Source organism: Balaenoptera musculus, chromosome 8 (assembly GCF_009873245.2).
Source record: "Balaenoptera musculus isolate JJ_BM4_2016_0621 chromosome 8, mBalMus1.pri.v3, whole genome shotgun sequence".
In the NCBI taxonomy this organism is placed as follows: Eukaryota; Metazoa; Chordata; class Mammalia; order Artiodactyla; family Balaenopteridae; genus Balaenoptera; species Balaenoptera musculus.
The window spans coordinates 84010164-84146433 of record NC_045792.1 but is presented as its reverse complement, the minus strand read 5'-3'; the positions used below and the strand labels follow the sequence as shown (position 1 = coordinate 84146433).

General features: G+C 37.6%; 1 protein-coding gene and 1 non-coding gene across 5 annotated transcripts; one reads left to right on the top strand and one right to left on the bottom strand.

Moving 5' to 3' along the window:
• Positions 1–14624: 14624 nt before the first annotated feature.
• On the bottom strand, positions 14625–109726 carry HIPK3 (homeodomain interacting protein kinase 3). Of its 4 annotated transcripts, XM_036859681.1 has the most exons (18): positions 109141–109726; positions 97006–97067; positions 78819–79914; positions 42052–42175; positions 31835–31954; positions 30835–30921; positions 30158–30342; positions 28928–29087; positions 28378–28501; positions 23552–23673; positions 22788–22912; positions 22535–22696; positions 22315–22377; positions 21722–22018; positions 21271–21411; positions 19538–19773; positions 19127–19254; positions 14625–18271 (listed from the first exon to the last, which is right to left on the bottom strand). In XM_036859681.1, the coding sequence occupies exons 3-18, from the start codon at positions 79910–79912 to the stop codon at positions 17795–17797; spliced, it is 3645 nt and encodes a 1214-aa protein (XP_036715576.1). In that variant the 5' UTR covers positions 79913–79914; positions 97006–97067; positions 109141–109726; the 3' UTR covers positions 14625–17794. The 4 variants fall into 4 exon arrangements, with proteins under 4 accessions (XP_036715576.1, XP_036715575.1, XP_036715577.1 ...); XM_036859680.1 differs by lacking the exon at positions 97006–97067; XM_036859682.1 differs by lacking the exons at positions 97006–97067; positions 109141–109726 and adding an exon at positions 108277–108366.
• Positions 109727–126633: 16907 nt separating this feature from the next.
• TRNAV-CAC lies at positions 126634–126706 on the top strand. The gene has a single exon. It is a non-coding gene; the product is annotated as a tRNA-Val (tRNA).
• Positions 126707–136270: the final 9564 nt, after the last annotated feature.

The following is a 136270-nucleotide window of genomic DNA, read 5'->3' as shown; positions in this document are numbered from 1 at the left end:
AGTCATAGCCTCCCCCGCCCCACCCCACGAAACCCAGTCCTTTTCTGCACCTTGCAGTGGGGAGAGAATAGAAAGGGAGGCTAGGACTGAGGAAGCCAGAGGGGCTGACTGAATTCACATGGAAAAGGACAGAATGTTGCTGGCCTAAGAGATAGAAAAGATCCAGAAGGGGAGAGGCTATGAGGCAAGACAGGCAAAACCCAACCAAAGCTGGGTTCTCCGTGAGCATGTAGAGAAAGTGGAGAGAGATTTGGGGGACAGAGATTTGGGGCTGAGAGATAGCGAAGTATATCCTCTGCATTGTAAATGGGATTTTCCCTTCAACATTATTTGCCAGAGTTAGATAAGGTATAAATTACTTGTCAGTGTTTTTGGTGGTTAGACTGATGTTTCATTGATTTTTTGTCTCTGATGAGCTGGCCTCAAGAGCAGACACAATGCTTATCCTCAAGAAGCCCCCAGTCTCAAATCTAGTTAAGGGGCAGACACATACGGCATTAGCCTCAGAGAGATGCAGTGAGTATGCGCTAGAGGCATATATGCACATCGCCCATCATCGCGAGAATATGGGTGAGGGCTGGCTATTTCTGCCTGGAGGGAGAGGAGAGGTGAAAGGAGGTAACATTTAAACTTGGAGTTTGCTGGCACCACAAAAGGTGAGGTAGAAAGGCATGAGAGTTTGCAGCATTTTTTAAGGAAAAGTAAAGTATCTGGTGAGGGCAGCACAGAGGGGACCTGAGGAGATCCTGCTTCAAGGCCGGAGACCTAAGCTGGAGGCAGACGTAGAGAGGCTGAGTTTGTACCTTATCCTCATCCAGTAGGAACAGTTCCGGAGAGGTTTTCTGCAGGCCCAGGAAGCTTAATGAGATCCCAGTCCTTGACTGACGGGTGAGGGTACAGACTCTGTTACTTGACTGCTTAGATTTAAATTCTGCCTCTACCATTTACTAGCTGTATAACTTTGGGCAAATCCCATAATCTCTATAGATCTCATCTATAACATTGGAAATAGTAAGAGCACCTACCTCTTTGGGTTGTGTTAAGGATTGAATTGATACATTTCAAGCATTTAGAAGTACACTTGACACACAATAAGCACTCAATCAATCTTATCTGTTATATATAACATGACAATTGCAACCCTCTTAAACCATAAACCCTCTTGTTAATTTTAGTCTATTTAAACAGGGCTTTTGGACTTAACCTATGTGCGAATTTTTTGCTATGTAGCTTTATAAAGTCAGTGTCTTTTGTGCAAAGCATTTATGAGGCGGGATTGGGTTCGGGGGGTGGGGAGATCAATCCCTGAGCAGTGGTTTTAGGCCCTCAACTTGACATTTCCACCATTGTCGTGGAGGGGAACGCCTGGGCCTGTTTCATTCTTTTTGCAATAAGCAGATATTTCTCCTCTAGTTCTAATCTCTGTTACTGACACTCCCTGCTGGTACAAAGCCCAGGTCTACACTGTGAAGCCCTTCTTTCCTGTGCCCAAAACTGTGTTAGGTCCTGGAGGTCCTGCGGTGTGCAAGGCGCTGCCCCCATCCTGGAGTGAAGGAGACAAGTAAACACACAAGTCTGCCTCGCCTGGCAAGTGCTGTGGGCACACGCAGAGGGGACCTGAGAGAGGAGCTACCCGGTAGAATGGGCTAGAGGAGGCATGAGACTAGAGAGAAGGGGCCACCTGAAAGGAGGCTGTTGCAGAAGGGTGGATCATCTTGGTTTCCCTTTTCGCTCATCTCTCAACCTATGTCTCTAAGTTTCCAAAGCTCACTCTAAGGCCCAGCACAACAGGCCCAACAAGGTGATGCCAGCACCCACTAGGGCCAACCCTGCGTGCCCAGGTGGGTGATGCTGATCTCAGCCCTCGCCGTGGCCCCTACCGCAGCCTAGAGATTCAGTGTTTGTTGATTTGAACTGGTTTTCCATTAATGACATTTCAGCTCCCCGGCTTCTGGCTAATTGCTCTCCAAATCCTCCAGTGGGAGGAGAAAATTAGTTTTTCAACCGTCAAGGGCTAATTTGTCTTGTTAATATTTGTTGCTTTGGGGGCTCGTCCAATCGCAGAGCGGGGATATGCTCCAGGCGTTGGCACTCTGAGGCTAGCTCATTTCCACTGCACACTTTGCTTTCATGTTCCAGCTTAGCTAGGTTAAGCCCTTTCCTCAGGCCCTATGGGATGGCAACTAGCATTGGCCATTGAAAATCTCACTGATTCACAACCTGAGTTCCAGTCCTAACTCTATCACCTAATAACTGGTGACCTTGGGAAAATTTTTTAAACTCTCTGTGCCTCAGTATTCCTCTTTAACAAAATTGGACATGTCTACCCAAGATATCAAGGTATCTACCCAACATAAATAAAAACAAATGTGCACACAAATACAAATATTTGTAGCAGCATATTGTTCATAAAAGCCAAGAAGTGGAAACAACCGAAATCTCTATGAATTGGTGAACAGATAAAATGTGCTCCAGCAGCATGCTATTCATCAATAAAAAGGAATGAAGTTCTGAAACATGCTACAACGTGGATGAACCTTGAAAATATTATGATAAATCAAAGAAGTCAGTCACAAAAGGCCACACATTATATGATTCCACATATGTAATGTCCAGAAAAGGCAAACTCAAAGAGACAGAAAGTAGCACAGTGGTGACGGGGGGCCGAGGGAAGAAAAATGGGGAGTGACTGACTGCAAAGGGCACAAGCTTTCTTTTTAGGGTGACAGAAATGTTCTAAAATTAGGTCGTGGTGATGACGATTAGCTCTGTAAATATACCAAAATTCATTGAATTGTACACTTAAAACTAGTGAATTTTATGTTATGTAAGTCATAGCTCAATAAAGCTGTCCAAAAAAGACTAAGCTTGACACCAAGTGCTCAATAAATCTTTGATGTTATTTTTATATAAAGTCTTTCTCAATGCACATAAAGGAGAGAATATTTACATTTAAAATTTCATTTTAAAGCTCTATCATTTTTCAAAGGTCTATAAGAAGTGTAATACAAACAGTACATATCCTAACAAGGATATTAGCCCACTAGCAATAAATGCCAACTCCTCCAACCAACCAATGCCCCTTTTTGTTTGCCAAAAACACTTCTATTTTATTAGAAAATCTAATCAAGTGCATCTTCAGACCAGATGAAACCATCACCCCTTCAGAGGCAACTTGCGGGAATTCCCTGGCGGTCCAGTGGTTAGGACTCCCCGCTTCCACTGCAGGAGGCATGGGCTCAATCCCTGGTCAGGGAACTAAGATCCCCAAGGCCGCACAGCACGTCCAAATAATAATAAAGGCAACATGCACAGTAATAATGTCTTCCATTCTTGAGTACCTGTTAAGTGCCTGAGAGTGGAGACTTTCTATATGTTAACACGATCCTATCATTCTTCACAATGTCTGATTTAAACCATCATGTTTTCTTCACTCCTCCGTTCATTCAATAAACCTTTATTGATCTCTACTATTAATATGTGCCCAACATTGTGCTCACTGGGACTATGAAGATGAGCAAGACAAAATCCATCGCCCTCAGGGGTCTCAGGATATAGCAATGGATAAATTAAATCATAAAACAATGATTTATGCCATAGGTGAAAAATGACATAAGGAAGGAGATATGAAATCTCTTCCTGAGTCAAGGAAGGATGCCAGAGGAGGTGACACTTGAGCTGGGACATGTCAGGCAGACAAAATGGGGGCAAGAGAGAGGGCATCTGAGCCGTGCCAAAGTATGGTATTATAAATCAACAGGTACCTTCACACAAGACCAGGATGCTGATATGGCTGCTTAGTATGGGGAGGAAAGCAATGAGGGATTCTCTTGGTGAGGCAGACCAAGGACATATCACAGAGAATCTCCCCCTAAGAGATTTGGACATTACCCTAAAAGTGATAGTCACAATTTTAAAGCAGGCTAGCATGCAATGGCAACTCCAGGATTTCTGCATGAGGAGCTTGGGGGGGAAATGGTCAAGAACTTGCCTTGAAACTGAATTTGATAGGCAGAACTCTGCTCTCAGAACTTTGTTCCTTTTTATTGATGAATAGTATGCTGTTAGACTGGATATTTACTTGCACTGCCTCCCTTGCCCAAGCATTTTTTTGTCATCTCCACTGCTACTACCTTAATCAGAACTGAATTTTAGTAAGACCCCACAGCAAGTAATAAGGAGGTTGGTTGGAGCTGGGAGAGGATGGTGGGCTGGAGGCAAGGAAGTCAGATAAGAGCATTAGTTTAGACAAGTTCCTAGGCCTGAGCCAAGGATGAAGTGGATCTGATAGGGGTAACTAATGATAGGAGGAGGACGGGGGTGGGAATTGAGGAAAACATTTAGCCTTTGGACTGGGGTGATTGAGGATGTCATTAACCAAGATCTGGGAATATAGGAAAGGGAGGTTTTGGGGAAAAGAAAACAAGAGCTAGAAAGGGCATTCAGGTAGAGATGCCCATTAGGCCCAAGTTTCATACATTTTAATGTGTACATAAATTTGTAGATCTTGTTAAAAAGAAGATTCTGATTAAGTAGATCTGAGGTCACCCAAGAGTCTGCATTTCTAAAACACTCTGAGGTGATGCTAATCCTGATTGATAGATCACAGTTGGAGTAACAAGACATTAGGTCATTGAACACAGGGCTTAATCCTATCTCAACAAATGAGTTTTTAGAAATCAAATTCCTGACCTTTGGTAATTTTTGAGAAACTATTCCTGTCTTCTCACAAGTTGAAACAAAAAAAAAAACAGATTTGCTTCTGTTCTTTACTTCCATGTAAGAAGATTATACTTCCTCACACATTACTGTGTGACTTGTAGTCTTGCTGTCCTGATAATTTTTCCCTCCCTATTGATACGAGGCTTGGCCATATGACTTTCTTGGATTATGGCATGTGACAGTAGTGAGCGTGTGCCAGTTCCATTCATAAGCTTTAGGAACCATTGCAAGGTCCTATTCTGTGTCTTTTCCCTCTTCCATTAGGAGAACATGTCCAATATTTATTACTCCTTTAGTCCAGATACAAACATGAAGAAAATCCATGGACCATACATAGGCTGTAGCTAGGAGCAGAGCTACCACCAACCTGGGACCTATGTATAACAAGAGCAAGAGATAAGGCTGTATTGCTTTTAGCTACTGAGATGTTGGGGGTCATTTGTTACTGCAGTATAACCTAGTGAAAGTTGACTAATAATAGTCTCTCTGCTATTAATGAAAGAAACAAGGCTAGGAACGAAATAGAAGAGCTAAAATAAATATTTCGTTTTTTAAAGTTATTAACTTTTCTTATATATCCTCTTTATGGATACCAAGAAGACATAGAATGAGGTTGGAGGCTTATAGTAAACCTTGAGATCATTTGAATGCAAGTTATCAGGAGAGTTTAAAGAATAGCAGCCTTGGATATGTCATTCTGCCTATAAACTTGAACAAGTAACAAACAGCCCCTCTGCTGTTCACATAAATGAGGAAAGTGGAAGTACTAAATGCTTTATGGGGTTACGTAATGATGTGCTGGATCTGGCTTGTACCAAAGTCAGCTGAGAAATTTTCAGCTATTTTGTGAACCAGTTGTTAAACACACTCATTATTAAAAACTGAATTTCATAAACTTACAATTAAATGATATTAAAAACAAAAGTAATAAATATAAGCAGCTCTCACTTTATATGGTTCCGATACACACAAATTTCAGTTACCACAGTTTAGTTAAATAACACAAGTCCGTCAACAATGTGGTCCAAATTTTAGTTACCACAGTATATTTACTATGAGTGAAGGCATAAATTATAAACTTTGCTGTTGGCTCTTCAGTCCATAAATCACTAGGTTAATAATGAACGCACTTCATGATCAGTGACCAATCACATCGCCTCTTCCAAAGACTGTTGGTGATTGATCACCGCGCATCTGTTCATCAGTTCATGCAGACAGCAGAGTATGTAGTTTTGTTACCTTCTTGTCTTCCCGTGATAAACCCACGTGACATTTTACAAAAATGGATAATGGAAAGAGGGAATTGGCCAAAAAAGATGAAAGTGCAGCAGAGAAATGGAAAATGATAATGCTGGAAGTCAAATTTGAATCAAATGTAAATGGAGCCAAAGAAGACAAAGCTGATTGTGAGAAGCCTGACACGCCGCTGTTTGAGAGACTGTACATATACAGCCAGAGGAACTTAGTGAAGGCAAACTCATCAACATAAACTAGCAAAGTGTTGTGACAAAAAGGATGACGATGTCCCAGAGAGAAAGTGATGCCAGCAACAGAATTCACATTAGAGGAGTTACCAGAGATATCTCATGACTTTCAAAGCGCAAAGGATAAAATGTTGGAAGATGATCGAAAAGTACGACAATTCACCAAGATATAGAAAAGATGCATCATAAGTTATACAATGAGAAGAATGCAAGCACTGTTTAAACTCTTGATAAGTATTTTACAAAGAAATAAAACTTTAAAACTCTAATTCTCAATGTTTCTAATGTCTTAAATTATGTATTATATTAGCCGTACTATTTTTTCATTTTCCTATATACATTTATAACCAGCAGCAGAGAGTTTGTAATGCTTTAACAAAAAATATTCAAGGTGAGGGAACAATTGTAATTATTCCCATTGATTATTAAGATCACTTTGCATGGTTTCAGCTTGCATGGTCATTTTTATGGTCCCACACTACTGTGCAAAGGGAGAACTGCTTGTTTTCAAAACTTACCTCTCATTATTTCACTACATTTTGCTATTATCTGTGCTCTTGATGTTATTTATGTCTATTGTAACTATTTAATGGAAGTACTATCTAATGGTGCACATCTCTTCCCAACTTTATGTTCAGTGACATCATGTAGGTAGCTTGAAATGCTATGGCGGGAATATTTATAGCACGGAAATAGGCAAACACTACAAACTCAACTACAAATTAGAGTTTAGTTTATTGTTTTGTTGATTTTCTAGACTTAAGTGATGAAGAAAATGTTAATGCAGTTAAAAGTATATCGTGTGTAGCTGTATGTTATAAATAGCACCAAAAAATTGAGGGAAAGCATATTCTCCCAGTGTTTGAAAACTATCATCAGACTGAGCAAAGAGTTCACTCATGTCATTGACCAACAGTGTATACATATGATGATATATGACCAAGGTATATCTTTGTTGTTTCACTTTGGTCTTAAATGTAAAAGAAAATAACAGTGAACATTCAGGTCAGAACCGCCCTTGTTCATCAATAACATAAGCAATTCTTTGCTAAATCAGATAGTAATAAAGCATTTATTCATAGCCTGATTTTGTCAAGTTGTGGCTGAATTATAACCATATAAGAGTTTGGCAAAACTCAGTGAAAGCCTTCTGTGAGAATCAATTGACTATATGAGATTTATAATAAAAAGTGTTGTATATTTTATCATTTGTCAATTGTGTGCCACACATTATTTATATTAATAAAGGTTATAACACACTTATGTACATACATATGCATACAACCTCCAGGCAGCTATTAAATAGTTACCACGCTGGCTTTAGACAATGTAGTGAGGCGAAACATCCAAAAGCTTCAGAGTCAAACAGGGGCTTGTTTTCAGCATTGTTTCTTCCTGTGTTGTTTTATTAGTAAATTACTGAGCCTCTCTAAGCCTTTTCTTTCTTCTGCAGAATAAAAAAATAAAAAATAAAGAGGGATTTTGGCACAGGAAAAGGGTTATCATGAGGAAGATAATGTACATAAAAGGCTCTGGTAAAAACTAGGTACTGAGTCACTTTTTCCTGTTACCGTTTCCTTCCCCTTCCAGTTGCAAACCCTCTAAGGTTGATTTCCTTTTCTGGAGATGAAATAATCCACACATTTTTGGACTACATGGCAGGTATACATGGCAGCAGAGGAATGGAGGGATGCACGGATATCTCCCTTTGACTCCATGATAAACCAACTAGTCTATTAATTCAAGGATTCACTGAGGCTTGGAATCCTTTCTCACTTCTTCAAATTCTATTTACAAAAGTCAGAAACTTCTCACTTTGTATTATCAGTGTTCGTGGGACATAGCCTACCCTGCTCCATCTCTACTTTGTTATTTTCTTTAATGTCGTTAGCCCACCTAACTGGAAAGAAAAATTATTAGAGTACTCTTTCTCCCCCTGCTGGCCATACTACAATATAGCAATAATGAAATGAACGGAATGATCAAATGTCAAAAGTGAAAGGAAACTCTAAGAATAACTATTCCAGCAAACCGGCTACCCACAAACCAACTCTGGCCTGCAGATGACTTGTGTCTGGCCTACGCCATATTTAAAACAAACATAACTTTTTTTTAAGTTTCATTAGTTGTCAATATTTCACTGACATCCATATTTGTTTTCTCAGAAAACTAGAAGTTGGTAGACATTGGGTGTGCCATGCCACATGCGTGTCCTGCTCCCTTTGGACTTAACGCCCTGCTTGGCCACAGTCCCCACTCAGTCTGCTTCACTTACTTGTGTAGTCTGCCCAGCCCTTGCTGCCTTTGAGTTTGAAAGCCCAATCTCTCTCTCAATTTACCGGGGAAGCCCAAACTTGCTCAAAACCAGACCACCTAAATGAGTAGCCAAGCAGGTAATAAAACTGGGCCTCCTAAATTCCATTCAACAGATTTTTGTTGATTTCATTCATTTATTTAACAAATGTTCTAGTGCCTGCTATGGGCAGGTACATAGAGTCAAAGACATGGCACAAACAAGATAAAAACGGCCTTTGCATTCAGAGTTTTAGTTAGTGAGAAAAGCAATCAAGATAATTATAAGAAATATGATGAAAGTGATGAAAGAATATGGGGACTATGATGAAGCAGCAGCACAGCTCCTGTTCTCACTTCATCACCTCCTTCAAGTTCATCATCATCATCATGAATATAACACAACCATTTTCGTGATTTACTAAATAAGGTCCTCAAATCCTAGGGTCCACATTTACTCAAAATCCATTGGGCACAAGGGCTAAACAATGGGGAAACAGCAGTAAACATGGCATTTATTAGATGAATTTTCCCATGCATGGGAAAACTCATCTTCCTCCCAGGTCAACTGCAATCAGAGTGTAAGCCTGAGAGTCACAAGATGGTTAAGGAAGGTAGGCTGTAGTTGCTGGACAAAAAACATCTCTCTGCAAAAATGGAGTCAGGTATGAGCTTGAGTAATGGGGATACAGGATTAAAGCTAAACTAAGAGAAAAGATCAGTCTTTTCTCTTGGTCAGCAATACCTATGATACCATAATTGGACAGTACTACAAAAGACAAACGAACTACCTCTGTATCATAAACATTACTTACCTGGGTCCTTTGAAACCTTGGCTCTTTGGAGAAATGGCTAATTCCAGATCCAAGGCAGGAAAAATACAAGGTGAGCATGAGACACGTTATTAGGCCAGAAAATGAGGAAACATCCAGAGACTAATGCAATAATGTCAAAAGGATTCGACAGACTTGAAGATAATTAATAATTTTAACTTATTGAATAAAGCAAAATCCATGAATCCATAGTGGTGAGAGAGACAGGGAAAAACTGAAGGGAGCACAGGGAGAAAGGCAGAAAGCCTTTATTAGAAGAATGATGCCAGGTAAAGAATGTAGAAGGAACGATATAATGGAAAAATCACCATTTTGCAACCCCCAATGTAATAACTGATTCAGACAACAATCATCAATGGACGCTAAAGCCAATGAGCAAAATGCTACTGATACTGCCACAGTGCCAACCCCACAGACGACAATGGAGAGATTTGCTAGTAACCTCTTTATCTTAGTGTCACAGCCGATAATGGACAACCTGACATTAGGCGCCCCTTAATGTGAAGCAATAAGGCACAACTACTCCTACAATTCTTGCAAATGAGCAAACACTAAATCTGATCAAACCACTAGACCCAACTTGTACTTCACAGAAATTCATGCTACAATTAGCATGAAGAAACAAACACAGAATGTAGACTATTCTAGCCTGAACTCTTCAAAAAAATGTCATTAAAAAAAAAGACTTCTGAATTTGAAATAGTCAGAGACATGTCATAAACAAAGGCAATGGGTGAATCCTTTTTTTATATACATATATGCACTAATATGTATAAAATGGATAACTAATAAGAACCTGCTGTATAAAAAAATAAATTAAATTCAAAAATTAAAAAAAAGGAAAACACTTATTCGCAACATCTTTTTTTCTCACATCTTTATTGGAGTATAATTGCTTAACAATGTTGTGTTAGTTTCTGCTGTACAACAAAGTGAATCAGCTATACGTATACATATATCCCCATATCTCCTCCCTCTTGCATCTCCCTCCCTCCCACCCTCCCTTTCCCACCCCTCTAGGTCATCACAAAGCATAGAGCTGATCTCCCTGTGCTATGCGGCTGCTTCCCACTAGCCATCCATTTTGCATTTGGTAGTGTATATATGTTGGTGCTACTCTCTCACTTCGTCCCAGCTTACCCTTCCCCCTGTGCCCTCAGGTCCGTTCTCTACGTCTGCATCTTTATTCCTGTCTTGCCACTAGGTTCATCAGTACCATTTTTTTAGGTTCCATGTACATGTGTTAGCATATGGTATTTTTCTCTGACTTACTTCACTCTGTATGACAGACTCTAGGTCCATCCACCTCACTACAAATAACTCAACTTCATTTCTTTTTATGGCCGAGTAATATTCCATTGTATACAAGTGCCACATCTTCTTTAGCCATTCATCTGTCAGTGGACATTTAGGTTGCTTCCATGTCCTAGCTATTGTAAATAGTGCTGCAATGAACGTTGCAGTGCATGTCTCTTTTTGAATTATGGTTTTCTCAGGGTATATGCCCAGTAGTGGGACTGCTAGGTCATATGGTAGTTCTTTTTAGTTTTTTAAGGAACCTCCATACTGTTCTCCATAGTGGCTGTATCAATTTACATTCCCACCAACAGTGCAAGGGGGTTCCCTTTTCTCCACACCCTCTCCAGCATTTATTGTTTCTAGATTTTTTGATGATGGACATTCTGACTGGTGTGAGGTGATACCTCATTGTGGTTTTGATTTGCATTTCTCTAATGGCAATGGGTGAATCTTGATTGGCTCCTAGACAGGGGGAATGGGGAGATGGCTATAAAAGACACTCTTGAAACATCTGAGAAATTTTGAATATGGACTGGAAATTAGATGTTATAAAATTGTTAATTTTGCTAGGTGTTACACAGTTTTGTGATTAGCTGAAGAATGTTATTCTTACAAACAGATGCATGCTTGCTTAAGTACTTAGGGGCCAAGTGTCATGATTATCCACAAAAGTTCAACTTAAAAATTACATATAGAGAGATGAAGTTAATGTGGCAAATGTTAACTGGTGAATCTAGGTGTAGGTTGTGTGTGTGTTCGTTATACTATTTTTTTTTGTTTTTCTAATTAAAAATTGGTTTATAGTAAGTATAAACATTCGATGTGATAAGAAAAAGTGAATTCTTTGGATTCTCCATAGTCACCGAGGAAATAAGCAATGTAGAACAAAGCTGATCACCTCTCTAAATTCCACATTTGGGCATTCAAAATATTTCTGAAGTTTGTAAAACATGCAAAATGCTCATGTTATAAATTGAAGTAGAAAATATCAGGATCTAAAATTGCTTACATTATTTTAACCACGTCAACACATTTTTGAGTTTAAAAAAATCTGTTTTTCTGCATTTTCCAAGTACAATGTAATCAGGTGTTATTTTTATGATTGAAAAATACTAATTATTAACATCTTATTTTCCCACTTCAAATAACCATACTTCCACTTAGGGAAAAGTACAGATTCTCGGTAAGATAAAATAAGAACAAAAAGTTGACACAAAAATTAACATAAGGGCTTCCCTGGTGGCGCAGTGTTTGACAATCTGCCTGCCAATGCAGGGGACACGGGTTCGAGCCCTGGTCTGGGAAGATCCCACATGCCGCGGAGCAACTCGGCCCGTGAGCCACAACTACTGAGCCTGCGCGTCTGGAGCCTGTGCTCGGCAACGAGAGGCCGCGATGGTGAGAGGCCCGCGCACCGCGATGAAGAGTGGCCCCCGCACCGCGATGAAGAGTGGCCCCCGCTTGCCACAACTAGAGAAAGCCCTCGCACAGAAACGAAGACCCAACACAGCCATACATACATACATAAATAAAAAGAATGTAAGCAGACAAGAATAGCATTAAAAATAATAATTAAAAAAAAAAAATTAAAAAAAAAAAAAAAAATTAACATAAAATGGACCACAGAGCTAATAAAAGCCAACACCTAAAACTCCCGGCAGAAAACAAAGGAGAAAGTCTTTGCAACTTTGGGACTGGCAAAGCCTTCTTAGGACACAAAAAGCATAAACTGTAAGAAAATAAATAACTTGGACTTAATCCAAATTCCAAACTTTTGCTCTTCCAAACACCCTGTAAAGAAAATGAGAAGAAAAGCCACAAACTGGGAGAAAATATTTGTAATACAAACGTCTTGACAAAAGACTAGTATCCAGCATCTCTTCTGGACTACTTCAGCAACCTCCTCTGGTCTTCCAGCTGCTCCTCTGGCCCTGCCACCATTCTCCACGATAGCCAGTTCATGGTGTTTGCTTCCCATGAATGTAACACAATAAAATCTAGACTCCTTTGTTTGGCAAAAGGCCTGCATTCCCACCCCTCTGGTTCTGTCTTCTAGCTCCTGCTCCCCACTCACACACTTCCTCTCTGACCTCACAAGCCACTTTCCTGTTCTGTCCATATTAAATCTCATCCCTGACTTAGGGCCTTGGTACTTGCTGCTCCCTCTACCAGAAATACTCTTCCCCTGCGTGGCTGACTAGCATTCTTGTCACAACTCAAATGTCACCTTCTCATTGAGGCATATCCTGACACACTCCTTCTAGGTCACTTAAACAGGCTATTTTCTTCATTCTGCTTACCCTAACTGAACTTAATTTACTTTCAATCTTTCCCTCCCACAAAAAGATCTGTAGGAGCAAAAGAATCTTCTGGCTTTGTCCACTGACATATGCCTAGCATGGAATGCTTGGAACATGGTAGATGCTTCATATATATTACTGAATGACTCCTGACATACCTGCTGTGACAGGCACTCTGCTAGGTACTGGCTGAATGGTTTACGTGTGTTGGTCAAAGACTTTTTAATCTCTTTAGAAAAAAATATTTTAAATTCCTAGATCCATTTAAATAGCTAAATACTTCCTAGTACACTCAAGAAGCCAATTTACCTTCAAGTAAATTGCAAAATCTGGATTTCACCTATATGTGGGATCAGTACTTTGGGCTAGAATGGTCACATAATTTTTAACAACTCACACCCGTAAGAATGACTAAATGGAAAGAAACAAAAAATGCGCGTGAGGATGTAAAGTAACTAGAACTCTCATACACTGCATTGAGTGTAAATTAATTTAACCACTTTGGAATACTGTTTGCAGTATCTAATAATGTGAAACATCTGTATACCCTATGACCCAGGAATTCCATGCCTACATATATACCCAAAGGAAATGCATACGTGTTCACCAAAAGATATGAACAAAAATGTTTGTAGTAGCACGATTCCTAATAGCCAAAAAGTAAAAACAACTCAAATGTCTATCGACAAAACAGATAAATGATTACATATGCACACAGATGAATACTATACAGTAATGATCAACAACTACATACAACATGGATGTATCTTAGAAATAAAATGTTGAACGAAAAGAAGCCAGACACCCAAGTGCATATACATCGAGTAAAAGTTTACTGAGAGAGACTGAGAATACATATTCTCACTGGTATGTTCTGGCGGGGCGCTGAGAAACCTTCCTCCCGATGTTTCTCTAAAGTTAAATCCTGGAAGTATGAGGTGGTGTCTGAAGGCACAGCCTAAATTGGCCTACTGGAACCACATGCTTTTGAAGCCTTATGTTTTATATCTTAAAAATACTTGTGAATTCCCTATTCTTCATCTATGCATATTGAACAGAAATATTTACCTCAAAAAATATTCAAGAAAACAATATTCAAGGGAAGCAGGCCCTGGTTATCCTGTGGTTACAGTACTGTAGCACACTACCTTAGACTTCAGTTTAAAAAAGAACTGCTGGAAAGTAGACTGGTTTGGTTAGACAGCCTGGTTCACGTCTCATTAGTGCTGGGAGTTTGGGCAACTTACCTAGATAATTTGAGCCTATTTCTTCATTTACACAATGAAGATAGTATTATATCTCACAGGTGGTTTTGAGAATTAAATGCGACGATGTTAAGTTAGGTAACTCAATGCTCCTAACCTTTTCCTTCCCTACCCTGTAAGTAGTACTGGGGTGGAAAAAAAGTCAACAAGCTGTTTGCTGCAATATATATATTTTAATTCAAAGTGAATCGACAGTAATACACCATAAATTCTTATTTTGACACTCACCAAAATAGTCACCTGGAAAACCCGCTTTTTGTGACAAAGTACAGAAGGCTTGGTCACATTTAAATCACTGAGAACTAGAGAGAAATACTATCGCAAACCGTAATAGACATTACATCCATAAAAATTTTCCCAGTCCTTATTGTAATATTGCACAGTGCAATTGCTACATGGCAACCTAGTGTAGCATAGAAGTAAAAGCAAAAACAAACCAAAGAAAGAAAGCCACAAGTCTAAAACTGTTAAACAGTTAACAGTTCAAACTTAGTAATCAAATCTATATCATTGGGTTCTTTAAAACAAATCTTCCTACACCTTGCAGTGTATGATTTAACTTTTACTTAACACAAACCAACTTTAAAATTAGTAGTAGAGATTTTTAAAATGAAAAAGTTTTGCTACTACAGTAACATATTTAAACACCCTGAAGGAAAAGAAACGAAATATCACGATATTTGATTAAAAAATAATTTGTAAATTAAAGTAGTATGCAAATACGCAACTTGGAAGTCATGCAGTGTTTTATTTAAGAAAGCAGTAAAACCAAAGAAAACTGGTAAAAATGGTTTTAAAGAGAGTACAAATTCTTTTGTCAGTATGCTAGATTTTGACTTTAGCAGGATCTTTTTTTATCTTCTTAAACACATAAAAAGCACGTGATTAGAATCAGTTAAGAGCAGTGTACTTAACTTGGGTACGCCTTTATCAAACAGGACTATTATATTACGAAAACACTGAAGTTTATCATTCACCATCAATTTAACAAGACATCTCAGTCTTGGAACAGAAATACAGAAAATACGATGTTTCAGGGTAGTGAACATGGCCCTGAACAGAAAGAAAACTGTGCCAGTTTTGTACCTGGTACAAACATCAATCAATCCTTTGCACTTGGTGTTTCTGAACATCCGCTGCCAGCAATGATTCTTCTCCAACAAGTGAGCAGATACCAGTAAACTGCTGGACCAGATAAATAAAATTAGAAGGCTGTGGAGGGCAGCAAGTTTACTTAAATAGTGACTCCATAAATTTGCCATCTGTAAATAATCTTTTAAATTAATCTTAGGCTACTCCTTTTTATGTGTAATATATATATATATATTTCTATTTATATAAAATGCATAGAATTGATCACTAAAAACACTGAAACTTGTGGGGAAAATTAAGTCCTTCATTTTCAGTGTGACTAAAAATGTACTGCTGGTTTTTATCTTATGATCTAATACTGTAATTTTTAAAATTAATTTCAGGCACATTTATTTCATTGATGATTATTAAATAAAACACTGCTTGTATTAATGGAGTAAAGAAAAGTTTATCCATTATTAGCTTATTGTCAACGCTGTACTAGATCTGTACTAGTGGTATGCAATTCATTTATCAAAGAAATGCTGTAAATCCAAAACAGCTGGAGTTTTACACTCAAATGCTTTGTACTGTTTATTCCAGTAAATGCTGTAAGATTATATTCCAGATTTTTAAGGAAAAAAAGTTAAGTCAAGCCTGCAAGATACAGCTTTCTCAAGTGTCTACAATGCCAGTATGAAAATTAAAAATTAAGTTACATTGATACATCCCAGTTTTTTTTATATGCAGTGATGAGCACAAACATTAATTAGAGATAAAATACTGATGCAAATAACACACCCCAAAATAACATATGCAATTTTTTCCCATCATTTACAATACAGTAGTTACAATGACACTCCAAACAGAAAAGCAAAGTAAAAAATCAAAACCCCAACTTCTATTTCATGTAATTAGACTTATACAGAAATTAGAAGGCTAAATAACAACTAGTTAATCACCTAATTTCACAGCTATCTGAAGTGGCAATCGTTATATAGCAGCTTATCTATGATACATTCAAGATAAATGATACAATTTATTATTTGCCCATAAGCTAAAACACAGCCTGCTTAATACCTTCCTTTAAATTCCACCTCTACACTACAATATACTTGAGGTCTATGCAAAAAGTAGCTACCTTTTATATAGGAAATGGATGATTAAGTCTTTGGTGCTGTAAAAGCAACTTCATTTAAACATCACCACCACCACCACCCAAAAAAAAAAAAAAAAAAAGAAAAAAAAGGAGGGAAAAACCCAAGACGCACTTCCTAGGAAAACAAGCATGTAATTTCTGTCCCTGACGGAATGTATTAAATAAGCAAACACCACCAACAAGCAAAACAAGTACTACAATGTAAAAATACTTAAAAACAAAACAAACCCTCTCACATGCATAAATGAAAAATTGCACACAAAGAACTCACATCTTTTCAAGCTTCAATAGTAAATATTCTGCTACTACTTATTAAATACTGCATGGTTTGCCCAAGCTAGGATGAAACCACATCATGAATCAATGAGCATTTTGCATTTTCTTTCATTATCTACTCAAAGTCATGCCTACTGCATCTCTAAACATTTTATTAAATCCAATTATACAGCAAACACTCCCAAAATAAACTTAGATTGTATTGCAGTTTCACTTAACAGTATATAAAATGCTGTGTTGTGACAGGTATCAACTATCCATTAGATACTGAATCAATTTTTCTTAAGCACTACTACCTGCTTGCTTTTCTTGAAGCTAGATCATTCTGAAAAATCAGACAGCAGAATTCAGCTATAGCAAACATGCTGCCCTCTTAGTAAGGAAAAAACAGCTACAACCTGAAATCATACCACACAAAACCAAAAATGAACATTACTCCATCAAAGGAAACTAAAAAGTCTGAACTTTAAGTGCTGCAGTCCTCAACATTTATATATAGTAATAACATTAACAACCTCAAATATTTAAGGCACTATGTGTGGGAACGGTTTACAATGCAGCTGAGATTATTAGAACAACATTTAAGAGCAAAGTCTAGGCAACATTGTGCCCATGCAAAGACACATGCAAATGTAAAGAACAATAGCTCAATTTCTTAGGTAAGTGATCCAACATTTATACACTAAGACACAGATAATACAATTCACTTGTATGCTGTAATTCTGACATATGTGCATCTGTTGCTCTATATCTGTACACAGAATGGCTTCCCAAATATAGACGTGTCTTGCACTAGTTAGAAGGCAATTTTATAAAAAATAGTGGGAGCAAAACTGGACTTCTGCTCCCATAAGTCACCTGCCTAGAGTTACTACATAAGAAGATAACATGACCAAAGACAAGTTATACCAAATGTGCAAAACACATTAAAAGTGAGTTTTTTTTAAAGCTCAAAGTTGTTTAAATTGCACCCAAGTCTACATGATTCAAAAATAATTTTCTTGTGCCATGGCTAATATTTATTAAATACCATGTTTTATTTTTAATCAAATGTTTATATCATTGAGCTTCCTCAATATACTCTTTCGAATTTTCACATATATGGATACTGGCTGAGTTTGGTTGGACTCAGTGGAAATCCAGTATATGCAGGTGATGCTGCAATGTAAGAATGTGGTGGGAAGATTGGTTTGTACTGAGTCTGATGAATGGTTGGGGATGGTAACAGACGGGGATTTATGCCCACTGGGACTTGGTGAACTATGCCACTGGGATGGGAGATATTATAAGTTGGATGCTGTAACATAGGTCTTGAGGTACATGGAGAGGCTAAGAGGTGGGCCACTGGTGCAGCACTGCTGAGGGTAGCTGATGATGGGTATGGAAGTAGAGTAGGCTGTCCCCCGAGGTGCGTATTTCCAGCCAGATGGGCGTGCACAGCTGTGTGATTAGGACTTCCATGAGAAAGAGTGAATGGATTACTGGTAACACTAGTAGGGATATAAGCTTGCTGTCTTCGATGTCCAAAGTTTCCATTCCACTCTTGATGCCCAGATCCAAAGTGCTGAACCTATCCAAAAACAAAACAAAAAGATTAATTACATATTTTATAAGTCAAAAAGAAATGGAAATTACAAGATACTCTGTGACTGATAACCCACAGAGGATCTCTCAGATCTTAGCTTATACTAAGTATAAATAGAGTGGAGAAAAATATCGATCAATTTTATATATATATTAGTATTAGCATTTTAATATGCATTACTGCTTATTATTATAATATTAACACTGCCACTACCCCTGCTAGTAGTGTCACTATTCCTACCACTACTGATAGCTACCATTTGTGGAGCACCTATTATATGTAAGACTAACACTTTACATACGAGACGGTATTTAATTCTAATTATAGTTATATAGCTATCATTCCCATTAACTGTGGTCCAGACTTGTTGAAGAGACCTGGTCAAGGTACTATACATAGCATTTGGCAAAACCAGGATGTGAACGCAGGTCTGACTCCAACACCTATGGTCTTTTCTTTCCCCCAAGTGAAACACAACTGCCAAGCACAGTGCTGACCAGATGGCAAGTACTCAGTAAGACATCTCTCACCATCACCACAACTAACACACAAGAAATGTAACCATGAATGCATTGGTGTGCATTCTGATTTAAAGGGTCTAAGAAAACAAACACACTAAAAAACTTTAAGAGAACCTAAGAACCTAATCTTTCTGAAAAATTCAAGTTCCGTGGATAATCTGATAATTATCCTATTATTAAGCCAATTACTTTTTAAGTCACTTGGGATAATGAAAAGGGAAAAATTTATTAAGATTTTATACAGTGTGAGAATCTTTTTCCCCCCAGTTAGAAAACTGCTGAATTTGAATCCCAAAGACTCATAAATTCACAAACATACCTGACTGAAATTCAAATGCTGCTGCTGGAATGCTGATGTCAATTTTTGCTGACGATTACCTACTGTGGAAGGCTGGTTTAATCTTCCAGGAGCAGATCGTCCTTTTATTAATGGCTGGCATACAGAATCTGGCAACAACAAAATATCAGAGAGTAGCTGCTTTTTCCTTCTTATATAAAAATTAGAAAGGTCTTTAGATATTTTACACAATAGTGATTTGAGAACCTTAAAATTAAATAAAAAGAAAAGATCTCATGGTTTCCAAGGACTGGGTGATATTAGAAGATGTCTCCTTTGTACAATAGATTTGGCAGGGTCTGGTTGGAAATTCAGAGATGACTTTTGGCTCTAATGTTCCTAAATTAAGACCTTTTAAGGGACAATCAGGGAAACAGAGAGGATTCAGTTTACCTGTGTTTGCCATATGCTCATCGGCATTTAATCCATTTTCTAGTCCCATTGGTGGCACCACAACAGTACAAACAGCTGGTTTGGTTTCTGTGTCAGCAGAGGTTACCAATTCTGTGTTTTGATGAGTATCCGCCACAAAACTGCTCTCTGCAAACGGACTGTCATGTCCTGAAGAGTCTGATGTTGGAGAGCCATCCACAGTATCACAACTACTTTCCTGTTCTTCATCTGACATACTACAACAAGAAAGTATTTTTATGAACAATGTTTTTCAACATTAAATCTAAAGTTAAATAATTTCCAGACTCCCAGCAAATTGACAAGAATCTTATTCAACTATTTCATACCTAATTACAACTTCTTATCAAAAAAACATTTTTCATAGATTTCCTAGACTCTCACATTAATTCTCTTTTCAGACTGCTAACCCTAATTCTGTCTGTCTAGGAACACCCTCTTGGCACTTATTTTTCCCTCCTTTCCCTTCCTACTTGATCCTTAGTAGCAGTTCATAAAATCCCATTTATAAATTACAGAAGATTTCATCAAGACACTACAAAAGAAGTACTGTTCTGGATAACTGAAACAAAATGTACAAACATATAAGCATGCAACTTGCATATTTCAGATTAAATTCTAATGTTATATACGTGCCTTTAGTGATAATTTGGGTCCTTTTAACTAACCAGTTACCTGAAAGGTCTTTCCCACCTCTCTGAAGGTCTAGCCGTAGTCCTATTTCTCTTTTCGCCCTGACCCTTGGGCCCTGCCCACCACCCCCCAACTCCTTGGGATTTTTACAGCATTTATATTCTGTTTTACTACTCACTTCATACTTAACAATTTGAAGCATCTCTTTTTATACGTATATTTTAATTATATATTTTTATCTTTGTATCTTATTTATATATATACACATCTTACATGTATGTGTATTTACATATACGTATGTATAACATCAACTTCAAAACCACATTATAAACAAGTTATAAGAAGAAGATGTGTTAATACTTCTTTATGCTTCCACAGAGCTTAGTTATAACCAAACTATTCAAAACCATATTTCCTGACTAAGGAAAAAAGAGAAAACGAAAAAAATTAAAGCTGAAATTTTTCAAATTTTGTTTCCACTAAAAAAAAGAATTTCTAAAAGCTAAAATCAAATGTATTTCACTGAAATTTTTATGGCTCATCTCTCAATGCGTTAGTACATCATGCAGGTTAGGAGAAGCTCACTACTTTAGTGGCAACGCATGTCCCTGGCCAAAGGGAAGGGTAGGAAGGAAATACACATGAAACCATGCAAATCAATCACTATGAGAGAAAAAAAATCAGCAAATACTCTACTGACAGTGGGTCATTACTTTATTATGCAAAATATTCCTTTTTATTTTGCTGAAGTATATGTTCTTATTCCAAATTTAAATTACAATAGTAATCTGTGGAGCTGGAGTTGATAATGTGGCTTTTTCACCCTTTCAAAAACAAATGATTCTTTAAAAATCATTTATTAGAACCTCAATTTTTCATTTAGATCTGTTCTGTAATAGTAAAGAAAATTACTACTTAAAACCTGAATTTATAAAAAGATGATCTAGTTCAAAAATTATGATCAAGAGGGAAGTCACTGTGGTAAACTGGCAGGTACTTACTAATTTAAACAACAACAAAAGAAACATAGGCTTTTTAGTGGACTTAATATTTATAATGTACTGCTATTGAAATTCCTTTACCTGTTCGGTCTCTTGCAAGGGGATGGGCTGGACTGCCCTGAGGAGCTGGTGCTCAAAGTACTATCAGGACTACTTAATGAACAAATCCGATCAATATTCAAAGTGCTCTGGCAAGCTTCACAATCCAGATTACCTTTGCATCTAAGTAAAGAGGGAAGGGAAAATTGGGTCAAAAATGAGAACATACTCCCCAAGTAGCCAAAATTTACATTATTTAATTAAGGATATGAAACAGTTAAGAGTGACCTACATGGACAAAAATCTAAAGCTCATAATACAGGAAAAATGCTATAGTAATCATGGCTAAACACTATTCAGGAAGTTTACTCTGAAGGACATGAACAGACAAGTAATAAATCACAAAGCTTTTTCTTTTCCACTGCAGCAGAGGGTGCCATCATCATTATTTAAGGATGCAGGAAAACCATAGGAAACTGCTTTTGGCACTTACTCTCTGAGCGAATGTCTCTGCGACGTCTCTTCCTCATCAGTGTCACTGCTAATGGTGATCACACTCACCGCAGGACTCGGGGAGTCAGCGATGATGATGGTTTGCCGCTGTTTATCTGAAACTGATGAATCAGAGTCCTGCCTGATAGAAGTTTCACAACAATTTCTTGCCTCTCCTTCTGAGTTATGATTGTCCTGTGTTTCTATGCAACTTGCTTCCTCGACATCTTTCCCATTTACTATCTTTGGAGAAATAAATGCTGATTGTGGGATATTGGTATTCTGCAATGAATTACTCCTGCAATCAAAGGAATAATGTATCATTTCTATAATCAAAATATATACATGACATTTTTCTAAGACAGCTTGTTATAATTAACAATGCAAACCTTCACTTGTTAAGATTATAACACACTAACATACAGATCATGAGTCTGTGATATATAAAATACCTCTAGAAATATGAGTGTAGATTGCATTTACATATATTCAAATGGTTTTTTTTTTTTTTGGTAAATGTGATATCTGAGTATCTAAAATTGTCTAAAATTATAGGTAGATAATAAATCAAAAGGGCAATAAAGACAATCTTACCAACTGAAAGCATTTATTTCCTCTCTTCCTGGCTCCCATTCCATTAGTTTTACCAAAATACCTCTGAGAAATTGAGAAGGGAGCTGGCTTAGTGTTTGTAACAAAGCTATCAAAGAGGTCATTTTGAATACAACAAGAGTGACCCTTTGGTGTACATGCAAAATTTATTTTAATGATTAATTTTCAAAATGCAGAGGAAAGTTAAAATATCAATACCAACCTGTTCTGGCACAGTTTATTTTTCTTGGTGGTGGCAGGCTGAGGCCACACAACATGTGCGATGCCCACACTAATTGGCTGAGGGGCTGATAAGGTGATCTGATTGGTTAGAAGAGGTTGCGGCATCACTGAGCTGTAATGATTGCTGTGTGAAATCATTTTCCTAGGGAGAAAATTTAGAAAAATTGAATCCCTACTTTACCATATCTATTTTGCAAACTATTTACAAAGAAGTACCCTTGTTTTTAACTTACCCCCAGTCTCCGAGCCTTTGTGAACCAGCCATACCCTCAGAAGCTAATGTAGTAGTAGCAGGAGCCATGGGTGTTATCTGTTGCCAGGCAGGTACCAGCATCTGCTGTGTTCTACCAGACCATGTCTGTTGCAGCAAAAAAACAAAACCAAAAACAAAAGAAAAACTAGTATGATACAAGTTAACTCAAAGTAACAATCTTCTAGACGGGAATAAAGACACAGACCTACTAGAGAATCGACTTGACAATACGGGGAGGGGGAAGGGTAAGCTGGGACAAAGTGAGAGAGTGGCATGGATATATATATACTACCAAACGTAAAATAGATAGCTAGTGGGAAGCAGCCGCATAGCACAGGGAGATCAGCTCGGTGCTTTGTGACCACCTAGAGGGGTGGGATAGGGAGGGTGGGAGGGAGGGAGATGCAAGAGGGAAGAGATATGGGGACATATGTATATGTATAACTTATTCACTTTGTTATAAAGCAGAAACTAACACACCACTGTAAAGCAATTATACTCCAATAAAGATGTTAAAAAATTAAAAAATTTAAAAAAATTTAAAAATTCAATAATTAAAAAAAAAAGTAACAATCTTCTAATAATTATAAAAGTTAAAGTCAATAATCTACAAGGATCGAATCCCCATCTAGGTTATTTTCATTGTTTCCAACAGCACTAGCTGATATATTACAAATGGATTAGTGCCTCTACCTGAGTAAAAGGAGGACAGCACATATGTAAAAATAATGAATTATTACCAACCTGAGAAAGAACTCCTGGTCGGATCTGTAGTGGCTGCATGGCTGGGGCCTGTGTTACAAGGGGTACTGTATTATCTACCCTTATTGAATAACTAGTGGGTTTACCATGTGTTGCAGGAATACCTGTGAAATAGAAAAGAACAGTTCTCAAATAAAAGAAAAAACTTTCTCTGAGTTACCTTATAAAACTCTTAAATTTATGAATTGTTAAAATTCTTATTAAGATTATGAAAAAAAACCCTGCATAAAATTTTCATAATATTAGAAAGCAATCTACTTGGAAAGTGAGATACTGTCTATCTACCTTGTGGTACATCATTCCAAAAATTATTATAGAGCTACTCTTTCTACCATTTTAAAATGCACAAAGTTGAATGATTTGTTTTTGAAACTTCCCATTCCTTTTAAAGTTTGCTATTATAGCTTTACTTTCCTTTTAGAAAGTTCTGCCACTGGTAAGACACGGAAAGGTGAATCTGGCTCAACATCCTTATCCTCTAGCAGGTAAATGTTCATCTTTTCATACAAACTTTTAGCTATGCTTGGTATTCTCTTCTTTAAAACTATGATAGGATCTTATACATGTCACCAAAGGAGGAATGTATCACAACTTCAACTTCAATGGCCATGACGGTTTACATGATTCAATAAAATTCAGGATGACACACTCATTTCAACCTCTAAAGGAAAAGCAAACAACAAACTTTTCTGCCTAATATGTTGACACAACTAAGCATTTATCATTGTGGTTTAATCTACTAGTATTTCTAGTGGAGAGCTACTGGAACTCCAGGACAAACATGTTCCATTTTGCTTACCCCCTAGGAAAATTAGAAAGCAGGATTACTACCCACATTAATCCTGTTAATATTAATATGTCCGTGTCATACATTGCAAGAGCACCTTGCAAATATTAAGTCTTATGGTACTAAACTTTAAGAGAGTAAAGTAGTATTACACCAACTAAGAACTTTGACTAACAAGATTTTAGGGATATCTCCTAAGATTAGTAAGCTGGGTTACTAGAATAAATTCACTACTTCATAATTCCAGTCTATTGTAGCACTTACTTTCAATATGGGCTGGCAGATTATTTAAACATAATCAGTTTTTGGATAAAAGTGACCTTGTGTGATCAGCCATTTAAAAAAAAATTTAAAAAAACAATTGTTTTTTTTCCTACTGAAAAATAACCTTACACTTTTTATTGCACAAATATTTGTAAGTGATAATTCTAAGGAGAATTTTATTGTGTTTATTTTCTTCACAGAGGTGCTTATCCTACTGGCAGGAGGTTCTACCCTCTGAGCTCCACCTAAAGAGCTACATGTGAGGGACTTCCCTGGCGGTCCAGTGATTAAGACTCTGCGCTTCCAATGCAGGGGGTGAGTGTTCGATCCCTGGTCAGGGAACTAAGATCCCACGTGCTGCAGCGCATGGCCAAAAAAAGTTAAAAAAAAAGAAAAAGAAAAAAAAGAGCTACATGTGAATTAGATCTACAAAGATCTGTGAGTTATTTTCTTTAACTGACCTTCTAACCCTTTCCAAAAAGCATGTCTTGATCAGCAAATGCTCCAAGGAATGGAATATAAGCACACCCAGGCTGTGCAGATATATTGCAGCAATAGAGAATCTCATCAGAGAAAAAAGCATCCTCACTTTGATAAGGATGAAATCACAGAGCAAATTCTTAAATCCCAAACAAAACAGATTGCCCTTAAATTCTCCTCGTAATCAATGCCGTAAGACAAGAATTCTCCTATAATCTTTTTTTTAAATCAAATTCAAAAGTAGGTTCAGATCCCAATTTTCTATACGCTTATTAGGTTAGCTAAAATTTTTATCTTTGATTACATTTGCTTGATACCTGGAAAGCATGACACAAAACGTTTAAAGACTGTTCTAGTACAACAGAGGAGAATTTTGCTGGAATGCATTTGATTCTAAAATAGCAGTTTTCATCCAGAGGGGATGAATAAGTAGCTTTTCAGATTGCCAAATAATGTTAAATGCTTGTTTAGTAAATACAACAACCTACACTCAAATTTGTTAAGTAAAAGCTTGTCTAAGTCTTCTGTACTTAAACGTGGCACAATATTAGGGATGTGGGGGCTTCCCTGGTGGTGCAGTGGTTGAGAGTCCGCCTGCCGGTGCAGGGGACACGGGTTCGAGCCCTGGTCTGGGAGAATCCCACAGGCCGCGGAGCAACTGGGCCCGTGAGCCACAACTACTGAGCCTGCGTGTCTGGAGCCTGTGCTCCGCAACAAGGGAGGCCGCGATAGTGAGAGGCCCGCGCACCGCGATGAAGAGTGGCCCCCGCTCGCTGCAACTGGAGAGGGCCCTCGCACAGAAACGAAGACCCAACACAACCAAAAATAAGTAAATAAATAAATTTTAAAAAAATATATTAGGGATGTGGCATCCATATAGCTATACCTACACGTTATATCTATAGTATCTAAAATATATGAAACGCATGATGAACTTAAACAGTGTAGACCCAAGGTAAAAAATATAAAGTGAAGGACAACAGACATAAATTTTATTTTAAAATACAAAGTATAATGGTACCATAACTGCTACCCAATAATCATTTAAATATGTTTCTTTGAAATGGATTGGCACATTATGGGGTAAAGGGGTAAGAAGGTCAATAATGGGATTTTCTACAGAGATGCCAAAATGGATTAGAGGGAAAGCTTTCATTTCTAAGCAGACACTATACTAAGATAAGAAACAGTGAGACAACATATTACAGAGCCTGCCTGTTATGCTGCTGCAACTGCACCTGTTAGTTCTTTAAGCCAACAAATATTTTGCTTTCTCTCACTATTAATTCTAAAACTATTGTTCTTCACATTTGATGAGTTAATGAGCCTGAAAGTATCTTCTTTTCTTTCTGTTATCCTTGTTAGGAACCACGTGCAGTTGTTAACATATGTACAGAAAGGTTACTAATGTTTTATTAATTATAAGCTACATAAAAAGATAAAAGATTTGCCTAACCTCACTGAATGTTTTAAGAATGATGCTCAGTTGTATTTAGAAATGTGTCCACAAAGCCTTTTGGTACAAACAGAAGGTAGCTCTGAAAATAAAAAATCGTTATTCCAATTTTTTTTTTTTTTTTTAAGCTGTGCCGCACGGCTTGAAGGATCTTAGTTCTACTACCAAGGATCAAACCCGGGCCCACAGCAGTGAAAGCCCAGAATCCTAACCACTGGAACGCCAGGGAATTCCCTGCTACTCCAAATCTTGATGAAATATACCACACTGTAGGTAGGTGACCCCAAAACTGATTTTGGTACATAGAAGAGATCATTAGAACCTAAGAATCTACTAGTACAGATTAAAAACTCATCTAAGTGAAAATGTATTTGTCAAGATACCACTTACGTAGTAACTGATTAAAAAACAAAAAAGCATCAGTCTTGCATGCTCAAGTATTTAGAAGTAAAATGTCTATGACTTACTATTAACAGTATGTGTATGTGTAATAGACAGACAACAAATATAACATGTTAATACTTGTTGAATCTAGGAGAAAGGACGTTATTATTCTTTGAACTTCTCTATATGTTTGAAATTTTTACAATAAACAGTTGAAGAAAAACAAAGAAACACAACAGCATCTTTACGAGTGCTGACAATATGATATAGGTATTTTTATTACCAAACCAGCCATGGGTCACTGTCACAGATAACAGACCAAAGCTACCCTGGTAGAACCAAAGTGGCTAAAGAGCTGCCATGTTTTCACATCTCTCATTACCAGCCAAGCAAGTCAACAAACATATTCTTGGTGCTTTGTTAGGCACTGTGGGGAAGATTAAAATAAAAACTTTAAAAAGTTGCTCACATCCTTAAATGAAATAAAAATTTCAAATGTAACCTTCAGAATCCAGAAATATTACAGCTGGAAACGATCAAGATAGTATCTATTCAGTCTGTTTTCTTTGACAAAGGCTGAAGCAAGTTAACAGACTTGTCTGGGATGGCAGAGCAAATAGCAGAAAGAGAACTAGATCCCAGGCCCACTTAGCACCAAGAGCGCTCACTTAACACTATACAGCATTACCACCACGCTTCAAAGAGTCATTTCAGGCCCATTTGGAATCAATCTCTTGATTTTAAGATATAACTAGATGTTACAGCCCAGCAAGGACAAAACGCTACCAAAGGACCTAGGAAAGAGGGCTTTATGCTAGCTATTCCAGTCAAAAAGTTCATTGCTATCACCCTTTTACCACTAAGAAGTTCCTCAGTGTGCAAATTTATGGCATCTTCAAAGGTATTCTGTCACCATCTCACTTGAGGATTTGATTTGATATTTTTATCTAAATAAGGGCAATTTGATCAAAATCAATCTTCAAGCAAACAAACAAACTAAGCTATGGGTAAAGAACAAGACTACAATATTTTAGGAAAGAAATCCTCTGGCCAAAACTTAAAGAACTGAGCTCTCAATCACTGTAATGTCCAGTGATGACATGCAGATAAGTACTTACTTGAACATCTGGAGCAGTTATACCCAGTATAGGATAATCCATACCTTTCCAAGTTCATTAATTTCCACTAAGGTATGTTATCATGCTAGACTCTACAGGAAATACAACTGTCATATGGTCCATTTTGTTAATGATGACTACAGTGGAGTTGCAGTCAAGAAGTATCACTGGTCGAAAGGCTACTGACCTGCTTAAATTAAATTCAAACGTAGCAGTAAATGTAGCAAAACCCATGCAGTATATTTAATGAATAGATGCCTAAACTTATTTTAAAGTAATGCATGCCTAAATTCAAAGTGTAATTTAAATAAAAGTATACCTTGAATAGCTGGTGGACAGATAATCAGGGTCTGCTGAAAAGCATCACCACAACCAAAATGAGCAGTTCCAGCCTGCAGAGGAATCCCATGGTGCACAACTGAATGAGCAGATGTGGTTAATGCCTGAAACGATAGACGTACATGGCATTCATTATACAGAGCAGGCTTCTAATTGCTGTACACATACTTTATAAGCAGAAATCAAATGCATTTCAAAAAATCATAATTCTATGATAAAAATGGACCCAGAAATTGATCTTACTGAAGTCTACTTTTTGTAGAGTTGAGACATAGAAGGGCAGGTAGATCATACTGAAAGAATAAAAGGTGAAGGAAAAAAATGGATTTGAGTAGATATGCTCCAACTGTTACCCTGAAATATTAGAGATTTAACAGAACAGCCATAGTAAGACTTCATCAGCACTGGAACTTCTAACTGCTGACATGGAAACTTCTGCATATTTCAAAAGCAAATGAGCAATCATTAAAAAAAAAAAAAAAAAAAAGAGGAGCATAAATTATCAAATACTAAATACTATAAGTTCTTACCTGACTTCTTAATGTGCCAATTTTAGTAAAATTTGCTGTCAGATTAGCAGTACTGCTTGGAGCAACTGGTCTCAAGAGTGAAGTTTTATTGTGATTATTTGTGTCACATGAATTCGGATGGGACTTACAAATATCCATAATATGAAAACAGGACTTTACACTGCAAAAGAAAAATCGAAAGGTAATTGTAATATTATTTTTTTAATGTTTAGAGTAGTTTAAGATTAAAAATTATTTCTAAAAGGAAAAAAAAAGTCTATGGCTTACACTTAATCTGCATATTTCCAATAGTATTTCTACTAGGAAATCCTGTAAGATCAAATTTCAAAGCAAGCAGAAGTATATACTTGTATCTGGAATATTTTCTTGAGACAGCAAAGCAATAGTGGGCACTTTTTGGTTATAATTTTATGACCCCTACCCTAAACAGTTTTTTTCTAAACTTCTAAATCTCCACATCCCTAAATTAATGGCATCATGTATGTGGTTACTACGTTATTTTCAAAGTGCTTATATACAGAAACCATTAGACATTTTTAAGTACTGGGGGTGTGGAGACTAGTTGGGCTTTATAAAAACATCTATTTTAATTGTAATTCACAATAACGAATATCAGTTTGTTCCTTTACCTCCTTCATTCAATATTTTTAAAATATTAAAAGAAGCTATTTTAAGTCACTTACTTTACTCTCTTCAGCCTATAAAAAAGAGGACTGGGGTTCAAAGAATTCACAAGATTTGCCTAAGGTAACTCTTCTAAGTCCTTCTCAATTTGGGCATATACTCTTCTCTACTAACCCATAAAAAAAACCTCCTTTCCTTCCACAACACAGAGGGGAAAGAAGGGGGAAAAGAAAAGCAAATGCTGTGAAAGGAAATTGAAAATGGAGTTTGCAGGACTCAAAATTGAGGGAGGAACAACTTAACACTTCCTTTAACTATAAATATGCCTGGTTATTAAGGTAAGAATGTCATGTAAAACGACATCACTCAGTCATTCTCAGTATACTATTTTGGAAAAAGAACATTGGAATGTGATTTAGATTTGCATTCTATTTCTACTCTGCAATTTACTGTCTATGTGAACTTGGCCAAGTTAGCTTAACCTCTTTTTACTCAGTTTACTTATATTTAATGAAGAAATTGAATCATTTTTCTAACACACTGGTTTACCACAAACAGCATTATCATTTCTCCAGAATCATTTTAAAAGATTTTAGAGTAACATACTGGTTGCTATGCGGGAAATCTAGAAGATGTTTCATATTAACAAAAGCATGGTTCAAAGTCTCTGCTGGAGTAATTCTTAAATCTGCATCAATCAGCAACATTTTTTTCAACAGACTAACAAATTCTCTTCTATCAGCTTTCTCAGCCAAAAGATCACTTCCTTCCAAATCCATCACTGTGTTCACCTGCAAAATCAAAATTTCAAGTCATCGAATAAAAATAAGCCATACAAGGTAGTATATGTTAAAGCCTCACAGTTTACAAAAAAAGCCCACAACACAGGAAAGAACAAAGAACTACAATTATTTTGAAATAAGAAAGAACAATTGAGGTTAACAAATCCTCAAAAATATTTTGAGGTACCAAAGAGCATTCAAAGCAGGAAAAAAAAATTTTTTTAACTAAACAAATAGCCACTTCTAGAGAGATGTAAGGAAAAGAAACATGTCTGTTAGAGTTTTCCTTTTTAAAGAAAATACTTGAATAATACAAATTAAATATTTGATAAAGATGAATGCAATTTAGTTCCTGAAACCTTAAAATCAATTTTGTTTGAAAAGCTTAAAAACAGCAAGCACTCTACGTCACGTAGAAAATGATTAACGTGTTTTGGCATTCTTGGCATTCAAGTCCACCAACTTAAGCATAAGATTGACAAATGTGACTGCGGTACTCACATGCACTATATCATCCAGACTGTTGAATATGTACTTCCTGGCTTCTTTAGACTTCATTCCTGTCTCAGCCTCATGTTCTTCCAGTGTCTTATCGAATATATCAGAGAAGGAAAATATCTTATTACCCACCATTTGTAAATTCTTTATTTCTTCAATTCTGGCACATTTAGCCTAATATATTGAATATTCTAAGGCAAGTAGTAGTTTCAAAAGAATAACTATCAAAAATGTAATTTTGGGACTTCCCTGGTGGTGCAGTGGTTAAGAATCCACCTGCCAAGGCAGAGGACATGGGTTTGAGCCCTGGTCCGGGAGGATCCCACATGCTGCGGAGGAACTAAGCCTGTGTGCCACAACTACTGAGCCTGCGCTCTAGAGCCCGTGAGCCACAACTACTGAAGCCGACCCGCCTAGAGCCCGTGCTCCGCAACGAGAAGCCACTGCAATGAGAAGCCCACTAACCGCAACAAAGAGTGGACCCAATGCAGCCAAAAATAAATAAATAAAATACAATTTTTTTTAAATGTAAGTTTTTAGAAGTATACAAAAAATGAGAAGTTCAGGTTCAGATCAAAAAATATTACACATATAGATAAATTTCCTTAACAAAATAACTAAAGTTAATCATTAAAGATTTACTAATCCTAGGAATAAATTAGGTACTTGGGTTATGTAGTAAGTGGTTAGATTCAATCCCTGTCCTATAAAGCTTAATAAATGTAGAACTGGGTAGGGAAGATAAACACAAAATGATACACATAAAAATTTTTTTAACTATTTAAAATGAGTTAATAATTGTGTTGCCAGGTTAGAGAATGAGCTAAGGTATTCAGAAAGGACTCTCCTCGTTAAAAGGGGGGTGGGGGAGGGGGACTGTCAAAAATGAGAATTCAAAAGAAGAAAAAAGTGCAATGAAAGAAAAATAGGCAAAGAGTGTATTATCTGTGAACATGAGGCATCTTAGAAAATGTTTTTCTAAATATTTTTTTTAATGAATTACCTTTAATCTCCAACCAGAATGAGAGATATCTGTTTCTCTGCAAAAAAATCTTGTGGATTTTGTACCCACATTTAACAACTGTTCTCCTGGTAAACCTTGAGTCTGAGAAATGTATCGAATCTGAAAAATAATTTACAAAACAGAAGAGTCATTAAGATATTTATTGAACAACTATATCAGACACTAAGCTAGATGTTAGGTCAAGAGTTAAATGAGGTACAGTGTGTGCCCTAAGAAATCAGTCTAGTGGGGAACATAGAAGTAAGCAATTATAATACAGTGTAATATATATTGATATAATACAGGTATAATAAATACATGCCTTATGGAAAGGCAAAGAAGAGACACATAAAATAATTGTAGTCATATAAAGTTCCAGATGAGGTGATGCTCAAGTTGGGTCAAAAAGAACAAACAGTTTGTTAGCCCTGAAGGAATGGGAAAAAATCTGAATTGTTATGATTTATGCTAAGGTTATAATATGAGTAAATATGGAAAATAAAAAGAATACATCCACACATTCAGAGACTGAAGTTCACTAAGGGAGAAATGGCAAGAGACGAAATTGATCTAGCAGGCAAAGGGCTTTATCAGTAGGTTAAGAAGTCTGGATTTTACTCCGAGAGGTAATACTGGGAAACCACCGGAGAAACTGGAGAAATCTACACAGGCAACTGACAAGTTACTTGACTTAGTGACAAGCTGACGTGGTGAATTAGGGTTATAGGAGCATTGGAGGGGATGCGTCTATGTCACTAGCATATGTGTGCTTGAGTCAGTAGAGGAGGACACAGGTGTAGATGAGCTCTCTCAGGAGGACATTGAAAAGCTCCAGCCTCAGGGTCTCTGAACTTAACATCCTTCTGTTTGAACACTGTTCCCCCAGACATCTGTATGGCTAGTGCTTCACTTCCTTCAGCTCTCAGCTCAAATGTTACCTTATTCATGAGGCCTTTCATGCCCCACTAATAAATACGAACAAGCTCTCCCCTGCTCAGTACCCCTATCTCTACTTATTCTGTTGTATTTTTCTCTACTGCGCTTTTTATCATCTGATATTCTGTACATTTACTTTGTATTTTCTTACCCATTCTGCAGTAGAATCTAAGTTTCATGAAGGGAAGAACTTTGTTTTGTTTTCTTACACGTACACCCATGACAGTGTCTGGTACATAGTTGGCCCTCAAATATCTGTTCCCCAGATCAACAACTGGGCAGCACAGGGAATAAACAGAGGCTTAACCCCTTGAAATTGTGTTTGAGAACACAGGATTCTTTTTTTAAACTTCAAGTACAACTAGTCCATCCTCTCCTGCATCTTGTATTTCTTCCTCTGTATGAGATTTTTGCCCTCTATCTACAAAAATGTTTAATATCTTCCAGCCTAAAAACAACAAAAAAACCCAAAAAACTCCCTTAACTATTTAAAACACTTTTCTCATTCAGTTAAAAGCCTTAAAATAGTGGTCTACATTTTACTTTCCATTCTAACCTCAACACACAACAACTGGAATTTTACTATTACTCTCACGAAATGATACTGTCCTGTTATTAACTGACACATTTAATAGTCCCATATTAATCCTTATCTTACTTCAACGCTATTGGCTATTTTCAAGTGAATAACTTGAAAACTCTGTTCCTTTCTTTTCCACATCATTCTTTTCTATTTCTCTTCCTACTTCTTGGCACTCTTTAATTGCCTTCCTCCATTTTTTATATGGCATTGCATTCTAGAGTTTTATCTATCTTCTTTCCCTCTACAAGCCCCATGTGCCCATAGTTTTATCTCTAATTCTATGTCTAAATATTTATCTCTAGCTCTGGAGCTGTAGATCCAACTGCTTGCTGATACTCTCCATCTGGCAGGCCTTCAGGTACCTCGAAGTGAACATATTCTAAACTGATTTTCCTTAAACCTGTTAATCCTCATGTATTTCCCCCTTTGGAGACCACCACCAACCACCCGAATCAGAAACCTGAAATTTATGCCCAACAATTACCTCGCCCTCATCACCCAACATCCAAAACCGTAACAATTTTACCTCATTAGTATTTTTCATAACTGTCTCTCCTCTCCATTCCTCTTTCAGGTCTTCTTCAATTCTGAGTTATACAATCTCACAAGCCTCCTAATTAGTCTACCTGCCTCCCTAATGACCCCATCCACTCACTCCCAATTCATTATTCACATTGCTAAGAACAAGAAATTGCTAACAGCCATTTTAATAAAATGCAAATCTGATTATTACTCCACTGTATAAAATTACTTTACTGCCTACAGGATGGATTCCAAATCTCTAAACATGGCACACAGGCCCTCCAGCTTTATCTCTTCCGGGCTCTTTACATGCTCCTGTACTCCAGCCCCCTCTAGCACCTGCTAAACCTTGCATGGGTTAGTTTCTCTTTCCTAGATTGCTCTCCAACCCCTACTTATCAACATCCCTGTTCCTCTCCCTCCTTACTCCCCTCCCTGCCACTTCACCAAATCCATGTGGCAAATTTTACTGTTCCTCCTTCAAGACTCAATTCAAGAACTTCTCCTCTGTAAAGCTAGGCCTAACCATCCAAAACAGAGGCAATCACCTTCCTCTGTGCTACCATCACACCTAGAACATAACAATTTTACTGCATTTATAACACTACATTACAATTATTTTTACATGTCAGTCTTCCCTGCTAGACTATGCCCCTCCTAACAACAGAGTCTATGTTCATGCATATTTGTATCCCCAATTTTACATGAAATGATAACTAAAATCTCCACCTTACAAATTAGTTTCATTACATTAAAGTGCAGTACCTCCCGCTCACCCCACATCCCCCAAGTGCCTGAGTTCCCTGTTTTATGGAAACAGAAAATGAAAAGTACTAAGAGCTTAGTACCTTGATGTTGCATCAGAGTATCACAGATGGTAAGAAAGGTGCTCAACAATTCAATTTCAACAAACATACACAGGGCATTTATTATGTGTCAGATGCTAAAGCTATGCAGAACAATAAAATATGTTGCCAATCTTCAAAATTTATTCAAAAAATTCAGTAGAATAAATATTTAAGCACATAATCTGCAATTAAACTAGGAAATGCCATTATAAAGAAGAAAACAAAGTGCTAAGAGAATACAATAGAGCAATTAATATACCTAAGAAGTTGAGATGGCACTGAAAAAAGAAAACGGCAAATGAACCTGCCAAGTTTATTTTTGGTCGTAATGCCTGCCAGTCATTTGAAAAGAACTTGGTCCATCTGTATGCCCCTCCTGTCTCCAGTGGATGAAGGGTGCAGACCTGACCTAGAAGCAATTAATTCATAAATTTGCCTTGTGAACTCAACTAGAATTAAGCTAAGCAAATCAGATTTACAGTGTCGGAAACGCAAACTAAGAAATTCCAGATACTGTTGGAGGATGAGCTGAAGAGTTATAAGGCAGAGCTAGAGTTTGATGACCATGTTAACATAACCAGAGTTAAGAATGAGCAGAAATTCTGAGTAGCAAGTTAGAATCAGAACAGATAAAAGCACTTAAAGAGCAGCTAAGTTACACTTAAGATCGAGCCCCAGAGTGAAATTCTACCAAAGCCTATTAATTTCTCTAAGTGTTGCCTTGAATCTAAAAGCACCTTCAACTCCAGACTTCACAAAATCGAGTCATAATAAAGCTCATTCTTGGATTTTTGGACAGTCCACACATAAATAAATGAACTCTTCCTTGAGTCAACTTGAGAAGGTCTCTCTGAGACCTGAATAGCTTGACAAAATAGAATTCTTTGAAGATTCCCACCCCCACCCCTGGAGTGAGCTTTATTCTTCTTACATAAGATATAATTTGATATTACCAAGTATAATAAAATTTGAATATAAATTCAGGCTTTCAGCTGTTCTGGATAAGATTCTACCTAAACTCTAACAAACATTTTTCAAGAGCAAACAACATTTACCAAGTAAATACTGTCCCTTCATCCATAAAAATATTATTTTATTTCCTAGAATGTTACTGATATTTCCCAGCAAATATAAGTCAAATCAAATACATAAAGCACTAATGAGACAGTAAATTTAATTGATATTTATAGGACATTCCATCCAAAAACAGCAGATTACACTTTCTTCTCAAGTGCACACAGAACATTCTCCAGGATAGATCACATCTTGGGTCACAAATCAAGCCTCAGTAAATTTAAGAAAGTTGAAATCATATCAAGCATCTTTTCTGACCACAATGCTATGAGATTAGAAATGAATTACAGGGAAAAATACGTAAAAAACACAAACACATGGAGGCTAAACAATACGTTACCAAATAACCAAGAGATCACTGAAGAAATCAAAGAGGAAATCAAAAAATACCTAGAGACAAATGACAATGAAAACACGACGACCCAAAACCTATGGGATGCAGCAAAAGCGGTTCTAAGAGGGAAGTTTATAGCTATACAAGCCTACCTCAAGAAACAAGAAAAATCTCAAGTAAACAATCTAACCTTACACCTAAAGGAACAAGAGAAAGAAGAACAAACAAAACCCAAAGTTAGCAGAAGGAAAGAAATCATAAAGATCAGAGCGGAAATAAATGAAATAGAAACAAAGAAAACAATAGCAAAGATCAATAAAACTAAAAGCTGGTTCTTTGAGAAAATAAACAAAATTGATAAGCCATTAGCCAGACTCATCAAGAAAAAGAGGGAGAAGACTCAAATCAATAAAATTAGAAATGAAAAAGGAGAAGTTACAACAGACACCACAGAAATACAAAGCATCCTAAAAGACTACTACAAGCAACTTTATGCCAATAAAATGGACAACCTGGAAGAAATGGAGAAATTCTTAGAAAGGTATAACCTTCCAAGACAGAACCAGGAAGAAACAGAAAATACGAACAGACCAATCACAAGTAATGAAATTGAAACTGTGATTAAAAATCTTCCAACAAACAAAAGTCCAGGACCAGATGGCTTCACAGGTGAATTCTATCAAACGTTTAGAGAAGAGCTAACACCCATCCTTCTCAAACTCTTCCAAAAAACTGCAGAGGAAGGAACACTCCCAAACTCATTCTATGAGGTCACCATCACCCTGATACCAAAACCAGACAAAGATACTACAAAAAAAGAAAATTACAGACCAATATCACTGATGAATATAGATGCAAAAATCCTCAACAAAATACTAGCAAACAGAATCCAACAACACATTAAAAGGATCATACACCATGATCAACTGGGATTTATCCCAGGGATGCAAGGATTCTTCAGTATACGCAAATCAATCAATGGGATACACCATATTAACAAATTGAAGAATAAAAACCGTATGATCATCTCAATAGATGCAGAAAAAGCCTTTGACAAAATTCAACACCCATTTATGATAAAAACTCTCCAGAAAGTGGACACAGAGGGAACCTACCTCAACATAATAAAGGCCATATACAACAAACCCACAGCAAACATCATTCTCAATGGTGAAAAACTGAAAGCATTTCCTCTAAGATCAGGAATGAGACAAGGATGTCCACTCTCACCACTATTATTCAACATAGTTTTGGAAGTCCTAGCCACGGCAATCAGAGAAGAAAAAGAAATAAAAGGAATACAAATTGGAAAAGAAGAAGTAAAACTGTCACTGTTTGCAGATGACATGATACTATACATAGAGAATCCTAAAAATGCCACCAGAAAACTACTAGAGCTAATCAATGAATTTGGTAAAGTTGCAGGACACAAAATTAATGCACAGAAATCTCTTGCATTCCTATACACTAATGATGAAAAATCTGAAAGAGAAATTATGGAAACACTCCCATTTACCATTGCAACAAAAAGAATAAAATACCTAGAAATAAACCTACCTAGGGAGACAAAAGACCTGTATGCAGAAAACTATAAGACACTGATGAAAGAAATTAAAGATGATACCAACATATGGATGTTCTTGGATAGGAAGAATCAATATTGTGAAAATGACTATACTACCCAAAGCAATCTACAGATTCAATGCAATCCCTATCAAATTACCAATGGCATTTTTTACGGAACTAGAACAAATCATCTTAAAATTTGTATGGAGACACAAAAGACCCCGAATAGCCAAAGCAGTTTTGAGGGGAAAAAACGGAGCTGGAGGAATCAAGATTCCCTGACTTCAGACCATGCTACAAAGCTACGGTAATCAAGACAATATGGTACTGGCACAAAAACAGAAACATAGATCAATGGAACAAGATCGAAAGCCCAGAGATAAACGCACGCACCTATGGTCAATTAATCTATGACAAAGGAGGCAAAGATATACAATGGAGAAAAGACAGTTTCTTCAATAAGTGGTGCTGGGAAAACTGGACAGCTACATGTAAAAGAATGAAATTAGAATACTCCCTAACACCATACACAAAAATAAACTCAAAATGGATTCGAGAACTAAATGTAAGATCGGACACTATAAAACTCTTAGAGGAAAACATAGGAAGAACACTCTTTGACATAAATCACAGCAAGACCTTTTTTGATCCACCTCCTAGAGTAATGGAAATAAAAACAAAAATAAACAAATGGGACCTAATGAAACTTCAAAGCTTTTGCACAGCAAAGGAAACCATAAACAAGACGAAAAGACAACCCTCAGAATGGGAGAAAATATTTGCAAATGAAGCAACTGACAAAGGATTAATCTGCAAAATTTACAAGCAGCTCATGCAGCTCAATATCAAAAAAACAAACAACCCAATCCAAAACTGGGCAGAAGACCTAAATAGACATTTCTCCAAAGAAGATATACAGATTGCCATCAGACACATGAAAGGACACTCAACATCACTTATCATTAGAGAAATGCAAATCAAAACTACAATGAGGTATCACCTCACACCAGTTAGAATGGGCATCATCAGAAAATCTACAAACAACAAATGCTGGAGAGGGTGTGGAGAAAAGGGAACCCTCTTGCACTATTGGTGGGAATGTAAATTGATACAGCCACTATGGAGAACAATATGGAGGTTCCTTAAAAAACTAAAAATAGAATTACCATATGATCCAGCAATCCCACTACTGAGCATATACCCAGAGAAAACCGTAATTCAAAAAGACACATGCACCCCAATGTTCATTGCAGCACTATTTACAATAGCCAGGTCCTGGAAGCAACCTAAATGCCCATCGACAGACGAATGGATAAAGAAGATGTGGTACATATATACAATGGAATATTACTCAGCCATAAAAAGGAATGAAATTGAGTCATTTGTTGAGACGTGGATGGATCTAGAGACTGTCATACAGAGTGAAGTAAGTCAGAAAGAGAAAAACAAATATCGTATATTAACGCATGTATGTGGAACTTAGAAAAATGGTACAGATTAACCGGTTTGCAGGGCAGAAGTTGAGACACAGATGTAGAGAACAAACGTATGGACACCAAGGGGGGAAAGCCGCGGTGGGGTGGGGATGTGCTGAATTGGGCAATTGGGATTGACATGTATACACTGATGTGTATAAAATTGATGACTGATTAAAAATAAAAAGTTATCACAGGACAAAACGATAAACTAGCACAGGCTGCTGGCTCCTTCCCTAGAACTCAAATTTGGAGACAGAATAACAATGGAGGTTGATGAATCTGAATAACTAATATACAGACTGTGAAAACCCTCTTCAAGCAATAGCAGATTGACAGTGGTAGTAGGGTAGAGGTGGAGTCTGGAAGAGGGCCAGTGCCAGGGAGCTAGGGCAGACTAGGGCAGGGTTCAGCTGGACTCTTTTAGTGTCTTGAAAGTATCATTATCCATGAAGTAGTGTAGAGGTGGTCTACTGCTAATAGCATAGCTTCTAAATTCAGACTGCCCGTGTTAGACTATTGGGCAAGCTTATTAAACTTCCCCACACCTCAGCTTTCTCATCTATAAAACTTCATAGGGTTGTTGTGAACATTAAATGAGTTAAAGTGTTGACAGTTCCAGGCACACAAAAGAGCTCGATAAGTATTAATTAGTAATGTTACTACTATTGCCCACTGTACTGCCACTGTAAGGCAAAAAATAAGTTAAAAAAATAAAATAGCAACAACACCCCAATTGGGTATCCAAGTATATCATGGCAGCTGATGCCCAGAATAGGAAACAGATAACAGACAGAGGCATGCCCTTTCACATCCTAATTAGTTGATCATAATCCAGGGAGTTGAGGAAATTTTATGAAATTCAACCACATAAATAGACTAAAGTAAAAAAACAACCCCAAAAAACCCCACTCGTGAATATTTTAATAGATGCACAAAAGCATTTCAGAGTCCAAAACCAATTTAGGATTTTAAAAAAACCTTAAAATTAGGAATAAAGGGATAGCCCTTATCTTGAAAACAGACATTTATCAAAACCTATACAGCAAGCATCATATTTGAAAATGAGTATGAAGTCCAAGACTGGAACCAAAAAACACATCACTCCTATTCGTTTGCATTCATATATCTTGGAAAATACCTTTTAAAACACTGAATTGATAACTGTGTGGCTATTTATGCTATATGCTAATAACTTTTTTCAATTACTGTACCCTTTTGGAATTAAAGTAATATACATTCTGAAAATATTGTTAATCTGGATCAGATAACACCTCCTAGTTTAAAAAAAAAAAAATCTGTTATAGATTTTAGAAAAACTGAGCTTTGGTCAGGACTTTGTGTTAAATTACCATTGTAACGTTTGACAAGTCATTTCATTTTTCCAGGCCTCAGTTTTCTCCTTTATAAATGTGAAGGGGTAGTAACTAGATAATCTGTAGGGTCCTTTTCAGTATCAACATTAGTTGTCCAACACTATAACTGTAAAGTCCAAATCCAGAGTACAATAGCAAACTGACCTTTATATTGCCACTAGATGGTGTCCTGCTCCAGAGTACTATGCATGTCATAAATTGTGGTCCACAAAGCCAAAGGTATATTTCTAGAATTTGACAGGTACCTCAGTACTTCAGCAGCTAAGGGATTATGGGACTCTCCAACTAGATCACTAACTCTTTCAAAACTAGTAACAGTTTGGCACCTGCATCGAAGTTAATGATTGGGTAAAAAGATGAAGGAAGCTAGAATGTACGGAAATTTTTATGGAAGTGGTCTTTTAAGAGGTATGCTGAACATGGAGGGGGAAAGTAGAGAATATTTAAAAAAAACCTGGCCTAAAAGAAATTTTATGGGTAGAAAGTCATTGGAAGAGGATAAGATTAAAGTTAATGATAACATCTAACCTAATAATTAATATTAAATGACTTTTAGGGTCATCTCAGCAACATTTAAGTCACTAAATTAACTACCTCTCATATCCCCTTTTATATAGAAAGCTAAAATCAGGCATTTTGCTACAAGTTATGTGTGCTTTAAAATGTTCTGTTTTCTATTTTTTTCATGTTTAAAAGTTAAATAGTATATCATTTAAATAAAAATACAAGCCAGACAAAATATATGTAACCACTGTTAATTCTGACTAACATTTTCTACTAAAATATGAGTTGAGTATATATCTCTCTAATAAGGGAGATGCTATGAAACTTTCAAATAATAGTGAAGAAGGTAACAATTACCCAAAAAAGAATCTTGATATTAAAAACCAAGTAAATAGCAAACAACATTGTCTAGTAGCTTAGAGAGACTAATGAACACACCTGAAAACTACCATGAAAAGTGTGTAATGAGGTGATTTGCTGGATTCTACTGAGAGTCATTTCAATAATGTTAAGCTAGACTTTTAGCACCACCAAAAACAGCTAAAAATACTAAAGAGGGTTAGGGTGACTGAGGTACTTAAGACCACCAGTAAAGGTTGTTGGTTCAAGACCAGCAGCTATGATGACTTTTATTCCTTGGAAGAGGCTGACATTTCAGCCGTCATCACCCAAGTGATGTCTGTCACCCAAGCAAAGCACTATCATTTAAATGGACACAGTCCAGCCCTTTATATATCTATAATATAAAAATGGTACCAAAAAAATTCTCCCAAAAGGTTTTCAGGCCTGTGGATTATACCCTTGTTTATGAAAACACTTTAAAAATCAAGTTCTGTTTTGAGATCCTGAATTTAAATTCCGTTAGATCCCAGGTTTTGCCAATTTATTCTAAAAAGAGTCTCATATGTATTGTATACCTGGGAAAATGCATTCCTGTAAGTCTATTATTTTTCTTTACATTCTACCAATTCTACTGGGTTATCACGACAGTTCTATTACCTGGTCATACTCCAAGGCTCCTGGGTAGAGAGGCCATCCAAGGAATAATTCTGCAATCACGCATCCCAGTGACCACATGTCTATGGCTTCACAAAATGGCAACCCCAATATAATCTCTGGAGCTCTGAAATTTAAAAAAATAATAATAATCAATCAATCAATCAGAGCAGTTTTCTTTTAAAATTATCCGATTCATCTGATATTCTAAGAGAAGTTTGTAAAATGAGAGCGAAATCATCTACTATTTATAGTAAGTCTTCATTTTTCAGAACTTGTTGAAACCTAGCCATAATCCTGAATTAAACTTCAAGGGGTGCTATGAGTACAACAACATGATAAAATATCTATACTTAATCCGAGTTTTACTAACATGACAGTAAAAAAAGGAAAAGCATAGATCTTGTTTTTGAGACTACAGGAGATTAGAAATAACACACTAGAAAGAGAACTGACAAATTAAAAATACATGCACCATGACACCAACAGAACTTAAAGCCAGACACCGGAATATAAGACCCAAACCAAACAAAACAAAACCCCAAAGGCTAACCATGGATCTAGACGTGGGTATTACTTCAGAAGATAATAATAAAAACTGGGCTATTTGTTATCCAAAACAGATAAAACCAAGTTCAATATATTCAGCCTTAAAAGGCAGAAAAGTACAGGATACATCAAAACAGTTAAAAAAGCATTTTAGCACTTGAAGAGCTTTGATTATTTGGAAAATTATTTCATGAAAGATACAATTCCCCGATAAATTATCTTGCTACTTCACATGACTTTTCCATAAGAAAATTAACATTCTAAGAGTTCTCTAAATCCAAAGTCATACAATCATAGTTATCCTGCACAGTCTCAAACTTACAGAGAAGTTATAAGAACAGTACAATAAATACTTTCTCCTAACCCACTTGAGAGTAATTTGCCAAATAATGGCATGCTTCGTATTTCCTACAAACAAGAATATTCTCCTACATAATCACAATACAATCATCAAAATCAGGAAACAAATACTGATACATCTCCACCATCTAAGCCTTGGACTGCGAGATTGGCCAATTACACTGATAACGTCCTTTATGAAAAAGAATCCAATTCTGAATCATGCACTGCATTTAGCTGTCATATCTCTTTCAGTCTTTTCCAATATGGAATAGTCCCTCAAGTTTTTCCTTGATTGCTATGACCCTGGCATAAGATATTACAGGCCAGTTATTTGTTAAATGTCCCTCAGTATGGGTCTCTCTGATGTTTTCTTGTAATTAGATGAGGGTTATAGATCTTTGGGAGAAATGTTTAAAAAGTGATGGGGTTTTTTTCTCATTATATGCTATCAGGTGGTACAAAATTTTGATTTGCTCCACTACTGATAATATTCACTTTGACTACTTAACATGGTATCTGCTAGATTTCTCCACTATCAAGTTTCTCCTTTCCCCTCTGTAATGAAGTATTTTGTGGAGTTTCAATTTGAGACTGTACAAATAATCCAATTTCAATTTATTCATTTATTTACCTACGTAAGTATAATGGATTCCTATTTTATTCAATGGGTTATAATCCATTACTATAATTACTTATTTTGATGCTCTAATTTTCCCAGACTTGACCAGTCGGAACTCCCTCAATGAGCTATGGGTCCTCATTACTATTGGGATGGCACTGTTCCCAGGATCTCTCAGTGTATATTTTATACAGTTAAAAAAAATAAGCCTTCTGCTAATTTTTTTTAACTGAGAGTGCTGATTGTCACTATCTCCTAATGCGGTGGTTCTCAATCTTGGCTGCACATTACAATCCCTTTGTCCTGGCCACACCCCATACCAATTAAATCAGAAACTCTGGGGATGGGAGGTAGGCATCAGTAGTTTTTAAAGCTCCCCAGGTGATTCCAACACATGGCCAAAGTTGAGAACCAAAGCACTAGACTCAAGTAGTTAAACCCAATGGGAAAACTATTCCATCTCCTCCCTTCAACTCTTCTGATCAGAATAAGTTCAAAGGATAATAAACAAATTGTTTTCTACCATAGATTTGAGATCTGTCCAGTGACTCTCTACTCCTAAACACCTCTGCTATAATTAATACTTAAGATTCAGTGGACTCTTAATGCACAAGTACTTGTGAAAAACAAGTAAGTGTCATGGGGAGATGTTACGAGGCATAAAAGAACCTTAAAACATAGTTATAAAAGGTCTTCATTCTTTTGACGAAATACTTAACTCAGTAAGTGTGTAGATGTACAAACATGAGTTATATTCAGCTATAATCAAATGCTAAACTGTATTGTAGAAAGATAAAAAAATAGGTTACACTAAATTATCAATCTTATATATTCACAATATAGAGATATTATCCTTTTTTGTTCACTATTTTATACGCAGAACGTAGCAGAGAATATGCACTCAGTAAACATTTCTCGGATAAGTCATGCCAACACAGGTTGATTCACACAAAGGAAAGAAAGCATCAGTGTAAAATGTGGGTTTGAACTAGGCCTCAAAGAATAGAAGTCTAGGCAGAAAGAAAGAGAAATGGACACAAGAGTTTATAAAGGGTATATACTAATCTGTACTTTAAAAGGTTCAAAGCAAAAGGCAGCCTGTTTCAAAAGTATGGAGTAAATGAGATTCACTAGTGATACTTAATCATGTACTAATTTGAATCCTAAAGACTTATTAATAAGACTGAGCTATAGCTGCGTATAAGAGCTTTATGATTATTTTGAAATAATTAATATAAAAAATTCATGGGACTTGAAATTGGCTACTGTAGAAAACTTCAACACCGCATTTGGTAATGAAAGAAAATTAACAAAATGATAGTATCTAGGATATTCAACTTAAAGAGACCAAAATTATTTGAAATCTGGTTAACAATTAAGAAGAGTTTCTGTCAACTAGACAAAGAGTGATGAATTCCTTCTGCCATTTGTTACCATTTAATGAATGAGCCAAGTTTCTAGTTGACAGTGACAAGAATATAGAGTTATCTTTTCAAACTCTTGACTAGGAATTGTATAAAACCACTTCAAATAAAAATCTAAGATTCAAAAGTTGTATTTATGGAAGCAAACTCAACTTTCTCATTTTAAAAAATGAAAGAATTTTAACTGCAAGTTTTATACAAATTCATTATGTATTATTGCATCAGTTTAAATCCTCTGAGAAGCAGATAAGATATGCAAGAAATTTCTTGGGGAAAATGTCTCTGAAAGATACACAGGGAGAGGAAGAAGGAATAGGTGAAGAGAGCCTCAGACCTTGAGCAGTTCTGACACCTGTGAAAGAGGTGCAAAGGAAGAATTGGGTGGAAAGAACCTCCAACAGGAGTGCTGTTAAGAGAAAATCTTGGCAGGGTCAATGGGGAGTCCCCAGGCAAAAATTATCTGCTAGGCTAGTTCCCCAACAAACTAGAACAGCACAGCTCTAGGACCCCCACTGTGTTTGGTCACTGGCTGAGAGCAGCCCAGCAGCAAAGGGGCCTCTCTGAGCACTGATGCATTACCTAAAGGCACAACAGCTGGAGGCTGTCAGTTAACCGCTCTTCACAGGAGGTTCTCTTGAAGTGGATCCGAATGGCACAATTCCAAGGCTGCTACAACTATCTTCCCAAAAGCTTTTGTATTTTATTTTATAATACTACATATCATAAAGAAAATGTAATAAATTTCTTTACCAAGTCTGAGTCAAATGTGCCTAAATTCTCTCCAGTTTACCGTGGCATGCCATAAAACATTATATTTTCTATATGTATCATCACATGTAAAAAGGTGGGAAAGCAATACCGTTAAGCATTTACAGTCTAGATGAAAACTGCCAGAGCTGTCAGAGCTCTGCTGGCCAGTCTTACAATACAATAAACTTTTAAAATCAAATTATGCACTAAAGAATAATATATCCATCTGTCAGTAATGAATAATGCTTAGTTTTCTGGTTGTATCTTAATTGGCTCTCAAATTATTCCTCTGGGCTAAATATACTTTTGTATATAAATGACCACAGCAGAAATTCTGATTTATGGACCACTCTTAAAAATAAATCTTTTGTTCTACACCTAAAGGAAATTCTTCTACTTCTTTTCTCATCTAACTTAACTCCCCTCTGAGCACCTATAATGTGGTGGTGCTAAGGATATAGCAGGGAACAGATATCATTTGTACTTCTGTAGACAGGCAAGGCACACATTAAACATGTCCACTGGACCGAGAGTATAACTAAACCTGTTGTTCACCACTCTATAAATAATAACTCACAATTAGAAGGCAAGTGTCAAAGGCAAATCCACAAACCAACTCAAAAATTTAGGTTATATGGTAACAAAGGCAATCTACATATAAAATGCCATGTTTCCTTTTTTTGCTATATGACTTTAATAAAATTTATCAATATTTATTAAGACCAAATCCTTTTTTACTTTTCTAAAACCTTGAAACACTGATATAACATACAGGTAAAGTGGGGAAGCTAAAAAAAATTTTTTTTAACTGGGTAAACTGAACTCTGAATGGTTTGTGGGTCTTTTGCTAGAGAACTCAAAAAGAATGTTAGCAGTAGATGGTTCAATTAAGAACACAGTGAAATACCGTCACTCAGAAAAGAAGATAACTAATAATGGCATTACTTTATTTCATTTTTATTTACTTTTTTAAGCTGAAAATTCAATTACTGGCAGAGAAACCCAGCCGTGTTAGGAAAAGGGATGTCTCAGTTCAGGAACTCAATATGTCAAGTTCTAGGAACAATTATATTCTTATAAGAGAAAGATGCCCTGGGTTATCCTTGCAAATGCCATTGAACTATGAACTCATGTGATGATTTCATGGCCATCAAGAAAACAGTGATCATAATATGACTCCTAACTTATTTTTTCAAATACAGAGAATATAATGCTTAGGCCAACTTGATTATTTAGTCTGCCTAACGTTTCTCATTAAAGTTAATCAACTAGCATAATGCTGATATATTTCAGTTTCTTGAGAATCTAGTGACAGAACCCAGGTCTGGTCAAGTCTAGGACACTGATCAAATAATTTCTGAAATGACAAAACTAAGGGCCAGATTCTGATGATTCTGTCAGAAATGTCACTCAGTAAAAATGAAAGGTACAGCTATCCAGGCTTCTCTTGATGATACTCCTCTACATACAAGTGTATAGCTACATGCTTCTCTCTACTTTTGACAATAAGAAGATACCAGAGAAATGCCGCACAAACTTGGAAAAGGTAAATAAATGGTAAACTCAATAAAGATAAAAATAATAAAATTAGAACAGTCTTCTCTTGAGGTAGGTGATGCAGAAGGCATTTCTTATAATAACAGTTTTATTAAGACATAATTCACATACCATACAATTCACCCATTCAAATGGTACAATCAATGATTTTTAGTATATTCACAGAATTATGCAACCATTACTGCAATCAATTTTAGAACATTTTCATCACCATCAAAAGAAACCCTATATCCATTACCAGTCACTCCCCATTTCTCCCAAACTCCTCCATCTCTAGGCTACCACAAATCTACTTTGTCACTTTAGATCTCTCTTTTTTTTGTCTCTTTTTTGTCTTTTTTGTCTCTTTAGATCTGCCTGTTCTGGACATGTCATACAAATGGAATGGCACAACATGTGATCTCTCATTTGGGGGTCAACCACAGGTCATGGGTAAATTCTGGGGTAAAAACATTCATAAGAATGTTTTGCTATAGTGGTACTTAAAAATCTCTGCAGAATGTTCTGGGAGGACAAATCTTGGGAGTCTGGTAAGGAAGCACTGACTTCAAATAATGCAAATCATCTAAATAGAGCTAGATTTTAAACACTCAACAGACACCTAGCAATCCCTCTAATAGCAAGTAATTTACCTGAGCCTTAGTATTTTCATTTTTAAAATGGGGTTTTACTGATGTAGCGTGCTCTGAAAATTATCCAAAGGACTAAGTAAAAGAATCTATGTAAAATGTAAAACATTATATACATTCTCTTAATTTATTCATACTCCCACTGTCCTAATTCACACCTCCTCTCTTCTCAAACCATCACCTCCTCCCTCATCCTCACTCCTGACTCCTGTCCTTGCATCCAACTTTACTGGGGGCAGGGGGGGATTTGAAAGAAACTTCCACATTCTCGCCACCACATCTACTAGCCCACTTGCATCTGTCAGTGCTTCTATCTAAGGCACCCATGCTCACTTACTGAAGTACATCACTCCACCAATTTCCCACTCTCTCTCATCACCAACCTCTCTCTCCCTCTCCCTCCTTCTCTCTACATATATATATATATGTATAATGATATCCCATATCTCCCATTTTGAAAAAAAAAAGAAAAAGAAAAAACTTTCTTGTTTATATACTCTCCTTCAGCCATCACCCGTTTCTCTATGCCCCCTTACACCAGTCCTTCTTGAAAGCACTGTTAAGAAAAGCTGCCTCCAATTCTGCCCCTTTCTTGAACTCACTCTAATCAGGCTTTCATTTCCCCATCATTCCACCAAAATAGCTCTTGTCAAAGTCACCATCAGCCATTGCATTGCCACATCCTTGATTTATTTGACTTGCAGCATTTGACACAGTTGATTGTGCTCTCCTGCTTTAAACAGTATGCAACTGACTGCCAGGACACCACTCTGCTCTCCTCTTTACCTCACCTGCAGTCCCTTCTCAGATTCCTTTCCAGTTCCATCGTATTTCTACAACCTTTAAATTCTGGGGTGCCCCAAGGCTCAGTCTTTGGATGCCTATCTTCTCTAACTACATTCATTTCCCTTAGGCGATCTCACCCAATCACACAGTTTTAAATACCACCTCTATTCTTAAAACCCAAATGTGTATCTCCAACCCAGACTTCTCTCCCCAACTCCAGACTTATGTATCCAACTGTCTACTCAACATCTCTTACTGAGTGTCTACTAGATATCTCAAACCGAACATGTTCAAAACATGTTCATAATTCCCTCCAACCCACTCCTCCTCCAGCCTTCCCCACCTCAGGAATGACAACTCTGTCCTCCTAGTTTCTCAGGCCCATAATTTGTGCGAGAATCAAATTTGACTCTCCTCTTTCTCTCACTTCCTGCATTTATCGGCAAATCCCATTGACTTTATCTGCAAAATAGATCCAGAATTTGACCATTCTGCTTTACCTTTACTGCTACAACCCCAGTCCAAGCCACCAGCATCTCTCGTTGCACGCTCCCCAACTGTTCTTGCTTCTGCCCCGTCCTCTACCATCTACTCTCAACTTAGCAGCCAGAGTGATCCATTTAGTACACAAGTCAGACCGCATCACTCTTCTCCTCAAAACCTCCCAAGAGCTTCTTCCCATCTCACAGTAAAGTCAACTTCCTCACAATGGCCTCCAAGGTCATACGTGATTCAGCCCGCAGCTATGTCTAGTATTTCCCACCATTATCTCATTTGTTTGCTCTCATCCACCTACACTGGCTTCCTTACTGTCTCTAACCATAGTTGCTGCCTCAAAACCTTTACATTTATCTAGAAGAAGGTTCCAGGCAGAGGGAACAGCAGGACTTGATCCCCTCACTCTTACTTTGTGTTTCTGCCCAAAGATCTTATTAGAAAGGCTTTCCCTGACCACCTTAAACAGAAGGGTAAGCCCCCACCAGCACATATACTTACCTCTCCTCCTTTATCCTGCTTTAGTGTTCTCTATAGCACTTGCCACCAACTGATATATATGTTTGCTTATTATCTGTTTTCCCCTCCCCCACTAAATATAAAACCCATGAGGGAAAGAACTTTAATTCTTTCAATGCTATATTCCCAGCACTGAGAACATTGTCTGGCATATAGTAGGCATTCACTCATTAATTTGTTCACTGAATTGATCAACCAGTGGAAGCTGTCAGAGTTCTGCTGTGAATAGCTTTGTTAACTCAAACACATGAGCCAAACAAGTATCGACCAAGAGACTTTTTTTACATGCTAGCCACTTTACATTTGGGACAGTTGAATTGTTTTGACTATTAAATAAAAATCAACACCATTTCCTGAGTTTTAACAATGGCCAGGCATCACAGAAATAACTTTTAACACATTAGCTCATTTAAATAAAATGTTCTAAAAACAGATTTCAGCATTGTTGTTCTGTTCCGAGATCAAAAATGCTGGTAAACAAAATGTTCCACATATAACAGAAGAACCCCTCAACTGAGTACAGTCAGTCCACAAAATCATGAGAAATAATAAATCGTTTTTGAAGCAATTAAGTTTTGGAGTTGTCACACAGCCAACAGATAACTGATATACTACCCGAAGTTACCCAGAAAGTGATGGAAATGAGATTTCAAATGCCTTTATTCCAAAAGCCTTTCTCTATACCATACCATCTCAATTATAAAATCTTGTAACTGAAAGAAACACAGAAAGCCAAACTAACAGAAAATCTACAAATTGACACCGAACGTATTTTTTAACAATTCAATTAAAGTTATGTTCTAGTTTTATTTTCCACAGAATAAGAAAATACTAACTGACCTATATTTTCTAATAGTTCTGTGCCTTTTTTGAGGCTAACTGGTCTTTAGCTTTCTAGGACAATCAAAGTATTTCACTGCCATTTTTTAAACCTACTTTTCATTCTGTGTAAATCCTTTAAAATAAATATAATAACAGCAGTAACATCAAGCAGTTACCTAGCACTATGAACCAGGCAATGCTCTAAGCACTTTATAAATATTAACCCATTTGATATTCATACCAATCCTTTTAATAGATAAAGAAACAGACACAAGGATAAGCAACTTGCCTAAGGGTCATACAGCTAGTGTGACAAGCAGCTGGGATTTAAAGCCAGGTATTATGGCTTCAGGATCCATGCTTTAACTACTACGTGTTAAAATAAATAATTCCTAGGATTACTAAAACTATCAGACTTTTATCTTACTAGAAGTCCTCCCACTCAGATGCTATACTTATCATTAATGTGTTCTTTTCTCTTTCAACATATCACCTTTGATTTTTAGACTAACCGGGAAATGTGAGATATACACTTATGTTAAAAGAACTGTAGTTGACATTTTACTAAGTCCTTTTCCTGATCTTTAAGCATTTACTCATCTTAACCATAAATAATCTTCCATGTTAAATACACAGACATCTGCTGGATACTTCTCAGTTAAAATACGGCTCTTATTTTGGCAGATACTGTGTTCCAAAAGATGACTACAACAACCTTTTACAAAAGCAATAAGGAAATGAGTTCAATAGTAGATGTGACCATCCAGTAGGTGTGATTACTAATAAATATAACGTCAGGCACTCAATAAATTCTTACAAGGCAAAGCCCTTAGCAAAAGACAGCAAAGACCTAAAGTGGTTATAAAATGCAGGCACTAATAAACATGTGTTTATACAAGCACAGTAAATCTAGCAAAGGATACACACCCAAGTTTTATCAGCAATTATCTCTGAGGAATCAACCTGGAAAGGAGAGAGAAGTATACATTTCCATAATACTTGTTACTAAAACAAGCATCTCATACAATACAACAAAAGACCAATGTTTAAAATTTTTCAGTCACCTAAATCTTACAGGAATTTCGTGTTTTCTTCTAATATTATTACCATCAAACTACATAATCAGTGTTAACTCAATTTTTTTATTTCCTTTTATTACCAGGAACAATTTCCTACTGAGAATCTCTGACACTGGGAGAGAAGGAATACTGGAAGTATCCCTGAGAGGCTCTACACTGTCTGCAGGGGCTATCACGAAGGAGACTCCTCTAAGTACAACAGGGGAACTGGAATACCTCCAAGAATCTTCCAAATCATAATGCAACTACAATTTATGAAAATATGAAAGAACATTTGTACAACTGGAACTTTAAAGAAGGATGACTGTTAAAATATACTAGGGAGTTTACTTCCAGCTTAATCAGCACTTGTTTAAATATCCTGCAGAATGGTACTTTTTTAAAGCAACCAACAAAACTTCAACACTCTCAGAAAGGCGAATAAATTTCAAAAGAGCCAATCAATCACTTCTAGAAATATTTTCTTTTTGAAGTCACGAGTGTTTACCATGATAAGAAACTTGTTGCTGTAGGCAATAACAACGCTACAGAATACTGGATATTCGCACAGATTGCTTTTATGACTGTAACTGCAACTATTCATTAACGTGTTCAAATGTAATCAAAGTACAGGCTCTTAGAATAGACACTCATTCAAATGTAGCTTGACTCATAGACTAAAAATACCACAATTAAAAATATCCTAATTGCAAGGCCACTTAATCTTTTAAGTATGCTGCACAATGATCCAGATCAAAGCGCCTCCAGATCAAAGCGCCAAGTACAAAGAACTGCAGTAATAATAAATATCTTCAAAATCTATTAAATGTAAAACCTGAGAGGTAGAGGATAGGTGATAGCAAAGATTTAATAGTCATTACCAGTATGCTAAATGTATCGCTTAGAGCCCAACACCGAAAAGATGTATACATCAATAATTTGCACATCTGTGACTGATCAATAGCTAATATTTTGTAAAGGTAGGAGTCAGAAATTTATTTCATTTACAGACAGCCCTATTTATTTTATGTTTTATCTACCAAGAACAGTTGCAAGATCTCAAAATTCAATCTTATGGAAGAGAAAACTGAGGAAATTGTTATTAACATATATCAAGAGAGAGAAGCTTGGTAGGGGAATATGAAAAGTATCTGGAAAATAAAGGAAAAACATGTCAGCAACTGAGGTTGAAAGTGTCTGTTTTTTATATATTGGTTTATATGCTACTGGATGTAGAAAAGTCAATGTCTAATTATCACAGATCATATAAATGGACTATATTATTAATATTTTACATCTGCATTGCATTTGTATTTTACAACCCTTTCAAATATTTTATTCTATGAGGTAATAAGACAAATGCTGTAATCTTTATTCTACAGGTGATTAGGAGGGAAGTACAAAACAATACAGGATTTCTCAAATTTATTTGACCATGAGATATATTTAAAATCATAATGTATCATCAGTAGATGCCAACAGAAATTCATAATCTATACAGTGTATTTAAACTAAATCAGACAAAAAAAATTATTTAATTGCAGTAAATGACTCAATTCTGCAAAATTACTGAAAATAACAAAAATGTTTATTGAGCTCTAATGAGGAATCAGATTCTGTGCTAAGTGTTTTATATTCATTATCTCATTAAATTCTAACAAAATCCTCTGAGGTGGGTACTGTATTATCCCACTGTAGCCAAGAGGAAACTAAAGCACAGAAGTAACTTTCCAAGTTCTCTCAGCAAGTGGGAGGGCTTATAAACAAACCTACACAGTCTCAGTGAAAATCCAAGCTCCTCAACACCATGTAGATAGATCATTTTATTTTATGAACTATTGCAAATGCGTTATTTAATCATAAGACCACATACCTATGCATTAACAAGCAGGTAGATTAGATCACTCACCAAGTGAGTGATCTCTTACACAACCTGGTGGCACTCTGGAGCATGCCATTTCTTAAAGGTGAAATTCTTAAATTTCACTTAACTCAGCAAATATATAACTACTTTTCTCATACTTTTTTCCTTATAACATTTTATGTTGACATACTTTTAGATTTATAGAAAAGTTACAAAACTAATACAAAGAATTCTTATACACCCTTAAACAGATCTGCCAAATGTTAACATTTTACCACATTTGTATTATCCTCTTTTATACACACACACAAATATGATTTTTATGAATCATTTGACAGTTAAGATGCAGACGCTGTATCCCTTTACCCTTAAATACTTCATTCAGTGTTTACTTCCTAAAAACAAGGGGAGCCTCTTACATAGTTACAGCGCATTCGTCAAAACCAGGAAATCAATATTAATGTGATACTACTATTCAGATTTTGCCAGTTGTCTCAATAATGCCTTCTTTTACAATAAACAATTCTTAAAAATAAATAACTCCCAGACTCACGTCTCTTTAGTTCCCCTTATCTGGAAGAGCTCCACAACATTTTTTTCCCCCAAAATAAAATTTATTCTTCACATGGTTGCATACTCAATTACATTTTATTCTCAAATCAGCCAAATTTTCCATTTTAGACAAGAATGCAATGCCTTAAAGGCGAAAAGATACTGTCGGATATGATACCTATCCTCTCCTTTTATATCAATTCAGCATCCATAGAATCCTAACTTAATCATCAAAATCAATGCCAAAAGCGAATTTTCCTCAATTACAGTGAAACTTCCTCATACTTATTTCGCAGAGTGGACAACAATATAAGGAGAAAACAGTGAACGCGCTCCTCAGCATTTTGATGGTTCTCATGATACTGTCATTTTGAAGAATACAAACCAGTTATTTTGTAGAATTTCCCTCAATTTGTGTTTAGTTAATGTTTCCTCACGAGAAGGTTCAGGTTATCTATTTGGCAGGAATACCAAAGGAGTGACACTATCTAACACTTAATACCCAAGGTCCAGTACTAAAGAAACAAACAAGCAAACAAACAAAAAGATACTAGCCTAACAGGAACTATAATCAAATGCAAAGAAACAAAAGGAGGAAATATCAATAGAGGCAGCCTCACAGTTACCTATTGAAATAATAACAGGGACTTTAAAATAACGATAAAAAAAAGAAGTTCAAGAGAATGAATGAAATGATAGAAAGTTTCGGCAAAAAAACCTGGAATCTACTTGTTAAAAAAACAAATTCTTGATTTCTAAATACCATTCCCATACTAAAAGGAACTAATAAGGCCCCTTGGAGAAATGGCTGATTCCAGAACTGAGTGGGGAAAAGTATAAGGTAGGCCTGGAAATCCTGTACCAGAAAAATTACTCATCAATAAGAAGAAATGATCTACTGATACAAGCAAAAATACCAACAAATCACAAAATCCTCACGTTGAGAGACATAAACCTTAGACAAAAGGTATGTTCCACTGACATGAAGTTCTAGAACAGAAAAACTAATTTGTCATGAAAAAACTCAGATCAGTAGATACGAATGAAAGGGCTGAGATGGAGGGACAGATATGAGGGAACTTTCTAGGGTGACGGTAATGTTCTATATCTCGATAGGAATTTGGGTTACACAGGTGTGTGCATTTGTCAAAACTCACTGGGATAGTGCTTAAGATTTGTGCATTTCACTGTATATAACATGTACTTCCAGACAAAGAATCATAAATAAATACTGAGCTATTTTATGAGAGGCATGCCTAAGTGCTTAATGGTACAGTGTACTGATGTCTGTAACTTACTTTGAATTCCCTCATGAAATAAAGATGGAATGACAAATAGGTAGAGGGATATCTGTGATAAAGCCAATATAGCAAAATCTTAATTGTAGAATCCAGGTGGTGAGTATATGCATGTTCACTGTATATCCTTTCAAATTATTTCTCAGTTTGAAAAGTTTCACAATAAAATACGGGGGACGGAGGGGATTTAAATAAGGCCAAGCAGAATTTCACACACACACACACACCATAGTCAACTGCTTAAACCAAAGAAAAAACCTTAAATGTACCCAGAAGGGAAAGAAGAACATACCATCATCAAAGGAGCCAATTTTCTATAGAAATAATGGACACCAGACTATAACATCTTTTAAAGTGCTGAAGGAAAATAACTCCCCAAGCATTCCCAGGGGTAAATATATATATATATATATACTTCAAAAATAGGGCTTCCCTGGTGGTGCAGTGGTTGAGAATCTTCCTGCCAATGCAGGGCACACGGGTTCGAGCCCTGGTCTGGGAAGATCCCACATGCCGCGGAGCAACTAGGCCCGTGAGCCACAACTACTGAGCCTGCGCGTCTGGAGCCTGTGCTCCGCAACAAGAGAGGCCGCGACAGTGAGAGGCCCGTGCACCGCGATGAAGAGTGGTCCCTGCTTGCCGCAACTAGAGAAAGCCCTCGCACAGAAACGAAGACCCAACACAGCCAAAAATAAATAAATTAAATAATAAATAAATAAATAAATTTTAAAAATAAATAAAAGTATTTTTTGTAGAATTGACACATTCTAGAATTCATCTAGAAATCCAAAGGACCAAAAACAATCCTTTGAAGAATAAGCAAAAGGACTCATACTATCAATCATGGTAATGACACTGTGATACTGGTATAAGAATAGACAAATGAATATAACAGAACAAAGAGTCCAAAAACAGATCCACACATATAAGGTCACCTGGTTTGTGACAAAACTGTCCCTTCCATGTAGTGGAATAATAAACGGTGCTCAGTTAAGGGATAGTCATGTGGAGAAAAATGTACATTAATCCCTAGCTCATACTATACACAAAAATCAATCCCCAAAAAACAGCAGAGCTAAATGTGAAAAGTAAAACAATAGAAGTTTTAAAAGAAAACAAGCAGAAAAAAATCTTAGTGAACCTAGAATACATGAAGATCCCTTAAATAAGACACAAACGGTGTTAATTATAAAGGAAATTTTTGAGAAATAAAACTACTTTAAAATAAGATTATTATGTATTAAAAGAGTCCATGTACTCACCCAAGGCAGCCTTAAGAGAGTGAAAAGCAAACCATAGAATGGAAGAAGTTATTTTTCTCCTAAAAGTTTCATATAGAGAATATATACTTTAAAAACCACAAATGAACAATAAGAAAGCCAAGCAAATAGAAAATTAGGCAAGGGTTTCCCTGGTGGCACAGTGGTTAAGAATCCGCCTGCCAATGCAGGAGACACGGGTTCGAGCCCTGGTCCGGGACGATCCCACATGCTGCGGAGCAACTAAGCCTATGTGCCACAACTACTAAGCCTGTGCTATAGAACCCGCAAGCCACAACTACTGAGCCCACGTGCCACAACTACTGAAGGCCACGCGCCTAGAGCATGTGCTCCGCAACAAGAGAAGCCACCGCAATGAGAAGCCTGCACACTGCAACGAAGAGTAGCCCCCGCTCACCACAACTAGAGAAAAGCCCGTGCGCAGCAACGAAGACCCAATGCAGCCAAAAATAAATAAATAAATAAATGTATAAAAAAAGAAAATTGGGCAAAAGAAACTTCACAAACTAGAACAGCCAAACAGTCAATAAACTTGACTTGGGTAGTGGTTATATGGGTCAGTTCACACTGTAATTTATTAAGCTGTAAACTTAAAATTTGTGTACTGTATCTTATACGTCAACGTAAGTTCACCCCTCCTCCCAAAATGTCTGTATTAACCAATATTAACACAAATTCAACTACTTTTTCTAAGATTTCACAGTTTCTACTCCAAAGAATAAAGCAGCACATATACCTAATGCAGGCCACCAGGGAATAATTATGGGAGACTCCTTATCATCTTGTTACCATTATTAATTTCCTTTAAACCATACCACTTTTTTTTTAAAGTAGCTTCTACTTATAAAATGTCCCAAGACTGTATTGTTTTACATGCATTATGGAGTTTAACCTTCATAAGAACCTTTGAGGTCGCTAATATTATTTTACATATGAGTAAACTGAGGTTCAGAAAGGTTAAACAACTTGCTCTAAGGGACACAATAAGTGGCAGAGCTGAAATTATGAACCTGTGAATAAATAATTTGGCATTATTTAGCACCAGATATAAGTATAATGTTTCATTTGTTTTTTTACTTAAATTCTATCCTTCTTGTTTTGAAAGACTTTGTATTTAGTGTCTCATATGAACCACTAAAAAGTATAAAGTTTTCTTATAAGCCCTAAAAAAGGAATATCATCATATCCAAAATACTATATTGTGTTTAGAATCTTGTTACTAATTCAATGACATATTAGTCTCTCTGAAGGACTTATATATTAATGAAAAGCAATTAAGAGTAAATAAAATCTTTAAAAGATTCAAATACATTTCTGTCACGTTACGTAGCTTCACCATCATATTACTCAAATGAGTTTATTCAATGAGTTTATTCCTTCTAAATACTTCTAAAAGTATTTTGCTTGAAAATGATATCCTGTTTTCAGATGACTTTTGCAGTCACTGATTGTCAATTTCTTCCATTATGTCTTACCATTTACAGAGAATCTATATCCTTAGATTCAAAGAATAATTTATTATTACTTTGTTATTACTCAAAATCTATAAATACACCCCTATTACATACATGTAAAAGAGTTATTTATAAATGTTGATATGCCAAATCTCATTTAGGTATATTGCATTTCACTAGTCTCTTCTATAAAGTAAGTTGGACTAAATGTCTATGTAGCTGTTTCCACCTCTAACTATTTGCTTGTACATCCAGCATCCTTAATACAAATATTTTTATCTTTAGGAACTGTTGATGATTAACTTAGTCTTACAGGAAGGAAAGGGAAAAATCCACGTTTATTTTATAATGCCAGGGAGCATTTTGCTACAATATGAAACAGCTCCTTACCACAGACAGACTCCTGACATAACAGATATACAGGGTTCGTGCTATCAGGGGGTGTATGATAAAAACTACTGAAAGTTACCAAATGCTTCCTAAGTACAACATTTTACCCACACATTTTTAAGTATTCTAATCCCTTTTTTTGATTACTTTATCAGCCTCTTCCAATTGTATACAACTATTTCAAGGACAAAGGCATGCTATAATCTTGATGCCACCACAATTAGGTTTCCAAAAGGTCATTAGGTTGTGACATTTGCTGATCAGAATTGAAGGGGTAAAAAAGAGCAAAGTAGTTAAAAAAAAAAAAAAAAAGTCTTCTAATATATCTGTGTGTGCACACATCTGTGATCTCTCAAACCAATCCATAACACACCTCTAACAATGCAGGATAAGAAGAGTAAGAGGCAGACACTATAGGTTAAAAAATCAATTACTAATCTAGTACAGAAGGCCAAACCAGAACAAGGCGGTGAGAAGAGCATGGCAAAATTTACATATGAGGATATTTCAGAGGTAAAATCAATAGGATCTGGTCATACAATGATTAGATACATAGCACAGAAACAGCCAACACTAAATAACAAAGGAAATGGTTCCTTTAATAATTTTGATATGTAATATGGGAGGATGAGAAAACTTTGGAAGAAAGATGAATCATTTGAACATGAGTTAGTAACATCCAGAGACTGCCCAAGGAGATAATTGGAAACAAACTAGGTGTTCAAAGGGAGAGCAGGGCTACAAGAAGGTATTTGAAAATTTACCATATTAAGCAAACAAACTGAAGTCATGGGAGAGAGTAAGATCTCCAAGAGGGAACTATATTGAATGAGAAAGGGGTCGAAACTGAACCCTGAAGAATGTACTCATTTAAGAGGTGAAAAAATGAACAAGAAAGTTTGTCAGAGAAGTGAAAGAAGGACCTGAAGGTATAGTGTTTAGGAAACCAGTACAGAACATTTCAATAAAATAAAGCACTAACAGCAGTGAAAGACAGAGGTCCAGCCAGATGTGGACTTTAAACAAAAAAAAAATCTACCAAATTTGGTGATTAACAAACCAGTCATTGGTGTCCTTCAGCAGAGGAGTTTCAGGAGGATGAGGGGAAATCTCTGAAGAAGGAGCATGGTAAAATGGATAGACTGAACTGAGCTCAAATCACAGCTCTGCAATTAGCTGTGTACCACTGGGCAAGTTGCTTAACGTATCTGAATCTCAAATTCCCCATTTGTCAAATAAAGACAGTACTACCACTTATCACGGTTGCTATAAGGATAAAGGGTAATTATGAAAAGTTTCTGGCACAGTGGCTGGTACTAAGCAGTCAATAAATGCTGCTTTTATATGAACTCTGTTTACTTTTACATTCTCATTCCCCACATAAGAGTATCTACCAGTACAACGTATGACAGAGAAGACAGATATAAAACTTTTTAAAATGTAGTGAAGAGTGAAGATAAAATTTAAATGATTTTGCTTTTTGCCTATTTACAGCCACCAATTTGAAAAACCAGAAATACCCTGTGATGACAAGAATGTGAAGAAAAGGACACGTTCACACATTATTGGTAAGACTGTGCACTGGAATGGTACAACATTTCTGAAAGGAAATTGGCAGTGACCAGCAGCATAACATACATATCCTTTGACCCAACAATTCTCCTCCTAGAAATGTTGTGGAAATGTACCTACAAGTGTCCAAGGACTTCCAGAAGGTTCCCGGTAGCATTATCAGAAAACAAACGAAATGTACGTCATAGAGAACTGTTTAAAGAATAAAACATATTATAAAAATTATAAAGCAGAGTCACAATAAAGGGGAAAACTGTTCCTGTTTTGCTTCTTAGCCTTCTGTATTACTGAATTTTTTCTGACAGTGAGCATCCATAACTATTATAATTCTAAAAACATTAAATCAAATAAATTTTAATTAGTACACTGGTTTTAGATAAATATATTTGAAACTTTTTGTAATTCACTGTTCTATCAAAAAGAAAAACACATTTGTTCTTTTTAATGTCAAAGTTTCGCACATATTAAATTCTCTCCTAAGTAATACAATCTTGCCACACCAACTGATGACTAAATTATTCACTGGCCACTGAACTGGCACTCTTCCGTGGCAGCAGGCATTCTGTTAATAACATCCAGGGTGCTGAATTCCATTCATGGGAAAATGCTGAAGACTCAGAAACAAACAGGCACATGCATTCTGAGGTGCGTGGGGTCAGGACCGACATCTAATCCGTGATGTCATTACATTCTATTACAGTACATTCATGACACTATATACACCTTTGAAACAAAGCTATATAGCACAAGGGAAAAAACTGATAACCTTAGAATTAAAGGCTTTTATTCAACTTAATTTTAAAAACCATCACAAAAGTTTTCTTTTTAACCTGCTATACTGTTAGTTATTTCTATTTCTATATAACTACTATAGTCAATTCTAGAATACAGTCATTCCAATCTGACATAAAATTACTGACTAGCCGTTCATATGGCATTACATTTATTACATATTTTACATCTAAAATCAACAGAATTAACAAACTCACTTTGTGACCAAGCTTTTACAAAATGATTTTGTCCTACGCCATACTAGTATTACTTAGCATTTATGTACTGTTATCTTATAACTTAACATCACACATATACAGCAAGAGGATCATAATACAGCTTTAAACCATTAATGTGCAAATATATAAAGTTAAGTAGCCTCCTCACAAGTCACATATACTAAGTAAATCAGTACTAGAATTAGGATTAAAATTCAGAATTCCTAATCTGCTAGTTCTACCCAAATCCTATGATATTTTTCATGTTGTTTCTTTTTCGTTATTACTGAAATCATTTGTGAAATCATAAGCACTGATTTGTCATCATATAAAAGAATTGAGTAAGGGATTATCTTAGAAGAGTTTATTACGGAGAATAAAGTATGGACTCTTCAAAATACAGAAATGATTATATGGGAAATGCCGTATTATTTTTCATTTCATTTCAGGAAGGATGAAGGGAAGTAAGGAGAAAATTGGGAAGAAATGAAATTAGAAGTTACAAGTGCCTAGGCACATAGAACTGAAGGGGGTCTTAAATAACCTTTACAGGATTTAATACTTAGAATATCTAGATTAATTCCAAAGCTGTTTCCAAATGGACAGAATTTAGTACAAGGCAAAGTAGTCGTATTCTCTTTTCTCTCTTGAAGTAGTTTAGTTCCTTAGGTACTTAAAGAGACCTTATCTAAACTATAGTCTCTTGGCACAGACAGCCCAAGGACAGTCCTCTAAGCAAGATACTAATACACTTTGTTCTAAATTGGGTCTTCGTTGCTGCACAGAGGCTTTCTCTAGTTGTGGCGAGCAGGGGCTACTCTTCGTTGCAGTGCACGGGCTTCTCATTGCGGTGGCTTCTCTTGTTGCAGAACACAGGCTCTAGGTGTGTGGGCTTCAGTAGTTCAGTAGTTGTGGCATGTGGGTTCAGGAGTTGCGGCTCACAGGCTCTAGAGCACAGGCTCAGTAGTTGTGGCGCACGGGCTCAGTTGTTCCGTAGCATGTGGGATCTTCCTGGACCAGGGCTTGAACCCGTGTCCCTTGCACTGGCAACTGGATTCTTTTTTTTTTTTTTTTAATAAATTTATTTATTTATTTATTTATTTTTGGCTATGTTGGGTCTCCCTTGCTGCACACAGGCTTTCTCTAGTTGTGGCGAGTGAGGGCTACTCTCCGCTGCAGTGCGCGGGCTTCTCATTGTGGTGGCTTCTCTTGTTGTGGAGCACGGGCTCTAGGTGCATGGGTTTCAGTAGTTGTGGTACACGGGCTCAGTAGTCATGGCGCACGGGCTTAGTTGCTCTGTAGCATGTTGGATCTTCCCGGACCAGGGCTCAAACCCATGTCCCATGCACTGGCAGGTGGATTCTTAACCACTGCGCCACCAGGGAAGCCTTAGTTCAGGATTCTAAACTGAGATATATTTATGTTCCTCAGATAAAATACATGTATCTAATCCACTTGTTAACCAAGTTTCTTATGGTTAGCAGAATCAGTTACTTTACGTAAGTGGGGGTGAGGATATGTTAGAATTCTAGTTACCAAAGGGGAAATTTTTTTAACAATGAAAGATGCCTGAAAACAAAGAGGCCTACTTCATGTAATTCCCCAAAAAATTTCCCTCGATATAAACTTAAAGACTACATAGAGAAGAATAAACTCATGGCCTTAGAACAGTCTAGACATCTAAAAGACATCTATGAACTTCTGTATCTGTTTCTATAATATACCTGTAATTACCCCAAAAAAGTATTTATTTCTTAAAATTTAAGACCACAAAAAAGTGACATCACAAAAAGACCTATTATACTTATCCCACTATATGAAATACTCCCACACACCTTAAGTACCCATGGGTCTAAGCAGGACCTAGTTTTAAAAGGGAAGTCTCCTGTGATTACTGAAAAGAGTTCAGGGTGAGGTTGGACAAATAAATGTGTTAGGATACTATTAAAAGTTATGCATGTATGGGTAGGGGATTATATAAGAAGATATCAAAAGTCCCTTCCAACTTTAAAATTTTGAGTCTATGTTCCAGTAATTCACAATAAGAGTAAGTATTTCCTAATTAAGGCTCAGTGAGTGCCTATTCCACATATAAATACCCTACTATGCTAAATATAGCTCAGAAGGAATGACTACAGGGTACTTCAGGAAAAGACTATCCAGGAGGTAACATCTAAGTTAAGCCTTGAAGGATGAATACAATTTTCTTAGGAAGAACAGAGAAGGATATTCAGGCCTTGACAAAGGAATAGGAGTGAAAAGTACACAGCATGTTCAGAAATTATTACTAGGCAAGGGATGCTCTGAGGGTAAATTGTACTATAAAGCTGAAAAGGAAAGATGAATCAAAATGTTAACATAGACAAAATGCATTATGTATTGACTATACCCACTGGTCAATCTACATTCTTAAATTGTGACATATATTAAAGGTAGTTTTAACATTGAAATTCTCAATATGTATTTTTATAACTATGTATGGGGACAGATGTTAATGACTTATTGTGGTGATCATTTCACAGTATATACAAATATTGAACCATTATGTTGTACACCTGAAACTAATATAATATTATGTATCAATTATATACATCAATAAAAAAAATTCACAATGTTACCTCAAATTTGAGGGAAAATGATGATATAAATAAAAACAATTCAAGGGACCTCGAATATTCATCTCTGAAAAAGAACAAAGTCGGAGGGCTCACACTTCCTGATTTCAAAACTTATTACAAAAGCTATGGTAATCAAATCACGCGGTATTGGTATAAACACAAATAGCCCAATGGAATAGAATATAAAGCCCACAAATAAACCCTCAAGCATATGATCAAATGATCTTCTACAAGGGTACCAAGACCACTCAATGGGGAAAGGACAGTCTCTTCAACAAACGATGTTGAAAAACTTGATATCCAAATGCAAAAAAAAATGAAATTGGATCCTTATACTCACTATATACCAAAATTAACTCAAAATGGATTAAGGAGCTAAACCCTAAGACCTAAAACTACAGAGCTCTTAGAAGAAATCAAGGAGGAAAACTTCAGGACATTGGGTTTAGCAATGATTTTTTTGCTATGACACCAAAAGCACAGGCAACAAAAGCAAAAACAGACAAATAGCACTACATCAGACTTAAAAATTTTGTACATCAAAGGACACAGAGTGGAAAGTTAACCTACAGAATGGTAGAAAATATTTGCAAATAATATATCTGATAAAGGGTTAATAACCAGAATATATAAAGAATTCCTACAACTCAACAACAAATAACAAGTAAGTTTTTAAATGGACAAAAGAATAGACATTTCTCCAAAGATGATATCAAATGGCCAATATGCATATGAAAAAGTGTTCAACATCACTAGTTAAAGAAATGCAAATCAAAACCACCATGGGATATCACCTCATACCCATTAGGATGGCAAAAACAAAGAAGGAGGCAGCAGGGGAGGAGGGTAAATGGAAGTAGCCCAAAAGTCCACGGATGGAAGAATGGATAAACAAAATGTGGTATATGCATACAATAAAATATATTCAGCCTTAAAAATGAAGGAAATCCTGTCACACGCTACAACATGGATGAATCTTGAGGACATTATGCTAGGTGAAATACACCAGGCACAAAAAGACAAGGACTGTATGATTCTGCTTACATGAGATATTTCAAATAGTCAAACTCATAGCAACAGAAAGTAGAAAAAGTAGAATGATAGTTACCAGGGGCTGGGGAGAGGGAGAAAAGGGGAGGTGTTGTTTAATGAGTATAGAGTTTCAGATATGCAAGATGAAAAGTTCTAGAAATCCATTTCACGACAACGTGAACATACTTACCACCACTGAACCGCATGCTTAAAAATGGTTAAGATAGTAAATACTATGTTATGTGTTTTTTCACAACAAATAATGAAAAATAGTTTCCATATTAAAAATAATTTTGGCCACCAAATTGTTAGCTCAAGATGATATAGCACAGATATCAATTTGTTTTTCTAATATGTAGGTAGCGGTATGGACAAAATTTTTCAGAGTGAAATACATAAAGAAAGGGGTTAGCTAAGTACAAAAGTGGTCTAATATTATGTAGCAATTTTTAGAATAATTATGTTTAACATTCCTTCCTAAATATTAATATATCTCAAATTATAATTCAGTAAAATAATTCTAAAACAAAATGTAAAAGAATGTTTTTTTAATTCCCATCAATAATCAAGATTTCTATTTTTTACCTATTAGAAATTGAAAATTGTCTAAAACTAAGTAAAAAGAAAAAAGAGGAGTTAACTAAAATTCAGAAAGCATCTTAGCTAGTCACGTTGATCTGAAAGTATTTAAAGTGACTTAAATCACTCAATCGTGAAACTAAAGGAACTTAGTCACAGTTGCAACTAAAATATTATTATCAAAAACTTCATGAAAGTTTAGCAAGGTGGGCTTCCCTGGTGGCGCAGTGGTTAGGAATCCACCTGCTAATGCAGGGAACACGGGTTCGAGCCCTGGTCCGGGAGGATCCCCCATGCCACGGAGCAGCTGGGCCCGTGTGCCACAACTGCTGAGCCTGCGCTCTGGAGCCCGTGAGCCACAACTACTGAGGCCCGTGCACCTAGACCCTGTGCTCCGCAACAAGAAAAGCCACCGCAATGAGAAGCCCGCGCACCACAAAAAAGAGTAGCCCCCACTTACCACAACTAGAGAAAGCCAGTGTACAGCAACAAAGACCCGATGCAGCCAAAAAAAAAAAAAGTTTAGCAAGGTAAAGGCATAAAAGATCTAATTTCAATTCTATTTAATCAAACAAACATTTTGAATCTTACACTTTGAAGTTTATATCCCTCCCCCACACCCAAAACTGCTTTTGATTAAAGCCACACTCTAGGAAACTACCAGTATATTCCATGGATATTAAGAACTATGATAACTGTTTTTGGCATTTAATTTGAAAGTGTTTAAGACCTAACTGCATTTATTTACTTTTTATTGTAGAAAATTTCAAATACGTACAGTTGAACCACCATCTACCAACCACCCAGCTTCAAAAATTACCAGTGCATCAACAAAACGACTCTAAAATTATAATGGCTACCCACTAGGTGGTAGTTGGAAAATCCCAGGTATATTACATTTATAAATACTTCAACAGGGAACTTCCCTGGCAGTCCAGTGGTTAAGACTCCGAGCTTCCAGTTCAAGGGGAACGGGTTCGGTCCCTGGTCAGGGAACTAGGAACCCACATGCTGCATGGGGCAGGTAAAAAATAAAAAAATAAAAAAAAATTAACTTTTTTTGGGGGGCAGGAGGGCTGTGTTGGGTGTTAGTTGCAACATGCAGGAATCTTTGTTGCGTTGCCCGGGCTTCTCTCTAGTTGTGGCGTGCTGGGCTTTTGTATGTTTGTTTGTTTGTTCTCTCTAGTTGTGGCACGCAGGCTCCAGAGCACATGGGCTCTGTAGTTTGCAGCACGTGGGTTCTCTCGTTGAGGTGCAAGGGCTCGGTAGTTGTGGCACGCAGCCTTAGTTGCCCTGCAGCATGTGGGATCTTAGTTCCCCGACCAGGAATCAAACCTGCGTCCCCTGCATTGGAAGGTGGATTCTTTATCACTGGACCACGAGGGAAGTCCTAGAAAACTTTTTTTAAAAATACCTCAACATATAAAACTTTAAGAGATACTTTAATAATAATAACCACAATTCTATTATCACACATTAAAAAATTCATTAATTCCTTAATATCATCTGACATCCCATTTTTCTCTACTGCCTTATAACTGTCTCTTTACAGTTGATGTGTTCAATTAGTATCTAAATGGAGGTCACACGTGAAATTTCTATTTAAATAGTTTCATAGAGTAAGATTACTCTATAGAAACTTAGATTTTAAAAAAAAGTCCAAAGATATACAGTTAACCAAAAGCAAATTGCAAAACAATGTATTCTGTAACACTGTTTTTGTTTAAATATTTTTCTTAATATATGATAAGAAGAAGTAGTCATTTCTAGGGGGTAAACAATAACCATTGATTCAGGGGAATTATAAAAACAGCCTAAAATAACTTAACTTTAAAAACAAAATGTCATGATTTAGCTTAAAATTTTTTAAAGGCTATTATTTCACTTCCTCTGATTCAGGCAGTCATGTCTAGTAGAGCTTTCCAGGTTAAGTGCATATATATAGAAATATACTCTGAATCATAATGACATTCCTATTTGACAAATGAGAAAGCTGAGGCCATGGAAGTCAGGTGTTTGTCCAAACTCACACACAATTTAAGTCAACAAATATCAACCATAACAAAGCATCTACCTCAAGGGAAAAAAATTAATTCTAGTAAAAAACAAAATAGACACATTAATACTAAAACGTATCTCAAAACCTATCGATTTCTTTCCACTGGCACCGCCTCTTCTCTGTGGATTGATTACTTTAATGCCTCCTTCCTAATGGTTTTTCTACTCCTACTTTCATTCTTGTCCCCTTCCCCCTTGAAAGAGCAGCCAGAGAGATAAAGACATAAACCATATTGTGGCTTCCCTCCAACCTCAAGTCACACCTCTACTACTATACCCACTCCAACAGGCCGAACTCTCATTGGCAGGCTTTCAGATTCTTTACCTAACCAAGCTCTTTCTAATCTCAGAGCCTTCACGTGTGCTCTTTCCTCTGTCTAGGGCTCTCATTCCAACCACTGTGGATGACAGGCTCCCATCAGATCTTAGTTTAATATATCATGTCCTTATAGCTTTTTCCCTGTCCACCCAATCTAAAGTAGGTCCCTACAACTGATTAGCTATTTGGAAAAAGAACATTAGATCCACACCTCACACCAATTACAAGAATAAACTCGAAATGGATTAGAAATCTAAATGCTAAAAAAGTATCTCAATAAGTACTAGAAGAAAAGAGGGCAAATGCTTCTTTAAACTTGGTGTAGGAAAAAGGCTTTCTAACTATGATTTAAAATCCAGAAGCAATAAAAGATTGATAAAATTGACCACACACACACAAAATTTTCACAAGGCAAAAAACATAAAAAATGAAACCAAAATGAAAGAAAAAGGGCAACATATATCATACATAAAGAGCTAATATCCCTCATATATAAAGAAATCTTAAAATCTGAGGGACAAAGGACCAAATGCTTGATAGAAAAATGGGCAAAAGATATGAATAGGCAATTCACAAACACACACACACATACACACACACACCCTATAATTTTAAAATGATCCCTAAACATGAGATATTTAACTTCACTCATAAGACACATGCAAATTAATACCACAGATATACCACGCTTGGCAAAATTTTAAAAGAATGACAACACATTCTGTTGGCAAGGCAATAGAGAAGGAGGCACTATCATACGTTGCTGATGAGAATGCAAATTTATACAGTCCTTACTGAAAAGAATTTGGCAATATTTAACAAAACTACACATGTATTTACCTTTTGACTAATTCCACTTCTGGAAATTTACCTTGAAGATGCAACTCCAACAAGACAAAAATACATATGTACAGAGTTATTCTTTGCAATTGTTTGTAATTGGGATACACAATAATTAGAAAAGTGGTTAGGAATTCCCTGGAGGTCCAGAGGTTAGGACTCTGTGCTCTCAGTGCTGAGGGCCCAGGTTCAATCCCTGATTGGGGAATTAGGATCCCACAAGTCGTGTGGTGCAGCCAAAAAAAAGAAAAAAAGGCTAAATAAACTATGGTAATACACACAATAAAGTGCTATTAAGTAGCAAAACAGAATGAGAAAGATCTCTGTGAATTGACATGAAGCGATTTCCAGGAAACACTGTTAAGGGAAAATAGCCAAGCGCAAACGGGTATCTACAGTATGTTATCTTTCTTATAAAAGGGGAACTGAGACATTTATCTGCTTACTTGCACCCACTGCCAAACACACACACACACACACACACACACACACACACACAGAATAAATTAAAAAACCAATGATTATGATTACCAAAAGGGGTTGGGTAGGAATGAGGTAGAAAGAATGAGGGGAAGTCATGGAAGAGGGGGCATGACACTTCTGAGATAATATTTTAATATTGCTCTGATTTTCAGAACTATGTTAATGTTTCATATAGTCAAATAAATAAACAAGGATATAAAGGACCCAAAATGGAATACAATGAAATGAACTTAATTATATTTCAAATAAATAACAATCACATTGAAGATGGGGGAAAGGGGAGCTGAGGAAGAACTAACCTAAGTAACTTTGGAACCCAGTACTTTGAATACATCCTCCAAGTCTAAGGCTAAAGAATAAAACCAACTATAAATAAATCCATACTCCAGCTAGTAAATTAGCAGTGGTATGGGTTAGCAATTCCAAAACTACTTGAAGTGTATTCTAGAATTGAGCAAAGAAGTAACATTGTGGATAATGAGAGCCAAGTTCCTTCATGTCAGAGAAGAGATCATAAATAAAGGAAGAGGACAGAATGAACTCTGAGGTGTCAGACCTAAACATATCAGTATGAATTCATTGTTTTAATACATAAACAGATAGATACAGAATTACAGAATTACATATACACACTAACACAAACACACACACACATCTTCTAGCTTTGCCACTCAAAGGACCTAAAAGCAGTAACACCCTAGTACCAATGAGCACATCTGGGACTAGCATCCAGATCTTGTTTCCTAAATACCATTATCTCCAATAACAGGAACCAACGGTCCTTAGAAAAATGGCCAATACCAAGCATGGAGCAGGAAAAGTACAAAGTAAGCCTGGAACATCTTGTGCTGTCAGCAAGTAAGCTCTCAAGGAAGGACAGGGCCATGTCAAAGGGATACAGGAGCAAGCTTAAAAAGGCTCTTCTTACTAGACAGTTTAGGACAATTGTGCAGTAAGACAAATGACAAGTAATAGATTATAACCCATTGAATATGAATCTATAAGTCTATACAAGAACAAACAGAGTGAAGGAAAGCTCTTCCTTACAGGAGAATTCCTTACACAGAGGAATGATAATGATAAAGTTAGAAAATCATCATTTTGCAACCCCACACTTAATAACTGTTAAAGGCCATAGTCATCAATGGATGCTAAAATTGGCCTGTGAAAATAAGATGAGAAACAGTATATAGGAATAGTCTCAAAGTATCTCTCCACAAGATACTTATTAATTACAAAGAAAAAACCTTATAGTAGAAAAGTCTGGCAGTCACCACCTCAGTCAAGTGATCAAAGTTAACATTACTAGTAATGGGACGAATTGACAACATGTGCCTCCCGATATGTGAGAACAAAACATCAGTTCTGTAAGTTAAAACACATAACATGAAAACATCAGACAAATCCAAACTAAGGAAGTTCTACAAAATAACTGGCCAGTACTCTTCAAAAGTGTCAGGATCATGAAAGGCAAAGAAAATAAGGAGCTAATCCAGATAAGAGGACACTAGAGAGATATACGTGGCAAATAATGCAATGTGTGATTTTTTTTACATTGAGATATAGTTGATGTACAATAGTATATACAGGTGTATAACATAGTGATTCACAATTTTTAAAGGTTATATTCAATTTATACTTATTATAAACTACTGGCTATATTCCCTGTGTTCTACAATATATCGCTGTATCTTTATTTTATACATAACAGTTTGTACCTCTTAACCCCCTACCCCTATCTTGCCCCTCCCCCAACCCATCTCCCCAGTGGTAATGACCAGTTTGTTCTCTATATCTGTCTGTTTCCTTTTTGTTACATTCACTAGTTTGATTTTTTAGATTTCACATATAAGTGTTATCATACAGTATTGTCTTTCTTTGTCTGACTTATTTCCCTTAGCATTATACCCTCGAAGTACATCCGTGTTGTTGCAATGGCAAAGTTTCAGTCTTTTTTATGGCTGAGTAGTATACCACTGTATATATATATTGCAATGTGTGAACTTGAATTCTGGGCAAGAAAAAAGTCAACAGTAAGACAACTGGCAAAATCTGAATTAAGTCTATAAATAAGCTACTAGTACTAAACTGATTTTCATTTCCTCAAATCAAATAGTATTGAGCAGTTCAAACAGTTCATCAAATCAGTAATACTGATGTTAACCAATGATGATTCTGATTATTGCACTGGGGTTATGCAAGAGAATGTCCTTATGTTTAAGAATACTGTGTATTCCTAAACATAAGGACATTCTCTTACATATAATTATTTAGAGGTAAAGGGGCTTTATATCTAAAACTTGCTCTCAAACACTGTAACAACAGAAAAAATATACCTGTGTATCTGTATGTGCACACACACAGAAAAAGAATGAGTGATATGGGCTTCCCTGGTGGCACAGTGGTTAAGAATCCGCCTGCCAATGCAGGGGACACAGACACAGGTTTGAGCCCTGGTCCGGGAAGATCCCACATGCTGCAGAGCAACTAAGCCTGTGCGCCACCACTACTGAGCCTGCACTCTAGAGCCTGCAAGTCACAACTACTGAGCCCACGTGCCACAACCACTGAAGCTTGCGCGCCTAGAGCCCGTGCTCCACAACAAGAGAAGCCACCGCAATGAGAAGCCCGCGCACCACAATGAAGAGTAGCCCCTGCTCACCGCCGCAACTAGAGGAAGCCCTCACACAGCAACGAAGAAGGGAGGAAGGGAGGAAGGGAGGAAGGGAGGAAAGGAGGGAGGGAGGAAGGGAGGAAGGGAGGAAGGGAGGGAGGAAGGGAGAGAGCAGGGAAGGAAGGGAGGGAGGAATGGAGGAAGGGAAAGAAAAGAAGAATGGGTGATAAAACTAAGGTGGTAAAATGCTTCTATTTGAAACATTTGGAGAATCTGCATACAATTCTTTGTACTATTTTTGCAACGTTTTTATGTCTAAAATTATTGCAAAGTAAAAAGTTAAAAAACAAGACAAAACAAAAAAAGTAAGTATCCTGTTAGTCTCTCTCCCTGTTCTTTTCCCATTACTTTACTTTTTGGTTATCTACACATTAGATTGTAAACATCATAATGGTAGGGTCTATATTTTTGCTCCTCAATGTATAACCAGCACTCAGCACAATATTTTACACTTTATAGGCACTAAATGTTTTGAATGAAAGACTTAATCATGGGGCTATATTAGAGTTTTCCATTCACATATCTTTGCACTGAGGTCTCCATCAACTGATGAATGGATACATAAAATGTGGTATATCTATACAATGGAATTATTTGGCAACAACAAAAAAAAAGTGAAGTGTTGATACATGCTACAACATAGATGAATCTTGAAAACATGACACTAAGTGGAAAAAAGCCAGTTAAAAAAGACAACGTACTGTATGATTACACTCATGAGATGTTTGGAAAATGCAAATCTGTAGAGACAGAAAGTAGATTTTTTGTTGCCTAGGGCTAGAGGTGGGAAGATTGTGGAAAGATGGCTAAAGAGTGCTGGGGAGAAGGGATCGGGGTTCTTGAGGGGTAAGGAAAATGTTCTAAAATTGTGGTGATGATGCACAACTGTGAATACACTAAAAGACAATGAATTGTACACTTTAAATGGGTAAAATTCATAGCATGTGATTTATAGCTCAATAAAGGTGTTTAAAAAAAAAAAAACTTTAAGAGCTCTGTCAAAATTTTTATTTGAAGGCCTGATATAGTAGTAAAGTAATCTATGTCTGTGACCACAATGTATGGCACTGAAAACCACTTCATTCTAGACTTTTGGAATCTTCTGTTAAAACTTCTGTTAAAACGAAACCCAGTTGACAACTTTTTATTTGTCTAATAAAGATTCTTAAGCAAAAACAACTTTTATGATACAGAGAAGAAGCTGCCAGCAATTGCAGCCAATACTGAGCTCTAAGGTAAGGGTGAGTTTGTGAGAGAACACTCCTTAAGGCTAGCCAATCCTGGGAATTCCCTGGAGGTCCTGTGGTTAGAACTTGGCGCTTTCACTGCTGTGGCCCGGGTTTAATCCCTGGTCTGGGAACTAAGATCCCGCAAGCCAAAAACAAAAAAAAAAGACTAGTCAATACTAACTCCTTCTCTACTTTCAAGTCTCATTCAAGTCAAGGGTCATCTTTCCCCAGACACCCTCTCTGAACCCTCACATTAGGCTAAGGGCTCTCCTCTGGGTTCCCACAGCACCCTGCACACGCTTCTACCCTAGAACTTCTTGAGACAAACTATTTTTCTCCTCCATTAAATGATGAAACCATGTTTTATCTGTATCCCTAGCACCTAGCACAGTGCCAGTACACAAAAAGGGCTCAACAAAAATTGTGTTAATCTTGCATTGTAAACTTGGACCTGTGTGAACTGTATAAGCCTCAGTTTTCTATTTATTAAATAGGAATTCCACCAAGCGTCTATCTAAGAACACAGAGATTGAGACATGAGGAATAAACTAGGAATTATATGTAGAAGCACTTGAAAAAAGGATGCCGTATACATACACAATCTTCTGTTATTATAAAGTACCCTATATAAAATACTAGTTATTTTTTTATGGATCATTCTGTGTGCCTTAATTTTGTTACAGGAACTTTGTCTTTGATACTTCAGGGTCTAAAAAGGCATGAGGGGCTGGGAATGCCCTAAACCAAAACTGATAAGCCTGAATTGTTTTTTACCATTACATATCTCTTTGTCATCTGTCACATGGAAAAGAGCAGCATTTACTTCAACAACAACTAATGCTAAAAATAAGCAGCAAAGAATACAACCGCTATACAGGTTACTTTCCAGCCCACTTTCCTGTCTCTATGCTCTGAAATGACTCAGAACCACAGGCTAAAATTCTATATTTAAAAAAGAAGAAAAAGATATTTATGACCTGAATGTTGCCACCACACCTCATAAATACAGCACCTTCTGCTGCTAAAACCTTTTATGCATTCAAGAGCCCTACGTGTTCTTGACAGAAACCATACTCAAGCAGCTGAATTTAGAACATGCTGACCTTGAGCAAATCAATGCCCTTAGCATGTACTTCTGGCTTATATCACTACAAGAGCTAGACAGCCTCACCATCTATAGTAGTCAACAATTTCTGGCCACTATCCGCTGTCTATTTTAAGATATCCCTACTATGCTTCTGTGTTGCACAGTTCAAAGAAATAGAATAACACATGAACCTGTGTTTAAATGCAAATCGTTTACTTTGGAACCTGGGCTATGTGTATTCCCACTGTGATTAGCTCAAAAATATTTAATTTGGTAAGTTTCACTTCCTGCTTTCTTTTTTTTTTTTTTTTTAGCAATTTTTAATTTTTCTCTTTTTTTAATTTATTTATTTTTTAGCTGCGTTGGGTCTTCGTTGCTCCACACGGGCTTTCTCTAGTTGCGGCGAACGGGAGCTACGCTTCATTGCAGTGTGTGGGCTTCTCATTGCAGTGGCTTCTCTTGTTGTGAAGCACGGGCCCTAGAGCGTGCAGGCTTCAGTAGTTGTGGCACGTGGGCTCAGTAGTTGTGGCTCTCAGGCTCTAGAGCTCAGACTCAGTAGTTGTGGGGTGCGGGCTTAGTTGCTCCATGGCATGTGGGATCTTCCCAGACCAGGCCTCGAACCCGTGTCCCCTGCACTGGCAGGCAGATTCTTAACCACTGCACCACCAGGGAAGTCCCTCATTTTTTAAATGCAATCTATTTTAAACAAAGAGTAAAAAAAAATCAAGTATGAGACACTTCTGCTTATTGCCTAATCAGGTTTATAACAAAAACTAAGGCAGAGGGACTTCCCTGGTGGTCCAGGGGTTGAGAATCCGCCTTCCAATGCACGGGACCGGGTTCGATCCCTGGTCAGGGAACTAAGATCCCAAATGCCGTGGGGCAACTAAGCCCACGCTGCAACTACTGAGCCCCTGCACCACAACTACAGAGCCCACATGCCCTGGAGCCTGCATGCCACAACTAGAAAGCCCATGCGCCGCAAATACTGAGCCTGCACACTCTGGAGCCTGCACGCTGCAACTACTGAGCCCACGCACCACAACTAGAGAGAAGCCTGTGCACTGCAACGAAAGATCCCGCGTGCCGCAACTAAGACCCAATGCAGTGTGATGAATTGGGAGACTGGGATTGACATATATACACTGATATGTATAAAATGGATAACTAATAAGAACCTGCTGTATAAAAAAATAAATTAAATAAAATTCAAAAAAAGGACCCAATGCAGCCATAAATAAATAAATAGATAAACAAGTAAATATTAAAAAAAAAAAAACTAAGGCAGAATTGACAAAGCTCCAAATAAAAAGTACAAATACTGAAAAATAATGGTTACCTGCTATTTTTACGCAAAATTATACTAGACATTAAAACACTAGCTGATTAAGGGCTACATTACATTTTTACCAATCTACCATAGTATTTACAAACTCTTCTAACTCTTGATCCAACTGACAAACTCCATTTTTAAATTTTTGTTATCCAAGCAACACCAACTACTCTTTTTACAAATAAAAGCCTCATTTTTTTTAATCTAAACACAGAACCTGTAATTTAGCAATTGTATAGCTTCTGAAATTCAGGTAAATTATTTACTTGAAATGTATGTATAAAAACAAATTAGAAACTACTAGTTGCACTTAGCAATTATTCATAGCTTATTTTTCCATTCCCAAAAGAGGGTAATATTTGTGCAAAGGTCTAATGCTAAAAACCAATATCATAAAATATTTAGTGTCTTAGACTGCTTTTTAAAGGATTTCCTTTACTCTCTTGAAACATTTAATAAACAGATCATCTCAAGTACAAAAAATAGAGCTCTTTTTTACTCTCATCCAAAAGATTTCAAATAAAGAAAAGGAGTCTAGGTATCACACATAACTAAATCTGATATGCCTAATAATGCAGGACCCAAATATAATGAAGTCATTTACTAACAAGTGAACTAAAAATAGAGCCCAAGCAGCTGGAGCCTGGGGGTTTATATAATACGCTAGCTGACTTCTAAAAGCTCCTAAGACAGAATCCACAGAATACAAAGGCAAGAGGGAAACAACACCATTCCTCTCATGCTGTTAAATCAGATATTAAAATAATTTTTCCAGAAAAAAATTAACTAAAAGCTAATCTTGAGTTACATTAAATTGAAAAAAAAATTGTCAAGAGCACAGAGGATCAAATAAACCTAATTACAGAAGATGTCAATTAAGACTCACTACAGTGCCACACTACAATACCTTTTAAAACATCTAAAAGGTTTTAAGGGACTTCCCTCGTGGCTCAGTGGTTAACAATCCACCTGACAATGCAGGGAACAGGGGTTCAATCCCTGGTCCGGGAAGATCCCACATGCCGCGAGCAACTAAGCCCATGTGCCACAACTACTGAGCCTGCGCTCTAGAGCCCAAGAGCCACAACTACTGAGCCCACACGCCATAACTACTGAAACCCACACATTCTAGGGCCCGCATGCGCAACTACTAAGCCCACGTGCTGCAACTACTGAAGCCCACGTGCCTAGAGTCCATGCTCCGCAACAAGAGAAGCCACCTCAATGAGAAGCCCACGCACCGCAGCGAAGAGCACCCCCCGCTCGCCTCAACTAGAGAAAAGCCTGCGCACAGCAACAAAGACCCAACACAGCCAAAAAATAAAAATAAATTTAAAAAAAATTTTTTTAATAAAATTTTTTTAAATTTTTTAAATAAAAAATAAATTAAAAAAAAATAAAAGGTTTTAAGAACAGTATCTAGCACTCTAATACTAAAAATTATAACATCAGGAATATAAAGGGTAAATTAGGCTATATTCCTAATTTCAACATATATTTTAGTAAACTTAATTATCACCAAGTGACATAAATGTGGGTTTCCTTCTGACAAACTATTAATGGTAGAACATATGTTTGGAGCTGATTTTTGTAGTAGCTAATTTCTGCTTTATCTTGTCCTGGGTACAAGGCATATATTTGCAAAAAGCTAATCAGGGTGAGAGGTATAGTACAAAGGCAGATGCAATACCAGAAAATAACTACCCCGTGTTGGGCCTAAATATATAATCCTCATGTTCTAACAATTTCCAACAATAAACTGCATGTGTTCATCTATTTACTAACTTATTAATAATGGCCAATATTGGCAGATCCTATATCTGCCCACTCTGTTGGGGCTCGTGGGGTTCCAGAATACACCAAGACCATAAACTCATTTAGGCTGAAATGAAAAGAATTTCCCAAAATTATAAGACTACGAATTCAGGGACTTTCCTGGTGGTGCAGTGGTTAAGAATCTGCCTGCCAATGAAGGGGACACAGGTTCGAGCCCTGGTCCGGGAAGATCCCACATGCCGTGGAGCAACTAAGCCCGTGCAACGCAACTACTGAGCCTGCGCTCTAGAGCCCGCGAGCCACAACTGCTGAGCCCACGTGCCACAACTACTGAAGCCCGTGCACCTAGAGCCCGTGCTCCGCAACGAGAGAAGCCACCGCAATGGGAAGCCCACGCACCGCAATGGAGAGTAGCCCCCACTCACCGCAACTAGAGAAAGCCCGCGCACAGCAACAAAGACCCAACGCAGCCAAAAATAAATTTTAAAAAAAAGACTATGAATTCAAAAACATTTACAAACTAAAGAAGATACTTTGAATCACAGTAATCATTAGCTACCCTCAAGACCATCTATTGTACTCCAGGCTAGCGTTAATCATGACACTGTAGTACACAGAAATTATTTTCTTCTTCAAATTCCACCCATAGCACCAACACCAAAACAACATTTACCTAAAGCATATATGGAAAGACCATAATAAAACTTGTTATGAAAAAGTGGTATGAACATTTGTGGCAGCCATGGAAGTGTGTTTAAGTCTTAAAATCACTAATCTGAATTTTTATAACTTTTCTAAATGTTCAGTTACATAAGATGTGTCATTAAAAAGCTAGTTCTCTTAAGTGCTGAAAAATGCCCAAAGATATGTATAAAAATTACTATAAACCCTTTCTCAATATTTAGACTTCTGTTTAATCATCACTGATCACCTATCATTCCTTCAGGTCCTCTATTAACAATAAAAATAACCAATGTCTTTAGCACGGAACTTTGCAGTAGGAATTTCTATTCTGCTTGAGCAGATTTTATGCCTAAATTTTTTTCTTTTTAATATGAGTTCACTTGTTCCCTCTGTCCTTTGTTTCTTTTCCTACCTTCTCTTGTGTTTGTGGGGGGTTTTTTTTACATCATTATTGGAGTATAATTGCTTTACAATGGTGTGTTGGTTTTTACTGTACAACAAAGTGAATCAGCTATATGTATACATATATCCCCATATCCCCTCCCTCTTGCGTCTCCCTCCCACCCTCCCTATCCCACCCCTCTAGGTGGTCACAAAGCACCGAGCTGATCTCCCTGTGCTATGCAGTTGCTTCCCACTAGCTATCTATTTTACATTTGGTAGTGTATATATGTCAATGCTACTCTCTCACTTCGTCCCAGCTTCCCCTTCCCCACCTGTGTCTTCAAGTCCATTCTCTACGTCTGCGTCTTTATTCCTGTCCTGCCCCTAGGTTCTTCAGAACCTTTTTTTTTTTTAAGATTCCATATATTTTTTTTTATAGATTCCATATATATTCCAGAACCTTTTTTTTTTTTTTAGATTCCATAAAGTAAGTCTTTCTGACTTACTTTGTATGATGGTCTCTAGGTCCATCCACCTCACTACAAATAACTCAATTTCGTTTCTTTTTATGTATGCCTAGATTTTTAAAACCTCAAGGCTAAACTGAACTTATCTTGATCTCTATTTATCCAAAGCAGTCTTTTTCACCACATACACACACAAAATTATTTCATTCAGCAAAAATTCAACACTTATCAAATAACCAAAAAATAGTTGTCACCTACCTGTAGTACCGAGATTGCAGATATGTTGAACAAACAGTCTTTGATACATGACTGGCAGACCCAAAGTCTATTACTTTAACCCTATATGGTTGTCGAACAGGATCCACCAACATAATATTCTCTGGTTTGAGGTCTGCGTGAATTAAACCAAGACTTTTCAATTTTTTCAGTGCAGTGGCCACTTGCTGAAGAATGGGTCGAATTACTTTTAGTGGCAGAGGACTGAACTTATTTTGTTTCAGAAAGTCATACAAGTTTTGTTCCAGCATCTCAAAGACTAAACAAGTATGGTTACGGTGCTGAAAGCATTCATAAGCTCGTACAAAGTTATATTCATCAGCATTTTCAGTACTGAGCCTTGCTAATATGCTCACTTCTATCTGACCTTGACGTGCATAAGAAGGGTGGTTCTTCAAAATTTTGATTGCTACAATTTCATTTGTCCCTCTTTTCCAGCATTTGACTACCTGGCCAAAAGTGCCTCGACCAAGAAAATCAAGGACTTCGTAAGTATTTTTCATGGAGCATAAGACTTCATGCTGTACTAACTGATAGTCACCTTCTCCAGTGGTACAATTCTGTTTTGTTCCTGTGGTAGTTGTCACAACTGTCACTGGATTTCCCATGTTGGTTTGCAACATTGCAGGAAGTATGGACAACTCATCCACAATCTGCATTGCGCTATGATTATCCAACTCCTCACTCTTGCGCTTCAATCCACATCGCTGGGGGCCTTCTAGGAAATTTAACCTGTGTCGCCACGCCCCAATCTGAGGTGCCTCCACTTGAGTTTGCTGCGCCTGAGCTGCTATAACCTTAGTAGCACCCGCAGTGCTTTTTAAAACAACAGCACTTGTCTGCAATGAAAGGTTGTGTCCTCGAGGTCTGTTAAATGGTATCTTTGTCTGAAAAGCACTACCCTTAGCGGGAGGATGAGAATTTCCAACGTTTCTACCATTCACATAGGTCCGTGGATAGTTTCTTTCCTGGAATACACAACTGCTTGGCTCTACTTTGAGTTTCTTCACACTACAAAAGGCACTTGACTGAGTTTGATAAATATACGGTGGGTAGACCAAGACTTGTGAGGCCATACCTGCAAAAGAAAAAAAGGGCCATGTTAGCTACAAAAATTTAATTTTTTAAATCTCATGAAGAAAACATTTAAGGATCAAGTCCATAATTTATAAAAATAGTTAAATTCCATTAAGATTTTTTCCCCTTGGAGGAGAAAAACATTTTCAATGCTCCATTTTAGTTACTTAGTACTGCAGATATTTTGTGTATTGCATGAAAGGTCGGGACTAAACAGCTGAGTACATTCATTTAATCAATAAATATTTACTGCTAAGCTACACGGCCAAGATATGCCCTAAGAACTGTACCAACCATTTTCCCTCCAAAAGAAAAGGTACAGATCCTTAAACTGTACACATTTGGCAAAAGTAAAACATTCTATTACCAATATATCATTTATGAACCAATGACCAAAAAAGAAAATATATATTACATAAATGTAGTTACATTCCATAAACCTAAAGCTCCAGAACTGCCTCAGGGAGAAAAAAAATCAATTGTAAAAATAAGTATATAAGCCAGATAGAGTTCGTTTTCACAATATCCTCTTTACTTAACGTCATTTTCCACATCCACCCTTGTAGCAAACTCCTTTACATTCAAATCAAAGTGATACATTTTTTTTCTGTTGGCTTGTGGGATCTTAGTCCTCCAACCAGGGATTGAACCCAGGCCCTCGGCAGTGAAAGCACTGAATCCTAACCACTGGACCGCCAGGGAATTCCTGAGACAATACCTTTTTTTTTTTTAATAGACTTTCTATTTTATATTGGAGTATAGTTGATTAACAATGTTGTGTTAGTTTCAGGTTTACAGCAAAGTGATTCAGTTATACATATACATGTATCTATTCTTTTGCAAATTCTTTTCCCATTTACGTTGTTACATAATATTGATCATTGGTCCCTGTGCTATACAGTAGGTCCTTGTTGGTTATCTGTTTTAAATATAGCAGTATATACATGTCAATCCCAAACTTCCTAACTATCCATTCCCCCCTGGTAATCATAAATTCATTCTCTAAGTCTGTGAGTCTGTTTCTGTTTTGTAGATAAGTTCATCTTTTTTTTTTTTTTAGATTCCACATGTAAGCAATACCTTACTATATTTCTCTTTCTCTTTCTGACTTACTTCACTCAGTATGACAATTTCCAGGTCCATCTATGTTGCTGCAAATGGCATTATTTCATTCTTTTTAATGGCTGAGTAATATTCCATTGTACAATACCTTCTTGATGAACCCTTGCCTGGAACACCCACACTCACCACTCACCCTCCAGGCAGAATTGGGCATTCAGTGCTCTCGTAGAAGCTTACATATTCCTCTAATTAGCATTCATGATATGACATGCCTGACATTACATTGTAACTGTCAGCACATACAACAGTCTTTCACACTAGATCTGAAACAAAGTGCTCATAATATAGAGTTGGTTTTCAATAAATGTTGGTTGGTTGAATTAACTTCAAAATATTTCCGTTCTCCACAATTTAAAAATCTGTATCATATTCTGGGCAGTCTCCTACCATTTTAACAAATCAAACATCAATTCTTTAACTCAAAAACAACAGATTGCCATCACTATATGTAATATATATAATATTTAAAATAATAAGAGCTACCACCTACTATGCAACAGTTTAACAAATGCTTTATTTGCAGCATTTTATTTAGTCCCAATCTGCTGTTAAGGAAACTAAAGCTCAGAGGGACTAGGTAATTGGTTCAAAGTCACATAGCTAGGGTGTAGTAAAAGGAGCAGGAAAACACAATGGCCCTTCAGGTAAAAGGCATAAATTTATGCCTCCTTCAACTTCATAAACAATTCTTGTTACAACCTACCACTTTCCTAAGTTGACCTGGCTTTGGCAAGAAATCAGCTACAAAACCTAATTACACAAATTAAGATTTGCTGTTCAATGCGTAAGAGAAAATCGTAAATTGAAATCCTGGAGTTCCAAACCTTTTCATCCATTTTCTTAAAATCTTATTGGCATCTATTCTATACTTTTACTCAGGGGAGATTTCAAAACTCCACCAATTTATCATCTTTTTAATGAGGCAAAGGCACATCAAAAACTCCTTCTAAACATATCAAGCTCACTCTCTAACTCACTTAACACTGTGAAGCTCCCCAACCTCATCTTCAACAACTTAACATTATCATGATTCTCCTTATTTCAAAGCACTTCTGTAACCCACACCCATAGAAACAGACACAATGACAGATGATGAAACTCACAAACAAGAGTTTCTAAAACAGCTCTTATAAATATACTAATGGATTTAAAGAACGTGAACATAAACAGGAGACACATGAAAATCATTTTAAAAATGGAACTGGTGAGCCTGGAGAACCCTACATACCATACATAGATGGTGGAAAAGACATTTGGCAATACCTAACAAAACTGCAAATGGATATGTTCTCTGATCAAGAATCAGATAACTCAGATACAGTACAAGATAGTCATGCAGCACTGTCTGTAAAGAAATACAACACTGGAAACAACCTAAGCATCCATCCAAAAGGCATGAGTTAGATACACTTTGATACACAGACCAACCAGAGTCTTAAAAAAAAACAATGAAAACAATCTTTTTACCCTGCTATATAACCTGATTCCCAAGATAATATTGTTACATGAAAAAGGCAAAATTCAGAAAAATGTGTACTTTACAACAGATATTACCACGTGTGTTTAATTAAAAAGGGGAATTATATTATCTATATTTTTGCACATACATTAATATGTGTACATACATAAAGAAGTTGTAGGTTTCTCTGCCTTAGAGAAGAATAACAAGAATACTGGGGGCAATGAGAAAGATTGACTTTACACTGTACGTCCTTTTTACCACCTTATTTTTTACTATGTACCTGTATTACCTGTTCAAAAAAGTTTTTTAATCATCTGGGAAACCTATTAAAACATACAGATGAAACAATTTCAAGATGAAATAATATATCTGGGATATGCTTCAAAATAACAGAGAAAGTGGATGGGGATATAGATAAAATGAAATTAGCCATAAATTATTCATCATAGGAGCTTGATAGTGGATAAAAAGGGGTTCATTACACTATCCTATCTACTTTTGAATATGTATATGTTTTTCCTTAATAAAAAGTTAAGTAAGGGACTTCCCTGGTGGTCCAGTGGGTAAGACTCCGCACTCCCAATGCAGGGGCCCGGGTTCAATCCCTGGTTAGGGAACTAGATCCCACACACATGGCGCAACTAAGAGTTCGCATGCTGCAACTAAGAGTCCACATGCTGCAACTAAGAAGTCTGCATGCCATACTCAAGATCCCACATACCGCAACTAAACATGCCACAACGAAGATCCCGCGTGCCACACTAAGACCCTGCACAGCCAAAATAAGTAAATAAATAATGTTTTTTAAATGTTTAAAAACAAAAAGTTAAGTAAACATATATTTAAAACTCCAGAAAAATTCTGATTCAGTAAATCTGTGGTGAGGTTCAGTTATCTGTACGTATACAAGTTCCCAAGGCCATTTACTGATAGATTCACACTAACTATTGACATTACTGAGAACCAATGATCTCATCTGTACAAAACCCAAGGCAAATTCAAGTCCTACCACTTCAGGGCCCTCAAGTCTGAAAAATCAGGCTGAAGTCCTAGGGAATAAAATGCATACCACGCTAGGCCAATCCATGCCATGTTAAATAAAGGTGTTATGTGAACAACAGCTGAGATCCAGGTAATTGACCTAGAGATGTTTTTTTAAAAAACTACTACAATTTCTGAATCCAGCTGTCCCTACCTTTTCTTTTCGAACATGCCAAGCTGGAAGGCAAACAGCCCAAAAGTTCCAACCAGGGCCAACTAAAGGAAGCTTAGAGAAAGTAATTACCCCTCACCAACCACTGTACTCTGTGGGACCAATCTCAAAGGAAACTTTAGAAAATAAACACGGGGTAGGAATGTCACGTAATTTACATAGCACATAAGAAGAAGTGGGTGAGGGGGTAATGCTGGAGATAGTTGTTATAACAGACCACAAGGAAAGAACTCTAAATTACTAATTAACTTGACTACTGTGACTCCCTACCACAGGTATTAAGTCTTTCCCTTCTCCCACCCTCCATCAGATTAACTCATGACCTGAGAAGAGTATCTTATACTTGGTGTTTATGGATTTTACAGAGTATAGTTAGTACTCTGAGAAGCTGCTGAAGTCCAGAGTCCAAAACACTGATTCAGTACAATACTACATATTTCCTATTATTTTTCATTGCAATATATACTGTTATACCTCTGCAGTTGTATTTCATGACTTTATCATTTGTTCTCACCAACTGACTAAGAAATGAAGTCTTGAAATACCACCTTTTTGTGAGCTGGAGCTGCCTATAAAATCACTCCAAGGACAGTCAAGACTCCTGTTAGGGACTTCCCTGGTGGCACAGTGGTTAAGAATCCGCCTGCCAATTCAGGGGACAAGGGTTCGAGCCCGGGTCCGGGAAGATCCCACATGCCGTGGAACAACTAAGCCCGTGAGCCACAACTACTGAGCCCGTGTGCTGCAATTACAGAAGCCCACGCTCACAGAGCCCATGCTCCGCAACAAGAGAAGCCACCGCGATAAGAAGCCTGCGCACCGCAACGAAGAGTAGCCCCCGCTCGCCGCAACTAGAGAAAGCCCACGCACAGCAATGAAGACACAATGCAGCCAAAAATAAATAAATAAAATAAATAAATTTATTAAAAAAAAAAAAAGACTCCCATTAGAGTAACCGTTAAGTTTCCATTCCTCGGGCTTAATAATCTCAGGTACTTTAATAGGCCTTATTTTTCCAAGCCTCTAAAAAACTTTGAGACTCATCTGAATTCTATTCAAATTCTTCACATCCTTTTACAATTATCAAAACAGCAATGTAACCAATGTTGATAACTAAACCACCACTAACCATAAAGATATGGTTTCTTCTTTTTTTTTTTCTTATTACACATAATATCAGGCCTTCTGAAAAGGGAGGGAGGTAGCAGAGATAGAAATACTTTGACTATCTTATATTCAATTAATTAGCCAATATCAAAGTTCTGGATCATTTTCTGCCAAACTTATACATAGCGCTATACATGATCAGGTTCTTCTTTAAAATAGCCTGTGATATCACAAATACATTTAATTAAAGGTAAATAATGCCTTGCATTCTCCTCACTCAACTCTCTTCTTCTACTTGTTTAAATCTCAATTTTTAAACTTTTTTTTCCTTAAAAAACTGTGGTAAAATATACATACATAAAATTTATCATTTTTAGGTGCACAGCTCAGTGGCATTAAGGTCATTCACACTGTTGTGCAACCATCACCACCATCCACCTCCAGAACTTTCCCCCCCACTTTGAAAACTAAAACTGAAACAACTGTCCACTGTCCCCTCCCACTAGCCCCTGGCAACCACCTTTCTACACTCTGTATCTACAAATTTGACTACTCTAGGTACCTCATATAAGTTTAATTATACAATACTTGTCCTTTTATAACTGGCTTATTCCACTCAGCATGTCTTCAAGGTTCATCCATGTTGCAGCATGTGTCAGAATTTCCTTCCTTTTTAAAGCTAAGTAATTTCCCATTGCATGTTTATGCCATATTTTGTTTATCCATTCAGTCATCAGAAGATATTTGGGTTGTTTCCACCATTCAACTATTGTGACTAATGCAGCTGTGAACATGGATGTACAAACATCTCTGCAAGACCCTGTTTGTGATTCTTTTGTATATATACCCAGAAGTGGAATTGCTGGATTACATGGTAATTCCTTTGTTTTTTGTTTTGTTTTGTTTTAGGCCGCACCACACGGGTTACAGGATCTTAGTTCCCCAACCAGGGATCGAACCCGTGAGCTCGGCAGTGAAAGTGCGGAGTCCTAACCACTGGACCACCAGGGAATTCCCATGGTAATTCCATTTTTAATTCGAGGAATCACTAGACTGTTTTCCATAGCAGCTGCACCATTTTACACTCCAACCAGTAGTGCACAAGGGTTCCAATTTTTCCACATCCCTGCCAATGCTTGTTATTTTCTTCTTTCTTCTTTTTTAATAATAGCCATCCTAATGGGTATGAAGGGGTATCTTATTGTGGTTTTCAAATCTCCATTTTTTTAAATCTAATTCTTCATCAATACTGGCTACACTAACACCTAGAGCTTGATGTCATCAGTAGCTATAACACATAAACTTTGTATTTTTTCATTTGAGTTACTGATGAATATTAAACATTACACTTAAGACTAAGCTCTATAGAAACCCATTCCCAAGTGATTACTGAACAAACCCCCTTCTTTCAGACCATCACTGAAAAGTATAGAAATTATTAAATTACTAAAAACATCAAGTTTTAGGGACTTCCCTGGTGGCGCAGTGGTTAAGAATCCGCCTGCCAATGCAGGGGACACGGGTTCGAGCCCTGGTCCAGAGGATCCCACATGCGGCAGAGCAACTAAGTCCATGCACCACAACTACTGAGCCTGCACTCTGGAGCCTATGCGCCACAACTACTAAGCCCACGTGCCACAACTACTGAAGCCCGCGTGCCTAGAGCCCGTGTTCCGCCAACAAGAGAAGCCACCGCAATGAGAAGCCCGCGCACCGCAACGAAGAGTAGTCCCCACTCACCACAACTAGAGAAAGCCTACGGGCAGCGATGAAGACCCAACGCAGCCAAAAATAAATAAATAAATAAATATTTTTTTTTGAAAACCAAATTTTAAATTAAGATACAAATATGGAAATGTGATCAGTATTGAAGATTTCTAAAGATCTACAAGAAGAAATAAATCAAAACAAAAGAAAACCCTTTTAAAAACACAGGAAAAAGGTTTCCTTTACCTAAAGAGAGGCTCAGGACACTAAAAGATTATCTCATAATAAACAGAGATAAAAGACCAAAACATTAAATATATAGCCAGGAATACACAATTAAAAAAAAAAGACTGTCAATACAACAAACAAAAAAGTCAGCTCAATGAACATTACCTTAGGGAATATTTTCATTCAACTGGAAATCAGCAAACAGCTACACTAGATCAAGGTAAACGACTGATTCTGTTACATAAAAACCCTGCATTAAGATTTCTTTTCTGAACACACCTATCAACTCTGTTTCCAGGATATACTAAAATAAGTAGACACAAGTACAGTTCACTTTCAAAAGTGAACTTATTACCACTCTATAAAGGGAGATAGAATGTAACAGGAAACGAAAGGTTGAGACTCCTTTATCAGGTAAAATGTACAAATGCACCTTTAATCTACCAGCTTCAAAGCTAAGAGCTTGAAAATCATCCTGTGTGAAAACAGTAATGATATCTTATGTCTTCACAGCTATAGTAGTACTAAATTCACTAATGGAATAATGTGTTTTTAGTCAAATCACACAAATACACATTAATTGCCTTTCAGCAATGATTACAACTGCCTTTCGGCATGCTATGATTAGCATGAAACAAAAAGACTGAAATGTACTTCGTAAAAACTCAGTGAGCATGCTAAAAAACAAAACTATAACACCACCACCCCACACACACAAGCCACTGCTTCCTGACCTACTACCAAGTCCTCATCATCCTATTCTGGTCTTTATCTGGATCCAGTCACCTCTCATAATCCTCTTTCCTTCCCTCATCTCAATTAAACCCCAAGATCTGACCTGCCAATATCAACACCGTACTTCACATTCTGTCCTCAAAATATTATCTCTTCCTTTGATCTACCATCTCTTTCTGATTATCTCCCACCACACAAACTCCCAATATTCCTTGCTAAATTCTAGTTCCTCTGCTTCTAGTAAAATAGATTCAAAATTAACACTTCTCTTATGTAACACACAAAAATATTTTTAAAGATGCTTAGGAGCAAAAGAACCCAAAATTCTAAATCTGAATACAGTAGCTCTCAATCTTTTTCCTGAAACATTTCAGGTATGATGAACTTTGAAGAAGTGAAGCACTTTAGGGGAGGTAGTATTAAAGGGCAAAACTTTTTCAGAGAAGTAAAAGTACTTTGGGGAAGGTGGTCTTCACAAAAGCATTTTTATTAACACACGCAAATGAAGTAATTTAGTCATTCTAACAAAGGAGGTTTGTGCATCATTAGAATGACTTTCAAAACTGCAGAAAATCTTGGGCTTCCCTGGTGGCGCAGTGGTTAAGAATCTGCCTGCCAATGCAAGGGACACGGGGTTGAGCCCTGGTCCGGGAAGATCCCACATGCCGCGGAACAACGAAGCCCGTGCACCACAACTACTGAGCCTGCACTCTAGAGCCTGCGAGCCACAACTATTGAGTCCACGTGCCACAACTACTGAGCCCACGTGCCACAACTACTGAAACCTGCACGCCTAGAGCCCGTGCTCCACAACAAGAGAAGCCACGACAATGAGAAGCCCGCACACTGCAAGGAAGAGTAGCCCCCGCTCACTGCAACTAGAGAAAGCCCGCGCACAGCAACGAAGACCCAACACAGCCAAAAATAAATAAATAAATTAATTAATTAATTTTTTTTTTAAACTGCAGAAAATCTTTTGCAAAACAGCAGGGTCAACCTACTTCATCTAGGTAGTGGGCCAAAGAGAAATGATGCCATTCTTACACTACTTCTGCATTCCTCACAAAGTCTAGCACAGAGTTAAATGAATAAAGAAAGCCTCAAGCTATTATAGTCTCAAATCTTTTCACTTATTTTTCATAGGATATTAAAAACACCAGTTTTATCACAACTCTAATGTTTGTACAAATGATTATGTCTTGGATTCATAAGATCTGACAAGCAAAGAGATCAAAGGAGATAGAAAGAAATCTTCAAGGTAACAATACTGTCCATAATCTAGTTTCATGTAAATAACAGATTGTTCCAGCTCGGTTTATCCATAGACTTATTAAAGATTTTGCTTTCATGAATATACTTAGAAAAAGTTTCATTTTTTCCATTTTTAAAATATTTTCAGGCACATGAATATTTTCAAAGGATATTAAGACATTACAATAAAGTTTCATTCAGAATCATTTTTTTGATACTTGTAACTGGACACAATGCAAACAATATCAGAATTTCATTTCTGTTTCAACTGAAAATTTGTCATTTTATTGAGGGATAAAAGGACATTTTTCTTAAGAGCTTTAAAACTGAAAGGCATCAAATATAGAGAAGAATGTTAAAAACATGTATCACACTTTTACTTAGAGTGACTGAACGAAGCTATAAATTGCCCAACTATTTGTTATTGTAATGCCCCTTTAACCATTTTATCTTGGATTAGCCCACAAATATAACTTTAAATTAACGTTAGTTTGTTGTATATATTTCCAAAAAAAATCAGCTCCTGAAATAATTATGGTGATACCACAAATGAAAACCTTTAACCAAAAGCTGTATTATTTGGGCTGAAGTTTAAATCCCTAACTAACTGACCTAATTTTCAACATATTGTTCAAATGATAAATGAGTTAATAATCTATGAAAGTTACATCAAATTCACTTTTTTAATGTCTCATAGCTACATCCACTGTGATTATCAAATAATGTTTTCATATATTTTAATTCTACCTTTACCATACTTATCCCTGACAACAGATGGTTGGCCTCGTTCTCAAGTTGCAAGTTTGAAGTTTAAAGATTCAATTACTTGAGGGAAAAGAAAAGTCTAGATACCTTCATTAGTACCCAAACTTTAATTTATGACAATAAAATACATATGAACCTACCAATGTTTTTTCTAACAACATCAAAGAAACAGATCATATTTTGTGGAAGAAATGGAAGAATTGTTAATTAAATTCAATGGAAAACTCTTTCATAAATTTTCACTTGTACATTCAAATTTTGGGATACTATTTTTTAAATAATCAAGTTAGTTTATCCAAAATTTAGTCACTCCTTATTTGTTCTTTAACATGTACAGCCTACAAAGGTAAAGCCATTTATAACTCCTTTACATCTTGTATGGACTGAACAGATAACTATCTGCTTCACTTTGGTATGTTTACCCACTTCACCCCACCCCATCCAAAAAGAGAGTTCTTCACTAATTAAAAAAAACACACACACACACAAGACACAAAACTGTCTCCAGTTAGTGATTTCCCAAATTTTTATCCTATAATGACCACCTGTGAATTTATCATGAGAAGTTTACAATGCTATATTTGTCCCTCATTACATTTAAACAATTTCACACCCACAGGCTCTAATTATTCTCCAACTGAGGTGCTAGAATTTCCTTCTAGAAGATAAATATAAAGGGGGGGGGGAGGAATCTTTCCCTTTCAGTTTAAAAGTTATGTTACATTTTTAACAAATCGCAAACCTCTGATAGAAAGGAAGGAAGGTTTTCTTTAAACAAGATACAAAAAGCACAAACTATAAGAGGAAGAGATTGGAAAATGTGACTTGATTAAAACTTAAAACTTTTATTTATTTATCAAATGATACAGTAAAGATAAGCCACAGATATGGAGAAGACACTGGCTACATACATAACTGACAAAAGATCTAAAGAAGTCATAGTGTGTTTGGCAAAACACAGTAAAAAATGGGTAGAAGGTATGAGCTGGCAATTCACAGGTAAGGAAATACAAGCCAAAAGGCTTTTTAAAAAAAATTTTCAACCTCATTAGTAATAAGAAAAATACTAATTAAAACTACAGGAAGATGCCATTTTAAACCCATCAGGCTGACAAAAGGTAGGACAACACCCCATGCTGAAGAGGAGCAGGGCAGCAGAGACTCTTACAGACTAGGTAGGGTAAGAAGTACAACCACTTTAGAAAGCAAAGCTGAAAATGCTATAACTGGCAAGTCTTCTCCCAGGTACATATCCTGCCTGGAGAAGCTCTCACACGTAAGTACAACAAAACATGTAAAATAATGTTCACTGCAGCATAATGATAAAATTTTGAAATAACCTAATTGTCAGAAAAGGGATGGATATAGTAGCGTGGCTTTTTCATACAACATAACACAATGACTGTGGCTTATAGCACAGTCACCATACAGTTATGTACCACAAAAAAGAAAAAATACCTATTATAAGGGTAAGACACTGATTAAGATGTATCACAATTTCAAAGATGTTAAACATGGGAAAAATTGTGCATGTTAGAATTAAAGACATGCAACAAAATGAATTAACCGAAATTATATATATATCAACATGGATAAATCTCAAAACAACAATGTAGAACAAGAAACAAGTTGCAAAACAGTGTGTATCATTTATTTTAAGTCAGCAGCAGACAAAACGATACCGCGGTTTTAGATATAGTAAGTATGTGGTAAAAGTATAAAATCATGCATAGAAATGATAAACATGCCACGAAGAAAGGGAAAAGGAGGGACTTCAACTGCAGGAACTATTTTGCACCCAGGGTGGCAGCTGCTTAGGAATTGGTTCTATTACTCTCTGTACTTTCATAGCCTAAATTTACATTAATTTTTAAATAAAGAAGGGGAAAAGATCTACCAGAGAATAGAATAACCTCTTTAATTGATTGTATCTTTAAAAGTTAGAGGGGCTTCCCTGGTGGCGCAGTGGTTGGGAATCTGCCTGCTAATGCAGGGGACACGGGTTCGAGCCCTGGTCTGGGAAGATCCCACATGCCACGGAGCAGCTGGGCCCGTGAGCCACAACTACTGAGCCTGCGCGTCTGGAGCCTGTGCCCCGCAACGGGAGGGGCCGCGATAGTGAAAGGCCCGCGCACCGCGATGAAGAGCGGTCCCCGCACCGCGATGAAGAGTGGCCCCCACTTGCCTCAACTAGAGAAAGCCCTCGCACGAACCGAAGACCCAGCACAGCCAAAAATAAATAAATAATATAAATAAATAAATAAAAGAAAAAAAAAAAGTTAGAAAAATATAACCATTTTAGATATATTTTATTAGCGTATTCAATCAGCCATACACTATTTCATCCCATTTTTCTTTCAATTTTTAAATTTTTCTTTCAATTCAAATCAAGTAAAGACATTTAGGAGCAGGAAGATTTAGCAATGAAGTATGTTTTTCATCAATGAGCTCCTTCTAGCAAGAGGCAAACACATGTATACACATAACTACATCACTAATGAGGGCAGTAACATAAGGATGTGTGAAGCACACAGGCAGCAAAGAAAAGGGGATGATTAACATATGCCCTGAAGGAGCACTGAAGTATTCAATAAGAAGTTAATCTGAGCTAAATTTTGAAGGATGATGGGAAGAAGCCTGCTATTTAGGAGGGATAGTCCAATAGCACAAACCAACAGCACATATAAGAGCAGAGACTAATGAAAAATATGACATATTAGCTATATTTGGCTAGAATAGGAGACCACAAATTATGGTTAGTCAAATCCAACCCAGACTATTTTTGTATGGCCCACGAGCTAAGAATGGTTTTTATATTTTTAAAGGTTTAAAAAAAAGCATGCAACAGGGATCATATGCCACTTGCAAAGCCTAAAATATTTCCCATCTAGCCATTTAAGAAAATTTGCCAAGCTCTGCTCTAGAACATAACTTGCTGCCAGTGGAGAGGGCAGCTGGAGAAAAAAGATGATCCTTGAGAAGAAGAAAGACAACCTTAAAAAGAAAGATCATGAAGAACTTTGTCTTCCATAGTAAGGAGCTATGAGGTGCCTCTGAAGGGTTTTAAATAGAAAAATCATATAATCATATTTATATTTTAGAAAGATTACACAGGCAAATTTGTGACGGATAAACTGGACAGAAACAATAATGGAGGACTTCCCTGGTGGTCCAGGGGTCAAGACTCTGCACTTCCACTGCAGGGGGCAAGGGTTCAATCCCTGGTCGGGGAACTAAGATCCCAAATGCCGCTCAGCATGGCCAAAAAAAAAAAAAAAATAGAAACAACAGTTGAAAGACTAGGGTAATAATCCAGATAATAGTTGATCAGAGACCGAGCAAAAGCAGTAGTAATAGAATGAGAGAGTACTGATTACCAATAGTTAGCTATAGGTAGCTAGGAGATAGAACCACAGAACTTGGTGACGAGTGAAGGAAGGAAGGAATTGATACAACCATGTTTCTGGCTTGAAAAACTGATAGCCAAATGTTAACAAAAAAAAATTTTTTTTGAGGAGAAATGAGAGGAAAAATTAACTCAATTTTAGACATGCTGAGTTTGAGGTACCTTGTGACTTAGCCCAAGTTCCCTTAAATGTAGACTCTTATAAAAAGGCCTGCATTCAGGTAGTTTACTTGGGAAGTTATCCTAGAGGGCATGAGTAAGGGACGTGAAGAGTAAGTCAGGAAAGAGGGAAAAGCAATTAATAAACATAAAGGAATGATAGAATTAAAAATTAACTATTTGGCAACAATCATAATAATTGATTCAAACAAGAATTATCAATGGATGCAAAAACTAGCAGGTGAGAAAATGAATGAATATATGTATATGTATAACTGAATCACTTTTCTGTACACCTGAAACTAACACAACATTGTAAATCAACTATACTCCAGTAAAATTTAAGGGGGAAAAAAAAAACAAGTGGGTGAAAGTTTCAAGAATAACAGGATATTATTGTTGGGAGACAATTCACCATGGATCTCTCATGTTTCTCCATGTCTTGCAAGCAGGGACACTGAATGCCTTTGTTCTGCAGTCTCCTTTCAAGGATATTTGTATACTGAACAGCCTTGAAGGTAAAGATAGCGTCTTCCTCCTGAGCAAAGGGCAGGTTGTTTCATGTCCAGGATAACAAAAGATAATGACTCCTTCTTGGGTGCATGTCAGGCAGGCTCACTGCCCCTTATAAAAGTTTCCTAAACCTAGGGTTCCCCTCCTGGAGCGCAACTCCTCTTGTGCAGGAGTCATCGGGCCCTGTTTGCAGCACCCTGTAGGAACTGAATCGGGGAAACAGGAAATACTGACACACTGACTACCACTATCGCTGAGTACGAAAGTCCTTTAGCTCTGACCTCAGAGTCTATCTTCTGCCAGCAGCCATGGCTAATTTGTTAGCTTGCAAGACCCTTCATGGTCATACATTTCAAAGTACATTCCCACAAGATACATATGAATCAAAAGGAAGAAACCAGCAGATGCCACCTTAACCAAGTGATCAATGTTAAAATCACTTGTAATGGGATATATATTGACATCATGTGCCTCCTGGTATGATGTACTGAGAGGAATACATGTCACTGTGATACTTCCAAGCACAAGAAAACAAACATCCAAATTGAGAGCCATGCCACAAAATAACTGGCAGTATTCTTCAAAATGTCAATATCAGGAAACAACACAAAGACTGAGAAACTTTTCAGATTACAGAAAACATAGACATAAAACAAAACAATCTTGCTTTTAGGAAAAAAATCAGGTGTATATGGACGTCAAGTCTGCAACTTACAAAAAGTTGAAGGAAAAAAATACAGATATAGAGAGAAAAGGTAAATGCAAATGGGGTAAAATGTTAACATTTGAAGAATCTAGGTGAAAAATATAGAGGAATTCTTTGTACTATTCTTGTAAATTTTCTGTAGGTCTGAATTATTGTCAAGTGACAAATTAAACAGAAAAAAAAGAGTATATGAGTGACAGGCATAAAATAATGTTTTTCTTACACAAGGCTGCTCTTCAAGGGTTACTCATTTGGGAATGAACTGCTGAATATCTTAGGCATGGCCCAGATCACCTAAAATCCAGAATTCTCAGGCACAGAGCAAGTCCATGGGATCATGTGCCAGCACTAATTTAAAAAAAAAAAAAAAGTATTCATAAACAGTGAGAGGAAATCTTTTCATTTAGAAGTATTACTTTGGGACTTCCCTGGTGGCACAGTGGTTAAGAATCCGCCTGCCAGTGCGGGGGACACGTGTTCGAGCCCTTGTCCGGGAAGATCCCACACACCACGGAGCAACTAAGCCCGTGAGCCACAACTACTGAGCCTGAGCTCTACAGCCCGCGAGCCACAACTACTGAAGCTCACGCACCTAAAGCCTGCGCTCCGCAACAAGAGAAGCCACTGCAATGAGAAGTCCGCACACAGCAACGAAGAGTAGCCCCCGCTCGCCGCAACTAGAGAAAGCCCGTGCGCAGCAAGGAAGACCCAACGCAGCCAAAAATTTAAAAAAAAAAAAAAAAAGTATTACTTAATTCACTTTGGTTTTTGGAGCTTTGGGTCATTATGCAATTTCTTCAATCAACAGAGACTAAAATTAGTATTTTAGGTCCAATAAATTCAACTAAAAAGGTCTTTTCATTCTTGAAAGACAGAGAACCTTAGTACTAGTCTATACAAGGCTCTACAATAGGAATTAGAAAATGGAACTATATGTCTAGCAATATTCAGGCAATAAAAAGCAGTATCTAGTTACACTTCCATTTTTCACTTACTTTGTTTAAAGTGAATATTTATAAAAGACAAAACAGCATGTCTTCTTAGAAATAAAAGACAAGGTACACTAGAAAATAAGTTTTTAGTGTGAATAGTAAGTTTAACTCTTCATTGGACATTTTAATACCTTATCATTAAACAGGTCATTTTACCAGTATTATATCCAGGAAATTACTGACACTAAAACATCTCATGTAAGAAACCTTTTCATATAAATGAACCACCACAAATTGTAAAGCTTCATAAAATAAACCTGCTGTCTCAGGTACTCACAAAACATTTATTTGAAAACACTAAAGTCTTGGGTATTTTCCAGCAGTATTGTGAGCAAAGCATCTAGGGAATGTGTTGACTATAACACAAATCAGCATGTTAAATAACAAGCTTCATCTGACTTAGCAAAACATTCCAACTTTTGGAACAGAAAGTGATCTGTTGGACATTTCAAAGCTGCTAGAATTCACCCTGCTAATACAAGTTTTTACTTTAGAAAGGCTAGAAAAGAGTTAATTAAAAACAGTGCTTAAGAACTACGTTTACTAAAGCATATAATTCTCTACATTTTTTTTAAAGCTATATAAAAATCAAAACTCAGAAATGGAAACATCGACAGAAAAGTTGAATAAAAATGAAACGTTCACCTGAAGCACTCTTTATTGAAGTAAACTTTAAGATTAATAATTCACATCTGGTTTATAAAACATGTACAAAAGTAAACTTTATTTAAATTCGTCACACAATATCTATCAATACCAATACCTACCAATGGATTGCTAGAAAAATTAAACAGCTTTACATCTTTAGGTTATGAACAACTCCCTTACTAGAAAGCCAAATGAATTATTTTCTACTTTGTAGGAAATCTGTCCCAAAAGAACTACCACAAAACTTTTATTTCTTATAAAAATCCTTTAGAACCTGAATTATTAAAGATTAAGAAGGCAAAGGTCAAATGATCCTTACCAGAAGAATATCTCCTAACCTAAAACACCTCTGAAACAATTCAGAGGAAGCTGAATCGTAGATTAATAATTTGATCAAATGTCCACTGTTGATAAAGCAATATAAAGGAAAAGATTATGCTGACAAATAAGATTTTTGTAAGAGATAATAGTTCAAAGTTCTAAGTGAACATTTACAGAATTAAAGGTCAAGTTCTATAAAACTTTTCTAAATTATGGGCTATGCTAAATAAACAACTTTTACATTCGCCTTTTGTACAGCATTCTACATTCAGTACTACTCAAAGAGTACTATCACTCCAGAGTAACGTATGCTATAAGAATTAGAAGTCTAAAAACCAGTGTGAAGTGGTAACAGTAACTGCCTCCCTACCAGGCACACACTAACAACAGTTTTGCATTTCTAAGAGCTGAAAAGACAAAAATTTACAGCTGTATAAGCCTGATTTTAGTACTTTTAGTTTTTAAAAATCTTTATGAAAAACATTTTAGGGCTTGAAAAAATAAACTGGAACAAAAAATTCAACTACTTGTTCTTTCCAAATTATGTTAAGACCCTACATGGTCATGATGTGACCTACACTGCTAAATCCAAAGCTGTTTTTTTTTTGCCCTACAATTATGTTTTCTCTATTCATATTTGGTTGCCAGATATGCCGCTTTATATAAATGCCCTTTTTTAGGAATTTAGTGAAGTACCTTCAAAAACCTTTCTAAATGCAGAAACCTTTGAGTTTCAAAATTTAAATGTCATATATACCTTATGAACTGAGGATGATCTTTCACAATGGCATCAGGAAATCCTGTGCTTCAGGAAACTCTCTATGGTATCAAGTGAGAAACAACAGAAGGAACAAAAATGAGACTATGTTAAGAAAAATAAACATCTCATTCTTATTCTCATGACAAAAATTTGAGGAAGAGGACAGGGCAGAGATTCACAAAAGGTATCCTTAAGAAAGCCAGAAAAAACTAGAACAATGTAATTCATAAAGCCCTAAAGAGTAAAGAAAACAATCAGCTTCTCAAAAGTACTCCCAAAGATGGGACTTCCCTGGTGGCGCAGTGGTTAAGAATCCCCCTACCAAAGTAGGGGACACGGGTTCGAGCCCTGGTCCGGGAGGGTCCCAAATGCCGCGGAGCAAATGCGCCACAACTGCTGAGCCTGCTCTCCGCAACAAAAGAAGCCACCGCAATGAGAAGCCCGCGCACCACAAAGAAGAGTAGCCACCCCGCCCCCCCCGCCCCCGCCGCAAGTAGAGAAAGCCCTCGTGTAGCAACAAAGACCCGATGCAGCCAAAAATAAATAAATAAATAAATTTTTAAAAAAACAAAGTACTCTCTAAGAAAGGACACTGAATTCTTAGAAATTATCAGAACTGCTTCTGTTTGGCTCTGACTACCACTAATCATTAACTTCTTAAAGTGACATTGTTGGGTTGCATATAATAAGCTGTGAACTAAAACTGCAGATTTATATGCATTTAGCAAGGGTCACATAAATATTTCTTCTACAAGCTCCACAGAAACACACTGAAAAAAAATTTTTATATTGGTGTAAAAAGCCACACTGTCATATAGGATACTATACAATTATATGTATCAGAATTATAATGACAAAAACTTACTCAGATTTATCTGGCTAAAGAGGGTTTTTAATGCCATAAACATATAAAAAGATAAAAAGATGATTAAGAAAGTTTAATTCAAAAAAAAAAGAAAAAGAAAGTTTAATTCACAGAAACAGACTCACAGATATAACAGACTTGTGGTTGCCAAGGGGTAAGGGGGGATGGATTGGGAGTTGGTATTAGCAGATGCAAACTATTGTATATAGAATCAATAAACAACAAGGGGGATTCCCTGGTGGCGCAGTGGTTGAGAATCTGCCTGCCAATGCAGGGCACACGGGTTCGAGCCCTGGTCTGGTAAGATCCCACATGCCGCGGAGCAACTGGGCCCGTGAGCCACAATTACGGAGCCTGCGCGTCTGGAGCCTGTGCTCCGCAACAGGGGAGGCCGCGATAATGAGAGGCCCGCGCACCGCGATGAAGAGGGGCCCCTCTTGCCGCAACTAGAGAAAGCCCTCGCACAGAAACGAAGACCTACCACAGCCATAAATTAATTAATTAATTAATTAAAAACAAACAAAACATCGCAATTAATACCTTCTGTTGATTAAAATATGCTGTTAAAAAATCAATGGGCAGGCCACAAAAATATTTTAAAAAATAAAAAAACAACAAGGTCCTATTATATAGCACAGGGAACTATATTCAGTATCCTATAATAAACCATAATGGAAAGGAATATGAAAAACACTATATATATATGTATATATGTATAGTGGAATCACTTTGCTGTACAGCAGAAATTAACACATTGTAAATCAACTATACTTCAATAAATTTTTTAAAAAAGAAAGTTTAGTTCAGATTGAAGTTGCCTAAGTAATATCTAATACATTTTAAGTTCAAAATTAAGGCTAGCTATTGATCCCATGGCATAAAATATAGAAAAACATGCTAAATCATTTGAAAATGGCCAAAAAGTAGTTATAGTTTACTGATGAGAAATTTATTCTCAGATAATAACTAAAAATTTCTTATTGGCCAAAACTGACCTCATGCCATTTTTCAGGCAACTGCATAAGAGGCTAGATAAAATCTCAGCTATAAAAGTAATGATTACATATTAATTATACATGATGAATATGCCAAAATTGTTATTTTATAACAATGTTATCACTTAAAATATTATTTATTCATAGAAACCTTGCAAATTCAAAGAGTAAAAATTATCACTAAGCCATTATCATTACCTGAAATCAGACTTCACTAGAGTGGCATGCACAGAGAGCTACACTGCCAAGAGCTAAGAAGTGAGTAGAAATTCAAGTAGAGGCTAGAGTACACATTACGAAGTGTGGAAGAAATAGAGTAGGGAAGATAGGTCCACAGACCTGGGGAGGCACAATTAAAAGATGGCTGCTTAAGGATGCCAGATACCTGACCATTTTAAAAGGCTGAAGAAAAAGGGCCAAGAAAAAGGGGGAAATTGAAGTTATCGGACAGGTTCAAGATGCTGAAAAACACAATTCAGGATGAAACCCATAAGAGAGAATAGGGAGTAATCTTGGAGGGAAGGAGATATTTCTTTTCTTGAGAGTGTAGTGAAAACACAAAGTATGTACCGGTAGAAGTTATGCTCAGAGGTAGAGGGTTGGAAATTTGGAGTAATTCATGCCTGTTAACCTCTACATGAGAAATAGACTCATCTGTTAGAATTAAGGAAGTGAGGGGAAGAGGAGAGTTTTGGGAAGTCAAATGTGTCTATGACACATTCACAACTGCTTGGTGAGGTACCTGTCAAGCTACTCAATAAAGACGCTATCCTTTGATTAAAGGATATGAGTATAGAATGCCTGTATTTGATTACTTTTATAATAATTATATTTGATTCCCCAATGTCAACTAGGCACTTTAGGAGATATAAAGAAAACCTTTAAGACATGGTCTCTGACCTCAAGGAACAGTTCAGATACTATTTTATATTTTTTAGTGTAACCCTTCCCCAAAACGTAAGGTATTAGGTTACCTTTTAACAGGTTATAAATTGAGGTATTTCATTTTCTTCCAGTCAGATTAATAGGAAACAATTTCAAGCTAGATATACCTTCAGATATGAGATACTTTAAAGAGATTTTACAAGTTACAAAGTAGCCACTAGAAATACTTTCAGCAACGCCACACTAGGCTTAGGGCAACTCACAAAGCAAGCATTCCAACTATTTTCTACGCAAAAGCTACTGGCAGCAACTATACTCCAATTTAAAAAAAAAAAAAGCTATTGGCAAACCAATTATGCTATAGTCCCTAACACCCTAAGTAGGTTTCCATGCAGAATTCAATTTTCGGGAATTCCCTGGCATGGCGCTTTCACTGCTGGGACCTGAGTTCAATCCGTGGTCGGGGAACTAAGATCCCGCAAGCCGCAGGGTGTGCAGCCAAAAACAAAACAAAACAAACAAACAAAAAAACCAAAAAAACAAAGAATTCAATTTTAAATACACATATATAAAATATCAAAATGTTACCAAATTGTCAAAGCTCGTAAAGAATATATCATACTGCACTTCCGTGGTGGCACAGTGGTTAAGAATCCGCCTGCCAATGCAGGGGACATGGGTTCAAGCCCTGCTCCAGGAAGATCCCACATGCCACAGAGCAACTAAGCCCACGAGCCACAACTACTGAGCCTGAGCTCTGGACCCCGAGAGCCACAACTACTGAGCCTGAGTGCCACAACTACTGAAGTCCACGCACCTAGAGCCGGTTCTCCGCAACAAGAGAAGCCACCGCAATGAGAAGCCTGCGCACCGCAACGAAGAGTAGCCCCCACTCGCTGCAACTAGAGAAAGCCCGCGCGCAGCAACGAAGACCCAACGCAGCCATAAATAAATAAATTAATTTATTTATTTATTTTAAGAGAAAGAATATATCATATACAACTATAATAGGAGCAACACAATACTTGCCCTTTGCACGACTGTTTTTAAGGACTCCAAGTTAAACAGACTTTGGATTTACACAAATTAACTACACAAATAATATCCCTTCTGAATAGTGGTTTCAAAATAAGTTACAGCTAGCAATTTCAATATTTTTTAAAGTACCGTAAAATGGAATTCTATCTATACGCTGTTTTCACCTATTTTCTTTCCACAGGTGGCATAAGAGAGAGGTTTGGAGATCTCTGTACTCCAAACTGAGAAGGTAATAATATAGTCAGAAAAGGCAAACCTTTAACAACTTTCTCAGGCAATGCAAGAGTTGTGCATGTCCAGAAGGAAAAACCCTGAGAGAACAAGAGAACTAGATTAACCATATTTGAGAAATGACCAACTCCTTCATTTAAATTAACATACAGCACGTCTCTATAAGGCAATTATACTACTAAACTGGTAAAAATAACTGGTAAAAATAAAATTTACTTCCTCAAAGTAGGGATCATCATGTCTTACTCTCTTCATTCACAGCACAGTACACCTTGCACTTAATGGGCACTCAAACTAGATAATATAGTTTTCAAACACTTATTTTATCATTGTTTTACCTGCCATAATAAAATTCATTTATTTGCGGTCAGAGTCTGTGATCTAGCTACAAAAAAATATTTAAAGCATACTAACCAGATTAAAAAGCTAACACTTTTAAACCCAATACTATTCTTATCTAACTTAAAATACAAAACTACAACTAATATACTATAGAGATAGTTGTACTGTCTCCGATGAAACTGATTACAAGTTGGCTCAAAACGTGTTTGTTTTGTTTTGTTTTGAGAATGTAGTAAAGCGTAGCATCATAGCAATAGGCTATCTAGCATATAACCTGTAATTTCAATTGTGATTTTAAGTCACTGTACCCTATTTAATCTCAATAGAAGTTGTAATAAATTACAGATTTAAAGTCCTCAGAAGTATTAAATTATACTCTAAAAAAATGTCTGTAGAAAGTCAGGTTCAATTTTCAATATGTTATCAGTCCATCTGACTTATTAACTATTTAAGACTGTAGCATTATTTATCTAAAGTAGTATAGTCTACCAAACCTACAAGACTCTTACTGTATTATTAAACAGATAACACACAGTCAAAGTAGGCACAAATGAAATTTTTACGCCTTTAAAATAATTGCTTTATAGGGGAGAAAACATTTTCTAAGCAAGTTATTTTCTGCAAAGTTTACTATTCTGTTTTTTAAAAACTGCAACAGATTTTGTTTACTTTATGAATAATATACAACAAAGTAGGAAGAAGTTGAATTTAAAACTAATATTAGTGTTTTTAGTAAATCAAATACTTTTTTTAATTTCTAAAAGGGAATAACTGGCTAGTCAAATGCAGCCAAGTTTTATATTTTCTATCAAATTCTAAAGACAATTTTCTTGGTAAGCCATATGTAATCAAATATAGTTTATAATAAATGACTACAAAATTTTAAAGGGGGGGAGACAGAGACTCATATTTTGTTGATTTGATTATTTCAATATCAATCAAGCCTAAACAATTTTTTTTCCAATTAGAAAAGGTGTTCCAGCATTAATAATTATATAAAATAAAGAATTTATCTGACCACCTCTGGCAATCTTTTATTTTCAATGTGACCAAGGGTTATACTAAATAATCAGTCTTTCACAATTTAGATCCTTACCTAAAGGAAAAAGGAGAGCTCAAAGGAGCAAAGTATTATACTTCTCTTTATGCTTCTCTAAATCTCCACTTCTTTTAGGTGTAACCTTTTTGGTTAAGGAGACAAAAAAAAAAAGACAAAGCAGCAAAGAAAATGCAACATGAAAAAGTATCTGGAAATCTAATCTTCAAAAGAAGAGACGGCACTTCCTTGGTGGCACAGTGGTTAAGAATCTGCCTGCCAATGCAGGGGACCGGGTTCGAGCCCTGGTCTGGGAAGATCCCACATGCTGCAGAGCAACTAAGCCCGTGTGCCACAACTACTTAGCCTGCGCTCTAGAGCCCACGAGCCACAACTACTGAGCCCACGTGCCACAACTACCGAAGCCCTCACGCCCAGAGCCCATTCTCCACACAAGAGAAGCCAATGCAATGAGAAGCCCACGCACCACAATGAAGATTAGCCCCCGCTAATAGCTACCACAATATTTCACTGACATTATAACTAAGAGAACCCTGGTTTCTAGCAACTTGAACATTTAAATCAAATTTAATTTAATGTTATAAGTCATAATCCTAGTTATTACTTTAAAATGTGTATCTCAAAAATAACTAATTTTCTTGTCAACTGCATTATTATGAACTTTCATCAAATCTTTAACCGTGGTCATTTTTAAGTCTTTTGTCATTTACAGACAGTTCTGGGTGTACTCTGATGATTTTGCAAATATGTTCCTATAAAAGGGTTTCATCTTCAAGAAATTCATGGAAAAGACTCTGACAAGTACAGGTTTCTGGTAACTGACTGTACTGCTGAACTGAATGAATAAGCACTTTCAGAACTCTAATGAAAAACTGATGAACTCATAAAAGTGCTAACAAAAGATCAAGATGAAAAAAAAAATTTAATTACATGGGACTGAGTGAACTGATGAGGATGAGTATAATTTTTGTGACTTTCTGTCTGAATTTAAAAAAAAAAAAATCCCACAAGGACTCAGAGGCAAAGAATATACAAATCAATTTTCACTGCAAAGTAAAGGAGCTGTTACAGTGGAGGATTACTGGACTGAATGTCAATATTATGACATAGTATGAGTGTGTTTCATGTTTGGTAATTGCAATCATTGTTGCTGTTGTTGTGGTCATCCATGTACAATGCTTGGTGTCAGTCTATATATCTCTTGTAAAAATAAAATACAGTGTGTGTGTGTGAAAAAAAAAAAAAAAAAACAGATTTCTATGTCTCCCAAATCCAATTAAGTCACCCCCACTACAGCCCAGCTTTTTCTACATCATCTGTCCCCCTACCTTCCCTCCCATTCAGTCTCCCTTAGGAGTGAAAAATTCTCAGAAAATTAGAGAAATTATTTGGGTCAAAAAAAAATACATTTCAGGTAAAAAATATTATCCTTGGTTTGTTTCATTTCAAAGACTTCTCTGTTAGAATAAGATAGCTTTCTAAAGTATTGACTTGGCATTAACTACTAAATATAAAACACAAAGTAAATCAGTTTAATGACTTAGCTGTCACCAAACTACAAATGCCACCCTAAAAATATAGTATTTCCAATACTGATCCAGTTCTTTTAATTTCCACACAAGTAGTAAGAACAGAGGCTCTAACACCCTAGCATACAGTGGTATGCTTCAGAATCTAGGCAATATGTTGCCTTTGTGTAGTGACACATGGCCCAAGTATCAACTGAGGAGAACAGCATGATCTGCTAAATCAGTCAAGGCCTAATTCAACAAACATTTAGGTAAAGTGTATTACATACATCCTCTAAATATCTGTTCTAGCTTGGTCCTAACAGTGATTAAGATAAAGCCCAAAACAACAGCTGTGACAAAGCTACAGAAGCAGCACACTAACATTAAACTGTTCTTCCCCAAACCACTCTTTCTTTTTTTTAAACAATTTTATTTATTGATTTATTTATTGGCTGTGTTAGGTCTTCGTTGCGGTGCGCGGGCTTCTCATTGTGGTGGCTTCTCTTGTTGCGGAGCATGGGCGCTAGAGCACGCGGGCTTCAGTAGGTGCCGCGCGTGGGCTCAGTAGTTGTGGCTCATGGGCTCTAGAGCGCAGGCTCAGTAGTTGTGGCTCATGGGCTTAGTTGCTCCGCGGCATGCGGGATCTTCCCGGACCAGGGCTCAAACCCGTGTCCCCTGCATTGGCAGGCGGATTCTTAACCACTGCGCCACCAGGGAAGCCCCCAAATCACTCTTAATTATACCAACCCAACCAAAAGAAGTGGACTGTATTTCCTCAAGTCGGTCACATAAGTGCTTTGGCTATCCTAAAATCTTCCACTGATTCAAAACTTCTACTCCAAATCTATATTCCCTATATTCAACTTATGTTAAATGCTTAAAGGTACTAGACAAAATGTATTTTTTTAAGCAGTTGAATCCAGAACCAGTAAGGACATTTCAAATAATTTATTTAGACTTACATATGTATCGTACAGAAAGGGTTCCCCATGACACCGCTTTCAGCAAGTGAAAGCGGAGGGAACACCCAGCCTTTCAAAAATAATAAAATACACTGACAGCTTCCTTGATTTTAACAAAGTTCTAGGAATTTGTCATCAAAAGTAACTTCCAATTTAAACATACCACACTGGGACTTTCAACTTCAGATATTAGGAAATTAGGACAGCTGCAAACCCAGAAATTATACATGAAGATTTCTTTTGGCAGCAACAATATAATCATGTAGCAAGTTATTTTATGTCCTTTAATAGTTAAGAGGCAAGAATAATTCTGAAGGAATATTTTTAAATGTGGAAAATTTCACAGTTCCTTGGAATACCTTTAAATCTAAATATTGCCATGACATTTTCATCTCCAAATTCAAACCTACATAAAGTTGCAATGGAAACTATTTTTAAAACCTTTGAATTAACTAACCACCAATAATGCAATTCTAATCTACCATATCATCACCCTCAGTGGTGAACTGCTACAATCAGAAAAGCATATTAAGAAAGTTAACTTCAAAAGTTACCAAAGGGGGCTTCCTTGGTGGCGCAGTGGTTGAGAATCTGCCTGCCAATGCAGGGGACACGGGTTCGAGCCCTGGTCTGGGAAGATCCCACATGCTGCGGAGCAACTAGGCCCGTGAGCCACAACTACTGAGCCTGCACGTCTGGAGCCTGTGCTCCGCAACAAAGAGAGGTCACAATAGTGAGAGGCCCGCGCACCGCGATGAAGAGTGGCCCCCGCTTGCCGCAACTGGAGAAAGCCCTCGCACAGAAACGAAGACCCAACACAGCCAAAAATAAAAAAAAAATAAATAAATAAAAATTTAAAAAAACAAAAACAAAAACAACTCACATAAAAAAAAAAAAAAGGTGGGGCTTCCCTGGTGGTGCAGTGGTTGAGAATCTGCCTGCCAATGCAGGGGACACGGGTTCAAGCCCTGGCCTGGGAAGATCCCACATGCCGCGGAGCAACTAGGCCCGTGCGCCACAACTACTGAGCCTGCGCGTCTGGAGCCCGTGCTCCGCAACAAGAGAGGCCGCGACAGTGAGAGGCCCGCGCACCGCGATGAAGAGTGGCCCCCGCTTGCCACAACTAGAGAAAGCCCTCGCACAGAAACGAAGACCCAACACAGCCAAAAATAAATAAATTAAAAAAAAAAAAAAAAAAAAAGATGGGTTGAGATAATTAATACTTAAAAAAAAAAAAAAAAAGTTACCAAAGGGTGAGAGAGTGGCATGGACATATTTACACTACCAAATGTAAAATAGATAGCTAGTGGCAAGCAGCTGCATAGCACAGGGAGATCAGCTCGGTGCTTTGTGACCACCTAGAGGGGTGGGATAGGGAGGGTGGGAGGGAGGGAGACGCAAGAGGGAAGAAATATGGGAACATATATATATGTATAACTGACTCATTTTGTTATAAAGCAGAAACTAACACACCATTGTAAAGCAATTATACTCCAATAAAGATGTTAAAAAAAAAAAAAAAGTTACCAGAGTAAGTCATTCTAATATTCAAATGGAAAATAACATGCAAACAAGTATTCCACTCAATGGATGTGAAACAGGCTTGGGAAACAGCATTTTAGCACTCTGAAATTTACATTTTCCTCTTCCACCCTTACATATAGATGCCCTCAATGCTGATGTATCAAATATTTAAAACGAAGCTCAATCAAAAAGTTCACTTGACAGCTGTTGCTATTTTAAGTTGCAAGAAAAAAAAGGGGGGGGGCGGGCTTTCAATAACCTGCATTCAACAAATACTTATGTGCCCTGCCATACTAACTACAGCAATCTACCTCTGTAATTTGCACCGTTTTATGATACCCCATGACAGAAGATCCAAAAAATTAAAATAGTTGATCTGAAACTTCTTTTCAAGCATGTTTACAAGAATTATCTCATAAAAACCATCCACTTTTATGTGACTCTAAAACTCCATGCCCAGAAGCCAATGACTAGTTTATAAGCAATATAATGACAAATTCAATGGAAAAGATATTATGACAATAGACTAAGGCTGGCTCACCATGTTATGATCTGCTTGCCTAATATGCATGTTTAGCTGGTCAGCAATGTCCAAATATAAATCTGAAATATTTAATGGCTGGTTCTGTTCTAGATTTCAAGCTCATTTTATCTTTCTAAAACATAGTTTTAATCTAAGGCTCTCCACAAAAAATTTTTTAAATACAGTCCCTAGAGTATAAAAAATTAAGGAACAAATTATTCAATTTTCCCATAAATGCAGAAAAAACTGCACAATGAAATGTCCAAAGTATCAAATATATCAGCACACCTTTACCTTAACACAAATTAAAAACAAGTTTCAAAAATAGAAGAAAAATAAACTTCAATGAGGTTGAGCATTATGTTTCATAAATAAGAGTTCCCTGTACTTTAGGAATGAACCCATAAATATACCAAAAAATACTTTGTTTTAAAGTAAGGAACTTTATTTGGTTGGTTACATTTCAATTACTCTTAAGTGGCATATAAAGACATAAGGTAACCAACAAAACTATAAAAACTATGTTTCAAAAAAAGGTCAGTCTTATTTTGTTTACTTAAATACTAAGTTTAATCATGACTTATCAAAATCTTATCATGGCTCACTGTATAAAATTAGCACCGCACTTGCAAGCATAAGCAGAATCTAGACTTATCAAACATATGGTGAGGCATGCCTAGCTTCTGAAAAATCAAATGAGAATGCAGGATTAAAATGTCTTTGGTTGGGTGACAAACAAAAAACGATCCTGTTTAAAAGTTTGCATCAAAAATTTGATCAAGAAAAAAAAAAAGGAAAAAAAAAAAATTTGATCAAGAGAATCTCTTAAAATTTTAAAGCGCCCAGCAATTAAATCTTGGAAATAAACTGAAATGGTTTAAATATAAATCCTTCCACTTCAGAAGCTAGACCTAACAAGCAAATACCTAAAATAGAAAAAAAAAAAAAAATTCACCCCCATCTCCAAACTACTAGAAGGTATGCATAAACACAGGCACAGGCTGCTCTACCAGCTAACTTTTCTGGCCCTAGACCAAAGAGACATCAAAGCTGACAACAGAACCAACCATGAGCTTTCCCTGTAAACTAGACGATAATCTGAAAAACTTCACTGTTGCTAAAAGAAGCTCCTTTTAATGAGAAGCAGCGAACGGCAGGTGGAAAAATAAATTCTAACAGGGCAGCAAGAGGTTGTGAAAACACGGTTCAAGGACTGAACGTGTTATGACTGCTCTGTAACAGGTCCAAGGTAATTTACGCACACACCCTTCAAGCGCAATTCCTCAAGCAGAGATAAGATTGGGAAACAACAGGCTTCGGCCAAGAGCCACATACCATTTTAAAACAGCCGTCTCCCTCCCGACAGGAAAACATACATTCTCGCTCATCCAAAGTCTTTCCGCGAGTTCTCCCAGCGCCGCGAAGGGAAGCGGGCGGCCGCCACCCTAACGAGAGACGCCGGCAGCAGACCCGCCGCGCGGCCGCCACGCCTTCCTCAGGCCGCGGCGGGGGACGCGGAGCGGCGGATCACATTTCTCCTCCCCAACAATCACACGCACTCACGTCCCCAGAGGTGACACCCTCCAAACCCGCCGCTCGGCGACGCTGGGGACTGGGCCACAAAGCCAGGGACGCAGCCATCGGCCGCGGCGCTCAAGTTGCGTGCGTGCGTGTGTTTGTGTTTGTTCCCCTTTAATGAAAGACAAGAGGTCTCCGTAGTGACGGCCCAGGCTGCGGTGAGGGAAGAGGCCCCATGTGGGACTAAACAAAACTTCGGTTGCTGGGAAGAGCCGTTGCGCAACCCTGGCAGGGGGCGGCGGGGGCCGCCCGGCCTGGCCCAGCCCAAGCGCGGCTTCCCCGAGGCTGCGCCACCGCGCGCAGGAACCACGCGCGGCCCCCGCGTCCGGCGGCCTCGGGCCCGGGGCGCCCCGGCCTCAAGGGAGACGCCTGGCCCCGCCACCCGGCGGGGACCGGGACGGAAACGCGGGGCATGAGGGCACAGGGGATGCGGATGGGGGTGCAGGACGCGCAACGGGTGCGGGCCGCTCCGGGGACGTCGGGCCCGCGAGGGTCCGGGGGAGGGCCCCGCTGGCCACCCCCCCCCCGGAACGCAGGCGCGGCCGGTGGAGCCGGTCCCCCCGCCCCGGGGTGGGGACGCCCCTCGCCCCTCGCCCCTCGCCCCTCGCCCTATTCCCTTACCTTCCTAGAGGCCTGCGCTCTCCCCTCTTCGGGCGGCCGCAGCCCTGAGCATGTCCGGGGTGGGTGCGGGGCCGTGTCGGGGACAGGGAGCCAGGCGCTTCAGCAGGCGGCACCACCCAGCCCGGGCTCAGCCCCTCTCCGCGGCCGCTGCCATCTTGTCCTGGCGGCTGAGAGGAAACGGCGAAACACCCTCCCCCGACCGCTGCTGCTGCTGCTCTGGCTGCTGAGCGCCGGGCCCGTGTCCCTCATCTTCCTTCCCGGGGATTTGGGGTGGGGACGGCTTGGCTAGGGCGAAGGGGTGGTGAGAGGTCGGGCGGCCGGCCTCCCACTGCTGGGGCCTACAGGCGGCGCGCGGTGCGGGGCCCGCGGCGGTTGGGGCCCATTCCTGACGCCCCCGCCGAGAGAGGAGAAGGAAGACAACAGGGAGCGGCGGCGGCGGCGGCGGGGCCCGCGGCTCGGTCTCCTCAGGTCGCTGCGCTGCCGGCAGTCGTCACGGAGGCGGCTACCGCCGGCCGCCCCACTCTCGGGCCCCTCCTCCGCGCCCGCCGGCCTCGGTCGCCGCCTCCGCAGCGCCACCGCTCGCCCGGCCGCTCTGCGCGCCGAGCCCGGGCGGCCCCGCTCGGCTCGGCCCGCGGCGCCTCTGTGAAGCCCCTCCCCGGGGCCCGCCCGCCCGCGGCCGCGCCCTTGTGTTGATAGCTTCCAGCCCGCCTGGCGGCCGGCGGGAGTCTGAGCCGGAGCTCCCTCACGCCAGCGCCGCCTTTACTGTACCGAACCTCAGTCTTCGGCCCACTCCGCCAAAAATATATATTGTAAAAGGATCCTAACACCAAAGAAAGGCTGAAAATGCGGAAGCGGATTTTACAGGCCTTTCGAGATCCCGTAATCATAGTTTCCCCTGCCACCCCTTTGGGATCTGTTTCTTGGCTTTTTTTTTTTTTTCCTATCTTTCTTTTTTTAAGGTCTAATAATAAGGGGAAATGCTTAAAGTGAACAATCCTAGTCTAAAATAGGTCCTTCCCGCTCCCCCATCCCAAAGGGTCAAGGGAATTGTAAAATCAGGTTAAAGAACGAGGAAAAGGCCCGCGTGGAAATTTTCCAAGAGCATCTCTGTGGTCCAAACCCCCGTAAATATCAAGTTCACCCACCTCTGCGTTGATAATTCTCCATCAAGGTAGTCAGTTCCACTCCCAGAGACTAGTTACCTCCCTCATGGAGACTAGGAAATCAACAGAATGCCCCATCTCAAACAACGGAATCACAGAACCATAGAATTTTAGAGATGAAAGAACGTTAGCGATCCTTGGTCCAAACTCTTTAAGTAGGGCAGGGGTTCAAAGAAGTTTAGGTTACCTACCCAAGGTTATACAGCCAAGCCCAGGTCTGCCCTCCCTCGCTCCTTCTCTTACCTATCAAACAACTGACCTTCTAAGTATCATTCAGAGTTAATCTTTTTAAATATTCGTTTCTTTTTGTCCTGAATTAGTGTTTAACCTTTTGGGAACACCTTTCTCTGAGGAGTGGAAGTGCCCTCTCTTTGTTCCCTTCATAATCTTCACTAGGAGGATTGAACCTACCACACAAGGATTTATCACCAGACATTTTCTATTGCAGTAACTGAGGCAGGGCCTAAAGGGAGTGGCAAATTGCTGCATATTTAATTCCACACCTTGACTCCCTGCTGCTTTTCAAACTGGGAGAAGAGTATTCTGAAGAATACCTTTAAAAGAGAAAAAGGATAGTATGCCCTGAGGCAGTAGGAAATAACATTTTCGAACAACAGTTTTCTTCAAGTTAGGATAACCAGTTGCAAAGGTTTCCAAAATAGAAAAACAAAACACTGACTGTCTCTCAGATAGCAGCATATTAGCCATTCCTTTTTACTTAGTATTTAGTTACTTTTGATTTTTTTAAAAAAGTAATAGTTACAAGAACCAAAAAAGGATAAAAACATGACTCAAAGGAGAAAGTTACAATAATAGAAAAATCTATCAGTGAAACAAGGAAAATATTCCACTAGAACTTCAAACTTTAAGAATTTTTGCAAAACATTTCTCTGGGTCACCCCTAACGGAAGGCTTCCATTCTCCTTATTACAGCATTGCTACATCTATGAAGGAAGCTGAAAAGGGGAAGGATTTTTTTTTTTTCCAGGACACAGTAAGTTCCAGGAAAGGATCCTGTCATCTTTTTTTTTTTACGATTGTATTGTGAATGCCTAATACACTAGCTGATTTATAATAAGTCCTTAGTAAATATAGCTGAATAAGTAAATGAACACTATTAGTTCAGGTCTTCCTCCATTTTATACCTATTGTCTCCTAACTTAATCTCTTTACCTCCAATCTCTCCCTCTCCAATCCATGCAGAACACCAACCTCCAGATAATTCTTCAAAGCCCCTGATTTAGCCAGTTTATGAAATTTGTTTTAAAAAATGGAAAATTTTCTCAGTGTTAAGTTTTTTTAAAAATGCAGATTACTGCTTCCCTGGTGGCGCAGTGGTTAAGAATCCGCCTGCCAATGCCGCGGACGCAGGTTCGAGCCCTGGTCCAAAAAGATCCCACATGCAGCGGAGCGATTAAGCCTGTGCACCACAACTACGGAGCCTGTGCTCTAGAGCCCGCGAGCCACAACTACTGAGCCCGCGTGCCACAACTACTGAAGCCCGCGCACCTAGAGCCTGTTCTCCACAATGACACCGCAACTAGAGAAAGCCCACGTCCAGCAACGAAGACCCAACGCAGCCAAAATAAATAAAAATTTTAAAAAAACAACAACAATGTTGTGATAGTTTAAAAAAAATAATAAAATAAAGTAAAATGCAGGGCTTCCCTGGTGGCGCAGTGGTTGAGAATCTGCCTGCGAATGCAGGGGACGCGGGTTCGAGCCCTGGTCTGGGAAGATCCCACATGCCGCGGAGCAACTGGGCCCATGAGCCACAACTACTGAGCCTGCGCGTCTGGAGCCTGTGCTCCGCAACAAAAGAGGCCGCGATAGTGAGAGGCCCGCGCACCGCGATGAAGAGTGGCCCCCGCTTGCCGCAACTGGAGAAAGCCCCCACACAGAAACGAAGACCCAACACAGCCATAAATAAGTAAATAAATAAAAATCTTTAACTTAAAAAAAAAAAAGCAAAGGTAAAAAAGAATAAAATAAAATAAAATAAAATAAAATGCAGATTACTAAATTGTACATGAAAAAAAGTTTATGAATAAAAAGATGATAGCCAAAAAATTTCATAGTCTTTTCATTCAAAAATATTGCTTAAACACTATGTACTAGGCACTGTGCTATGATCTGAGAATACAGTGGTGAAAAGTGAGACACGCTGTGAGCTTATATTCTGTCTAGAAATTTGGCTATCATACAAATAATTAGTAATAATAACAGGCATTATAAAAGAGAAGTACAGGGTGGAAAGAGGGGACAGAACAGGAGAATCTAATCAAATGGGGGGCGTGGGGGGGGACAGGGGGGTGGGGAGCCATGGAAAGACTGGTTCATTTCTCATCCTCCAGGACTCACTAAATGCTCACTTCCTCGGGGAAGAATCTCCTGACTTCTCTGACTAAGCCAAATTTCCATATATCTTTCCTCTGTAGCATTTTTCTCAGTTGCCATTTTATGTTTATTTTCTGGTTGTTTGATTAATGTCTACCTCTTCCACCAATAAGAAAAGTAGAGAGCACATCTTTTTTGTACTCCATTGTATCCTCAGCACTGAGGCAGTGGTGCATAGCAGATGATCAACAGGACCAGTTATATACATACAGGTACAGGGCCCAGTACAAAGTGAAAAAGTGGGTCCCCTTGTTCAAAATTATTAAGGATTTCAAGTTGGTGACAGAGGAGAGTGAAACCAATCATGGGGACTTTCTAAGCACAGGACTATGTGCAAGTACACAGGTTGAATTAAAGTTGAGATCTAAAGGATATAGGAATTAGCCCAAAGAAAGAGAGAACACTTGAGGGCAGAAGGTAAGATTTATGCAAAAGTCACGTAGAAAAAAAAATGTGATAAAGAGTACAAATTTGAGAAACTGATGGTTTTTAGTCAGAGTGAGAGGATAAATCAGAAGCAGATGAGGGTAGAGGGAGAAGCAAGGTCCAGCTTGGGATCTAGGACTTCATTCTACTGGCAAAGGAAGCTATTGAAGGATTTAAGGAGAGACACAGCATGATCAAAGAAGCTATAGGCTTTGGTGTTAAAACCATCTATTTTACTTCTTTCCACTTTTCTGTATTTTTCAAATTTTCCTTTCAATCTCATTCAGAGTAAAAGCTAAAAAAAACGTACAATGGACCTAAAATGGTCTATAAGGCCCACAAGGAGCTCACCTCCCACTTTCTGTCTCCTCACTCCACCCACAATTTCTCAAAGACGCCAGTCACTCTCCCTTCTCAGGTACCTGGATCATTCCGGTACCTCAGGTGCCTGAAACATTCCCTAAGTATCCACGCACCTCCTTTTCAGGTCCTTAGTCAAATTTCCCTTCTCCATGCAGCCTTCCTCAGCAATAACCACCTATCTATACACATAAACTCCCCATTTTTTATCCTTATCTTTATCCTTAAGTTTTAGCACGATCTAAGATACTATTTTATAGGTTTTCTTTCTCTTCTACCTACTCCTCACCCTGACCCAGACAGTAAGCTTACAAAAGTAACAATATAATATTTGTAAAATGAACAAATGAATTTTCTCTGTAAACAGTATGAAACACTCCATAAACTCAGAGTGCAAACAGTCACAGTTGTTTGAGATCACCCAAATGTGAAATCCAAGACCTCTCTCCCTCCCTCTCTCTCTCTCTCTCCCTCCCCCTCCCTCTCTCTCCCTCTCTCTCTCTCTCTCAGGTCTTTCCCTAACCCCCACACCCCAAAATTACTCCAAAGGAGGACAGCACTCCTCCGACTTACCTTGTGTTCATCATTGCCCTGTTCCTCATTTAGCACCTAGAGGTTCCAATATGCAGAAATGGCCCTCCCCAGCCTTAGGGGATGAGGCTGATACTTCTCCAAAAGAACCTTGGAATTTTGTCACAGAGCCTGAGTCATCAACCCACATTCCTGTTCCTCAAAGAAATTGGGGATTTGTTGCTGTAGTTGCTGTCTTCCTCCAGACCCTAGGTATCCTTTCCTGCCTTGGTGGGGAGTGGGGAGAAGAGGACTTAGTCAACCAGAAAGAGCTCCCAACTACAAATCTCTGAGGGGAGAGGTTCAGCAGGGAGCCTCTGTCTCCACCCTCCTCGGAGCTCCTGGCCACTTTATGCAAATAATCAACTTTCTCCCTTGATATCAGCTTTGTGTACCTGGGCCTCAGGGATGGGCAGGTGGGATCAGAAAAAACGTTCCTTCTGGATTGTCTCACTGCTGCCTACATTTGCATGACAGAAAGACCCACTGAAGTAACTCTTTGTAGCCGGTAGATCTGTTTCCATTCTTTAAAAAAAAAAGGTTCCCACTAAACACAGATAAAAATAACCTCATCTTAATCTGGAAATGCACAAATCTCTCTTTTTTTTTATTTTTTTTATTTATTTTTTTAATTTTTGGCTGTGTTGGGTCTTCGTTTCTGTGCGAGGGCTTTCTCCAGTTGCGGCGAGCGGGGGCCACTCTTCATCGCGGTGCGCGGGCCTCTCACTGTCGCGGCCTCTCCCGTTTCGGAGCACAGGCTCCAGATGCGCAGGCTCAGTAGTTGTGGCTCGCGGGCTCTAGAGCACAGGCTCAGTAGTTGTGGCTCACGGGCTTAGTTGCTCCGCGGCATGTGGGATCTTCCCAGACCAGGGCTCGAACCCGTGTGTCCTGCATTGGCAGGCAGATTCTTAACCACTGCGCCACCAGGGAAGCCCCACAAATCTCATCTTAATTTGGGAGTTTGGTACTACAGTCAGCACAAAAATCTCATATAGCAAAATTCAACCTTGATTTGTGAATTTCCAAGGTATAGTAACCATTGTTTTGTGCATATAACCCTACACAATAATATGTACATATTAATGATCTGCTATTTGTAGGTAGTCATAAGGTAAATGTTTCATGTGTTTCACCTCTTAGAGCGCTTAAGAAAATTTATGAAGATAATACATTTTCAGCTTTTCCAGTTTCATCATCTTCTTAAGATGGAGTCTAGCAATCACTCTCTTTGTTACAGTTTTTCTGTTAAATCTTTAATTTCTTCCTCCAGGATGGTGAAGACACTAACACACCCACTCACCTGACACCCAAATGATGTCTCCTTTGTTGAAGAATCCTTAAAATCCTTGGCACATTATTTCTATAGATAGGTTCATTTGTGTCATATTTTAGCTTCCACATATAAGTGATATCATATGGTATTTGTCTTTTTCTTTCTGACTGACTTCACTTAGTATGATAATCTCTAGTTGCATTCTCCTTCAAGTTTGATTGAATCCATTGCATCAGCTTCTGGAGAAGAAAGGCCTGCCGGCACCTATTCTGTTTACATTTTCCATCCTCTCCAGAGCTTCTGGAGTTTAATTCTCAGAGGTTAAATGTACTAATGATACAATTTAATGGAGTAGCATAGTTTTTATATTGGGAAAAAAATGTTTAAACTAAGGAAATGCAAAACAGACAAATAAACCGTCGATCTTGTTCTGATCTTGACATTTCCCTGCTCACAAACCTTCAGACTGTTTCACCTATTAAAAATGTGTGTATTTCTTAATTTGGCTGTTGAGGGACATTGCAGCTGGACTCCATAAAACCCTTTCTTCCATTTTTCCTATATGCCCTGTGACCCTACCAAGGTGTGATTTTCTCTTTCCCCAATGATAACCTTTATTTCTCCATGCTCATGCCATTTGTCATCAGTGTCCCCCTCCCATCATTCATCATCAGTGTTGCCCTCCCATCATTGAAATCCCAACCACCCTTCAAAGTCAAAGTTAAATGTTCACTCCTCCAAACAGCTTTGATTGAACATACTATTCTTAAGTGATATAAGTGCACCCCACAAATATTTTTTAAGTCCTACCATTTGCCAGATGCTGTTTTGAATGCTTTTAATTACTCAAGGATAACTATTACTATCCTCATTTTATAGACGAGGGAATTGAATCACAGAGAGATGAAGAATCTTGTCCAAGTTTGCACAGTAAATAATGGAGCTGGATTTGTAATTAAGCTGTCTGTCCTTAAGCATCTAGCCCAAATCACAGATTTCTTACTAAATGCGTTCTTTTCTTTCCTTTATTGTATTTATTTATTTACTTATTTTTGGCTGCTTTGGGTCTTCGTTGCTGTGCGCGGGTTTTCTCTAGTTGCAGCAAGCAGGGTCTACTCTTCAATGCGGTGCGTGGGCGTCTCATTGCGGTGGTTTCTCTTGTTGCGGAGCACGGGCTCTAGGCGCACGGATTTCAGTAGTTGTGGCGCACGGGCTTAGTTGCTCCGCAGCATGTGGGATCTCCCTGGAACAAGGATCAAACCCGTGTCCCCTGCATTGGCAGGTGGATTCTAAACCACTGCACCATCAGGGAAGTCCCTATTTTGTTCTTTTTTATGGCTGAGTAATATTACATTGTGTGTGTGTGTATGTATATATATACATATATATACCACATCTTCTTTATCCATTCCTCTGTTGATGGACATTTACATTGCTTCTATGTCCTGGCTATTGTTAATAGTGCTGCAATAAACGTTGGGGTCCTGTATCTTTTCGAATTATAGTTTTCTCTGGGTATACGTCAAGGAGTGGGATTGCTGCTTCACTTCTTCTTTCTTTGACCAAAATATCCATTCCTCCAAGTAAATTCAAGTTTAATCTTAAGGAAAGCATGCTATTTAAACCATCCTTTAAATTTTTATGTTTCAAAATAGTCAAAGCAGCCAATAGCCCAAATAAAGCCTTTGTTGGAATTAGAAAAGGCACTTCTCATGATGTTTTGCTTCCATCTGTCAGAAAATTGTCTTACTATATCAATTTTGTTGAGGCAGCACACTTTTCTGCCATATGTCTGAAAGGCATCACAATAAACATACAGATTTGTGATGTTTGCAGTGTGACTCATGCCCTCCACCCCAACCCCTCACCTGCAGCAGCCCTGCTGATACAGCCTCCCTTTCTTGTCCTTTGACCCTCCCAGGAAGTGGCAAAAGGAGACTGGTCAAGGAGGAATCAGGAGACTACTAAGTTAACCGTGTGACTCTGGGTGCATTTCATACCTTTCCAGGTCTTTTTCCTCATCTTTAAATTTGCTATAATAGTGCTTATCTTGCAGAGAAGTTTACGATTAAATGAGATAGATTATGCAAACCCAGTATATGGTGGGCTCAATGTGAAGGTTAGGTGACCACCTTGGATGAAAATCATCAAAATACACAAACTTCCAGTTATAAGATAAATAAGTATTAGGGATGTAATGTACAACATGATGAATATAATAACACTGCTCTATGTTATATATGAAAGTTGTTAAGAGAGTCAGTCCTAAGAGTTCTCACCACCAGGAAAAAAATTTTTTTCTTTTTCTTTTATTTTATATCTATATGAGATGATGGATGTTCAGTAAACTTTCTGCGATAATCACTTCATGATGTATGTAAGTCAAATCATTACGCTATACACCATAAACTTATACAGTGCTGTATGTCAATTATATGTCAATAAAACTGGAAGAAAAAAGAAAAAACATCAGGTGAATCTAAATGTTGAAGAATGTCTGATTAGTAAAATTTCAGGCTACGTGGAGAACATACTTAGTGTTACATTGCTCAGTCTATGTCCCTTTTGAGATCAGCCCCAGAAGTCGGAGAGAAAAAGGGAAGGGTTGAGCTACAAAAGGAAATGTTTGCCTTTCCTCAAGATTCCCTTTCTCTGCCTCCCTTCCTCCTCTTCTTTTCTACTGCAAGAATGATTGGTCCTCCCAAGCTTAAACCTCTCTACTTCCCTTTACTGCATTCAGCGTTATGTCTGGACCATCCTTTTCAGTTTTGTTCCACTTTGAGAGGGGCAATTTTCCCTGAGAGAAGAGAATTGTCTTGCCCGAAATGCAAAATTCTGAAGTCCATCCTGGGGGTATGCCCCAACCAGAAAGTTTCGAGTCCTAACTGTCTGGATTACTCTCAGTTAATAATCAAATAGCAACTGAAATTTCTGCTCAGACTAAGTTCACATTTACCTTATCCCCAATTGACCCCCAAAATGTCTGCTTTGCCTTCAATACATATAAGTATAGTTATTTATGTCACTTGCTCACTACTCATATGTCTAAATTACTATGTAGTTAAATTAATTAAAAACAATTAATCTTGTTTCTTTCTTGAAACATTGAACCCTGTTCAAGTATTTTCAGGGCTTCATAGTTTTTTGGGTTTTTTAAAAATTTGTTTATTTTATTTATGTATTTTTGGCTGCGTTGGGTCTTCATTGCTGTGCGCGGACTTTCTCTAGTTGCGGCAAGCAGGGGCTACTCTTTGTTGCGGTTCACGGGCTTCTCATTTCGGTGGCTTCTCTTGTTGCGGAGCACGGGCTCTAGGCTCGCCGGCTCAGTAGTTGTGGCGCACGGGCTTAGCTGCTCCACGGCATGTGGGATCTTCCCGGACCAGGGCTCAAACCCGTGACCCCTGCATTGGCAGGCGGATTCTTAACCACTGCGCCACCAGGGAAGCCCCTGCAGATTTTATAAGGCAAGTTTTTTGGGGTTTTCAGACATTTGAATAAGTGTATCTTCAGCCTCAGAGCTTAGTATATAATTACAAATCACCTGAATTTTTTTTCTGAATCTAGATTTATATATGATACATGATTTCCTATCATATCAATTACATAAAAACGACACTAATATACCATTATTTTAGTTCTACTGAGCCTGTGCTCTAGAGTCCGCGAGCCACAACTACTGAGTCCTCGTGCCACAACTACTGAAGCCCACGCACCTAGAGCCCATGCTCCACAACAAGAGAAGCCACCGCAACGAGAAGCCTGTGCACCACAACAAAGAGCAGCCCACGCTTGCCTTAAGAAAGCCCGCGCGCAGCAACAAAGACCCAACGCAGCCATAAATAAATAAATAAATAAATTTATATTAAAAAATACTTAAAGGTTTTTTAAAAATAAAATAAAATCTGCAAAAGGGTAAATACACTCATGACTCTCCTGTGTTTATAAATTTATTTCTTGTCCCCAAAACATTTAAAATAAAATTTTAAATACCACGGTTTTATCCTCATCATAACAACGTACTTCTATTATTGAAAAAAAGAGATAAATCATGGGCTACTTTAATATCATTGGAAGAAACTTAGAATCTATGGTACATATTTATAATTATTATTTTTTATGTCTGTGGTATTGTCTTCAAATAATTTAGAGATTCCTGTAATGCCTTGTGCTCAGGGTTTTTATGAGTTGGGATCACAAATTAGAGAACACAGAGGCATTTGAAATCTTCCCAGTCAGAGCTGGTGTAACAATAGCATCAGATCATCTTTCACCTACACTACTGTTCCTTATATCTTTGTGCCTCAGTTTCCCCATCTATAAAATGGAGACAATAGAATGATACACACCTCATAAGAGTGTTCTGAGGATTAAATGCATTAATAGCTGCAAAGCGCTTAGACAAGTCCTGGCACAAAAAAAGAATTCATAAACATTGGCTGCCATCTTTGTCATCAATCTCGTTGCTTCTGTTCTTGCCCCACTAAAGTCCATTCTCTACACAGCAGCCAGAGTGATTGTTTAAAGGTATAACCCAACTTATATATCCCTGCATTCAACACATGTTAATTTATCAGTGCATCTGTTTAAAAAATATGTCCATAAATTCTTTGATACTCCTCTCTTCAAGAAGTGAATCCTAGGGCTTCCCTGGTGGTGCAGTAGTTAAGAATCCGCCTGCCAATGCAGGGGACATGGGTTCGAGCCCTGGTCCGGGAAGATCCCACACGCCACAGAGCAACTAAGCCCATGCGCCACAACTACTGAGCCTGCGCTCTAGAGCCCACGAGCCACAACTACTGAGCCCATGCACCACAACTACTGAAGCCCACGTGCTCTAGGGCCTGCATGCTGTAGCTACTGAAGCCCGTGTGCCTAGAGCCCATGCTCTGAAACAAGAGAAGCCCCCGCACCCCGCAACTAGAGAAAGCCCACGTGCAACAAAGAAGACCCAGCACAGCCAAAAAAAAAACCAGAATGAAGCAGAAATAATGGTGTGCAACTTTGGACAGTAGGTCACAGAAAGATACTGTGGCTTTCACCTGCTATGTTGAGAGCAGCCCTTTGGAGAAACCAAGGAACTGAGGCCCCTAGCCAACAAACATATGAAAGAGTTTAGAAGGCAGACTTTCCAGCCTCAGTCAAGCCTTCAGATAACTTTAGCCCCTAAAAGATCCTAAGCCACAACCACAGACTTTAGCCCCTCCTGAATTCCTGATGCACAGAAACTGTGAGATAATAAATGTTTGCTCTTTTAAGCCACTGAGTTTTAGGGTAATATGTTCCATGGTAAAAGATAACTAATAAAATTACCCACTATGTCCTAGACAATTTTCTAGGCACTGGGTATGAAGCAGTGATGTACAGAACAGACAAACTCTGTGTCCATGTGTGGCATTTACATTGTAGTGGAGCTGACAGAATATAAACAAGAAATAAATAATGTCAGGTAGCAATAAATGCTCTGAAGAAAAATAAAGCAAAAGAAAGACATAGAGAGAGCCTGGAGACTGGAGTGGAGACATGATGGTAGGGGTCGGGGGGAAGCATTTTTAAACAGGACATCCAAGGAGATGGCTTTAAGCAGAGACCCAAATAATAATATGAAGGAGGGAGCCACATCATTATGTGGAGGAATCGTGGTTTTGATTTTTGTTTTTTTCTTCTAGATTGATCAAATAAGAAATGTAAAGACCCAAAGGCAAGAAAGAGCTTGACATATTTCAGGAAGAGCCAGGCCAGTGTGGCCAGGGAGAAGAGATCAAGGAAAGAGTGGTGTGAGGTAAGATCTGTGGGTAGTCAGAAAGACCATGGAGCTTCGTTTCCCAAAAGCTTCCTAAGCCAACCAATGAAATGAGAATGACACGAATACTCCTTCCCAAGGGCCACAGACCTACCCCTCTGACCTCATCCCCTCCCAGATACCCCTCAATCACTGCATTCTGGTCACACTGGCTTTCCGCTAGCATTGAACACCCTCTAAAAATATCATGTTCATTTGCTTACATACATGTTTATTTTGTCTCCTCTCACTGGAATGTAAGCTCCACCAGAACAGTAGATTCTCATAAAACCCTGTCAGATGAATGAAAGGAATATATTCCTTTAAGACAATGCAACAACATTACAGCCTGACATACTCTACTACAAGGGCTTGCAGTAAGTCACCTCTCCGTAGAAGAGCAAATCAACTCCCACAGGAGGGTGGGCAAGCCCTGAGCCATAGATAACTGGAACTATGAGTTAGACATCCACAGGCTTATGGGATTCCAAAAGTTATGTATTTGACTCCAGTAGATACATTTCTCCCCTCTTAGTCCAAAATAAAGATAGTAATGCATGTATCCATCAAATTATGATTGCAGAATTCTTTTTCATAAAAGGATATGTAATTTACTACAATTTAACATATCAGCATAATATATTAAAAGTTATTAAACTTTCAGACAGAGCAAAATTCAAATCCTGTCATTTGTTTCCTATGTGACTTTGGGCAAGCTACTTAATCTGTTTAAGCCTCAATTTCTTCATCTGTAACTAAGGAGATAATAAAGCCTACCTCTTAGAATTGTTGTAAGAATTCAGTTAGATGCCAAGAAGTAAAGAAGTGCTCAACAAAAACAAAAAACCCATATTGATGAGGGGTATGTCAAAGAGACACAGGAGTCAACTGAAAGAGCTCTCAATGGGCAATCTGGAACCTTTTTTTTTTTTTTTTAATTTATTTATTTATTTATTTATGGCTGTGTTGGGTCTTCGTTTCTGTGCGAGGGCTTTCTCTAGTTGCGGCAAGTGGGGGCCACTCTTCATCGCGGTGTAAGTGGGGGCCACTCTTCATCGCGGTGCACGGGCCTCCCACCATCGCGGCCTCTCCCGCTGCGGAGCACAGGCTCCAGACGCGCAGGCTCAGCAATTGTGGTTCACGGGCCCAGTTGCTCCGCGGCACGTGGGATCCCCCCAGACCAGGGCTCGAACCCGTGTCGCCTGCACTGGCAGGCAGGTTCTCAACCACTGCGCCACCAGGGAAGCCCTGGAACATTTTAAGCAACAAAATACATAAAATCGTATTGGACTATAAGAGAGTATAAAATAAATATCTGTGAGTCTATGCTGATGTAAATAAATGATTAAATAAATAAACTGTGGGAGAGAAGAGACAACTCCCATGCAGAAGAATCAAAAAATGTATGTAGATATTCCATTGTCAAGAAGATGGACCACAACTTCCCACTCCTTAAGTGTGGGCTGCACATAGTAACTTCCTTTCAAGAGGACAGTATCCAAAGGTGTGAGGGTGGAGATGAGAAACTTTACAGTGGAGAAACCTAACAAACACTATCTCACCCAAGTGAACAAGGTCAACATCAACAATGATAAATTGCATGGAAACTGTGTATCCTTGATATAATATGATGAAAATGGCACTTTATCTCCGTGGTTTTCTTCCCCAAAATCCATAACACCAGTCTAATCATGAGAAAAACATCAGACAAGTTCCAGTGGAGGTGCAGCCCACAAAATAATTGACAAAACTTTCAAGGTCATCAAAAACAAGGAAAGTCTGAGAAACTATCATAGCCAAGAAAAGCCAAAGAAGACATAATAAATAAGTGTACTATGGTACCCTGGGTGGGACCTTGGGACAGAAAAGGCATTAAAAGTTAAAGGAATCTGAATAAGCCATGGACTTTAGTTAATATATTAATACTGATTCATTAATCGTAGCAAATGTACCATACCAGTGTAAAATATTAATAATAAGAGAAACTGGGTATGAAATATATGAGAACTTTCTGTACTATGTTTTCAATTTTCTTAAATCTAAAGCTGTTCTAAAAAACAAAGTCTATTCTTAAAAATTCAGTCAGAAAAAGTATGTAGAAAATTTATATGAAGTCTTCAGCACAGAACCTACTAGTCATTGTAGATACTGTGGTTCATCTAATCTTAGCCATGGTTGATAGTAAAAAACAATCATTATTATTTTATGGGCCAGCAAGAAAGAAAAATTGCTGTCAATTAAACTATGACACAATGCCTTAAGAATGGTCCTGCGAGATGTATGAATTGGTCATACCAGCCTCCCATTACTCTGAAGTATATTTCATCAACTTTCAGTAATTTGGCATGTTCTCCAGCTCTCACTTGCATGGCTTGGTTTATGATAGGCAATCTTTTTGCATACATCTTCATAATAAATTGAAACATATCTTCATTATTTATGAGTAGCTTACTTTCTTCCATCTCATAAAGAATTTGTTCCTTTGCAAAAAAAAAAAAATGGAATTACAGTTATTTCCTGAATGACAAATATTTACCAAATATCAAATTTATGCCCTGCTGCTCTGTGTCTGTGCCTTTCTGTCAATAAATTTTTGTTTCAATGAAAAATACTAGTGCCATCTTTTCCCATTTTAAGCAGCAATTAAACTCAACACCTATAGCACCAACAATGCACGTAACTGAATTAAAGTGATGGCAGTTTGAACAATTATAACTAAACTCACAAAAACAACTCAGCAAAGACAACCAGGTCACAAATGCTGCCTAGTGGATAGTAATTCTAAAACATCATGGATTATAAAATATAAGCAGCATCCTGATTTCAGAAATGTTAAAATGTGGAAAAGAAATGTGTGTCTTAGAGAGTTTGGATAACTAACTGTGTTACAGCCATACAATGGAAACATTGCAGCATTAAAAAAGAAAAAAATCTACTTTTATTTACAGAGAAAGATATCTAAGATACATTGTGTTTAAATGTTGTTACATATGATTTATTTCTGTAAAATAAAAAATAATATATTAACATGTATATGTATTCAAATATATATGTATTTTACATTAATGTAATTGTTAATAGTAATTATTACTGAGAAGTGGGATTATAGTGCACTTTAACTTTCTGTTTTGTTTGGGTTTATAAAAATAAACATATTTTACTCACATAATCAGTAAAACATATAAACAATCAGGAAATGAAGAACCTTATGGTAAATCTTTGTATAAAGTTAATGATTATCCACTGGTAAAATGTCTTCATTTAAAAAATATTTTTAGCAAAAAAATTAATTGTACCAGAAATAGTACGAGGTGCTTTCCCATACATTCTCTTAACTAAGAGAAAAACAGAAAGCTGACTATTTATCACAGAAATTATAAGGGAAATTCCAATATAGAATAGAATTTTGGGCTAGATTGATAGTCTAATTTTTTAGTACAATTACAACATAAATGATGACTATTAGCAACTATTAAGTATCTAAAAGACTGAACTAATATGTAACTAATTTTAAAACACCACTTTAGGAAATAACATGCTCCCATGAAAAATATTCTTATTAATAAATCCTAACTCAAGGATTTAAAGAATCGAAAATTGCTACCACTTTTCCAGTTAGGGGAAATAGGTTAATCAATAACTAAAAGACAGGAAGTGTGCTTAGTAGAACCAGGTATGTTCACTTTAGTTCAGTCTCTCTGTCGCAATATTTAAAGAATGAATTGACTTTCATACTGATTCTCTAAAATCCTGTATCAGATTAACTATATACACTCACACCACAGACACACGCAGGCATCTACATGTATGCACACACATATAACATGATCATTCCTATTGTTACAACAACGATACTTATCTTGAGTTGATATAATTCCAAATTAGACGGGCACCCATCTAAGCAAATTAGGAAGTGTTGCTTTTCTCGTATTTGCAAAACAAACCCAACATTTTAAAAACACAGCCTAACACTGTTTTAAGTTTTGAAATGAGGAAACATGACAGGCTTAAGGGAACCCTAGACTAGATATTTGTAAGATGCAAAGATTTCACAGTTGTTGTGGTTCTCTTTTTTTTTTTTTTTTTTTAATTTATTTATTTATTATTTATGGCTGTGTTGGGTCTTCGTTTCTGTGCTAGGGCTTTCTCTAGTTGCGGCAAGCGGGGGCCACTCTTCATCGCGGTGCGCGGGCCTCTCATTATCGCGGCCTCTCTTGTTGCGGAGCACAGGCTCCAGACGCGCAGGCTCAGTAATTGTGGCCCACTGGCCCAGTTGCTCCGCGGCATATGGGATCCTCCCAGACTGGGGCTCGAACCCGTGTCCCCTGCATTGGCAGGCAGATTCTCAACCACTGCGCCACCAGGGAAGCGCCCTGTTGTGGTTCTCTTAAAACAAGCCTTTCTAAAGGAGAATTATGACTAATTAAGTATGAGTAAATGAGCATATGCAGGAAACTTGATAAAAATCCAACAAATTAGGGATTAGTCCAGAAAATCTCTTGTGGGTTGTGTTCCGTACAAGTAGATAAGCAACTTTATAAAGGTTCGTGTTCTTTAAAGAGTTCTCCAAAACTGGCATCATAGGAAGATGGCACCATTTAATACATGACAATTTTGTCATTCTTTTCTTGTCAAAATGAAAAAAATTCTGAAAAGTAAAGGAAATTAATTTGTAAACACTGGACATAGAAGGGTTTCATTTTTTTAAAAATCTTGAGTCAAAACTAAACTAACTCCTTAGATATTATTTAACTTGCTACACCGGAAGTTTGCTTTAAGATTTTGCAGATCACAACTGCTGTAATGCCAACAAAAGCATCTGTAGTTCAGTAGGGTTTAACTCTTATCAAATATTACAGAATAGTTCTCTCTGCTCCTGAAATACTGGGTTGTATTACAGCTTTGCATCTGTCTGTGGGAATTATGTTACAAAAGGCCCAACTTTACTTATGTTTCTATGTTTTCAAGTTCTTAATGTAACATGCTGTTAAGGCTGGCATTCAGGAAAGAGACAAATTACTGAAAATGACAAAATATCAAATAGAAAAGAAGTTTGCATAGGTAGTAGACAAATATTAAAAGTGTTATTTTATTTCATAGGGCCATCACTGTAAAAATTTTATATATCCTTTAGATAATAATTTACTGTACTATAAAGGAAAATATTTTAAATAAGGAAACTTCAACAAATAATCCTCACTGGAGATCTACACAATTCCCTCTTTCCCTTATACTGTGTACATTCATAGTAAGAAAATGAAAAGTCAATATACAAGGATTTCAACCCACTTTTTTTTTTTTGGCCACGCCAGGCGGGTTGTGGAAACTTAGTTCCCTGACCAGGGATCAAACCCCACCCCAGCAGTGAAAGCACCAAGTCTTAACCACTGGACCGCCAGGGAATTCCCTCAACCCACTTTTAACATGAACTTTGAAAAATTAGGGACTTATACATAGAAGGCTGGCTTCCTTTATATGAATATACAGCTCCTACAAATCATTAAGAAAAAGACCAACTTGGGACTTCCCTGGTGGTCCAGTGGGTAAGACTCTGTGCTCACAAAGCAGGGGGCCCGGGTTCGATCCCTGGTTAGGGAACTAGATCTCACATGCATACCACAACTAAGGAGCCCCTATGCTGCAACTAAGGAACCCGCCTGCTGCAAGTAAGACCCAGTGCAACCAAATAAATAAATTTAAAAAAAAGAGAGTTTGCATGCTGCAACCAAGACGTCTGCATTCCACAACTAAAAGAGCCCGCATACTGCAACAAAGATCCCCACGTGCCGCAACTAAGACCCCATGCAGACTAAATAAATAAATAAAATTAATTAATTAATTTTTTAAAAAAGAAAAAGAACAACTTGATACAAGAAAAAGAAAAAAAAAGAGAAAGGTATTTATCCTACAGATATACTCATACATTTGTGAAATAATGCATATATAAGTATATTCTTTGCACTGTTGTTTATAATACCAAAAGATTAGAAACAACCGAAATGTCCATCAGTAGGAATCCAGTTAGATAAATTATGGCATATCCATACAATGGAATACTGTGCAGCTATTGAAATAAAAATGAAGCAGATTTCTAGGTACTAATCCGGAACAATCACCAAGCTATACTGTGAAAAAAGCAAGGTCTAGAACAATGTGAATAACATGTGCTTAATAGTGTGCAAGATAAAGATTTATGGGTATATGTATATATTCAAATATATAGAATATCTCTGAAAGAATAAACAAGAAACTAAAATTTTCTAAATGAAATTTTTTTTGTAGTTACTGTATATGTACCAAGAAAGCTAATAACTTAGGGTTTGGTTGTGTTGTTGTTTTTTGTATTTTGTTTTGGTTTGGGTTTTGTTTCGTACTCTCTCCAGGAAATTACCTGGGTAAGTAGGGGCCAGAAGAAGAGAGACTTACTTTTCATTGTATAGTCCTTTCCATTTTTTGAAGCAATTGCTAAGAAGGATATGCCTTTGATTTCACAAAAAATTGACAGCATTGATTTGAGGATTGAAGAGGAGACTGCCTGCTACAATTCCCACTCACATGAGAATCCCGCTAAGTTAAAGATGGGATGTGGCAGCAACTGATGGCTTGGAGAGAACCAGGCAAGTCTTTAAGAAACTGGTCAATTTCCATTTCACCTTGTGGGGCTCTCCTCTTTTATTTTTCAGTATATTTTATTTCCTGAAAAAGCTCCTATTCTCTATTCCACCCCAAGAAATGCATCCCTTTAATCTACAGTGTAAAAGAGGTGTTCTCCAAATTTTAAAATTGTAAAATCAATTTTATGTCAATATTTCATGCAGAATAAATTTAATTTTTGTCATACATTTATTTTATAAGCTCATTTGCATTCATATTTACTTTTATCAAGTCAGTTAAAAGGAGCAATGAAGCCATTTTGATGAATGTGAAAAACAGAAATCAGAAGTTATATATAATCATTTGTCTTATATCTGCCTTTTCCTCCAATTAATTTTTATACTTTGTTTTGATTGTATAGTATCACAATATTCCTTATCACAGAAATATATGGTTACAGGGAGTAATAGGTTGTTTATGTTTTGTTTTTTTAAATAGTGTGCGTTGGAACTTTGAGTTGTTCTTTGATTAAACTCATTCAGAAATGCAAAGATTTAGGATAAGTTTGTTTCAAAATTGCATCCCTAATAACAATTTTTTATATTATAAAAGTCAGATAAATACTCAAAACTTACATAATCCAATAATCATGGAATCTACCTATAATAAGATATTATCATGAGATGACAAATGACGCTTTGCATTACAAATTAATTTTTATCCAAAGAGGATGAAAAACCAGAACCAGAGTTGGAAAGCATGAAGCAAGTCATCTGAATCAAAGAATATCATGTTGGCTTATAAGCCACACATCTTGGCAAAGAAAAAAATGCAAATTTAACAAAATAGTATTGATGTCTGATTAGTCAACAGGGAAAACTTGACTCAGATGGATTTCTATTTTCTTCCTCATGTTTGATATAATGCATATTGTGTCGCCCATATAGTTGCACTGCGCAGAGATCCTTTCAAGAAAGAACTTGCTGAAGAGTGCCGTCAGCCAAGAGTCTTCAGCTGCAGCACCTTGGGGATCTGTCATGGCATCCAAACCCAGGGCACACTCTCCCAGACAGCTTGCAGCCAACGACTGAGCAGAGCTTGGGGCCTGGAGCCTGGCCATTTCTGTCCAACATGAGACTGAACAGGACCCTGCTGGGCCTTCCCAGGGACAGACCCCAAAGTCCCCCACCTCTTGTTTGTAGAAAAGCTCCTAGCCTCCTAGGCATTTCCCAGGTTCCAAATATCAAATTTAATCAGAGAAGTGATAAAATGCAGAAACAAAAGACAACAGTCATGCAAGACAAAGTAATAATAGTTTAACCATAAAACAAAGTCAAGGACCTTTAGTTTCTCCTCAAGGGCTAGAGATAATATCCGGAGCCATATCCTTGATTTGTTTTGCAGATACCAAAAACCCTACCAGGTGGAGAAAGTTAACCACCTGCTGACCACCAGCATGTAGACCCCACACCAGTTGGAACCAGAAGGTTGATGATTGAGATTCCCAAGACATCATCCTGTTACCTCATCATCAACAAATCAGGGAATTGAGCACGAGCTGATTATACACCCCTTAAGCTTCTCCCTCACACTGCCTTTATTTTTTTTTAAATTTATTTATTTATTATTTATTTTGGCTGCACCAGGTCTTAGTTGCAGCATACGGGATCTTTAGTTGTGGCATGCGAACTCGTCGTTGCGGCATGCATGTGGGATCTAATTCCCTGACCAGGGATTGAACCCGGGCCCCCTGCATTGGGAATGCAGAGTCTTACCCACCGGAACACCAGGGAAGTCCCCCACACTGTCTTTAAAAAGCCTCCCTGAAAGCCACCAGGAAGTTCCGGTCTTTTGAGCATGAGCTGCCCCATTTCCTTACTTGGCTCCATGTAGGGTGCCTTGCAGTAAACTCTGTGCTTTCCTTCACGACAACCCAACACCAGTAGATTGGCTTTGCAGCGCATCAGGTGAACAGACCTAAGTTTGGTTCAGTAACAGAAACAGAACTCAGTTGGCAATCTTTGTATTGCAGCTCTCCATTGGAAGGGCCAAGACGCTCAGAGCTGCACCATAGCCCAAAGTTCTTCCTATTCATTTCTCAATTCTTCCCTCCCTCCTCTCACAGGTGTCAGACCTTCATCACAAGCTGACTTCTGTTCTCTCTCCTTTATCTTTCACAGGCCTTATCCCTAATAAATCTCTTGCACTTCTAATTCTCACTTGATGTGTTACCCCAGGACAGGAGCTGAAATATGCATATTAAAAGTATATTCACTATCTTTATAATACATTTTAATTCACTGACATCAAACACATAATAGTCACTCATCTCTTTTTTATTTTCTTGTTTGGACCTTGAAAATTATGCAACTTATTCAGCCACAGTGATACGTATGTTCCTTTTTTGCCACTTAATTTATTAAAAGGATGTTACCTGTAAGCATTTGTATTTTGAAGAATCATTTCCCAAACAGTCCATTCCATCTTAGTATTACTCTGTAGTTATTTTCTTGGCAAAAGATACCTAAAACACTATACCATTTTTCATCATAAAAGTGATACAGCCAAGACATCCAATTAGCAGAAAGCTTCTTCCCATTGAGACAACAGCCCAATTTGTTGAAAGAAGTGCTTACTGTAAATTCAAAATGTTTATTACTGTTTTGTAAAATATTGGAGAAATTTGCAAAGATGGCTTCTTTATTTGTTGGTTGTGAATTCCACATTCTAAAATTGTCAAATATTTAGGATTCAGCTCAAAAGCAGAATGTGAAAATCAGCAGTAATTAAATCAATTTAGTAAACATTTATCAGGGCTGCTTACCAAGCCTCCACTTAAAATAGAAATTTCCGGCTCTTATCAGAAACTGCAAATTTTCAGACATTGAGACATCCCTGTAATATCTATCTGCCTGCCCATGTTCATTGTAACTAAAGGAACATATCTCCCAGGAAATGGCCTCATAGAGCTTTAAAAGCACAAGAAAGGAAAAGTGACATCATTCTTTCAGTGGTACCCTACCAAAAACTCTGAGATAAGTTTTATTTGAGTTTGTTTTTCTGACTGTTGAAAATAGGCTGGTTGCAACAGAGGTGTCAGATTGCTTCTCTCTGTGTCAACTTCAAGTTCAAATTTAGGAAGTCATTCTGCCTCAGAACATGTTGTGCAAATTAACAATAGATTTCTAAGCTGAAAATACATTTCAACAGATCTAAATTTTGCCTAGGTGGTTCTCTTCCCCATCGCATTTTGGTGCTTTATAAAAGTGATTGTCCCTCCCATGATTCACTAGGGGTAAAATAACTTATCCAAGTCAACATTTAGAAGAGAAATTTCTAAGAATGACATAGCATTCTTTGCTTTCAATGTTCTGAATACTCCTAGCAATAGACTTTTCAGTAAAATACTGAAGGGAAGCAATTGTTGATTTCCTATTACAATTATTTTATTAAATTAGGTAACTTGTGCAGCAAGACCCTACAGGAATAAGACAAAGAACAGATAAGTTGTTTTTTGTTTTTTGTTTTAAATTTTATTTATTTATGGCTGTGTTGGGTCTTCATTTCTGTGCTAGGGCTTTCTCTAGTTGTGGCAAGCGGGGGTCACTCTTCGTTGCGGTGCACAGGCCTCTCACTATCGCGGCCTCTCTCGTTGCGGAGCACAGGCTCCAGACGCGCAGGCTCAGTAATTGTGGCTCACGGGCCCAGTTGCTCCGCGGCATGTGGGATCTTCCCAGACCAGGGCTCGAACCCGTGTCCCCTGCATTGGCAGGCAGACCCTCAACCACTGCGCCACCAGGGAAGCCCCAGATAAGTTTTGATGAGCAGAAAGTGTGAAGCACAGAGCACTACTTGGAGAGGAAAGGAGTCACAAGAGTCACAGTGATAGAAAAGCTTGGGAGTGTGGGATGGTTCTGGAAGCTGTATAAACTTACTGGGGAACGTAAATAGGGCAAAGTGCGTTCTTAAAAAGCTGGAGCTTTTTGACAGAGGTTGTGGCAATATCCTTTCCCAGTTTCTCAACTTGTGTGGGCCTGCTCCTAGGAATCACATTTGAGGACACATGTAATTTCCCCACTTTGTAGGTGGTTTGGTGATTAAGAAGGCAACAACATCAAATGGTACCCCTGGAAGCGTTAATGCAACTCTCTGGATTATTTAGGCCCTTGGGAGAACTGACTTAGTTTCCTAGTTTTAACACAAAGAAGGCTGAAGTCAGCCTAAACCGTTGCTAACAGGTCTTTTTCAGCTTTGGGTTCCTATGTCTCTTTTTTGAAATTACAATATATTTTGAACGTTCATAGTATGTTACAGCCTACTGAACACTAAACAGAACTTTGCAGCACTATCTTCATTGATTTTGAACATCTGTAATTCTTATGTGAAGTCTGGTACTAGCAGATCAATTATACTTGCTTCAGGGGTATAACAGATACAAGTTTTCCATAAAGATGAATGAAGGAGGCCTATCTATGCTGAGAAGTCATTAGTAGTTAGTAAATTAGTGTGTTCTTCAGATCTGAAAGAACTGTAGTTAAGGATTTACCATTTAATTGGATTTTCTCTGATTAGATTATGTATTACCATTTATAAAGAAATTAAGCAGTTTAAACATATATAAATATTTGGTATAAACAAAATAATCAGAATAGTTTTATATGAATGACTGCCAAGAAATCCTCAAATTAAACAAATGTTTGATCAAAGTTGCTTCTGTCCTCACAAGGTCCTAAGTTATTATCCTTACTGATTTTTCAAAGCCCAGTGCAGGTTCTACTCCTAAATAAAATCCCTTCCAAGGACTTCAGTTGCAGATTTCTTCCTACTCTGAGTTCATTCTGAACACAGAGATGTTATCTTTTAGCTTAGCACTTAATTATGCTAGTGCAAGTTGATTTAAGATTTCAAACACTTTGGAAACTGGAACCATTTTTCCTTGCACCTCAAAGTTTAATACACACTTTTCATAGCATTTACTTTGTGTCAGAGACACTGTGCTAAGTAGTATATAGTAATATGATCCTGACAATCACTTTCTAAGGATAGATTTAACTATCCCCTTTTTAGAAATAAGGAAACAGGTATAGATAACTCAATTCACAACACAGTGAGCAGGCAGTGAAGCCAGGGCTTCAAACAAGGTAGTTGTCTGCAGGAGCTCAGTGTCTGAACCACAGTGCTGTAGAAATATAAATAATGGTGCCAGGACTTCCCTGGTGGCACAGTGGTTAAGAATCCTCCTGCCAGTGCAGAGGACACGGGTTCGAGCCCCGGTCCAGGAAGATCCCATATGCCGCGGAGCAACTAAGCCCGTGCGCCACAACGACTGGGCCTGTGTGCCACAACTACTGAAGCCCGCGTGCCTAGAGCCCGCGCTCCGCAGCAAGAGAAGCCACCGCAATGAGAAGCCTGCGCACCGCGACGAAGAGTAGCCCCCGCTCACCACAACTAGAGATAGCCCATGTGTAGCAGCGAAGACCCAACGCAGCCATAAATAAATAAATAAATAAAATTGATTCTTTAAAAAAAAACAAATAAATAAAAATAATGGTGCCTTGGAAAGAAAATAAATGGTGCTTTGTTCTATTCTGAATGAAAATTATGTTTACTCAAACTAGAAACCTTTAAAGACTCAGATCTTTGAATAATGAATGAATAAATTATTCTCTAAATCAGTGCATGACTATTACATAGAATTTTATGTAGAGAATATACAAAACTATGCCTAAAGAATCCTTTTGAAAACTTTTACTTATTAATCTTAGAGCTTGAAAGTCAAATCCCAGACTCTCTAGAATATCTTTTTGTGAGGAAGCACTACTAAGTGAGAGAGAGATAACTCTTACATTCAAAAATTGTAAAACTAAATGCCTAAACTGATCATTTGTTTCCAGAGTGTTAGTGAAAACTTACATAAGGTGGAATTGCAATTCCATGTATGTAGCTTTCCTGTGGATATTGGCAGAAAGGGTAAAAAAGCATGACCCGGTACTGCATATTTCCAGAAGTTTGTTTCTGCATCACATTTTGGTCATGTTCTATTTTTATACGAACCTCAGGGAATCAGGACTGGGAAATATGTCTCTGAGGACACATATCAGAGGAAGTTTTTCTAAAGTCAACAAGTACTTATTGAGTCTTTTGTGAGCCAAGCGCTGTACTAGGCACTCTGGACATCGCAAAAGAAGTCTACCACCTAATTTTGTATTGTTTTTTTTTAAAAAAAAAAAGCAGAAACTTAATGGCTCCTCAAACTCAAGTTCCCTTTTTCATCAGGTGCCTCCCATGTTGGACAGTTTCCCTAAATGTATATATTTGTTGCTATCTTTTGTTAATGTTGAATTTTATGTGGCCTTATGCAACAGTCATTACAGGCCAGTGAAAAAATGGGGCCAGAAATGAGGTCCTGCAATGACTTAAAGAGTCTTATGACTCCAACTAGTATGGTCATCTGTAATTTAAATATATACAGCTTTTGACTTAAAACACTTCAGAGAACAAACTCCCCTAAATATGTTACTCAAGAAATTTGTGTCCCTGCCTACACATTATCTCTGAGTCGTCAACACTCCTTTTGAAAAAAGCCAAAAAACAAAAGGTAATTGCACAACTTTGTGGTTTGAGAGACAACATTATTGTATGGTTTTTAAATTCCTTCTTCCTCTTTTTTTCCTTTTTATTTTTTTCTTTACATTTATAATGTCTACTCATTAAAACTGAAGGCAATTTAAATTCTAGTTTAGCATTCACACAAAGTTCAGTGTAATATCCTTCCCTAAAACAATTATTAAATTCTTGTGGACTCATCAGGAGTTATGGGAAGAATTTAGGCTTTTATTTAAACTTAGTATTTGTAACATAAGCCCTTCTCAATAGTGTACTCATTCATTTTCTTTTCTTTGTTAAATATTTACTGATTTCTTTACACCTCTGGTTATATTATCACAATACAAGAAAGTCCTGTTGAATCAAGTACTTAAAAATCCCCAAACGCTTACGAAGGAAAGCTTAGAGAAAGTAAACAAAGCCAAAACAAATCGGTAGCTGAACTTTGCTATGATAAGGCTAACTGACTATTAAAACAGACTCTATAGACAGAAGCAATATTGCAATATTATCATTCTACAGTGAGAGCTAATATATAAAATTATCATTAAAAATATTTTAAAACCAGCAGTCTGGATGCCTCAGAGTGCCAGAAGTGTTGTTTATGACTAGCAGCTCTTTAAAGTTCAGTCATTTCAATTTAGGTCCTTTTTCTTCAGAGATACAGATTGACTTTTTTTTCCCCCCAAAGTTTCATACAATAGTTAGTTAGTTGTTATGTCTCATTAGTCTCCTTTAGCCTGAAACAGTTCCTTAATTTTTCTTGGATTTTCATAATTGTGACACTTTGAAAATTACAAGACAGTTATTTTGTAGAATCTCCTTCAAACTGTTTTTCTGATGTTTCCTCATAAATCGGTTCAGATTACGCATGTTTGGCAGGAATATGACTGAAATAACACTCTGTTCTTCTTGTTGCAATGTATTAGGTGACACACAATTTCAATTTTCCCATTACTGTTGATATTTACTTTAGTCACTTGACAAAGGTGGTGTTTACTAGACTTCACCGTGAAGCTACTCTTTTTCCCTTTGTAATTAACATGTTGTAGGAGTCTCTTGAAACTATATACATTTCCCATTCCTTGCCAAATTCTCAATTCATTCATTTATAACAATATGAACTCATGTTTTCCATTTTATTTAATGGTTTGGTTTTTTGGGGGTTTTTTGTTGTTGTTGTTGTTGTTGTTGTTTTGGCTACGTTGGGTCTTTGTTGCTGCGCGTGGGCTTTCTCTAGTTGCGGTGAGCGGGAGCTACTCTCCATTGTGGTGCGCGAGCTTCTCATTGTGGTGGCTTCTCTTGTTGCAGAGCACAGGCTCTAGGCGTCTGGGCTTCAGGAGTTGTGGCTCGCAGGCTCTAGAGTGCAGGCTCAGTAGTTGTGGCTCACGGGCTTAGTTGCTCCGCAGCATGTGGGATCTTCCCGGACCAGGGCTTGAACCCGTGTCCCCTGCAGGTGGAAGCCCTATTCGATGGTTTATTATCTCTTTTTATTATTATTTTATTTAGACGCTTAATTTTTCCCAGTTTGGCCATTAGGAGTTCATTCACCCTGGCTTCTGTGTCTTTTTGAAATGTCTCTATTATTCTTCAAACAATTCCTTGCATAATATAATATTCCTTAACATAATATAGTCCAGATGCATCTTTTACTTCCTTTGTACCAGCACTGCAACCAGCCATTTCTTCAAGGAATTCTGGTTCCTTTTACTGGAGAATGGTATTTAGAAGCCAATATTTGGGCACTAGATGTGCTCATTGCTTGTGAATGTTGCTGTTCAATTATACTCTTCAAAAAAAATTAGTCGTTGCTCTAGTGTTTACAATATACATTTTTAACTAATGTAAGTTCACTTTCATATCATATTGTTCTGTTTCATGTGTAGTGCAGATACCCTATAATAGAGTTTTCTTAATTCCTCCCTCCTGTTCTTTGTGACATTTCTGTTGTGCATTTCACTT

Excerpts from the sequence above, each read along its gene's own strand:
- HIPK3 (XM_036859681.1), bottom strand. The coding sequence starts at position 79,912 with ATGGCCTCACAAGTCTTGGTCTACCCACCGTATATTTATCAAACTCAG. Across the intron at positions 31,955-42,051 it reads GAGCCTTGGAGTATGACCAG|ATTCGATACATTTCTCAGAC; the intron begins GTAATAGAACTG and ends ATTATTTTTCAG. Across the intron at positions 29,088-30,157 it reads GATTTCCCGCATAGCAACCA|TGTAAAGTCCTGTTTTCATA; the intron begins GTATGTTACTCT and ends TTTCTTTTGCAG.